Source organism: Micromys minutus (assembly GCF_963924665.1).
Source record: "Micromys minutus genome assembly, chromosome: 16".
Classification (NCBI taxonomy): domain Eukaryota; kingdom Metazoa; phylum Chordata; class Mammalia; order Rodentia; family Muridae; genus Micromys; species Micromys minutus.
This window is the reverse complement of record NC_137985.1, coordinates 45591563-45733881: the sequence shown is the minus strand read 5'-3', so window position 1 is coordinate 45733881 and position 142319 is coordinate 45591563. Positions and strand designations below refer to the sequence as shown.

Genomic DNA, 142319 nt, shown 5'->3' with positions numbered 1-142319 from the left:
GTGCCTGCAGAGGTCAGAAGAGGGCATCTGATCCTCAGGATCTGGAGTTACAGATGGTTGTGAGTTAGCATCCATGTGAGTGCTGGGATAAAACCCTGACCTTTGGATGAACAGTGCTCTTAACCACTGAGTCATCTCTGCAGCTCCTGTTGCACATTTTTGTAGGGTGTCAGTGCAGGCTGTGGAGGAGGGACACGGGTCCTAATCTCCTGTCCTGTCTTCATGGGCTATGACCACCTCATGCACAGGAGCAGAATGCCAGGCTGCAAGGATACTTGGGAACCTGGGTATAGTCTTCCCTCTGCTGTGGCTTTGCCTCCTTTTATTGTGCTCCGGTTTTACCACACTTTTTCTTTTCTATAGAGCAATGAGATGTGATTCATAAGCCTTTGATACAGGGATAATCACGTAAATGAAACCTTTCTGATCAGATGGATGGTTTTTGTTGAAGATGGTCTAGAGTCTTGGTTGAGATAGAGTCACTGTGAACTCCTTGGGGACAAGGAAATCTAATTCCTTTGACTATCCCCAGCCTGCCTTGTTTAGGCCTTTTAGTAAACAGTGGTAAGGCATCTATGGACGGTAGACAACCATGAGTCACTCTGAGTAGCAGCTGATGAATCTAAAAAAACATGGGGCTTCCGTCCGCCTCCTTTCAGGCTTTGTAGAGACTCCGGCATTTTCCAGAGCTGAGAAAAAATTCTTGGTGGCGCCTGGTTCCCTTCCTCATTTGGTCCAGAGAAATGGCTCTCACATATTGGCCTGTATCATATGCCTCTCAGAGGGCCCCTCCAACATAGATGACTCCAGGTCTTGGACAGTGCCTGAGAGTTGTGCCTCAGTGATGTGCCTCCGTCTGGGGCTTTCACATTGGAAGGCCCTAGGAGCTCAGCCATGGGAGCATGATCTTCATTTGAACAAGCCTGAGAGGGTCTTGCTCACAGTCCACAATGACTTAGCAGAAGGCTCTCATTGTCTCTGACAATGGAAGGAGCCATCAGATCCCTTTCCCTCCAACAGCACTCACTAGCTGTGCTGTGCGCAGGCCGTTACTGCCACCCACTGGCCAATGTGACAAAACTCCTGCCCCTGTTCCCTAGACTAGGTCTTGCAGTCCAAGGATCCTGGCTGTAGAGGAAGAGGTTCCCTTGAGAAAAAAATCGTGTTCTTATGGGCTTGGACTTGTACCCAGAACCCTGCTCTTAGCCCAAGGCCTATTCTCATCACTGTCGGCTTCCTTTCTATTTGTGATCTCCGATCTCCCTCCCCTCCCTGCCCCCACTACACTGCAATGAGAAATAAAACATGAAGACGAGAGATGGAAATCCCCTCGTTATAACCCTAAAGATCAGCTGTAGCATTCCCACATCTTTAATCCAGTGAGTTAGAAGGCAAGCCCAGAGGAGGGAGAGCCCTTGAAGGGGCAGCTGAAACCGCCCCTCCACTACATTCATCTCTCCTCTCTTACCAACAGAATATAAATGTGCCTGACCTTATCCCCTCCCACGTCTCACGTCATCAAATCTCATCAGCAACAATAACATCAGCACATCTCCAGGAACAACCTGCCCACTGACCTAGGCCTTGTGTAGAAAAATCCTGTTGGGTCAGCAAGATGGTTACACAGGCAAAGGTGCCTGGCATCTCTGAACTGGGTCCTCAGGATCCACTTAGTGGAAGAAAAGAACTAATTCTTACAAGTTGTCCTATGTATCTCTTCTTGACTAATCAAAATGATAAGATTTCGGGCCATCTCAAGAACCTAACAAAACAATGTGCTGTCCTCAGCTGTAAGAGAAATAACAGCTAGTATTTTGTATGTTCTGTGTGCCAGATACTAGTCTGAGCCTCTCACATACACAGCAACTCTTTTTTAGTTTTGCTGGTGAGGGTCAGCCTTTGGTTTTGAGGATAAGGTCTTGTGTAGTCCAGGCTGTCCTAGAACTTGCTATGTAGACGAGGATGGCTCTGACCCCCTAATGTTCCTGCCTTCACTTCTAAGTTGCCCAGCATTAACAGCATGCGCTATCACCATCCAGTGGATATATTTTTTTAAGTTCTTATATCAGCCCTAGTGAGAAAATTTAATTACAAGCCCTATTTAGCCACCACAAGGGGGAAAAAAAAAACACCTCACTTATCTTAGAATAAACATAGGCATTTGGTTCTAGAGCTCAAACCATTATGTGCCCCATTTGGAAACAGAAGGGGCCCAAGTTCCATCAGTAGGGGTTTGGTGGAGTAAAGGAGGGGCTGCTTAGAGGAATTATATCTAGAAGGCAAGAGGCATCACGGGAAATACTTCAGAAAATAGTGTGTGTTCATATGTGTGAATGTTTGTGTGTGTGCACATGTGTGTGTGTGTGCATGTATGTGTGAAAGAAAACAGAATACCAGCCATGGGGCAAAGGAACAAACATCAGAAAGGTGGGCTGGAATCCCTGTTAGGAGGCTTTACAACAAAGGCATTTAAAGAGGACCGCAGACAGTGGACTTTGGGCGCCTCCTACAGGACATATGTGACCCACGCCGTTCTGTGTCCTGCTCTTGGACTGCTGATCTGGTCTTCTCTGGGAAGTCACTTACATATGTCCAACTTTTTGACAGAGTAGTGCCAGTCCTTTCTCCTAGGAACATGGTGACCTCCCTGTCCTTGGAGGTGCAAGATGAGGCTGTCACTCTGTGGTGAGCATGTAAGAGGGAGTCGGGTGTGGCATGAGCCTGAAATGCTTGGACACATACATGAGTCTGGGCTGCATAGTGCCTGTTCTGGGACAATGCTGGTCTGTGTCTCTCTGCTTGCTTCATCCGTTCTCTGGGTTTGCTTTGTCCAAGCTTGTTTGGAAAGCGGTAAGCCATTTTCTAAGGAGGAAGCAGAATCCCTGGGGCCTTCCAAAAGAAGGCTGGGTATGCTTTCAGAGCCCTTCAGAGCAGGCCACACAGCTGTCACACCTGCTGTCCTTGGTTTGCTCAAATTTTATTGTGAAACCATTTCGTTGTCTTCTGACCTGCAAGGTCACAGCTCTTCCCACAGGTGTGTCAGTGACACAGTTACTCTGTCTCCCAGATTTGCTTTATAGCACACATATCAGAGATCCAAGAACTTTGATGGGAACATAATTATACTTTTATTTCTCTTAACTTCTAGCAGAAATGTAATTCTTTTCTTGATCATGTATATGCACAATAAATCAGGAGTAATAAATTAACAGTAATTGTGACTTGGTCACTAAATCAAACCATAGTTTTATTCCTATTCTGTTACAACTATTGAAAGATGGTTCCAAACATTGTGTGTGCTCATTGCTACTTTAAAATCACAGAAGGTATTAGATATGCTGAGCTCACATGGTGTATGTGTTATTAGTTCACATTTTATGGATATTTTGATGGGATTTTTTCCCTCAAATTCTATGTGGTTATTGACCCATTTATAAATATTACTCTAAGGCAGGGCTCATAGTCTTAATTGCATGTCAAAGACCTTCATTGTACATAAGAGGACAGTTATTCTTGCTTCACAGTTCCCACGCTGGACCATGCTACCTCATGAGCTTGGTGTTCTGGGAGTAGAGAGGTGGGAAGTGGGGGTTTAACATACCCTTTGAACAAGCATATCTGGAGTTCACATCATAATTATTTGGAACCTTGTCTCCCAGTCAGTCACTAAAGAGCAGACAAGTAATTCAACGTCCAAATTCTCCTGGAATTCTGAGTTCTCTGTTTGGCATCTTGAGACAGCACTCTGAGGTATTTTTAGGCTTTGAGTTTGGATGACAGGTATGGTAGTGCAGGCCTGTAACTCTAGATATGCTGGGGACTGAAGCCAAAGAAACAGGAATTCCAGGACTGTCCATTGTACAGAGTAAGTTAAAGGCCAGTCTAGGCAACTCAGTGAGAACTTGGGTCTAAATAAATAAATAGTTTGGGATGTAGGTCAGCAGTAGCATGTTTGCCTAGCATTGGCAAGGTCCTGTGTTTGAATCCGTTCACCATAAAACAAAAATTGTGGGGAATGGCTCAGCAGGTAACAGTGGCTACCTCCTAGGACCCATGTGATAGACCTAAGACCCTCCATTTCTGCCCCATGGCGTGTGTGTGCACTCCCATACATGGCCACGACTTTAACAAACTTAAAATGTAGCGGTTTTTTTTTTTTTTTTTTTTTTTTTTTTTTTTTTTTTAAATTACGGAGCTAGGAAGTTCTAGAAAATCTTTATTGTAATGATTTTCAGAGTTCTGGCCACGGCCCACAGCACGAAGCAATGTTTTTTTTCTTTTGTGACCGAATATGTACACAGGTGAAACATATTTTTTTACAAAATAGCCGTTGCTTGTCATGCTTACCTACCTTTTCAACTTTCTGAAGTCCGTCTATCCCTTTTTTATTTTTAGATGATGAAATTAATTTTTACCCCACAATTTAATTTGGAAACGAAAAGAAGCAGATCTGTCGGCGAGAACATGGGGGTGGGGGGGTCTTAGTGTGCTAGAAATGATGCCAAAAGACATTTAAGAGACCAGTGTGATGGTCTGATGGCGCTTAGGCTGGTGATCCCAGCACTTTAGAGGCTGAGGCAGGTGGATTGCCATGAGTTCCAGGCAAAGCGGTGATCCCAGCACTCTGGAAGTGGAGGCAGGGCAAGAAGGTGCTAGGGTGTCACTGAGCATGCAGATGTAGTTATAATGAAGGTGGGTAGTCTTGCTGTAACTCTGAAGCCATCTTAGATAGAATCAGTTTCCACTAGCCTACTTGAAGGACTTCCGGCTTACAGGAAAACAAGATTTGGATAGTGTAGAGGCTCAGTAGGTCAAGTACTTCTCTGCATCTCATTGCTTAACGATGTTACCCACAAACCCACTAAATTAGTACTGGACTAAAACGTAGACCCTAAACTGCAGTTTAAAAAAACATCACAGCAGGACGCTGGTCTGTAATCCCAACATTTGGGTAGTTGAGCCAGGAGAATTAAAAGCAGTTCAAGTCCAGTTTGAGGCTACATAGCGAGATTTGGTCTCAAGAAAAAAAAGAGGAGGAAGGGAGATGAGGAGGGTCGGGGCTCAAAGGGAGAAGGAAAGAAAAAGAGGAAGAAGAAAAAGCAAAAGCGGAAAAAAACAAAAGGAAAACAAACCCAGGAAATCATCGGAGAAGCTCTCTGAAGTAGGTTTGCAGCTGGCTGCCCCAGGTACTCCGGCTCACCTTCCCGGTCTCCATCCCCCGACTCCACCCTGGTGAGCCAAGGCAGCAGGGAGCGCTGTACTCGCCCGGTCGGGATCAGAGGAGAGGCCCCGCCCCTTCGTTAGCTCATCCACGAGCGCCACGGTCGCGCGCCAGTGACGTCAGACTCGCTGTGCGGCCGGCTGTGAGGTGGTGAGTTGGTGCGCTGGGCAGTTTGGGGAACGGGGGTCGTTAATGCTGCTGCCTACTGGGGGTTGGGGGGGAGGCGAGTGAACAGGGAGGGTTGGAGGCCGCCATAGCAGGTTTGTTCACGGAGGCTCCGGGAGTCCAGGAGTGTCTTTCTTGACTCTTATTTACTCTGGTTAGTTCGCGAGGCACGAGTCTCGAGGGCAGACAGAAGGCCGGTAGGTGGACTCATTTTGCTCCCAGATAATGTTTTGTGCATCCCGGAAACGAGGGCTGACTTCTTTGCGGGGTGGGGGAGTAGTTTCCCCCTAGATAGGGGACTCTCTTAATAGCAGTTCTCCAGTAGTTAGCCACGCTGTTAGGTAGCAAACTTCACATCATTGGACACTAAACAACAGAGAGTGAATTATTTCACTTTATTTCAAGTACCATATGGTACTGTATGTTACTGACGTGCCTGAGAAACTTTCGCAGAGGCATAGGTTAGTCTCCGGAAGCCCGAAGGAGCTTTAAGTCATACCCTGAACACTGGTCATTTTCCTAAAGAGAGAGGTGGCATAAAGGCCTCTTGGGGGTCTCTTAGTTCTGAAATGACCCATCATGAGATGTATCTTAGTAGTATGAACTATAGCTTGTATTGCCCCACATGTCCATGAACGGCTCTAAGCCTCTTTTCTGGCCAGAAGAATGGAGCTAGTTAAGAATGCCTACTAAGGGAAGTTAAGGAAGGTTCAGTGAGCTAATCTGAATAATAGTTAAAATGGGACCTGGTGCTGTGCATCCTTAAAATAGCCTGATAAACAGCACATTCTATTTTGAGGGTAGCTTTTTAAAAGTTGACTCCATATAAACCTTCTTGCTTGTAAAATTGTTGTTTTTCACTATTGCCAAATGTGAGGTTCAGGTGGGCAAGGAGGAGGCTGCATCAAGAGGGCTGGTCCTCATGCAGAGTTTGTGTTTCACCTTGTTTCAGCCAAATTTGCATGAGTGCTTTCTAGTGTGGGCAAGGTCCTGTTTTTGAGTCATCAATCAGTAAAAGTCGGTCACAAATCAGCCCATCTGATTAAGAGCTCTTTGGACAGAGCTAATTGGGAATCATGTGTCTGTGTGAGTTTCTGTTCTTGGTGTGCATTCGTTATTCTTTTTGGTTTACACATTTGAAGCAGGTAGCAGGAGTCTGGCTGTCTCAGCTATGCTGCCTGTTAAGCTGAGGATGGAATTGAGGGGCTGGGACCTTGGATTAGAAGACAATTCACACCCTTATATTTGTTAACTTCCAATCAAAATTTAGCATACTCTCCCATTATGAGTTCACATAACAAGTATTAAGTATGACTTTGTTAATGACTTTAGTGATCATAGATATTTTCGTATTAGAATGTGGTGATGGGTTTGTTGTTGCTCTTTGTTTTGAGACAGGGTCCTGCCTCAAAGTCAGGATTAGTACCTCCAGGCAGAATGTTGTCTGTCTCTTGAGGTTGTGGCATCTTTTTTAGACTTGTTGATAATTCTTATGTAATGTGTTGATAAAGAGCCATATGTGTTTTGCTCTCATAAGTTTAGTTTTCATGTTTTGACAAGATTGTTTTCCACATAGAGCCTATGCCTAGACTCTGTGAGTTTTCATACTCTATAATATTTATTTGTATATGGTTCAGGGCTTTGAATCATGTGATTCCCAGTTTTAAGTTGGCACTCTGCCTTGTTTCTACTCTCATATTATAAGAACGTGCCCTTTCTCCGGACCTTAGTGCCATGCCTTCTCATTTCTGTGGATTTTTTTTTTTTTTTTTTTTTTTTTTTTTTTTTTTTTTTGCTTGTTTTTGTTCATGAGCCTGTGGTGAAGGTAACCTTCTGGCATGGTGTGAAAGTGATAACCCATGTTCTTAACCCAGTGCAAGAAAGCTGTGATGAGTCTTAGAGAGAAAAATAAGTATTTTAGATTAGCTTTCTTTAGGCTGAGTTCAATATTAGTGAATTAATAATGTATGGTCATTCAAACAGAATCATATATATTTAAAAAAACATAAAATATGGCTACATATTGAGCAGTTGACAGAAATGTGGCCCACCTTTGGGTCTCCAGAGCAGTGGTTTGATATTGCCCATTTAATGGTCTGTTACCGTTAGTGGTGCTTTTACAGAATGTAATTACCACAGAGAGTGGGAACATACTAGGTTTTCTTTCTAATGATATGTAGTTTATGTGTTTGAAAACAACCAGAGAGAAGGTTTATAAGTTTTGCAAGTCTGCTAGCTAAGTGGTGTGTCAAAAATATCAAGACCTTGGACACACAAAGACATTTTCTGTCAAAGCAACCCCTGGGAAAGAACTGATTTCTACAAACTGTCCCTTGATAATTCGTGCAGTGAATGCACTAATGCATACATATCCATGAACACAATATATGGGTGTATATGTGTGTGTGTATGCTTAATAAATCTAATAAAACTTAAAAAGTTTAAGTTTAATAAAATTAAGAACTTTAATGAAATTAAATCTACTCATAAAATAAGTTGAGCCTGTGTTTTCCTAAGTCTTTGAAAACATTGACCAGTTTGTTTCCTTGCAGCCTTATTTACATATCTGTAGGTCTTGAAAGGCACTTTTGGTTGAGACCACTATATGTGTTCATGTATATAAGAATGTTGCTGTCTTGGACTCCCTTGTTTGCTTTCTAAGATGAAGAAGGTTTAAAGTAAAGAAGGGCTGTAATTCTGTCTCTTAGAAGAAGGAACACATACTGCACAGCCTCTTCAGATCTGGGGGAAATAATCCATGGATGGAGGCAATGTGTATTACTTGACCCCTGGGAGAAATCGTATACCACATGGTGGGACTTGTGATGGGACCCACAGGGACTGGTCCATAGAAAGGTATCAGAGCCTTGGTGAAGAGGAGCCTCTGTAGCCTCCTTGAGTTGATCATGTCATCTTACTGATGAAAACCCTGGTGTTGTTTTCACAGAACTGTCTGGCCTTTAACTCTTCATTTTTGGTTAAGGAAATGACCAACCAGGTAAGGTCTGCAGTGAGAGGAAAAGCTTCAGTTAGTTACTGGAAATTTCAAACTTAATGGATTGCCTGGGTGTGTGGTTAGGGAACTACTGTTTAATTCTTTTCCTGTTCCTAGAGACCTAGGTGACTTGGGTAACTCCTCATCACAGAGTTAGGAGACATTTGTAAATGCACCACACTAAGATTACTTCATGCCATTGCCATAGTTTTGCGGGGGGGGGGGGGGGGGGGAGTGGGGACTGAGGAGGTTTAAAAGAACGTATAGATAAAAGCAAAGTGGATAGGAGGTAGAACAGTCCATAAGCGCCTTTAAAGGTGTGTGTATGGGCTGTGTTGTCTCAGACAGCAAAAGTTAGGCTTCAGATAGGACTCTGCTTCCTTCTGGATCAGAGGTGAAGAAAGTGTAGCTGGTGGGGGTAGGGCACGTTGTAGTCAGGTGTGATGCTGCACACCTATGGTGGGAACACTTAGGGCAAAGCTGAAGTTTAGTGTAAGCCTTGGCTACAGAGATTGAAGCCAGCCCCAGCTACCTAGAAAGCCTCCCACCTCAAAAACAGAATGAAGAGGTGATTTTTCTCTGTGTCGCTATACAAGGGTGTCATGAGTAGGGAGCAAGGACTGTGTAGGAGGGTCAGGGAGGGGACATAGGGAGTGGCTACTGCTGTAGTGACTGTCTCTCTTGGAGTGCTGGGGGGTGCACGATAACGGACCCACATTAACTGTGACTTCTGTTCTTCTGTAGTACAGTATTCTCTTCAAGCAAGAGCAAGGTAAGCAGCTACCTCTTCAAATTCTTTTGTGGAAAAAGATTGTCCTGGTTTCTTTAAGATTTTATCACACCAACCCAATACACAGATCCTGGATACATTAACTTCGAAGAGTTGGCCATGGCAGCCAAAAACAAATACACTCAGTTAAAAAGTAAATAGTAATTTTGGGTCTGGTGGATGGAACATGCCTGTAATACCAGCTGTCTAAGAAGTAGGATAGGAGGATCATGAGTTCAAGGCCAGTCTAGACAATATATTGAGACCTTGTCTTAATATAAAAAGGGAGAAGAAGGCTGGAGATATGACTTGTTGGCAAAGCACTTGCCTCACATACACCGGGCTAATCTCAGTACTACAGTGTCTGTCTGTGTGTGTGTGTGTGTGTCTTAGATGACATAATGGAGAACTCTAGGATAAAGAAAACTCTTCCACCTTAGGAGGCTTTCCAGATGCCAGAGTAGGAGGCCATATTTGAGACTTGGAACCCTGTTGATGTGTGTACACTGTGGAGATCAGCCTAGAACTGGCCCTGACTTAGAATTCACACAGCAGCCTCCATTTACAAGTATGGCAACTCTTTTAGAGGACAATTGTCTCTATAAAAGCAGAGGGTGGAACAGAAAATTTGTTGAGGCACTTGAGTGCAAGGCTGTGGCAGTGATGGGAGTGGCAGCAGGAAGTAGGTCTGAGGCCACTCTAAGGACTTGCTCTCTGAGGAGACAGACCTGCAAGGGAGCAGTACCTGTGCATGGACAAAGTAATCCTGTCCAGTTTCTTCTCAGTAGTGTAGACGGGGTAGGGCAGTCCTAGGAGTTTGTAAGGTACCTAATAAAATCTCTTCCACTCCAAATAAGTGACACTTAGGTTGTCTGCAGTTCAAGCCCAAAGTATTCTCCTCAGTTAACTAGTAAGCTGTCCAGTGTGCCAGCTCTGCATGGCGCTAATACCATCAGGTCCAAGCTTAGCAGGCTTGGGTCTGGTGCTATATAAGGAAGTTGTGGAAAGATAGCTTTAGAGAATTGTAACCAGGCATGGTTGAAGCTTACAGATGTGTTAGAGCTCTGCAGATTCCACAGTATAGCTCACCGAATATTTAGTGTTTAGACTTAGACTGAATATGGACTTCAGTTAATATCTTGTTTGGATAATAGCTCTGTCCTTCTTAGCTTTGTGCCTTTGGGTGAACAACAAGGCACCTCCATGCCTCCAGTTCCTTGTATAATGAGAGTGATCTTTGTAGGAGGAGGGAAGTTCAACACAGTTGACCAAGTCCAGGTCTTGCCCACTTTAGGCAAGTACTCCACCTTAGCTCTTAGATTTTTGGAAAAGGATTTCCCTTGTAACCTCAGGCTTGCTCTGACCTTGCCGCCTTAGGCTCTTGATGCTCTCCACCTCTATTTCCTAAGTGCCACAGTGACAGACACAGGTATGATCTTGGTAACTTATTTCATAAGGTAGCTGTGATTTAGACAACAGTTAGGGAAAAATTAATGTAATAACTGGTCTTAAGCATAATAGACATTTACAGTAAAACATACCTCAAACATTTTTAGACCAGTACTGTTTTTAGAACTGTCTCCTGGTTTCCAAAGGCCTCTGAGGTTTTAGCTCCCATTAAGTTGAAGTCCTTGGGAAGGGACGGTTCACCACTCATTTGGACATTTTGGTAACTGATTACTGCTGTAGTCTGGTTGTCAGATGGATGGCAGATTATTGGAGCAATGGCTGTATTTGTAGTCTGAAGACTTGTCTTACTCTGATTCTGCTTCCTTTCCTGTATACTGTATGTTAGGGCAGGTGGCTAAAGCTAAACAAGAACCTCTAGTTTTCCTGTGTATTCCCACAAGTCCAGCGGTACAGTGAAGAGACACATAGAAGTGGACATTACTTCACAGTTCTCAGCTTGTATTTCAGCCACGCTGTACTACACTAACTTTGGGAGTTGTGTACATAGAAACTTTCAGTGAAGCACTTTCCATTCTAGCCCATGATGATGCCATATGGTCAGTTGCCTGGGAGACAAACAAAAAGGAAAACATTGAAACGGTGGTCACAGGATCCCTGGATGACCTGGTGAAGGTCTGGAAATGGTGAGTACCTCTCCCCTTTCAAAACCATGGTAATTTTGGGCAATGGTTTTGCTTCTGGCCTCCCAGTTGCTGTAAGTAAAGCATTGGTTTTACTGGTCAAGAAAGTAATAACAGCACAGTAACTTTAAAACAACAGTTTTTTTTCCTTGTTTGGTTTCCTGATGTGTGGAATTAAAGCTCTGTGTGGAGGGAGCCCCAGAGTTAACCCTGGCTACATTCTGTATTCTCAGGTTTCTGCATTTCATTGGCCATTTGTTGATAATGTCCAGGAATGTAAGAGTTCTGATGCCTCTGCAGTATCTTGTGTGTAAAGAATTATTTTTCTATCCCTATTGTAGGCGTGATGAAAGGCTGGAGCTCCAGTGGAGCCTGGAGGGACATCAACTCGGGGTAGTGTCTGTGGACATCAGCCACACCCTTCCCATTGCTGCATCCAGCTCTCTCGATGCCCATATTCGCCTCTGGGACTTGGAAAATGGCAAACAGATGAAATCTATAGATGCGGGACCAGGTAAGACCTTTCCGTTCAGGAGATGCTAGAAATCCACAGTCCCCTTTCAGCCCTCTAAGGACAGAGTATTTCCAGTTTAGAACTGCAGGCACTCTAATGCAGCCCAGATGTCACTTTGGTCACACAAGGGAGTTAGACTGAGTGATGTGCCTACACTAAAGACAACCTTACATAATATCAGGCGCCAGATTTGGCTGCCAAATGGATTGTAGTGCTGTATTTATGGGAAAGCCAAACCAAACCAGTTGTTTGAGAGTTTAGTATTGTGGAGCTGTGCTGTCCATGCTAGTTCGTCTCTACCTGACACATTCTGAGAAGATACCTTCACTGCCTTACAGAAGCCTCTGGTCTGAACAGTGCTTATATCTATTAATTGTGGTCAAAGTGCCTAGGTTCTAGTGTGTGGCACATAGAGAGATAGAAACAAGTTTGTGGATTTTTTTTTTTAAAGTACTGTGGAGCATTGTTCTTGCTCCTCAGCCTCATGGAACACTGGAGAGCCTGAGAATCCAGAAGTTGCTTAGTCCAGGAAGCTCAGCAGTCCCAGCCTGGCCCTTGACGGCCTGGAGGATTCTGAAAGAGTGGCTGGTCTCAGTCTGCAGTGCATTCTGAAGAAGTAGGTTCTAATTCTGAAGGGGATGCCAAAACAAGGTAGATACCACACAGAGTGAGGGCATGTACCCTTCTGTGCCCTTTCATCTCAGCTGCCACCAGCAGGGGCCACCACATTGGATGAGTCTTATGCTTCATAAAATTTAATTAAGAAAAATATTCACGGGGGCTGGAGAGATGGCTCAGCGGTTAAGAGCACTGACTGTTCTTCCAGAGATCCTGAGTTCAAATCCCAGCAACCACATAGTGGCTCACAACCATCTGTAATGGGATCCAATGCCCTCTTCTGGTGTGTCTAAAGAAGGTGACAGTGTACTCACATACAATAAATAAATACATCTTAAAAAGAAAAGAAAAGAAAAAGTTTCACAGAACTGCTTAGCCACTTGTGTTTTAGATGACTTCACATGAGTCAAGTTGACAACCAGGTTTGATCACTGGAGCTGATGACAGCAAAGTCTCTCAGGCCTTCCATGCCTAGGGATTGCTCTTACATAGGGGAACAGAAAGAAAACTGCCCTCTGACATTCAACTTACAGATACTAGAAAGCTGTTGAGGCCTAGGGAATTTAGTTGCTCAGGGAGTAAAGCAAGCACCGGCACACAAGCGTTAGGACTTGACTTGAGATCTCCAGAGTCCAGGAGGAAGCAGGAAGGGGTGGAGCCGGGTGGCTCCCCTGATATGCACAGTGGGGAACAAGTGGCCCTGTCTCAAGTTGAGGGCTGATGCCTGACCTTGTCCTGTCATCACACGTTCTGTAGCGTGCTCACGTGCTCCTATGGTGCCCATACACATCCTTATTCAAGTTTGTGAACCCACCACAAAAGAAAACAATATTAAAATGGATTATAAAAACATTTCCAGGTCTTAATAGTTGAGAACTTTTAAAGTAAATTTTATTTTTAAACAGACATTTAGTAAGTAAAAGTGATCATGTTTAATAACAGCTCCTAAGCCTGCCTCTCCTTCACTGTTTCATAAGATAAGAAGATTGCAGAAGAGCCACGGTCAGCATCACTGAGCCTGTCCCAGGAATGAGGACGGACTTAGAAAGGAGCCCCTTCTCTGTGCTGGTGTGGGACAACTCTTCAAGATGAGACTTAGGAAAGTGAGCAGGCATGCTATAAAAACTAGGTCTCTGACTTGGCTCCTAAAGCTGCTAGGATGAGCTGAGGCAGGTCCCCAGGCAGCTGAGAAGGAGTGCGGAAGCACCCTTGGCAGCCCAGATGAAGACCATGTGCATATGTGCAGACCTGCCCAGTCCAGCCAGGGACACTGGTATTTCAGTCCCCATTCACTGGACTGAGTCAGCTGAGGTCATAGTGTCACTTAACAACTGACCTCGCAGTGACTCCTCATTGCCTGTGAGTCTGTACCGTGGGCTCTGCTGCAGTCTTTTAGGACTATATTTGGTAGTTTTTATTTATAGCTTACATGAGGTAAAATTTCACCTGTGTAATTACTCTGACATTGTCATTTTATGTTTATGGAATACATTTCTGTAATTGGGCAGCTATCACTATAGTGCGTTTATGGAAGCTCCATGCCCAGACGATTTTCTCATGTCCACTAACACGTTCCTGGCTCGCTGTCAGCCTCTGACAAATGCTAACAGAACTATTCTTTTATGAGGTCGCACCATAGCTCCCTCATTCGCCAGTTGCAGTCTTAGACTGTTTGCAGTTTGAGCTGTTATGAGTAAAGCTGTGGAGATGAGAGCGTAAGTCTGTGTGTGCATGCTCTCACATCTCCTGTGTAGCTCCTGGGAGTGGACTGTAGTGTTTGCTTTCACCTAAGAAACTGTCAAACTGCTTTTCAGAGTTGCTGTCCCATTTTACATTGCCATCAGAGTATGAAGGTTCTGATTTCTCATGTCCTGGTTAGCTCTGGGCATTCTTCAGACCTTATTTATTTATTTATTTATTTATTTATTTTGATTTAAGAATCTCATAGGGCTGGAGAGATGGCTCAGTGGTTAAGAGCACTGACTGCTCTTCCCAAGGTCCTGAGTTCAGTTCCCAGCAACCACATGGTGGCTCACAACCATCTGTAATGGGATCCATGTCATCTTCTGGTGTGTCTGAAGACAGCTACAGTGTATTCATACATGAAATAAATAAATCTTTAAAAAAAAAATCTCATAGCCAAAATTTAAACTTGGTAAAGAAGTGTCCAAAATCAGGAAATGTTTTCTCTAAGTTAAAAGACTGTCCATTTGGTCCTGAGCCAGGACACCGTTTCTCTAACTTGAAAGACTCTGTGTGATGAAACTATAGTTTGTAATTAAAGTCAGTCTGTTCTCACTGGGTACTTTCCTTTTGTTTCCTTTCTAGTGGATGCCTGGACCTTGGCATTTTCTCCTGACTCCCAGTATCTGGCCACAGGAACTCACATGGGGAAAGTGAACATTTTTGGTGTGGAAAGTGGAAAAAAAGAATATTCTCTGGACACTAGAGGAAAATTCATCCTTAGTATCGCATATGTAAGGAAACCTCCCTGTCAAGTCTTTTAGCTGTCGCTCTCTGCACAGAGCCTGTTGTGCTCCTGAGGCCGCTGTCTGCTGGTGTGTTTGCTGTCAGCCAGTTAGACCTGAAGCCAGCAGGATGGCTTACATCAGAAGAGACAGATTAACCAAATCATCTCAAAGCACCCATCTCTCCTCAACAGAGTCCTGACGGGAAATACCTGGCCAGTGGCGCCATAGACGGAATCATCAATATTTTTGATATTGCAACTGGAAAGCTTCTGCATACGCTGGAAGGTATCCACAACTCATCTATTTTGTGCTCACTGGATGGATTATCAGGTCACAAAGCAAGAGTGCTTCTTTTGTTAAAATGTTAAAATCTAAATTATTTTAATCTCTGTTGGAAAACTGAAGTGTCACTATTGCTGGACTTAGAGCTGTGGGTCTGATCAGGACAAATAGTTCTTATGATGTCAAATACTTTTTTAGTGAAGTAGGTTGCTTTTTATATATGTGTCTGATCTCTTCCTCTCTCCTTCCCTCCTCTTTTCTTCATGAGCTTTGTGATTGGAAGGCTTCTCCTTTTCTGTGCTTATTTGATACCAGATGAGAACAGTTGTGCTCACTCTCCACACTGAAGATCTTTCAAGGACAGAACAGGAGAGCTCATTCCTCTCATGTGTGATCTGTAATTCTAACTAAGCACACAAACTATCTTCTCAGTTTATCTTTCACCCAAGGAAAGAGATTTGGTAGAAACATGTTATTCGTCCAACCTTACGAATCAGAAGCAGTCTGTATTTCTATGTTTGGCTATATTTATAGTTGAGAGCTTTTGTATTTTAGGTTTTTAATTGTGTGTGTGTGTGTGTGTGTGTGTGTGTGTGTGTGTGTGTGTGTGTGTGTATCTGTATCTGTACTTAAAAGCTCTCAAGCTCATGCACCTGCCTACACGGGCAGTTTGTTTTTTTTTTTTTTAAATTCCTTGGAGCCAGAATTGCAGGGGTTTTTTGTTTGTTTGTTTGTTTGTTTTTTGGGTTTTGTTTTTGTTTTTTGTTTTGTTTGTTTTTTTGGATTTTAAGGTTTTACATCATGTGTATGTATGAGAGAGATGGAGGGGTGGGGGAGAGTATGTCTGCCTACAGAGGCCAGATTTTTTAATCCCTTGGAGCCATGGGTACCAGGAACTGAACTTGGGTTCTGTGAGAGAGCAATACATGCTGAGCTGTCTCTAACCCTCCAGGTTATTTATTTATTTATTTTACTTTATTTTATTTTATTTTATTTTAGTGATGTGTATTGAGGCCTGGGTAATTAGAGAAGGAAACAAAGAAGAGATGCTCCATCAGAGGCTGGAGTCACACAGGAATGGGAGGAAGGGTCTAGCCAATGTCTCTTTTGACTGAAGCCTCGGGGCTATTCCAGCTCAGTTATTATTGGTTATTAAAAGAGCACAGTTATCAGGAAGCTCATGCAACATCTGCCAGGTTAACGGCTTTTCTGATTTTCAGGCCACGCGATGCCCATTCGCTCCTTGACCTTCTCCCCTGACTCCCAGCTCCTCGTCACGGCTTCAGATGATGGCTACATCAAGATCTATGATGTGTGAGTTATCTTCTCAAAAGTAATTGTTGCAGCACCAGTCACACCTTGTTCCCTTACTGTGAGAAGCCATTGTGGGAATTTGCTGCCTGCTCATGGCCATGACTCAGTTTTGAGGCTTTGGGCTTCCCAGTCATTCCTCCTCAGCCAGCCCCTCCTGCTGGAGCTTAGAGCGTGTCCCCAGGTCTCTGTGGAGTAAATGTGCATCTGTGTAGTCCTAGTAGGAGTCCATACTGCTGTTCTTTCTCAGGCAGCCAGGCGTTTAGGCCACTGGTATGTAGTGCTTTTGAGTAGATGTGTGCTGTGAAGTACACACCTGAGGAAATGGAGCTCTCGGCTGTCGCTGGCCTAGAGTGACAGTGAAACCTAGAGTCAGGGCCCTGCTGTTATCCAGGCTGGCTTCTGGGCAGGGAACCCTCAGTTGTGTGAACTGATCTAGGTGGGGAGCCTTTTGAAATACATGGTGGACAACGGTGTAGGAGTGAGCAGGCTAGAGTCCCCATCTCCATTGATCCACCGCTGTCCTTCTTTTGAGTTCCTTCCACATGCTCACCCTCTGCTATTGCAGTAAATGCCTTGCGTCGTCGTGGTTTCATGAGGAGTCTCCCTGCTAAGTGGTGAGCTTCTGGCTCATTACCCACTCCCCAGTTCTCTACTCTGCTGTACACATTTTTCACTCCAACATGTTCTTTGTCCTTTGTTCTATGTGTCCCTGTCCCTTTATGTGCCTCTGTGAGCTGTTTGAGAGTTGTGTCTCTGGTCAGAGGGGCATGCTGCTTTTGACGTTAGTGCTGAGACCTAGAGAGGAGACTCTAAAAGTAGCGTGTGCCTGTTAGTGATGGAGTCGGCTTAAATGTGACCGTTTGGGGCAGCTCTGTCAGCTTGTCATTGCTGCTTTATTGATCTCCCTAGAGCTGTCGAGGCAACTTGACTTAGTGCCTCCATTTTGCTGAAGAGAACCTTGAACAGAGGTGGTGATTGCCCTAGAAATAATGAGTCTCAGGATTCTTTTGGGTCTACCTTTTCCTGTCCTGCAAGGGCCTCCTCTGCTTTCCCTGAGGTTTGTTTCTAGGGGTAAAACTGCTGACCTCGGGTCTAGGGCACTTCTGTCTTAGGTATTTGGTTTCCCAGGAAATACAGTTCAGCAGTTACCAGAACTTGCCACCCTGCAGAGTTCAGTTCTCAGCAACCACTTGGTGGTCACAACTGCCTGTAACTCCAGCTCCAGGGGATTTGATGTCTTCTTTCGGATTCCAGAGGCACCTCCATATAGATGGAGCATATATGTAAATACAAACATTTTTCAAAATAAAAGAAACATGAAACCAGTTGTAGAAATTTGGCCTGACATGGGGTTTTGACTTTTTAAGGTAGTTTTTGTTTTGATGGGGTTTTATTTTTGGTTTTGTCAGGGTCTTACTAAATAGTCCTATCTGGCCTGGAACTCAGTATGTAGTCCAGGCTGGTCTTGGACTCACAGAGATCTACCTGCTTCTGCCTCCCCAGATGCTGGGAATAGAGGCATGCACCAACCACCACAGCCAGCTGCCTACCTTGTTCTTGACTAGATTACAAATGATCTCTCTGAGCCACATATGCTGTGAAGGGTGCATCTTGCCGCTTTCCTGTCACCATGGGAAAGGTCCTGTGACAGGAGGGTCTGGCTGGCTTGCTCTATGGGGCTCTGTGTCCTCATCTTAAAGTTGGCTGAGCTTTCTCTCCAGCCTCCAAGCTCTTGATATTTTTAACTTAATGCTGCTCTAAAAATTTGTCTGTGATGTTTGATGTTGCTTCACTAAAAATGGAATTTATGACATATGGTTATTCTGATATTATACCATGCCATGTGAGCAGATACAGTTCGCTAACCAATTCAACAATTAGAGTTCCTCAAGTTAGAATCTCCATCATTTGAATCTTTCTTCTTTTAGACAACATGCCAATTTGGCCGGCACACTGAGTGGCCATGCATCCTGGGTGTTGAACGTTGCGTTCTGTCCTGATGACACCCACTTTGTCTCCAGGTATGTAGGAATCTTTCTAAAATGCTTGGCAGGGGGAGCAGCCTTTTGGTAATGTGTTTTAATTAAAGACCACACTACAGACTATTTAAAATTCTGAGGCTAGAGAGATGGTCCAGCAGTTAAAGACAACTGGCTACTCTTATATTTCCAGCACCCACATGGCAGCTCACAAGCATATGAAACTACTCCCAGGGGATCCCATGCTCTGTTCTGGTCTACTGGAATACATTCAGACAAAACACTCATATGCATAAATAAAATGAAAAACTTTTTAAAATTAATAGAATTCAAGTGTCCCAGGCTAGGCATGGTGGTATAATCCCCTAATCCCAGCCCTGGAGAGGTAGAGGCAGGCAGCCCTCTAAAGTCAAGACCAGACTAGTCTACATAGTGAGCACAGAGCAGGCTAGAATTATGTAGTGAGATCCTGTGTCCCTCCCACCTCCCCAAAATTGCCTTTGTTTAGTTTTTAAAGGGTTTTGTTGTTTTTAATTTGAATAAACTATTGGAATATTAGATTTTTTTGGTAAACATTTGGGTTTTCACTTAGTGTAACTCTGACATATCCCCATATTCCAAAAGGAACTTAGAATCTATCTGTAATGTGTGTTTATAGACGCTAGTGGTGTTCAGGCCCCTGGAGGCCAAGGTGGTTGAGAAACATGGGTTAGGGCTGATGAGCATTGCTCAATGGCTCTGAGAGCTTTTGACATTTCTGCAGACCTCCCTCTCAGGAATGGGAGGTAGGCTTAAGGGCCCTGATGACAGCACTTGGCAGGCAGGCCAGGCCGATGAGGAGAATCTTGGCTGCCCAGTGAGGAAATAGTCATCTGGTGACACCTGTACCCCAGCTCTGTGTAGCAACAAGGGGCCCTCTAAAGGTAGAAGTGTGTAAGTCTGCAGAGGAGTGTAGTACAACTCAGTGTTCTCATGCTAATATTTGCTTTGAAACAGTTCATCTGACAAAAGTGTGAAGGTTTGGGATGTTGGAACAAGGACCTGCATTCACACCTTCTTTGACCATCAGGACCAGGTATGGAGTGATAGGCACTTAAACTCCCTTGCATTTAGGTTTCCTTTCTAGTCTTTCTGTTGGAGTTAAGAGTGGCAGAGCCCCGGGACATGTCAGCCTTGTGAGGCATGCCCCCCATATGTGCCAACTTAGCCACACCTACTCCCTTGAAGTACACACCTGTGCCTGGAATCCTTTTCTAGGTACGTCTAAAAGGCTTTCTTTGTGTGGTTCCATTGCTTATCATAATCATCATTTGCATTTTTGGAGTTATCCAGGGATATGATTTTAATATATAGGTTGGGAAATGTTATAGGTGACTCACTTGTAATGACAGTGCCAAGCCTAGTTTCCATCTTAGAAGGATGTCTTTATCTTTGAGGCAAAGGAAATGATAACATCTTTGTAGATTTCTCTTGGTCCTTGAGACTGTAAGAGTCTCCTGGGGATCCTAAGATGTCAGTTGTGAGCTGGGAGCAGTGGACATGCTGTAATCCCATATTTGGAGGCTGGAGCTGGAGGGTCTACACGGCAGTTACTTGCCTGCATGTGTCAGGTCCCAGCTTTCCATGCAGAAGGAAAGGGATTCTGATTCATTTGGTGCCTAGTGGGCATGAGAGTCTTTTTCTTTCTTAACCAAAGGAAGGGAAATTTTAAAACAGTCCTGCACTTATCCAGACTGGTCTTGAACTTTGCCTGGGATTGCAGATGTGAATCCCTGCCCTGCTGAGACTACGATTCAGCCTCCTGCATGTTGTTATCCCTGCGGATTCCAGCCTCTCCAGGTAGCAAAGGGTTAAGAGCCAAGCCATGGTCTCAACCTGGAAGTCAAGCATCCCTTTCACAGGGGTCACATATTAGATATTTCCATTATGATTCATAACAATAACACAGTAAGTTATGAAGTAGCAATGAAAATAAGTTTATGGTTGGGGACACCACAACATGAGGAACTGTATTAGAGTCACACACAGCACTAGGAAAGTGGAGAGCCATTGGTCTGGAGGAACTAGGTGGCATAAAAATGAAAATGCTCAGAGCAGCAAAAAAAAAAAAAACAGCAAATAATTTGAATGCTTTTAGATATCTTACATGCTTTTTGAGTGTATCTTATGGTTAACCTAGCATAATTACTATCATACTGCTTTGTTTTTATGTTACATTGTTGTAGTGAAGCTGAAGAGTTGACTCTAGTCCACTATTGGCTGTAAGCATTTTTTTTAGTCCTAGCTGTGTTGCTTATTTTGAGGAGTTGTGATGGTGCTTCAGAGAAAGATGTTTGGCATGGAAGTGAGGTCTTCATATGGCCTTAAACCAAGGTTAGCCTCCAATCTCAAGGTGAGGGTACAGCCTGACAGTGATGAATTCCTAGCAGTCACACAGTTAACTCCGCCATGTTCATTCTGAGAGGAAATGTGAAGTCCAATTCAGTGCACAGCCAGGGAAATCAGTGGTGCTCAGTTGTTCTTGGCTCTTTGGGGAAAGGGTAATATTGGCCTGTTTGGTAGGTGAGTGGTTTGCATTGCAGTTCACCCTACAGGCTCCTCCTGGAAGCACAGTACTGGCCCAGGCAGGAGTCCACTTGACGGCATTACCCCTGGTCTGAGTCTGTGGAAGGGTAGATTGTCATTTCTTTTTCTTTTTCTTTTTTTTAAAGATATTTATTTTATTTATATGAGTATACTGTAGGTATATTCAGACACACCAGAAGAGGGTAACAGATTTCATTTTTGGATGGTTGTGAGCTACCATGTGGTTGCTGGGAATTGAACTCAGGACCTCTGGAAGAGCAGTCGGTGCTCTAAACCACTAAGCCATCTCCAGCTCTAGATTGTCATTTCTTAAAGAGGGGGCGTACTCATAGCCAGAGGAAGTGGCCCAGTTAGAGACTGGGTGCCATTCTCATGGACCTTGTGCTAGTCTAGATTCAAAAGAAAGAGTGCTCATTCCTTAAGCATTCCTTACCAAAAATACAGGAATTAGAATGGTTTGGCTTTGTTTCTTTAATTTACAGGTTTGGGGAGTAAAATATAACGGAAATGGATCAAAAATTGTATCTGTTGGAGATGACCAGGAAATTCATGTCTATGACTGCCCAATTTAAACACCAGCATCTTCGGGGCCAGTACTCAGACTACGCAGGGTTGATCATGACATTCCTCAGATGTTTGCCACACTTAAAGTATAGCATATATTGTAGAAATTTTGTAGATACAGTAAAAAATTTTCCTGTTTTATTGGAAATGTTCCTCATATTTTAATGTAAATAAAGCATTCTTAATGCAACTACCTGCATTTGTGAGCGTGTTCTTCCCCTGACCCTGTCCCTGGAGAGCAGCGTCACCTGACAGTGAAGAGAGCACCTGCCCAAGAGCAGAGGTCCAGGTGCTCACCGGGCTACAAAGGCAGCTCTGTCCCAGGTGACACTGGCCTATTTCCTTCCATGTGTATATTTAAAATGCCCCCTTCGCCACACCCTTCCTCCCTGTTCTTTTTACGGAGGTCTGACCTGCTGGCAGCCTGCCTGAGCCCTTAGACAGGGCTGAACACTGTTCTGCCTCAGACTAGAGTTCTAGCACCTTAAGCCTTTTCTGCAGTCACCTCTGGACTGGGTATGCATGGTAATGGGGAAGGTCTCACACTAACATCCTGGTACTTGTTGCTTCTTACCGAAACTGTGTGCCTGGTCACACTGTGCCTGTCCTCAGGCCCAGCTCCTTAGAACAAGTCCAGGTTGGTTTTCCCATTCCCCTTGCTCACTCCCCTGTAGCTACACTGTCTTGTTTCCCTGGCCTTAGTGTCTCCTCAGACAGGTCTACACCCTCACAGTTCAGAGGCTCCTCAGATGGCAGCTTCTCAGAGTCCTTGTTTCCCAGGACTCCAGCTCTCTACTGCAGTTCACTCTGATCGGATCTGCATTCATCCCATGCCCCAAGTCGAGGTTCCCCAGGAGAAAGTTTATTACTTTTGTCAACCAGTGTGAGATAGTCTAGCACATAACACTGTTAAGTGCTCAAGAAAAGACAAAGCGAAGCCATTTATTTGTCTCATACCAGCTCAATTTTAATTTTAAAGTGAAAATGTACAGGTGGGCAGGTTAAGCAACACCCTGTAGATTCATAACAAGGAGGAGCTGAATCTAGTTTTGTCCTACCACAAGCTAATTAGCTGCTCTCCAGCAGTAATTTATTTATTATCCACAGCACAGAAACACCACCCTGGAGTTGTGGTCCAATTATTAATTTAAATCAGTCATGGCCTGTGGTCAAAGTGAGCATTGTACTTTGAAAAAATGGTTTTACTAGCCAGCAATGTTCTTTGGGAGCCTGGTCCCACTAGCTGGCTTACTTGACCAGCCATGGATCTCATCTGCCCTTCCCCCCATCCCCCAATAGGGGAGGTTCCTGGTCTGTGTCAAACTCTCTGGTACATAAAAACCATGTAACAGTGGATCAGACAGGTTATCCCAGCAGCTTAAGAAGCAGCATATTTAATTTCATTTGTAGAAAAGAAGGGAGTAGTAATGGCTAGAGGCTGAGGTAGCCTTTATTTTAAAGTGCAGTCTACTTGCCAGGAATAAAGTAATAAGTAGGACCCATCCCAAGCAGCTGTCATTGACTGTGATGTTCATGCCAGCTAACCAGAGCCTGGTTGGTTCGGTTCTCACCAAACATTACAAGCAGAAAGCCCTTTGTAGTATGGCTGAACAGTGAGAAGAACGAGCCTTTAGGAAGGAGTCGTCTAGAGAACAAGGTGGAAATACTGAGGGGTCTGTGCCATTGCACACACTTAAGATGTTAAGCTGGCTGTGCTGGGGGCTAAGCCACCAGCCCTCCCCTTTGGTTGGTTCTGCAGCTGCAGAGAGGCCAGGAATATATATGAAGGGTTTTCCTTCCCTAGGGAAAGCACTTTGGTGGGACAACACTGCAGAGGTCGTCAACAGATAATCATCAAGACCACAAGGAACAAGGTATGGGGTCACAGGCAAATGGCTTTATTGGCTTATCCTTTAAAATGGGCTTGCCATCACAAAGCTTGGGAAGTTCAGACACTTCCAAAAGAGATGTTCAGACAAACCCCCTTCTAACCAGTCAAAGGGAAGGAACAGACGGCCCTAGACTGGCTCTGCAGCTTTTGAGTCCAGCCTACTCAGTATGAACCAGGCATGCTGGGCCTACTGCAAGCCATACATGTGCTTTTACTGTCTAAGAGTTCTAGAGTCTAGGTGCAGAAATGTTACTAGCAGACCTGAGCTTGTACCCTCGGTGACTCTGCCAAGGGAGGAAGGGGAGGAAAAAAACAGACTAGAGATGGGCCAGACACCCACCTTCTCAGCCTTTGTTAAGGGCCAAGTGTGGCTCTCTGGGCTTACTGTGGGAATGAACCATGGCAAAGCCACTAAGAAGCACAAAAGCTCAGTGTGGTACTGGCATCTCCAAAATACGTCCTGAAAATACAAATGAACAGACTCCATATGCAGACTAGAGGGGATTGAACTTAAAACATTTAAATATAAATCAAGCTATAACTTAAGTCACAACTAGAAGAGAAACAAGAAAACCCAGAAGGTGCTCAGCAATGGAGACTGCTGAACACATACACAGGACACCCCAAACACGAGGCTACTGAAGCGATGCCATTTTCATTGTGCCACGTTTACATTCGTCATGTACTAGTCCAGGCCATGCCACACTGCACCCGTCATGCTGTCTGGCACTGCACGCCAGTGCGGGGTCCATCCTCGTCCTCCTCATAGGCCTCCCTGTGCTGGCGCCAGCTCTGCTCGTTGGGATTGAACTCCTTCAACTCCACCTGATCCATGTCATCTGTGATCCTCACCTTCTGCCGAGGGGGAAGCAGAGCCTCCAGCTGAGGAAGCTTCTCCTGAGAAAGCCACTGTTTTTCAGGGAAGACTACCTGCAGAGGTGAGCACAAAGGGAGATGGGGCTTCTCTTCTTTCAGGGTAGGTGATGGTATGTCTCATGAGAGTAAAGAACACTTACTAAAAACTGTATGATCAGCATCCCCTTTTCCAGGGGGGCTTTGTAGATGGGCATTCCCTCGTTGCGGACACACTTCAGGTCCCCGTGCTTTATCACCTCACCTGCCACAAAGAAGGTTGACTTATGAAACAGGAAGATGACTTGCTGGGATTGGGAACTCAGAGGCCAAGAGTGGAAAAGCATAGCAGGAAGGAGAAAAGCCCTACCCACCTCTGCCCTCCCCTCTCCACTTCTGCCCTTCCCCTGCTGCCACACCCACAATTCCTCTAGAGGGAGTGCTTTGGCAAGGCAGGTAGCTCAACAATGAAAAGAGAAAATGAAACATAAACCAATAGAAAAGGAAATACTAAGAAGAAATCTCATCAAGTTTTCTAGATGCCTTGTCATTTCTCTCACCTAAGCAAGGAGTGGGTTTCTAAGGATTTATTTTTCTTCCCTCTGGGGCTTCCCCCTCATGAGCCCCACTTCTATCATTCACTCCCAGATTCCCCAAGCCTGGGGTCAGGGAAGGGGGCCAGAGTACTCTCCCGCCCCAGGGAATTGTCAGGATGACCTGACCTCTTCATCCACCTTATCCAAATGTGGGCTTTTCAAAGAAATCACACAAATGCTGCCAGCCCTAGCCTTCAGAAAGGCTATACAATCTGGGGATATGAGAATGTTTGGGGTTTGGTGACCTTAGGCCTGTGTAAAGTGCAATCCTTCAACTTTATGCCTCAAGTGACAGGAGGGACCTGGGAGATTGTTGAATGGAGCCTAAAGAAAGGCATCTCTGGCATTAGAACTTCACAGACTGCTTCAGAGTGCAGGGCTTGACTTGTATACATGTCCCTGATCTTGACTGAGTCTATGTAAGCACATGTGCATGTGTACCACAAATGGGGTAAAAAACTTAGTGGCAAATCTCATATTGGTGGAACTTGTATAGTTTTATCTCTACAACTTTTTGTAAGCTTGAAGTCTGTTTTTCTAAGACAGTGTCTTTCTTATGAGCTACCTCTCTCTCTCTCTCTCTCTCTCTCTCTATCTATCTATCTCTCTATCTCTCTATCTCTCTATCTCCCTCTCTCTTTCTCTCTTCTCATTCAAATAGCATCTTGCTTTAATGGACCAGGGTAGCTTCAATCTTGCAAATCCCTGGTTTCAGCCTACTGAGTGCTGGGATTATGTGTGTACACCATAATGCACAGCTGTAAATTTGAAACTCAGATGATTAAAATCACTATAAACAGATCAGTTTAGAAATGAAGTCTCGTTTGCTATCATCTCCAACAAAGGAGAAATGAGGAGGAGTCAGAGAAGGGTGCCACAGAAGACTGGAGAGAAGAGTAGCCAGGAAGGGGAAATGGGCAGAGGCAGGAGAGGTCCTGGAGATTGGCCACAGACACAGGTGCTCACCTGACCTGCCTGCAGTTCCCCAGGCCTGTGCTGCAGGCTTATCAGCCAGTTACCCACCTCCAGACCCTCATCATAGGTAAACCCTGCCTGTGTTGAGGCCCCAGGACACTTAGATTGCTCAGCTTCTTTGGAAGCATGCAGACATCTTAGCTGTGCACAACTGCCTTTGCCACTAGCCTAGCCTCTCTCTGCCTCAGATCCTTCTAGACAGGTGCTCTGTGCCCAGATAAAGCCATAACCTCTGTAAAGAGCAGCCTTCCTGGATTTGGAGAATATGGTGATTGTAAATGCTGAGAGACTGGACCCAGGATCCTGGGACCCTTTTTTAGCCCCAGTGGCAGCTCCTATGGGGGTGTGTGGTCAGTTCCCATGGAAGCCTCTCAAGACGTGCTCCCAGCTAATATTTTCCCCCCTTCAGAAAAATCCTATTTTAAAGTGTTTTCATGTGACAGCTCAGAACACAGAGGCACATGCAAAGACTCAGACAGACACACGTGACAGAAAAGGTCTGTTGCCGGCTGAGCTCTACTCCTCAAATGTTTACATTTTAAGCTTAGCTGGAAGATTACAGATAAAATTCCAGGCTCTAAAAATTATTATTTGAGAGTCCTCTTCCTAAGCTAGGGGACAATTAGAGAAATCCATCATATTCTCTGGCCATGGGTGGCTATCATAAGCAGGGCTAATGAGTTGGCACAGCAGGTAAGGCTCTAGCTGTGCAGACCTGATACCCGTCCTAAGTGTTATCTCCAGAGCCTCAGATAGCAGAGAACAGAATAGACTCTAACATTGTCCTCTCCACACACACACAACACCACAAGTTGTAAGACATTAAATTTAGGGCTGAAGAGATGGTTTGGATATTAATAGGTACTGTTCTTGTAGCTCAGGACCAGAGGTCAGTTCCTAGCACCTCTGTCAGATGACTCACAACTGCCTGAAACTCCAGCTCCAAGAAGAGCCTCTGGCCTCCAAGGGTACATTTACACTAGTACACACACCCACACAAGCACACATGCACACATGCATACCTAAAGATAAGGTATATCTTTAGAAGAATAAGATGATGTCATTACTCAGACACTCAGAACACGGAAGCGGCGCTTACCTGACTTAGACGAAATGATGAGGACTCGATCATCCAGCGTTTTTATTGTCTTCTTGAAGCCACAAAGAGCTTCAGAGAGCTGAATTTTCATTTTCATGATCAAATCATGGCCTCGTCTCTGAAAGACACTATGATCCTTCTGATCAAGCACAATTATGACATCACCAGGCTCCAGCTCAGGCTCCTGATCTCCTTCTCCATGAAACAGTATCTTTTGCCCATCCTTCATACCTATGGAACATCACCCTTCTGATTAGCCGCTTCTCACAGCCAGAGCTCAGAGCTTCTGAAGGGACAGAAATGGGGGGGGGGTCTTCTTAACTCATTAGCCCTCCCAGCCTCCCACGGGCAGTGTTGGTGGAGTGGCTAGGAAAATCACCAAGCAGAGCTTCAATTCCAACACAAACCCTGGATCAACAGCCATGAGGAAAAGGCAAATACGATTCCATATCCAGTCACATCACACTCCTCTGCCCCTGTGCTACACTAAGGACACACATGCCAAGGCCACCACCCACTTCCTGGTACACATGGACCATGGCTCTACAGCTTGAAGAGGAGATTTTCTTAAGATGTTGGTTTATAGTCACAAGGTTAAGGAAGTCTTTTAGCAGCTGACAGTTGGGGCTTTGGTTTCATCTGAGGTTTGATATATTTGTTAGATCAGAAAGCCAAAGAATCCGGAGTTTTGGAAAAACAGAGGGGACAGAAGTGGGCCTTAAGATGATGGTGTCAGTCAAAACAGCAAAGGAAGGCACTGCATCTGGGAGAATCTGGGGCAGCGCAGGGGAGGCGGGGAAGGGGAGCTAGCATACAGGTCCAGAAACCTTTACAAGCTCTGGCAGCCAATGAGCAATAGAAGCCATTGGGAAAAATACTTCAGAAGATTCATAAGGGATGCACTGGAAAGGACAGGTAAGGGCAGCTGAACAGAGTAGGGGGTCAAAACTTTCAGAGAGTCGGGAAAACCTCTAAGAGTTTCAGGCCAGGTCATAGGAAGGAGACCTGAAAAGGGACTCCTGGCAGCCTTTGGGTAAACATGCTGCCACACAGAGCCACATCCCTGACACCGACACCCTGCGTGTGCCATGATTAGCACGTGGGCCCCTCCAGCGTTAAGTGCTCCGTCTCACCTTTCTCCACGTGTACCTCGATAATCTTCTTCTCTCGAGTAACCTTGGCACCGTTGCAGTTCTCACAGCGGTCCTTGGGGTTGATGCGCTCTCCCTGGCCCTTGCACTCAATGCACACAGTCTGGATCTGCTGCACCATGCCTGGCCCAATCTGCTGGATGTGGATCTGCATCCCCCGCCCCTTGCACAGAGGACACTTCTCCACGGATCCCTTTTTCCCACCAATGCCTGTGGAGGTGGGAGACAAGCAGACCAATTGTGTTCATGTCAGCAGGAAGCTGCCTTTCCCACTGGGCACTGTGCTTAGCATCCTATAGTTATTAAGACAACGTGGGGTGTTTGTTAGAGAACAGTCAGCAGATCATATCTAGATGCTAACATCTAACCTCCGGGGTGCTCACACCTGTACCACGGGTGCACAACAGTCTGGGACCACAGGAAACTGTGGGACATAAGCCTCCTCAGTGCAGGCCACCCTATAGATCAGGCATTCTTTGTGTAACAACATGGGTCTTAGGGTCACCACATTTTACTTTTCTTGAAAATTCACATTTTCAACATTAAATAAGGGCTTACTGGGACACTGGCGCACTCACTCATGCCCTGTGATAGCAGACCAAGATGTCTGCTGTCTCACACTTGACAGGAAAACTCTGCCAACCCCTACATTAGGAGAACTGTCCAGATTTTTGAAACTTTTAGAATAAATGCCAACATACTGAATAGATGCCCAGCCCAGTAAAATAAAGCATTTAGACAGATACGGCTTCAGGGTTCCCTGCTTATAAGCCCTACTTGAACCCCACATTTGACAAGATCAGTTATTTCTCTCTGAGCTGGGAAACGAGCAGAAAAAGGATCTGGGCTGTGAGAAGCATTCCGATATTAGTTTTTACCTTCACATTTCTCACAAATTATATTTTTCTGAAGGGCTAGTTTCTTAGTGATCCCATTATATAAGTCTTCCAACGTTACTGACAGCTGGTGCACAACATTCTTGCCTGTCGGGAGACAAAGAGCCAGTTAGTGGGACTAGCTAGGCCACCACCTCACGCCATACCCCAAAACGCTTCTGGGGGCCCACCCCACCCCAGGAAGTAATGCATCATTCATCCAACCTATCCTATCAGTCCCTGCCAAGATGGAGAGCTAACGGCTGTCTACCTATAAGCTGGTTATCCAGTCATTTAGAGAAGTCAGCAAAAGGACTGTCCATTTTCATTTTTCTGAGGACACAGAAAGAAAAGTCAGTTAAGCAATAAATCTAAGTCCTCCACAGGACACAACCCTTTCCTCAGAGATGGAAGCTGACAGTCTACAGCTCCTTCACTGGAACTCTTGCTTGGGCGCGGAGCCTTTTGCTTAAGCTCTTCTGTAGAATATGGCCAGGGAGGAGTGCTTTTCTCTGACCAAATCTCTCATCTGCATTCAGAATGGAGGAGTTGGACTTCAGGATGCAGTCTGGCTACACTGGTCCTGTGCCCACTCCCAGGGACCAATGCAGCAAACACATCCCTGTTGCCCGGGCATTCTAGCAGCCACTGAGACAAGGTGTCCTGGGTTTTGGTTGTCGACTTTGAGAGATGACTTAATTAAAGGTGTGAAGCTTTTCATTTCAGGATAGCTAGAGAGCTGGGCAGGAGAACACCCAAAGTTTTAATCATGTTCACACTGCCAAGCTCATGAACCGGCAGTACGCCCCCAGGAGTGGGGAAGGACTTTTCTCTCATAAACACTTCCTGGTTTTCAGTACACCATGTTCATAGAATTGACAGCCATGCTTTTAAAAACTTAAGGCCAATTATAACGTGAGAACAAATACAGTTATCCAGGGGCTCTTGCTGAGCAAAGACACACTTCTTAAAACTAATGAGTGTACTTCTCCAATCTAGCAGTGCACTTAAGCTTGGCTGTCTTTATGGTTTTAGGATCCAGGGTGGATTATCTGCAGTGAACTGACAGGGGAGGGGCTATCAGCAGAGACAGACCATTCAGCCACACAGCAGCAGGCTGAAGTAAAGAAGTGTGGCTGAGGGCGGGGCTCCCTCCATGAGGTGCTTTGAGGTAGAAGCAGGGAGACTACAAGCTCCAGATCACCCCTCAGCTACACAGGGAATCTGGAGACAGCCTAGGACACATTAAACCCTGACTCAGAATAGGAGGTGGGAGCAGGAAGAGGGTCAGGGGCAGTTGAACCCCAGCTAGTGTGTGTGGGGGAGGGTGAGGGGGTCATTTACCTGCTAGGGTTGAAGCTGCTAACCGGAATAGATTACAAAACAACTCTGTTTCTCAGAACATCTGATGCTGGCTGGGGATGAGGCCGCCCTGAACATTCAGTGTCCTGACCAGAACAATGAGAGAGTCTGCAGGCCGGGGCCCAGCCCCTTTGGACACTTCAGTTCCAGGCCCAGAACTCAGTAACACTGCTGCTCTGCTCTCCTGGGTGCCAGTATACACATGCTCCTCTATCTGTCTATAATCCATCTGCTCCTTTTTATATGGGGCATTGGAAAGGTGTCAGGTAATTAAATACACAAGAGATTCCAGCGGCCTGCACACTAATAAAGTTCAAAACTAACAATCTCCGATATCTACACTTTTGAAAAGTATGCTCCATCCTGACTCCTGCAATAGAGACACTATAAACCTTGCTTACATTTCTTTTCTTTACAAGCATTTATAGGCTGGGAAGATGCTCAGAGGGTAAGGGCATTTGCTGCCAGACCTGAAGACCTGAGTTCAATCTATAGAATCTACATGACAGAAGAGAGAACCAATTCTTGCAAGTTGTCTTCTGACTTACACACCTATACACACCTACACCCACCCACACACAAATGGGAAAAAATTAATTAAAACCATTTACCTCTTCTCTCTCTAGTCATCCGTCCTCCACCACCAAAAAACATGTCAAAGATATCCATGGGGGAAGAGAAGCTGGGGCTACCCGATCCCCCTTCTTTAATTGCCTGTTCTCCACCTTGGTCATAGATATCTCTTTTCTTTGGATCTGAAAGTACTTCATATGCCTGGGATATAAGTTTAAACTTTGGAGAGAAAGAGATAGAGAAGGGGGGAGGGAGAGAGAATGATTATAAATGAGTCCCAGGGAAATTTGCAATGTTTTCCCATAAGCAAGCGTATCTGTAAATTTAATCACAAGCCACTCCCTCCAACTGTTAGGTCTATATATTTGCTGTCAAAGGGCAAACATAAGGAACTTTGTTATGGAGATATTTCAAGAACAGGGATGGAAAGAAGTGGGGAGGGAGAGCTCTTCATCACTTGGCAGCACCGGCCAGAAGACACGAGTCCAGCAGGAGACCCCAAGGCTTCATTTACAAGTGCTGCAGCCCAGGGCTCCAGGTGCTACCATGGCTTCCAGCTACAGGAATGGCTTCACTAGACTGCAAGTGTGAAATCCAACCACAGCCACCAAGAGCACCTTTGGCATGCCAGACCCTGTGTAGCTGTGCTGTCCTCCCAGCCCTGCCTGTCCAGCATCTCCCTGCTCCGTCCCAGCAATGCCAGCCTCACCTGCCAACAAACCCTGTGCTGCTTCGTCTCCATCTATAGCTCTGGAACTCTGACAGACACAATGCCCTACGTGTGGCATGCCTTCTAAAACTACCACCAGAATCAAATGGTAAGTAAAGAACTAGAAAACCCAAACTGAGAAAGGACACCCTATGAGTGGTTATGCACAGGTAAAAATGGTTATAAAGAGTTATAACACACGTCCCAGGGGTCCTACGGCAAACACAGGTCTTCCAACTTCTGCTCAAAGCCATCCTTTCCCAGGGAGCCTAAACTTTCAAACTGCAAGCCCACCCACGGTCTCCCAGCCCCTTCCAAAGGCATTTCTTTCTGCCACGCTTTACAATGATCCACACTGTTGCCCACTGCAAGATAGGCCTCATGAAGGTACGTAGCTTGAGATACCAAGGGCATCTTTGAGCCTACAACTGTGTCTGCCATGTGGGCAGTATTTGGCAACTATCTGTTAAACGAACTGCTCAATTCTGGAAGTTTAGATAAGAATAAACGAGGTTGGTTCTTGACCTTCCCAGCGCTAATCATTACTTGGAAGGAGAGAAGTATAAAGTATCCTGCATGACTTCTTAGAACCTATGGGGAAAATAAATACCACAAAGACACAAAACAGACAGATGTTAAGTCACTCCATGTTCCACAGATTCCTGACCAAGACCTAATAATAAGCAGGAGCAACAAACAGGCATCAGTAAACAAAAACAACAAAAAAAAAAAAAACAGGATTTAAAAAGTTTCAATTAAGCCTTTTATGTATGTGTGTGTATGTGAATACACACATGTGCATGTAGGCACCATGGAGGCCAGAAGAGGACACACAGATCCCTGGTGCTGCAGTTACAGGGTGTGAGCCACCTGACAGGGGTGCCGGGAACTGAATTGGGCGCTCTTAGCCTCTGAGGCATCTCTGCAGCCCCTGGAGTGAGTATTAAAAACCTTCATGGGGCGGGGAGGATGATTCAGGAGGTACACATTCCTGCCATACTGACCTAAGTTCAGATCCCCAGAACACATGAAAAAGAGCTTATGTGGTCTGAGCTTTCATAATCCTACAGCGTAGGAGGAGAGACAAGAGGTGTTGCCTGGAAGCTCTGGGGCCAACTAGCCTTGAGTACACTGCACAGTAACGGAAACAAAAGATGCCCGGCCTCAAAAACAAGGTCAGCTCCACATAGATGCCATTGGCATGCGTGCACCTACCCTCCAACACACACAAAGCCATCAGCATCACATACGCAACAGTTTATATTCTGAGTTTAGCTCCCATAATGGTTCCCCCCAAGGAAGTGAGGATCACACACTACCACTGTTTTCTCCAGCAAAACAAAAACATAAAAAACACACCACCAACCGGAGGCATGAGGATTAAATACCTTCTGGAAGGTCAGAAAGTAAGTAGGCTAGCCTGCCACCAGGGGCTTCTGGGTTCTCTGAAGGTCAGTGTGCTCAAGAGGGCCCCACTCACACTCACCAGACACCCCGGATGCCCCAAAGAGGCTTGGGTTTAACAGATGAAGTGAAGAATAGAAAAAAAAATGCCTTGTCACTTGGATGATTCAATTATAGGCCAGACCTGATGGAATAGTCCTCCTTACTCCAGGGAACCTGTTCACCCTGGGGTTTAATTCAGCTCCTTGGAAAACCTCCTTTCCTCCCTGTTGGGATTAGTGCTCTATGGTCTTTGCCACAGACCTTCCATGGAAAGACGGTTCAGCTGAGAAATGGCTCTGAGAACCACATCACAACCTGGAAAAGTGCTTATGAGCAAGTACTAAGAAGAAGGGAAAACTCCAGGTAAATAGCTCACTCCCATAATCTCTTCACCCAAGGAAGCTCAGGCAGGATGGTTGGCATGAAGCCCCTCTAGACTACTGATACTTTGTAACAAAGCAAAAACAAAAACAAAAGGAAGGGAGGGATGGAGGGAGAAAGGGAAGGAAGGAGGGGTGAGACCCTGGAGAGACACAGGGTTGGGCTGGACATGCTCCAGATGGCTCTTCCTCTGTATTCTAAAACTTCCATCCAGAGACTCAAACATCCCAGATTGTCCATGAATTTACTATGAAGCCCAAATAGCCTTGAACTTCAGATCCACTTGCTTTTATCTCCCAAGTGCTACGATTGCAGGCTGTACCATCAAACCTGGCTTACATGGCACTGGGGACCAAACCCAGGGCACTGTGCATGCTATAGGTAAGTACTATACCAACTGAGCTAGATTCCCCAGCCCATATTCTGAAATTTTCTGCATTGTTACAGTCTGCTAAGATTTTTATCTTGAACATCTGTTACTAAAACTAAAATGTATGAGGAAACTGGCCAAAAGACCCAACGCATCTCCATAAATGATCTGTTACGATCACCCCTGGAAGGGACTATTCTTGCTAACCTGCCACCCTGTGTCTTGCAGAAAGCCAACTGCAGCTACAAGAAGCACAGACTTCATGTGGGGCAGAATGGCTGACAACAAACACAGACTGCCCACTGCTTAGCAACACAGGACAACAGAGCAGAAAACAAAGACCAACACACTGCTGGCTTCTCAGCTATCCCAGGACTTGGTGGAACTCACTCAGTCTAGTTTTGAAGACATTAATAATACATGACAAACTTGGGTGAGAAAAAAAACAAAACAAATTCCCACCTGTAGCATACAGAGTAGTCCAAAACTACATACAGATTCTCACAAATACCTGAAAAAGCCTGCATGCACAAAGCCCAGCGCATCCAAGGACCAGAAGAGAAGCTGTGTGTTGTGAGAATGAACGAGCAATAGCTCTCTGGGGAATTCCACAGCAGTTTCCACAAACTGTGTCCCCGGTCTCCTCGTCCCCTCAGATTTGCCAATCCACATTTCCCCAGTCCCTCTTCACGGTGCCCTCCCTCCCACTGTCAGACGTCTCCTGCTTACACACAGAATTAAAGAATTAAAGTCTTTTTCTTCTGATCTCATTCCTCAGCCAGCCAACAAACATTTTAGCATCTATATGGCCCGTCTAGACTCATCCATGCCCTTAAGTGGAACAGGCATCAGACCACTAAGGGTCATCTCGGTGATAAGGCTGAAGGCTAGTCAGCCAGTCTGTGGTCAGGGGTGACCTCTGCCACAAGGTCTTAGTAAAGAACTAAAGAAACTGGGTCACCCCTTCATGGAAAGTGGGGAGGGGAGTGTATTTCTGACAGTGGGTACACACTGCCCTCCTCCCAGCAAAGAAAGAGGGACCTTCCACATACTACTTTGTCAAAGAATTATTTATGTGACACTACCTTGTGTACCTGGCTATAAATAAATATTAGTTTAAAACAAGGGCAAATAACCTGCCCAGGCAGGTGTGTAGGGGTGAAAGCTACTCACCATGCAGAGGGCAAATATAATTTGCTCTTAAAGCTTGGCCACAACAAAAGCACTCTCTTTTCAGATGGTAAGCAAACAGCAGGGACCACCTCTTGGTGACTCAGGGGTGACCTGACACCAGAGTGGAGGAAGGCTTTCCCCCACATTGCCTGCTGAAACAGAAGAAAACTCAGAAACCTTGAGGCTCTTCCTAAAGAAGAATTGTCTGCAGGAGGGAGAGATGGAGGGACGGAGGTGGAGGAATGTAGAGATCCTGCTCTTTCAGAGGACCAAGGTTCAATTCCTAACACCAATATAGTGGTTAACAACTGTCTGTAACTTCAGTTCCAGGGGTTTCAACACCTTCTTCTGGCCTCCAAGGGCACCAGGCAGTCATGCGGTACACAAAGATACATCCAGGCAAAACATCCACACATACACAAAAATATATATAAAAAAACTCAGCGGTCTATAACTGAACAGAGGGAACACGTCGGTGAATCACCAACACAACGCAGAAAGCTGGTGACTTTAAAAGCTACAGTAAGCCACCTAAATATAGATGAGAAGGGACACAAATGGGTATAATGGTCTTACAGGGAGGCATTTTAAACTTGTGACAGCCACATTCGGCACATGTGGCTAAATATAAATATTCTATCATTGCCGCCAGCAGCCAACCTTCCCTTAGCAGCTTGCCTGCTCCCGCTTGGAATTACTAATGCAGACAGGTATTCTGATCCGAGTGTCATTTCCACAGGTCTAAATGCTAGACAGGGTGAACGGTGGCCCCAAAAGTGGTCCAGGTGTGCCTGCCATAAGCTCCCACCATGACACCGGCTCCCCAGACTCATCTAGGACAGCCAAAGTCAGTTTGTTTGTTTGTTTGGTTGGTTGGTTGGTTTGGGGTTTGTTTTGTTTTTAAAGGCAAGAAGTGAAGAAAGAAACAGGATAGCTAGCCAGCTCTCCTTGCAATGGCTGGTACTTTGAGTCGCCTATTCAGGTGGGTCACGTCCTCTTTGGGAACAAAGAGAAGAATGCCTTATTACTGTAAACAGGATGGACACAGTTTAAATTAGGACACCAATATGGGGAGCACTTCAGCCTATTATCTGTCTGTATTTATGGTCAACTGTGGGTCATTTGTCACAGGAAACCTGGAGTTCTCACTATAAACAGATGTGTCAGGTTACAGATTTCTGCATCCCTGGTTAATAACAGACAACAAAAAAAAGTGACCATTCCGTGTCTGAAAACTCTTATCAGGCAGGAGGTGGCCTCACAGATCAAATCCGCTCAGTCCCTCTCAAGAGAGACACAGGGTTTGTTTAAGGTACAACTCAGATCACAGGAACTCATCCCTAGGGCTTATGCAACACGCGGAACATAAACACAATATCTCGCTGCCAGGGTGCCCACCAAGTACATAGCTTCTGTTCACCAGGGTTTCTGGTTTGCCGGCGACCTCTCCCTTAGGAATGCCAGCATTACCTCGGAGAGCCGGGCTCCCATAGGTCAGTCCTGGAGCCCCATCAGGGTCCTCACAGCCGGGAGGCAGGGGCTCCAGAAACACTTGTAGAGTAAACCGAGGCACGGATGGCTCTGGGACTGGCCATCCTTGCTAGGTGCCCCCAAAGCCTGCGCCCCGCGGCCTCCCTCGGGCTGGCGCGGCGCCTGGAGAGAGCGTCTGCGCCGCCTTCAATAATTCACAGCCCGGGTCCTCCCGTGACCCCGTCGCCCCGCGGGGCCCCGCACCTTCTCGCCCTCATCCGGGTTCTTGTCCGGGTGGTACTTGAGCGCCAGCTTCCGATAGGCCTTCTTGATCTCCTCCGGGGACGCGCTGGGCTTCACCCCCAGGATGTCATAGTACTGGGTCTCCTTCACCATCTTGTCTCTGCGGGGTGGGGCGGGCGAGGCGGGTCAGCGCGTCCCCGACGCCCCCGGCCCGCGCCCCAGCCGCCGGCCTGAGCGTCACCGTCTCGGTCGCGGCCGCTTCCCGGAGCTCCGTCCCGAGCGTGCGCCCGGGCCCCTCTTGCGCTCCCGGCACCGCCGCACTCGAGCCGCCGGCACCTCCGCCGCGGGCTTTTATTCGGCGCCGGCGGAAGGTTCCGCCAGGAGGCGTGACGCCACAAAGGCCCAGAACGTTCGCGGAGGTTCCGGCGGCTCCGGGGCTCGGTTGTCCGGCCGGCCGGGCGCGCGTGCTCACCCTTTCTCCTCGGAAGTCTGCTCCTCGGGCTGGCCGTCCGACTCCCCGGAGCTCCAGTTCTGACTGCCGCCCCGGGCCATGTTGGGGTGCTTGGGGTTGGAGGGCTTCGGCGTGGAGGGTTCGGGCTTCGGCGTGGAGGGTTCGGGCTTCGGCCTGGAGGGTTCCAGCTTCGTGGTGGAGGGCGGTCGCTGCCGATTGTCACGCCGCCCCGAGGCTGGCCCCTTGTCCTTCCGTGGGTCCGCGGGGTTGGGCCTCTCTGGGATCCGCTGCCCTGCTGGAAGGCCTCGAGTGCGCGAACCCTGGGTGGAGGAGAGCTTGGACTGGGAGGCCAGCGTGCGTGCCGGCCCCACCCGGCCTCTGCCTCGGGGTGTGGCCCCCTTCTGTTCGGTCACTGCAGGGGTGTGCTCTGGGGTCTGTCTAGGATTGTTGCATTTTTGTGGGTGTTGGAGTGGATGGCCGCCTTCTGTGGTGGTGTTGAGATCCTGAGGTTGCTGGTTCCTCCTAGGCATCTTGAAAACTGGGTGACCCTTAGCCTTTGAAGATGTGAACAGCGGCCTTCAGGTGGCCTGAGGTTGGACACCGGCCTCTCTGCAGCCCACAGCTGGAAACCTCATAAGTACCCCAAGGGTGAGGAGTGACGTCTCCCAGCTGTGAGCAGTGATGACGTCTGTCTCTTGTGGACAGTGACATCTTCCCAAGTCTTTCAAGGGTGGGCAGTGGTCTCTCCTTTTCTCAGGAATGGGAATCCCAATCACCACCACCACCACTACACACACACACACACACACACACCAGTACATAAATGGACCAAGGCAGAGCAATGGGTTGGGTGACCCAGTTCTCTACTTATCTAGGCTGCTTTCAACGACTCCCATGATTAAGACTACTGAAAAAAAAAAAAAGTGGGTGTGGACTGGCCACTGCAGCGCTATCAGAATGCTGCAGACCCTTCTGGCTTTCTTAGGGTTCTGTTGGTGCAAACTTTATCCAGGAGAAGAAACCACCCTGTCCAGCTCCCTGGAGTCCCCTGACCGGGGTTTTGATCAGGTGGCTGAAGCTCTTTCATGTGGGCGAGAGGGATACAAACGACTTAATAACCAAGAGAAATTAAACCAAGCTGCTAGCTTCTTTTCCAGGGAACATGGTAATTCTGGATCTTGCTCTTGTAGAGCAGTCCCTTTTGGGCAGATTCAGCACTGGAGGTCAGGAATTTGTGAACCCATTCCCGTATCTTTTCACCTACATGAACCTCTGCATCTGGGCTTATTTCCCCACTAGCAGGACATGTTCACTGTCAAGTTCTGGTCATTCTCACAGGACAAAGGATCAAAGACAATGATTGGCTATAAAGCCTCCTGTGAGGAACCTGACTTGCTCCTGGGGTCACTTAGAAACATTTTTCTTTTTTTCCTGTTTTGTTACTGATGTTGCTCTTGAAACAGGGTCTTGCAAAATAGCTCAGACTGGCCCTTAAACTCAGGATCCTCCTGCCCTAGGCTCCCAAATGCTGGGATTATAAACATGAGGCATTACACTTAGCTCATTGGAAAACTTCTAAAACTCCAGGCTACAACGCAGTTACCACAGAGCTTCCAGGGAGGGTGCAGGCAAGATGTCAAGTGGGCCTAGTGCCACAGCTAGAGCTGGGAACGCAGTGCAGCTTCACGGTTTTACCCTGCTTCCATTCTGTGGACCAGTGGCGTAGGAGAGGCAGGGATGAAGGATGGCTTAGGTGTGGTTATAACCTAGAAACAGTTCTCAGTTTATAGCTGACTGGCCTCAAACTTGTGCCCTTAACTTTCCAAATGTTGGGTTTATACGGGTGCACTGCGGTGTGTTACCCAGCACATTATTTCTTTCTATTTTTGGACAAGGTTTCATTCTATGTTCTTGACTGTCCAAGAACTCACTATGTAGACCTTGAACTCACAGAAATCTACCTATCTTGGACTCTCAAGTGCTATGTCTAAAGGCTTGGATTAAAATTATATATATTTAAATCTTAGCTAAACACAGATTTTATTTTTAAAAAATGCCTTTTATTAACCTCTCTACTGTTTCCTCTAAGCATATTCCAGCCTAGATCTGTAAAGGCTGTATCTCTAAGATGACCCCTGCTTCCCCTAAAATCCCTACCTGAAAAACTCAAGGCTGCCAAAGAACTGAGTATTCTAACCCACATCTGAGATTAGGGCCTCTGGCTCCAAGTCTCCTTTAGAGGATGGAATCTTTTTTTTTAATATGGTATTTTTTTTATTAGATACTCTATATTTACCTTTGAGATGTTATCCCTTTCCTTCATCCCGCTCCCATCCCCTAGAGGGTGGAATCTTGACCAGTCACAGTGCACACAGTAGCCAGTCTTGTTTACACCAACCACCCCTTTAAAATGTCTTACTTCCCGGACCCTGTGGAAGCCCTTCTTGTCCCTCCCCCTCTGCCTTCCCCCTTTCTGTAAAAGCCTGGGTCCCTTTACACACATAGAAGCTGAAATCTGTTCATAGGGGAACTCTTGGCAAAATTTATTACTGACCAAAATCGGTCCTCAACAGTTATATACGTGTTGGCTTTGTTTCCCTTGTTTTTGTGTGTCTTTTGAGACGTGGTGCCAAGAATGACAGCGAACACTTTGATCCTTCTGCCTCCACATTCGTCTTTGACAAAGACTTTGATGACCCGAATTGTTCTCTAGAATTTTACCTGTGAGGATTTGAGGCTGAATGTACCTTGCTTCTCAGTTACATGTTTATCTTCATGGTTACCATCCCTCCCCCACATCTTTACTGCAGATGGCATTGGTTTTCTCCCCATGAACCATGTTTCCTTAGAGATAATAAACCTGATAGTACGGCTTGTGAGTATCAAGGGAGCCTGGTGGCAGTTAAGTGAGTGCAATTTGGGGGATGTGGGCCCATTCCACTACTGTCTTTTCCATGGGCACAACCAGAAGGCACAGTATGGGCCTTGTTCCCCACTCCTGGTACTAGATTCTTTTTAAGTGGGGCAGAACAAGAGGTAAAGCAAACATGGCAGTAGCTTTTGCCCAGGGAGTCTGGCCTGAGTTCTCCATAGAGTCTTCTGACAAGGAAGAGCCACATCTGATTGGGAAGGGGGACAAAAAGGACTTCACAGAGAAGGGTCAAAGGTCAGACACCAAGGAGTTGGAAGTTCCTTGAGTGGAGGTGGGAGGGAGAGGAGTTACTCTAGACAAAGGCAGAGCGTCTAGAGAGCTCTGAGAAAGGCTGAGGGATAAGAACAGATCCCTAGATGCCTCGGAGAGGACATTGCTTCTCTGCTGATGGGCTTTGGGAAATAAGGATTACATTCTGGGAGGAGCAGTAGCCATGGGAGCTGGGTGTGCCCCCCTCACGAAGAAAGCTGAGCTGGACAGACAGGTTTGAGTGGTTGGCCCAGAGAAAGTGTGGAGAGAGGAAGAGAGGGCCAAGGAGAGACATGGGGGATCAGTTACCTGGAGGAAATGGAAAGAGAAAGAACAGCCACTGGCCATTGATGAGGCAGAGACCACCCTTCCTCGAGAAAATGGAAAGAACTGAAGCCACAAGGATCAGAGCAGCAAGAAAGGACAGAGAGGACCTAGCTAGTCCTACAGAGCCCAGCACAGCAGCACTGACATTCGGCAGGGGAGGGTTTGGGGCTTTCCAGTGAAATTTGATGGCTTACAAAACAGTTGCCATCCAAACCCTTGTTTCATTATCACATGAAACTTCTGCCTCAAAATGAGAGGAGCACCCAGTTCAACCAAGCAGACGATTGCATGTAATCCCAGATACTCAAGTACTTAGAATCCTACCTGCTACTCTACAGAGTATGGCAAAGGACAACTTAGTGCACCCTATCTCCAAAGGTGAAAAGAGGGGCTTGGGCTGTAACATGTGCAAGTACAAGGACCCAGGTTTGATTCCTAGCACCTGCATAAAAGCTGGGCATGGCAACAGCAGCCGGTAATCCTAGCACTGAGGAGGCAGAGACAGGAGGAGCGTGCTGGCCAGACACTGTAATTAGCAAATTTCAGGTTCAAATGAGACATCTCAAAAAAAAAAAAAAAAAAAAACAGATGGAGCGTGATTGTGGAACACACTTCATTATGCCCCGGCACACAAATCCATCACCACCAATAACAAAAAGAAGGCTGAAGGGGCGGTAAAGTGTTTGGCTAGCATCCATGACGTCCTGGGTTCAATCCTCAGCATTAACCATGGATGGAGGGAAAAGAAGAATGGTGTGTGTGGGGGGGATAGAAGAGGAAGGCAGAGGAGGGGAAATGGGGAAAGGAAAGGAAGACTGAAAGGGTGGAGGAAAGGATGTGGGAGGAAGGATGGGAGGAGATGTTTCTAAGGCTGTTGGAAATTGAGTAGAGTTTGTATAAAGGACTGAAGTAATTGCAACATTGTTTGTACTTTCTTTTTGATGTCTCTTGGCTCCTTGGCTCCTAGATTAGAAATACCTGAGAATCTGGGTGACCCAGGGTCTCCACACTATAGAAAATTTAATAACTCAATGAGAGTACTTAATCACCCACTGTCATTCTGCTCAAAAAGGCTTAGCCCAAGTGTCTTCTGATGTTTCCTGGTCTCTGAAAGCCCACTTCCTTTTGGAAGCTGACCTTCACCCAGAGCTGATGTCACCTTTATTTAGGGATACAGAACTATGAAAGTGATGGTGTGACATCCAAGTGTTTATGACACCTTTTGTGTCCCAGCTATAGAAGGTGTAGGACACAGTGGAGAGCTGGCACTGTCCTCTCTCCCACAGAGGGCAAGGATGCGTTGGAGATGACGCTTTATGTGTGTGTGATGAGGGTAGGGAGGGAAGACTATTCTCCTGTGTTCTGGGTAGTCAAGCGTGCCCTGGCATTAGTAGATCCTGCAGGGCTGGTGAGGAAAGTTCCAGGAAGACTGAAGGGCCTGGGGGGTGGGAGGGGGAAGACTTGGCTTCAGAGGAACAGAAAGGGACCATTGTCTCTGGAACAGAGAAGAAGTGGAGATGTGAACCTTTGTTTTGAGGTTGTCCGTTTTGGAGAAGAGAGAAGCCCCTAAAAGGTTTTAAGGGTGAAATTGTTTGATATTTAGTCCATAAAATTTACTTTGTTGTTTTCTTTTTCTTTCTTTCTTTCAGAAATATGGTTTCACCATGTAGCTCTGGCTGTCCTGGAACTCACTATGCAGACCAGGTTGGTCTTGATTTCAGAGATCCTCCTACCTCTGTCTCCTAAGTACTGGATTAGAGGTGTGAGCCACTATGCCACTTATGGAAAGCTTAAATATTCAACTTCAGCAAACTCAGCATCTTTGTACCCTTTGTCCTAGTTCTAGTAAGGTAGGGTTATAACTTGAGTCAGTGTATCTTCGGGTTTTAATCTGGTGACATTTTCTGAAGCATAGCAAGGTTCTCAATTGTCAGAGCAATGCTATATTGGAAATGACCATGAGTTTTATGCACTAGACTTTGAAAACTGTGATGGCATCACATAGGGTTAAATTACAGTCATTGTAGAAAAATTACAAATATTTTTCTTCCATTATGTACTTGTGGTTTGTTTTTAAAAAATGCCTTTATTAAGGAATAACCGGCACATGATGAACTGCACATAAAATATAGCACTGGATACATTTGAATATCCTTATATTGTCCCATTATACTATCTCCTTACTTGAGATAATGAACATATTCATAACTTCCAAAATATACTCCTGAGTGCATATAGACTTTCAGGATGGCCTGTCTAAGCTTGCAGCTTAGCAGCTGAGCTGGAGCCTCACCCTTTCTGGCTCTTTGCAAAATAAACTCATCAGTACCTGGGGTGTGATACTGACTGTCAGTTCCAAGTTACTTCATTGCTTTGGTTGTTTTGTTTTGATCTTTAAAAAGTACCTGCCTTACAGGGTTTTAAGGAATTCTGATATATAATAAAAAGCCCCAGGCAGTGCCTGACAGCAGTCAGTGTTGGCCATTGTTATGATCCACACTCCTGCCTAGATGTGAAAAACCATGGGAGGGGGTAAGAAGTAGTTAAGCGAGTAGAAGTGTTTGTTGGACAAGTGTAAGCACCTGAGTTCAAATAAATACTCAGGATCCTTGTAAAAGCCAGGGGTGTGGTGGAGAGCATTTGTAATCCTAGCCTTTCCATGAGAAAATGAGAGGCAGACAGGAGTCCTGCTGGAAACTTAAAGGCTAGCCAGACTGGTATAAGAAATATCAAAACAGCAGAAATCCTGCTTGGAGGTCGAACTCTGGAGGCAGAGGCAGGTGGATTTCTGAGTTCAAGGCCAGCTTGCTCTGCAGAGCAGATTTTAGGACAGCCAGGGTTTCACAGAGAAACTCTGTCTCAAAACAAAGGTGAAAGGTAAGAACAAAGACACAAGGCTGTCTACAGATCTCCACACACATGCTGTGACAAGTGCACACCCACATTTGCCACAGGAATGTGTGTGCATACACACACATGTATACCTACACAAAGCCAAATAGAGCAGAAGTTTGGAAAGTCCCTTCCCCAGGGAGTGGAGCTAACTCACTCATTCACCTCCATTGTACTGTTTTATATCTAGATCAGTCCACAGCCGTGGTCAGTCCTACACCAACATGATTCATGGTTGGTCGAGCACCCAGCAAGCTGCATACTTCTGTAGACCAGGATTGTGGAACTGACCTCATCCTCCAACCCGTGGGCTCAGCCCTCAGTTCATCATCTCTCCTCCTCTTTCATTCTTTCCCTTGCTAACGCTCGGGGTGTTCCTTGGGCTCTCTCAGCCATAGTCTCTATTTTAAAGCAAGCCCTCCTCGGCCGTGGCCCCTCAGTCTGTGCCCCTCTAGGCACTCTACTCCTATTGCAGCTGAGTGTCAGCTAGATCATGAAATTTCCAGGATCTCAATAGCAAAATCATCCCAAACATACAGGTTTCCTGTACCTTAAACCTCAAGAGCTGCTCTGAGCCATCTGTAGTGTCTACAGCCCAGGCTGTCCTCAGGTCAGGAGGCTGGAAGGGCAGGCCTGGAGTCCACTAAGAAGCAGACACATTGCAGTCCTGCTAGCAAGAAGAGGGTAGGAAACATTTTGGAATGTGCATTAGGGCTGGCAAGATGGCTCAGTAAGTAAAGGAGGTCTGCTGTCAAGCTTACTGACCTGAGTTCAAGCCCCAGGACAAACAATGGAAGGAGAAAACCTGATACCTGCAAAATTGTCCTCTGCCTCTATACTTACGCTGTGGCATGTACCCTTCCTATGCACATAAACACAAGCATGAAGAAATGCAGTTTTGAAAATTGTGGGTCCAAGTAACTGGCTTTGAACTGTTTGGAAACTCTTAACTGGAAAAACAAAGTGATAAGCTAGAAAGGAGTTTGAAAGTCTGAAGGCCAGGCTCAATGAAACAGAGCTGAGCATGATATCACCCTTCTGTAATCCCAACAACTCAGAAGGCCAAGGCCGGAAGACTGCCTCAAGTTTGAGGCATCCTGTGCTATACACCAAGTAAAGAGCCAGTGCTATATAAGAAGACGCTGTCTCAAAATAACAAAAGCGTGCTGGTTTGTCTCCATTGTCAGCTTGACTGGGTTGGGGATCTTTAGGAGATAGGTCTACAGAGGGCTCTGAGGGTGTTCCCGGAAAGGTGTAAACAGAGAGGGCAGAGTCCCCAAGTATGATGTCAGCCCATGAGCTGGAATCCTGGGCTGAACAGAAGGGGAGGGAGAAAGCCAGCTGAGCACCTGTGTACGTCTCCCTTATGCGTCCTGACTGAATTCTGAGCAGCTACCTTATGTTCCTGTTGACGTGCTTTCTCAACCCATGCTGGATTTCTAACTTTAAATCATGAGCCAAAAAGCAAACCCTTCCCCACTGAGGTTGCTTTTTATCACAGCAATGACAACAGTAACATACATTTTCCCTCCTGATCAGCTAGCATATCCCTAGAGAATGGCAGGCTCTGAACAAGAAACCGAAAAGGCTCATGACTTTATTCTAGCAGTTCATCCTCACTACCAACTAGAGAAACACAAGTTATGATGAGACACTATGCATATATATATATAGTGTGTAATTATGTATATGTTATATGTAATGCAATATATAAATATATTACTGGAAAATGTGTGAATATATATATATGTATATGTATAAGCATCACCCATGTGACCACTGTCATCTAGCCCGGGAAGGAGGACACTACTTTTAACTATTGTTTCTTAGCATTTGATGACAGCATAATAGTAAAACACACCAAACTCAGTGACTTCTTGCACATGTGGGTGCCCACCGGGCCACCTGGGCCAGATGTACCAGATACAGAACAATCTTGTCTCCCTGTAAGTTTGCTCATTATTGAGTTTTGTCACTCAGTTTGTCTGCTCTTGACCTCCATTTAAACACAATAGTTCTTTCAGTTTGCCAACTTCTGTTCACCATACAATTCTGATATTGTTTTCCCCCTGATGTTAGGGATCAAACCCAGTGCTTCCTGCCTCTGAGCAATGGTCTCACTACAGTGCCCAGGCTGGTCTTCACGTTTTGATTTTCCAGCCTCAGTCGCCGGAGTAGCTGAGATTACAGGCCTGAGTTACCAGGTTCCCATTCTGGCAGTGAACTCAGACACTGGGTACTTATTTAACTGTTATGGTGGTGGTAGCCTTGGCGGCGGCTGCAGCTGCGCAATCCAGGCAGCAGTGGGGTGTTTTCCTACCAACAGCTTAGCAAGTAGTTCGTCAGCAGAGTGTCTTCTGAGCTGGGGTAAGAGAAACACTAGTTGCTTCATAAAACGCAGAGAATCCATTGGATTTTCGAAAAGCAGCGTTCCCCGGGGTCTCCTGAGTCTTCTTTGCGCTGCTCTGCCCCCCCCACCCCCACCCCCGCTTTCCAACTGTCTCTCTGTGAAAAGATGCTTCCCCATTCCTATGCTGGCCGCACCCACCCACAGCCCAGCTGCTCGGGGTGTGAAGCCCAGAGCTGAGCTTGGCCCCCAGCTCAGCAAGGACTCCGGAGCACCCATCTTTAATGCCGGACTTAAAGCACTCGCCCACACCCTTCCCAGTTTTCCTTCTATGATTCTTCTGCAAATTCCTGCCTCCCACACAGCAGCACTGGATTCCTGAAACAAAGTGTCTGTGACGGGAAAGGAGGTATCTGCTCTCTGGGGGTCCTCCTGCCTCAGAGAAGGCAGTAGGTGCCGTCTTTGTTTAGTTTGGACCAAGATCAAATATGTCTCTTATCCCTGGCCCAGCAGGGAAGCCACTTAGCTCAGAGGCCACACCAGGAAGGTTTTCTGGGTAAATGGCACACCTGCCAGAAGTGTGGACACAGACTGGGTCTTTGAGTTCTTAATGAGGAGACAGAAACTTGCCCAAGTTCACGCACAGCTAAGATGATGCCAGACTTCTAACCCAGACAAAACGGTCCCTGTGCCCACCATGTTCTTTCCAGTTCACCACACACCTGTCTCCATCACCGAGGGCTAGGAATCCAGCCGACAGTAATGGAGCCAAACTGTCCCGTGACCCTTCAGACGGGGAAACAGTAAAGCAGCCCCAGTTCCCACAGAGCACCCCCTTACTTCTCCCGCATCCCTGTTTGCTTACGTTCATCAAGTTAGCTCTCGTTCCAGCTTTTTGTTGAACTTCTGCAAGAATCCCACAATCCAAATGCAGCATAAATGATTCTGGGTTTGTTTCTTCTTAAAAAATATCTCCCATCTGTAGGTTGCCGATTTGTCCTTTTGACTATGTCCCTTGCCTTGCAGAAGCTTTTTAGTTTCATGAGGTCCCAATAGTCAATTCTTTTTTTTTTTTTAAATATTTTTCTTTTTTCTTTCTTTTTTAAATATTTATTTATTATATATAAGTGCACTGTAGCTGTCTTCAGACACACCAGAAGAGGGCATCAGATCTCATTACAGATGGTTGTGAGCCACCATGTGGTTGCTGGGATTTGAACTCAGGATCTGTGGAAGAGCAGCCAGTGTTCTTAACCGCTGAGTCATCTCTCCAGCCCCCAATAGTCAATTCTTAATCTTAGAGTCTGAGCCATTGGAGTTCTGTTTAGGAAATTCCTGCCCCACCCCCTTTGCCCTCTCTTCCCCTCCATACCAATGGTTCCAGGCTCTTTCCCACTTTTTCTTCTAGTAGATTCAGTGTGTTTGTTTTATGGTGAGGTCCTTGATCTACTTGGACTTGAGCTTTGTACATAGTAACAAACTAGAACTGTGTTACTAGTACTTGTTTGGTTACAGTTACCCCAAGATATTTTATATTATTTGTGATTATTGTGAAAGGTGCCCTTTCCCTATTTTCTTTCTCAACCCATTTATCAGTTGTATAAAGGAAGGCTACGGATTTGTTTGAGATAATTTTATATCCAGCCACTTTGCTGAAGTTGTTTATGAGCTGCAGGAGTTCTCTGGTGGAATTTCTGGGGTTGCTTATGTATATTATCATATCATCTGCAAATAGTGATACCTTGACGTCTTCTTTGCCAATTTGTATCTGCCCCCATCTCCTTTTGTTGTCTTCTTAGAGGGTTAATATCCAAAATATAAAAAGAACTCAAGAAGCTAACCTCCAAAAAAACAAACAACCCAGTCAAAAGATGGGGTATAGAACTAAACAGAGAATTCACAACAGAGGAGTCTCGAGTGGCCAAGAAGCACCTAAAGAAATGTTCAAAGTCCTTAGTGATCAGGGAAATGCAAATCAAAAACCACCCTGAGATTCCACCTTACACCAATCAGAATGGCTAAAATCAAACACTCAGGTGACAGCACATGTTGACAAGGATGTGGAGAAAGAGCAACACTCTTCCATTTCTGGTGGGGTTGCGAACTGGTACAACCACTCTGGAAGTCAGTCTGGAGGTTCCTCAGAAAACAGGAACTAGATCTATCTGAAGACCCAGCTACATCACTCGAGCATATACCCAAAAGAGGCCTCCACCATACCACAGGGGCACGTGCTCCACTATGTTCATAGCAGCTTTGTGATAGCTAAAAGCTGGAAACAACCCAGATGTCCCACAACAGAAGAATGGATAGAGAAAATATAGTTCATTTACACAGTGGAATACTATTCAGCTATTAAGAACAAGGGCATCCTGAGTTTTGCAGGCAAATGGATGGAACTAGAAAATATCATCCTGAGTGAGGGAACTCAGATCCAAAAGGACAGGCATGGTATGGATTCACTGATAAGTCGATATTAGCCAAAAAGTATAGAATATCCATGATATAATCCACAGAGCTCAAGAAGGTTGATGAGCCAAAGGGCCCAAATGAGGATGCTCCAATCTCACTTGGGAGAGAGGAGAAGAAGGCAATCATGGGGGGCAGAGGGAGGGTGAGACCTGAGTGGGAGAGGGGAGAGTGAGGGGAAAAGGGGAATATGATCCAATATTGGGGTGGGGGAACCAGGAGAGAAGCCCCGAGGGCCAGAAGAATGAATGGAAATAGGCAACCTCAGTAGGTGGGAGGACCTTCTAGAATGTACTGTAGAACTGGGAGGTGAGAGACTCTCAGGACTCTAAGGGAAGGACCCTAGGTGAAATGCCCAACAGTGGGGAGAGGGAACTTGTAGAATCTACCTTTAGTAGAAAGATAGGACATCAAGTGGAGGGATGGGGTGGACATCCCACAGTCAAAAATTCTGACCCAGAATTGTTCCTGTCTAAAAGAACTGCAGAGACAAAAATGGAGAAGAGACTGAGGGAAAGGCTGTCCAGTGGCTGGCCCAGCTTGGGATCCATCTCAAGGGGTGGGGGATGAGGAATGGGGACATCTTCTTGGAGATGGGGGTTAGGGGAGGAATGGGATGAGGAACTGTCAGAAGGTGGACCAGGAAGGGATGAACTGAATTGTTGGAAAAAAGAAAGATTAAGGATAATAAAAAAATTTCATTACATTTGTGTGTGTGTGTGTGTGTGTGTGTGTGTGTGTATGCACACACATGCACATGAATGCTTGCACAGGTACCACAGAGGATACCACTCATGGAAGTCAGAGGGTAACTTTTAAGAATTGGGTTTTTCCATCTACCATATAGGTAGGTCCCAGGAATCAAACTTAGCTTGTCAGGCTTGGTGGTATTTAGTCCAACCTCAAAGTAAGAAGAGGATACTGCCAGTGCCACAGATCCCCACCCGTCCTCCTGCCACGGGTCCCTACATTCAGTCCTTCCTTTAGTTTCACTGAAAAGCCACCTGCACCAGGAAGCCACTTCTGCCCCCACATGAGAGTGGCCGCCTTGCCTTTGTCTCACACAGGATTGGTGGCACTGGCTGTCTGGATCTGTCCTATGCAGTTCATGTAAACAAACTCAGACAAACTGGCGCCTCTGTTCTACTCTTTTCCTCTACAAAGCAGTAAAAATTGTTTAAGGCTGTGTGTGTGTGTATGTGTGTGTTTGACAAAAGAATATGCATAAAGTTCTATAGAATCGGACTGGATGGGGTGATTCGGTGGTTAAGAGTGCTTAGTGCTTTCCGCAAGGACCTGGGTTAAATTCCCAGCACAGCAGCTTACAACTGTCTAGAACCCAAATTCCAAGGAATCCATGCCTCCTTCTCAGTTCTTCAGGCTTGGGCTCAGTGCACAGACATAAATGGGTGGAAAATATACATAACGCATTAAATAAAAATGAATATTTTTAAATGCTAAAGCACAGAGCCTTACATACAGTAAAAACTGGATTTTAAAACAGTACTGTCTGGGGCTGGGGACATAGCTCAGTGGTAGAATGTCTGCTGAGCATGCCAGAGGCCCTTGGTTCACACACATACCCAGAACACACACACACACACACACACACACACACACACACACACACACACACACACACACACAGTCTGCTCCATTGTTTCTGTATAAGAAGCTTCTGTCTTGTGTCTTGCAATTTGATCCTGGAACTCTATAGGCAGTGGAAGAATGAAGAAAGGACAGACACACAGACAGGATAGCTGGGATCGGGTGGGGTTGTGCTCCCTGTGATGACCCCGCAACCCTGCCTTGTCATATTTCTTAGGTAGAAGGGAGCGGGGATCTCTGGTTTCAGTAGAAGGTCTCTTAGGTGAGCATTCTCAGGCTATAAATGTCTGAGAAGAGGAGGAAGCTGTGGTTAGTTGTCTTTGCACACTCTGGTCACTCCCACACACTCACACCTGGGAGGAACGTTCTGCCATCCCTCTAGAGCCGAGGCTTTGTCAACTTCCCATTGGGTCTGCAGCTTTGATCTTTGTCATAACTGTGACCATGTGAACAATACACATTCACCTTGCACTCCATGGACTCTGGGCTTCCTCCACTGCCTACAACACCTCCTTTATTTCTTAGATGTTCAGGGTGGATCATTGTGCTTGGTCTAGGATGTTCCCTGAAATGTTCCACACTGTAATGATGAGATGAAGAAGGAGCAAGACAGCCACTCAGCCCGAGGAAAACAAAAGGACTTCTTAACAGGTTAAAGGAATTAAAGCCTAGAAGCTCACAGAGGGTCATCTTTGCATTAGCCGGAGAGGCAGTCTGATCATAAACCTTTTGCATTTCTAGGATGTGCTTTTATAATTGGGCCACATCCTTGGTATCATAACTGTGGGTCCAAACACCCAGGAGATGGGTCCCAATTAACTCCCAGTCATATCTGTTCTAATTCAAAGATCTGCCAACTACAGACGTGTGATGGTCATTCGTGTGCCATATTAAATCCTGTCTAAATCATAAGGCCATAGGCTGCCCTGACTGGGTGAACAGTGTCCATTGGGACTCCAGGTTACTAGAGCAGTACCCACCCAAAACAGAGGGAGCCATTTGTATAAACACTTATTGATGAACGTAACCAAGCCTCATGAAAAGACAGCAGTGTGAGGACTTAAGTCCAGTAGGCCTTCACCTGGCAGAACTTAATCTACACCGCTATGACATAGACAAGTCAGAAATGCAGTTTCTGGGTTATTTCCCAAGTCCAGGCCTCCTCGGGCATGGAGTCGGGCTCTTAGCTGAATCCTGAGTGCTCTTCCACCTCGGGGGAAGACACAAGCATGCTCTTGCCCGCACATCGGCACAGGGGATGAGCCATTTCCCCTTCACAACATTTTCTCATAGCACCTTAGGTTTTTACTCCCACCCCTCTGCACTGATTCTCTTCCATCATGGACTCTAACCCTCTGGAACCATAAGCCTAATAAAGTGGCCTTGGTCATTGGTGTCTTGTCACAGTGACGGAAAATAACTGAGATATTTGGGTACTTTTTTCCCCTTAAAACAGGAAAGCTGGCCAGTTTGGGGGCATGGGATGCAAGCTCTCATGGATGGCAACCTCACTGTGTTTATTAGATGCAGCACAGGGGAGAAACTAGCTACTTTCAGCAGGTTGGTGAGCAGTCTCCATCTATGAAGATCCTGGAGGATGAAGAAGCTCCCGATGTAGTCTTTGCACACACTGGCCACTCATCCACACTTGGACCCCAGAGGAAAACTTGCCTTTTGAGCTTTACCCAGGCAAAGCTTTGCCTCTCCTCTGGGGCTGAGTCCTTGATGGGTGTTTCCCCTGTCAACAGCACATATCCACATGGGACATCTGAAACTTCAATTATTTCAAACCTTATTTTTAGTGATGGTTCTTAAATGCTTTGACCTCCCTCATAGCCCACCACCCGCCAGTGGGAAAGAAAGGATACAGGGGAAATGGACTTGTTTAGAAAGGTTCATTGGAGCAGCTCCCATCTTTGTTGTCTGGAAATTGGCAGTTCAGTTCACAGGGTAGCAAGCAGAGGCGGCTTGATTCACCCGCAAACACCTCACAGATACACCAGCAGTCCAGTTCTGTAAAATTGAGTTAGCAACAGCAGTGACATGGCCTAGCAGAGACAGCCAGGCCTCAGCCTCAGCTCCAGTCAGCAGGAGGGACCCAGAGGGACACCAGAAGTTCTCGACTGTGCCTCTCTCAGGGGAATGAAGATCAGTGAAGACTCAATACCCACAAGCCTTGCACAGTGAGATGTACCAACAAGCCATGGTCTGTCTCTGTCAGTCCATTTTATACCCTCCAGACATCACATGTCCTTAATGTGCCTCACCTCAGCACAGGTCTTGCCTCATTACATGCTTCCAATCAGCCCGAGTCTGCAGAAGCAGCGAGAAACCGCAGCATACCACCAGAAGGTTTCTGGTGCATTTCTCTCTACAGAGTCCCAACAAACACAGCTCAACTATGCAATGTCTGGCAGACCAATGCATGCATGTTGTTAGCAAAAAATCCTTCATCAGGTATCCTTTCATGTGTTTTCTTTAGCAGAACATCTTCTCTCCTGTGTCTGTGTCGGTGAGACATACCTTCACAAGTCGGCCTTAGCCTTTCACACCTGTGTTCCTTCACGGGTTTGCCCCAGCAAAACACCATCCAACTGATTTCCCAAAGAAGCCTCAAGTTTCCACTTCAGACTCCGCTCCCTCAGATCTTCCGATCTCCATGGGCTCCAAGCTGATATATAACTTATTTCAAGTGGGAACTGTTACTCGTTCCCGGCCTCTGAGGAGGAGGAGAAGTCATACAGACTGCTTGGTTTTTATTGGGGTGAGGGATAGAGGCATGGTCACATTTGAATACACTCCCTACAGCCAGCAGCAAGACCTGCCTCCTAAGACCCAGGCCAAACAGTAGCAGAAATGTCAGTTTGGCTGACAGCAGTAAAATGAAGTGTCTCCAGGAGACAGATGTGTGAGGGGCCCAGTGAAAGCAGTGGCTTTGGGAACAGCTTCCTGGAGGAGGTAAACATGAGAAGGTGCAGGAGAGGAGGCCATTCCTCAAAGATGGCAGCTCCTAGGCTCCCCCTCCCCCCATTGTCACACCATCTCCTCCCACAACCTCAAATGGGAGCGTTCTCTACAAATGAGGCTAACGTCACTCCTAGATGATGGGAAAGTCCCTTGGGATAAGGTGGCTTCTCTATGTCCCAGGGGTCCTCAGATTAGACTGATGAAGGGCTGGCCTCACCCCTGCCCAGCCAAGGCAGGTACTCTGTCCTCTTAGAGAGGGGGCAGAGTCTGTCTAGATTTTACCTTGGCAAGTCCCAATAAAGAAAGCATCTGCATAAAGATCATACTCTTCATGGGAGAAGAAAGTGAGACCGACTTTTAGACTCCTGGGTAATATTAGAGAAAGGAACAAGTCATTCATCCATGACCCTGTACTTAAGTGCCACAGGGCTGCTTGAGGTTCCATGCCTGGGTCACTGTCACAGCCACAAATGCTTATCCATAGCTGACTGCAGAGTTGTACACCACCCCTCTGCCCAACACAGAGGCCTTGATCTGGGGGATCAAAGCCTAGATCTTGGGTCAGCCTTCTTGCAATTCTGGTTTTAGATCTATATCTGGCTTGCACGGAATCCTAGCAGGAGCCAAACCCTCAGAGCATTTCCACTGGTGTGATGGCCGTATTGTAAGGCTTTCTGGCAGGATTGTCAGAGGCACACATGAAGCCTTGACTACTGTGTGTCTACTGTGGGTCTGAGCATGTCAGCCCCAGTGTGATTTCTTCCGTCCTCTGTCTCCTTTGGGAGTACGAAGAAGCAGCAGCCAGTCATGCAAGCATAGTGGGGGTTGTGTGTTTACTGATCGCTTTCTCCCCAGTGTGAGGTAACACCCTGGGGCCCTGAGCCCCCACTCTGCCTCCTCTTCCTTCTCACAGAGGTTTGTCATTCAGTGAGACATGTGATTTGAGTAAGGAAGTATATTCTCCATGCTTGGGTGTCTAGCCTTTCAGTGAGCAATGTTGCTCTGCCAACCTTGTTCCTGGTCCCTGGCTTGCAGGCTACTTGCCAGGACTCTTGAGTCTTGCTATTTAGACAAGAGGTCCCAGACTTAGGGTGGGCTTGCCTGTCCAAGATCTGGGGAGCCTGAGGCAGAGGTAGCTTTCTCTTTCCCCTCCTTTCTCCCTCCCCTTCTCCTTCCTTGTCTCCATTCTTCTCCCTCTGCTCTTCCTCCCTCACCTCTCTCCCTCCCTCCCTCCTTTTGTTTTCTTGCCTATAAATTGAATGCACAAGGCTAAAAGAACTCTTTTTGAATCCAGGTCTGGCTTTCTCACTCAGAGCCCAGAGCTGAGTGCCCACTGCCCACTCTACAAAGAAGGAAACAGGTTCTGTTGGAATGCCTTCCTCAGGTTCAGGACAGTCCCCCAATTTCAGACACAACCAGCCAAGTGAGGTTCAGCCTACAGGTATACCAGGAGACCCAGGGCTATGATTGCCTGTGTCTAGACAGAGTCACCCCAACCTCCATGTTTCCCTCAATGACCTGCCTCAATGCCAGCTGTCTAATGCTATCTTAAGCCACAAAGTACTACGAACAAATACTAACTCTACCTTTTATTTTAAAGTACATGCCTGTGTGCATGATTCTGCAGAACTCTATGTATATACCACATGTGTACATGAGCCTTTGAAGGCTGAAGAGGGTCAGATCCCCTTGAACTGGAATAACTGCAGATGGTTGTAAGCTGTCATGTGGGTGCTGGGAACTTCACACAGGTCTTTTTCAAGAGCAGTAAACTCTCTTTAAAATATGTGTGTATATATTACATACATACATACATATGCTGGAGAGATGGCTCAGTGGTTAAGGACACTGGCTCTTCCAGTGGAATCTGGTTCAAGTCCCAGAATCCACATGGCAGCTCACAACTAAGGTAACTCTGGCTCCGGGGGATCTAACACAGAAATACATATAGTCAAAATACCAATGCATATTTTTAAAAAAAGGAATCATTAAAAACCACGTGTGTGTGTGTGTGTGTGTGTGTGTGTGTGTGTCTTCTGCCTGTATGTATGTCTGCGTATATAACTTGCAGTCCTGGTGCAAAAAAAGACCAGATCCTATGAAACTGGAATTGTAGACAGTTGTGAGCCACCATGTCAACCAAACCCAGGTCCTCTGCAAGTGCAGCCATCTTTCCAACATCTATTTATTTATTTATATTTTGAAGAAAAGGTCTCCCTAGGTTGCCCGGGTCGACCTGAAACTTCTGGGCCCAAGCTTCCTCCCATCTTATTTCCAGGAGAAGTTAGGTTATATTACACTCACTTCTGTGGAAAAACAGCGGGCTGCTCTCAGCGTATTTAATGTGTGTGTGACCCCGTGAGTTCTGACTCCATTCCATTTTTCACAGCTGGCTTGGGTTCCCTAGAAAATAGTACCAAGGCGAAGCTTCTGGCTGAAGACCGGACGGGCAGGTACAGCACCCAGTGATGTAGGGGGAGGGGGAGAAAAGGCAGGGTGGCAGTGATCCGCAATTAGGTCTCCCCAGCATTGACCAAGAAAAGAGAGATAGCTCTCTGGACAGGTCCTGGTTCTGCACCTTGACCATTCTCTTGAGGGAAGGGGCGTGGCAGAGAAGTTGAATAAATGTGAATGTACTGGGTCTCCTCCCCGTTCCCTGAAGTACACAGCAGGTTATGGGTAGAAAAGCAGATCAAATGAAGGGATAGACAGCTGGCAGAGAATAGATAAACTCTCACCCACCCTGTTTAATTGTTTGCACTGTCTGGAGTCTGTGGGCCATGTTATCCTTTCTACCTAATCTGGTTTCCGACAGGATTTCTGCACCTCGGAACCACGAGTCCCTATTTTCAAAGACAAATCGACCAGGAAAGTGGTGACTTGGCCCAGGTCACGTAGCCCATAACTCCCGAGTACAGCGGTCATGGCCTCCCATCCAGATCTTTCATGGTGAGAAAAGCAGGTGTCCCCTCTGCTGAAGTCAGGGGAGCATCTGTTCTTGCTCTTTTGTTCTGATTTCTTCCTCCAATGCTGACCTCAGTGGTCCAGCTCTGCCCTAGCAGCTGGAATCCCCACGGCAAGTCTTAGCATCTGCTCTAGACACGGCTCTGTCCAGACGGAGGCGCTCTCCCGGACTCCTTCTTAGGACCTTTGGCCTCCGCAAACTCCAGGTTCATCCAGAGCTGGAGGACACTGGCTTCCTGACCTGGAATTCACTCCATTCACTTCGTGTCGACCAGAGAACACGAAAGCAGCCAGGGACGCGGCTCTGGAGTACTGCGGACAGAGGCGTCCACGCAGGCTCATGCCGGCGGGCATCGCTGGGCAGTTGGCTGGAGCATGAAAGGTCTGTAGCCAGCAGGGGTCAGCAGAGATCCAAAATGGCCATTCTTCCGCGTGGTGAAGTAAAGCAGGCTTCAGGCCAAAGGCCTCAAGCGAAGTATTTAAAATTGATTAAAAAAAAAAAAAAGGAGGGGGGGGAGGAGGAGGGGGAGGGGGAGGGGAGGGGGGGAGGGGAGCGGAAGGGGGAGGGGGAGGAGGAGGAGGAGGAGGAGGGAGAAGAAGAAAGAAGAAGAAGAAGAAGAAAGAAGAAGAAGAAGAAGAAAGAAGAAGAAGAAGAAGAAGAAGAAGAAGAAGAAGAAGAAGAAGAAGAAGAAGAAGAAGAAGAAGAAGAAGTAGTAGTAGTAGTAGTAGTAGTAGTAGTAGTAGTAGTAGTAGTAGTAGAAGAAGAATAGGGGAGAGCGGGGATGGGGAAAATTGTAATTTGAAATTTGGGCCACCTAGGGCGTGTGCATGGGCGTCTCCGTGTGAGCTGGGGGCAAGGCAATGAATGACCTTCCCACCCAAGACCTAGAAGCACCTTTTAAAAAGCAAGGACAAAAGTCTAAAGACAGTTCAGTTGGTACGGTTCGGGCTTCATGTAAATGCGAGTGTGTTCGGAGAGGCACAGGTTTATAATCCTAGTACAGGAAAGAAGCAAGAGGACCTATAGGGTTCAAGGTTACCCTTAGCCACAGTGCCTGGGCTTGTTTGCTTAAAAATCTAAAGAGCTAGTCATCTACAAGACACTTGTCCTAAAGACTTAGGTCATTATACTAAGTTCGCCCCTCCCCCTCTTTTCTCTAGCACTTAACTAATTTAGCATGCCCCCCCTTTCTGGCATTTAACTCCACCTCTGAACAGCATTCCTGCATATTGAGAACATACTCAAGAACACTCCCCCCCCCATGTCTCCACCACCTCCTCCCCTTTACTTTGCGATTGTTGAAATTTGAAACACACTTTCATAAAAAGAAAAAAAAAAGTTTTCCCACAGAAAGGAAAAGGGAGTAGAAAGAAGGGTCAGAGGACAGGGAGGAACTCATAGCAGCTGTGGTCACCTGTACAAGATCAAGCCAGTCCACATGGGGAGGGACTCATGCGTCCTCAGCCCCAGCTGAGGAGCTGTTGGCAGTTGATGGCTGCTAGGGTGTGGGAGTCACTTTTCTTTGGGGGCTGGTCACTGAGTGTCCGCTCAGTCGATGCACAAGTTGAAACTCCCTGGGTCATTTAAAAGTGCTCGAGTGTGTGTGTGTGTGTGTGTGTGTGTGTGTGTGTGTGTGTTGGCATTCTTTCTAGGCTCCACCCCACAGTTACCTGGCAACAGCCAGGTGTGCCCCACTATAAAAGGGGCTGCTTGCCTTCTCCTCACTCTCTGGCTCTTCTTCCTTCCTTCCTGTCTTCCCCTGTCCTCTCCCACACCCCCCCCCCTCTTTCCTTCTCCCTTCCTCTGTCTACTACCCCCTCAACTTCACTCTTCATGCCCTAAATAAGTTCTGTTCTATACTATACCCGACAAGTGATACCTCAGCCTGGGCTTGGAGAAGCACCCCTTCTGCCCACACCATTCCATACCTCTACCAAACACTTTTTTATAAAACACAACAGTGTGTGTGTGTGTGTGTGTGTGTGTGTGTGTGAGAGAGAGAGAGAGAGAGAGAGAGAGAGAGAGAGAGAGAAAGAGAGAGAGAGAGAGTGTGTGTGTGTGTGTGAGAGAGAGAGAGAGAGAAAGAGAGAGAGAGAGAGTGTGTGTGTGTGTGTGTGTATGTATGTATGAGAGTGTGTGTGTGACTGGAGAGACATACATATATGAAATTGTGAAAAAAAATTAAAAATATTCTTAAAAAATCATTCCTCCAATTTTTCCGATGGATTGGACTAAAGGTGGCTCACATGTGTGTAAATGCTGTGTCCATGACCACAGGCCTGTGAGCCCCGTCCTCTAGGACAGGAGATGAGGAATCCCAGGAGTGAGCTGACTAGCAAGACTAGCCAGATCGGAGAGCCTTGGGTCCCGTGAGAGATCCTGCCACAGTACAGGGATAGAGACCAGCCAACAAAGACACCCAAATTTAACCTCTAGCTTCCATATGCATCCACATTCAACAGCACACAAGTGTGGCCCCACATGGGAGCACGCACACCCATGAGCATTCACGCTACACGAACATACATACACAAGAAAACATTTGTAGTGATGTACAGTGACAGAGGAAAAAAAATCAAGAAGGTAACCGAGCCCAGTGCCGGACACCCTGAGCTTCCCAAGCAACAGTGTGCCTGACTCTGAAGGCGGCTGGGCTCCATTACCTTACAGCTGTCACGGCTCTGGTTTGCAATGTGTCTTTCTTGGTATTTCCAATCATCTTGTTTTCCTCATTTATTATCATATCTCAGACTGAGGCTTCATCGAAGTCATTCTGTTTTTATGTAGTGATCTTGCGGGGAGAGGGGAGGGATCCCTGTATTCCCAGTTTTACCTGGAGTGGTTCTTTTGATCTTTCTTTCTTTCTTTCTTTTCTTATTCTTATTCTTATTCTTTTTTTTTTTTTTTTAAAGACAGGGTTCTCTGGCTGTCACTCTGTAGACCTCAAACTCACAGAAATCCTCCTGCCTCTGCCTCCCTCTCGAGTCCTGGAATTAAAAGCATCCACAGTAGGCACTGGTCCACTGCAAGTCACTTTTCCACTCACAGGGCACAGGTCCTTCATTTGACAAATGCTGCAGCCCCTGTTGCATAGCAGGTACTCGTTCAAAGCAACCTATGTTCCTTAACCACTGAGGTTGAACCTACGCCCTGGCTTAGGGTTTCCATTGCTAAGATAAAACACTATGACCAGAAGGGGAGGAAAGGGTTTATTTGGTATAGCGGAAGCCAAGGCAATTCAAACTGGAACCTGATGCAGAGACTGTGGAAGAGTTCTGCTTACTGGCTTTCTCCCTGTGGCTTGCTTAGTGGGTTTTCTTATAGAACACAGAAGCAACATACAAGATCCAGGACAACCACCCAGGGGTAAATTCCCTGCAGTGACTGGGCAGATCAGTCATCAACAAGAGAATATAACATAGTCTCACCCATAGGGCCAATCTAGTGGGAGTATTTTCTCAACTGAGAATCCCTTTTCCAAAAATCTCTAGTTTGCATCAAGTTGACATGAAATTAGCCGGGACAGGCACCAAATAGATGGCTTAGACCAACCTTATAGATACATTAAGCATCAGCGCCCCTGATTAATTCTAATTCATGAATCAGTCACAGTAAAAGATTAGTAATAACAAAGGTAGAATTTCTATAGTAGCATATCATAATGTTATACACACACAGTCTAACTCTCAAATTGTCTCACAGTTTTGCAAGGTTTCTGGGAAGATCTGAGGTGTTCAGTGCCTGTCTCATGAAGTGAGGTGAGCTACCCCAGACTGGTGTGTTACGTTCTGTCTCTACTGACTTTCTTTGTCAGTCCTGGAGAAGCTGTTAGGAGCAGTGTGGTGGGATCCCATTGACCTCCCTCTCTCTTCTGCCCCAGATGTGAATTATCCCTATGTCCAACCCGATCACCAACTTAGTTTAGCCATCTGAGTATCACATATGTTCAGGTCCCCCAGAACAAGACACAAATCAAAGCGTACAAACGATATGTATTCTAGAATTTCCCATTTCGTCTATTCCGGGCCGTGGGTGGCTGTAACTGAGGCCATGGGAAGGGACATCAAGGATAAGGCAAGTTCACTGAAGCTAGAGTAAGAACCACAGAAACCCTTGCAGCCAAGGAGCTGATGGACACATGACGAAAGACACGAGATGTCGTGCTGCCGTTGGTCAGGGTGAAGGAGGAAAATAGGCAGAATGGGAGATGCTGGTGGCACGGGGGTCAGGGAAGGCCTTGCTTAGAATTTACAGCGACACAGGAAATAGAGGAAGCGAAGGGGTGACTCGGTTACCATAGAAGGAAACTGTTCTAGGCAAGGAGGGTGGAAAGGCCAGAGGAAAGAGTGTGCCCATAGCTTTTGCACAGCAGCAGGGGGCCAGTGTGACTGTTGCCAGAGAGCTGAGCTGTAGAAGCCAAGGTCAGAGAATAAAAGGCTATGGCCCAAGTAAGAACTTCAGCTTTTATTGTGAGGCTGGAAGCTTCTGGAAGCTTCTAGAAGCTTCTGGCAAAGGAACAGTGCACTTCCAGATCTGAGTTCTAATAAGTCCTTCTGGCCTTCCTGCCACACAGGCGTCATGACTCCAGCCTGTGGGACGCTCAGGATGATCAAGCCCAGCACCCATGGCTGAGGGCAGGCAGGGACTGGTCTCTCGACACACGCTCCAGTCTTCTGCCATCTCCAGTATTCCTCCCTGAAACCTATGTGGCTCCTTCTCCCTTCTACTGCCTCCCCATCTCCCAAGCCACCTTCCCCAAGAGAGGAACAAGATGCACACGCATTTTCACCAAAGGGAATTTAGTACAGTGCTTTCTGGACATCACGGTTTCTGCCTAAGCTTGGACTGTTGCAGAAGTTGTTAAGGTCAGAGTGTGGACCCTGGCAGCTCTAGCAGAGTAGACTCAACTAGATGACCTCAATAGGACAACTCAAGAGACAAGGTAAAGGCCAGTAAGATGGCTTAGTGGGTAAAGGCAATTTCTGTTAAGATAACCTAAGTTCTATCACTGGTGGAAAGGAGAGAAACCAACTCCCACAAATTGTCCTCTAACCTCTAAACACACACACACACTCATGCACGTGTATGCATGCACACACACACATACATTTTTAATGTATAAAAAGCAGTACTCACTTGGCTAGGGAGATGGCTTAATCAGTAAAGTTCTTACCACCTAAGCATAAAGACCTGAGTTCAGATCCCTGGCACCCACAAGAATCCAAGTGCAGGGATGCATGTCTGCAATCTCAGCACTAGGTAGAGCAGAGACAGGCAGACTCCTGGAGTTCATTGGTCAGCCAGTCTAGCTAAATCGGTGAGTTCCAGGTTCAGTAAGAGACCCTGTCTTGAAAAATAAGGTGGAGAGCAAGGACAGAGAAAGATATCAGATGTTAGCCTCCGGCCTCCACACACACCTGTAAAAATACATACATACACGCATACATGCATGCATATCATACACACACATCCACATACATCCACACACAAATACAACTATCAAGAGCAAATACTTCTATAGACTAGAAAAAAAGACAACATTACAAAGCTGTACAGAACACAACCAACAAAAAGAAAATATTTTTTAAAACTAGTTTGAAGATTAAATGCTCGGTTCCAGATGTGCCACTTCGGTGACCAGTGTCCCTTTTAACCGCTAGGAGGCATGACTCGGAGTGTCCAGTATTAATGTGTGTTTGGTTATCACTGCAGAAAGAAAATAGCCTCGCTACAATTAGGAGCAATGATCACAAACCGCACCAGGAAAAGGCTAGCATCATTAAAGTTTATAGGATACCTGTGGAAGTGCGCTTCTCAGCACCTTAGAGACCGCCCACAGCGCACAACAATTCATCAACACTGCAGAACTACACAGACACGCTTTGATGATCAACTTAGTCTCTCCTACTAAACAAGATGTAGAATCTGTGGCTCAGTAGGACGAGACTGGGATGAACACTGGCAAAAATAAACAGTTTAGACCTGATGAATTTAGGGACCAGAAACACACCCACTTTCTGGTGTGAAAGTGCATCTTATACAGTAACAAAATATTTACTTACTTGGGGCAAATAAACACATGCCAAGCTTTTAAATAACAGGATTGCCTCAAATGGCAGATTTTAAAAACAATCTGGGGCTACAGAGATAGCTCAGTGGTTAAGAGCACTGACTTTTCCCAGAGGTCCCGAGTTCAAATTCCAGCAACCACATGGTGGCTCACAACCATCTGTAATGAGATCTGATGCCCTCTTCTGGCCTGTTTGAAGACAGCTACAGTGTACGCATATACATTAAATAAATAATACTTTTAAAAAATCTGAATGATACTAATTGAAATGAGCAGAAGTCCAAAAAAGCTTTACTAGCTATTTTTTGCATTAATTCTGTACATTTTTGCACATATATATGTTTCAGACATATAGTTTTATATATTTATGGTCACAAATGTATTGTACTGAGTGGGCTAATACCACTTTAAAATAGATACTACAATGCTAGTTGTAGTGGCACATACCTTGAATCCCATCACTCAGGAGACAGAAGCAGGCAGATGTCTGTGAGTTCAAGACCAGTGTGGTCTACATAGTGAGTTCAACCAGGACGGCTGGAGTGAGGCCCTGCATCAAACAAACAAATAAAAACTACAGGTGTGTGTGTGTGTGTGTGTGTGTGTGTGTGTGTGTGTGTGTGTGTGTTCACATGCATATGGTGCTCGAGGCGGCTAGAAGGGGGCATAGGATCCCCTGGAGATAAAGTTACGGTGCTTATGAACTCTTCAGTATGAGTTCTGGGAATTTTACTCAGGCCCATTGCAAGAAGACAACAGCTGGTAACGCCCAAGCCTGCTTTCTAGCACCAAGATTTAAGTAATCAGAAAAGATCACCAGAAAACACAGACCTTTAAAAAGAAAATGCCAAAATTTCATCTTTCAAGTTAATTCCATTTTGTAGATGTTATTGGGAACATCTTTGGGCTGGAGATGTCTCCATGAGTGAAGGCCTTTGCCACGCAGACCTGGAGTCTGAGTTTGATCCCCAGAACTCACATTACGGTAGATTGGAAGAAGCAACTCCACAAAGTTGTCCTCTGACCTCACATGCACAATCCCCTTGTAATAACAATAGATTCTTAAAAAATCAAAAAGCTTTTTTAAAGAAAGCTTTGTTTCTTTAGACCATTGGTTTTCAATCTGTGGGTTGTGGCCCCCTTGGGAGTCTAATGTCAGTTGTACTGCATATCAGATAGTTACATTAGGATTCATAACAGTACCAAAATTATAAAGAAGCAACAAAAATAGTTTTATAGTGGGGGTCACCACAACACGAGGAACTGCAGTGAAGGGTCGCAGCATTGGAAAGTTGGAGAACCACTGTCTTAGGCACACAAACTGGGTTCTAGTTGAACATTTGTACCTTTTCATGAGACACAGATATTTTTTTAAATATGTCACAATGCAGGGTTTTACATTGGGGGGGGGTTGTAGGGAAGGATATTAATTTCTTTGTTGTATGTGTCTCTGCTTAAATCTAAATTTGTGGTCAAGGTAGGCCAGCCAAATAAGGACCGACAGACCCAATAGTATCCATTACATAATACACTGGTTTCCAAACGTTGGAGCACTAGAGGCAGCTAGCTGCAGACACAGACCGCCTTGCCTTGTGCCCAGCTCTCCTTCAGGGATATGAAGTACAAAAGCCAGCCAGAACCACCTCCTGTTTGTTTCAAAAGCCAACCACCCGAAGAGTCACCATTCTCTGCTTGTGAGTAATCCTCCGCATTATCTACTTATGAAATCAATAATGGGTGATTGAGAAAGAAAATCCTATCTTTTAAATGCATTCTACGGCTGGCAAGATGGCTTAGCAGGCAAACACGTGCTGGCTGCCAAACCAGACAACCTGAGTCAGATCCCGGGAATATGTCACCTGCTGGTTCCTGAAAGCTGTCCTCTGACCTCCACTCGCATCCTGTGCCCTATTTACTGTTCCACTGCCCAGATGAAGGGAACTTGTAAGAGAAAACCTGTAGTTCGGGGGCTTGCTTAGTTTCGATGGTCAGTCCATAATCATCTGGACTGTGGCTCCAGGCAGTAGGCAGGAGGAGAAAGCATTGGAGAGCTTACATCTTATCTCATTTTATCTACAAGATGGAGCAAGACTAGGTGGTCGGTCACTTCCTCAGCCTTCACGCCACACTTGCATCAGAATCTTGCAGTGTATCTACCTGTGGTTTGCAGAGTTTGTAGCTGGTGTGGCATTTACCTGGGAGTGTGTAGAGCGCCTTCCAGAGTCACAAATGCTAGCCAGAAGAGGAAATGCTTTGGGCAGGTATCAGCTTTCAACAACAGGGTCTTACCTTCAGTTTGTAGAGGGTACACCGATAGCCTTGGGTTGTTTAGGGGTTTCCATGGGGCCCCTCTGGTTAGCAACCCATTTCTAACTCTGGAGATTTCATTCAGTGGTGAAAAATGTCTTGTTCAGGGCTTTTGTCTGCCCCTTTATTGGACGGTTCCGTTTCAGATTTCTGGCATAGGCTTTTGAAATGTAAAGCCCCACCCCAGTGACACAGCTTCTCTAACAAGACCACACCATTTCAAAATAGTCTATCAGATTGAAACCAAACATTCAAAGATATGAGCCTATGGGGGCCATTCCCATTCAAGTCGCCACACCATGTACTCACGCGCGCGCGCGCACACACACACACACAGAGAGAAAGAGAGAGAGATAAAAAAATTAAAATGTCATTCTGGGCATCTATTGTTTGCATTTTAAATCTTCAAAAGGTTGAGTTATGCTCAATTTTAACCTGCAAGCATTCAAAGATGTTTACAAAGACAAAAGGGGGTTTTGTGTTTTAAAGTACTTTCTTCTATAACAATAGCCAATAGCATTGATTAAGTGATCATTTTCATATAGTCTGGCAAATGAAAACTCTACTGGAAATCTTAAAATATACACACAATGGAAAAAAGAATCCAAGACACCCAAAGATGACAATATTTGGAAAATACTTTGCAGGTAAACTATCCATATGTAAATCCAGCGGGTGATCCAGTATAGAGTGTAAAGGAACCCAAAAGCAAGCAGTGTGAACCACAGAGAACTCATTTACAGAAACTGGATCTCAGAGGGAAGGTTTTTGCTTTGCTTTTACTAAGATGCCTTTGGAGCCAACACGTATACTCCATGAAATGTAGCCAGACAGTACCTGTCACTTGCAGAAGACATTTCTTTAAACAAGACTGGGCTTGGGCTGGAAAGATGGCTCATTTATTCAGAGCACTGGCCGTTTTTTGCAGAGGATCCAGGTTCAACTCCCAGCACCCACTTGGCAGTTCACAACCATCTGTAACTCCAATTCCAGGACATCTGGTGCCCTCTTGTGGACTTTACAGACACTGCACTCAGGACAGTCACAAACACTCACACAGATAAAGTCCAAATCTAAATCATATTTTATAAGAGAGATAGAGGACTGGAGAGATGGCTCAGTGGTTAAGAGCACTGACTTCTCTTCCAGAGGTCCTGAGTTCAATTCCCAGCAACCACATGGTGGATCACAATCATCTACAATGAAATATAATGCCCCCTTCTGGTGTGTCTGAAGACAGCTACAGTGTATTCATATAAATAAAATAAATCTTTTAAAAGAGAGATAGAGATACAAAGACAGACACCAGGGCTAAAGGGAAGAAGAGGGTTATAGGCTGTTATCTGCCCACTGTCCCCTTTAAAAGGACAACTAATAAATTTAAGTCAAACCAAGAATTTTTAAAAAGAACTCAGCTTAGTAAAAATCTTTTTCAAGGTTTTTCTTTTAATCATTTAATTTTTATTTTACTTTATGTGTCATGGGACCTCAGAGCACCTTTCCCACTGATATCTTCCCAGTTACCCAGTTCATTCCTTATCTACAATGTCGTGAGAGATGGAACATCATGGTCAAGATCATGCAGTTTCCAAGTTGAAGAACCAGGAGCTGCATTCAGGTCTGAGTGGTGGCAAACCCTCACAGTCCCCATGGCCCCTCTGTGGTTGGGGACTTCTTTCCAGGGCCAGGGAGGAGCTGCTCAGTAAGAGGTGGATGCAGCTAGCTACAAGGACTTCGCTGCTGCTGAAAGTGTAGCTACAGGGAGGGACGGAGAGACATCAAAATTCCAAATTCAGAGCTAAAGAAGTGAGCAAGTGGGCAAGAGTGCTTTGCTGTACAAGCCCGAGGACCTGAGTTCAAATCCCCGGTACGCATGAAAGGCCTATCAGAGGAGGATGACTGGGACTTGCTGGACAGTCAGCCTAGCTCAATAGATAATCATGAGGACTCAGAGGAACATGGCAGAAAGAAATAGGAAACACCTGACACCCCCTGGCTCTCTTAAAGTCCTACACACCCGTGAGCACAGATACTTGTATCACTCATAACACATACACACACACACACACACACACACACACACACACACAAACACCTCTTACCACCTTCTGCTCTCCCCCCATCACCCTGAACTGACCTAACTTACCCACAGAACAAAGGCCAGGAAACCCAAGGTTGGTGGCTCCCGTAGGTTAGTCCTCTTCCTTTTGGGCAGCTGCCAAGAAGGTGGACAGAGGGACTCTGGCAGACAGAATAACAGCCATGGTAGCTGTGTTCGTTTTGCAAGAGGAAATTATATTGAAAGTCTCAAACTCAGCTAGAGCAGCCTCTCCCATTCTCTGGCGTTTTAGTCACTGTGTCCCGGTACTGACTTTCTGTTGAGACATGTAGCCTTTGTCCCCAGGTGACTAAGAGACGGTTCTCATTGGCCTCGGTTGCCAGCCCACCGAACCTCTCCTCATGGCGGCTGACTGGCAGACGACCTCCTGCTCTGCTGTGGAAGGCTGCCTGTACCTTCTTCCCTCTGGTGCTCCTCTCTGACCTTCCCTGGGTACCACCACCCTAGGTCTCACTGACCTCAGCAATAACTGATCTTTTCCAGACCCAGCCAGCTCTCTTGCCACCGCCCACCCCTCCCCAGGTCACTCCTCTCTCTTTCCCCAGCTTTCATCTTAAACAAGCTTCCAAACTTAAGAGCCCACAATTCCTTGTCTTTTCCCTGTTCTGATCCAGTAACCCCCCCATGCCGGAGGCACAGACATTCATTACCTGTCCCCCACAGCACGGCCAATCACCCCCCCCCCAGGCAAAGCTCTGCCTGTTGCTTCCTCGTGGCCGCTTGGAGCTGGCAGTGACTTTGGCCAGCCTCCAGACCATCACTCCATGATCTAAAGAGTTCAAACTGAGGCTCAGGGAGACTCCAGGATCGGTATGGAGTTAAAGGGAATCTTGAAGAAGGCTCAGGCCCCTGCACAGTCCCCTCAACTATACTATGGAAGCAGTTTTGGGTGAATGTGGCTCATGCCCTGAATTGCTTGGGGGACAGCCCAGTGTCTCCTAGCCACCTGTCTTCCTCAGTGAAGAGCATCACCAGTGATCAGCAGACTCGTTGATCCTCTTGGGAGCATCTCTTACAGCGACAGACAGCAGCGTGGAAATCACAGAAAGCTGTACCAGGTTAACATGCAGAAAAAAGCTAGTTGGCAAGGAAGTCTGGAGCCCTTCCCCACATGGCATTCATGTAACAGAACATGCACTCCTGTATGTTGTGCCTATGATGCACAAACATGAAAAGGGGGTTGCTATGGAAATGTCACATAAAGACTTCCTTCTGGCCCAGTGTCCTTGAGGCTTCTCTTGGCTCACTAGCCCACTCTTTGCTGGGACAGTTTGCCTTTTTACATAAATGTGTCTGTGTCTGTTTCTAGTCACATGTCTCTGGTGCAATCTTTTGCCTTGGGACACAGAGCTTGGCATCTGGTACCCTGTAGAGGGAAAATGTCCATAAGCTCACAGATGGTGAGAAAGAGTCCAGAATTGTTAAACACGCAGGCTTGTCTCTTCAACAGAAGGCGTGACCATGGTTGTTTCCCATCCAGAATGCTGGGAATAGATGTTTTAGTAACATTGTAACCTTTACAATCTGTAGAGCCAGGCCTCGCTCAAATAATCCATTCTTAGGAAGGAGGTCCCAGGTACTTTGTGTTTAGTATAAACCTTCCTCCCCAGACTCTTATTCCCAGCATTGTTTCTCAGGCAATAGAGTGGATTCTTGTGGAAGAGGTCACGGGCACTTTGTAAAAAACATGTGCTTTACAAAGGAGGTTAGATGTAGCTATGCCTTAAGCTTTGTTGTGATAATTGCCACGAGGCAAAAATTTTCCCCAGAGTTGTACTGTGTTTAAATATACCAAAGATAAACTTGATCAGACTCCAGCCTGGCTAACTAAATCATGTTGAACTAGTCTTTCTTTTTACTGCTTGTGGTTAATTTCTTTGCTGGCAGTAGAGCTTGTGTGGATATATATATATATATACACATATATATATGCATATATAATATATTTACATATTTTTAACCTTACCTACCTTGTCGTTTACCTCTCAAATTATAATAAAAATTGCTCTCGGGCTTCCTTCTGTGTATATTTCTAAATTCTTTTATTAACAAGACCACAGACTCCAAAAAGGGAACCTTGATTTCTCCCAAGAACAATAGGAATCCCTGCCAAAATTTGTACCGAGTAAAATTTTGTTGTCCCCTCCCCCCCCAGAAAATGAATTCCACCCAGAGCATCAGAGGTGGAACACATCCCTTATGTAGAAATGGGGTTTGTGCAGGTGTAATCAGCTAAGACGAGCTCATACCAGATTGTGAGGGACCCGATGATGCTGGATGGCCTTATGAAGGAACAGAGATACAGGCAGAGGGAACCAGCCACGGGAAGTAGAGGGGCTACGAACACTGCATGTCAAAAAAGGAAGACAAGCAGAGGCACTGACCTGCTGAAACTAGGGCAGAGGCCAGCAGTCTCCCGGTGAGCCTTGGAGAAAGCCCGATCCTTTCACACCTGTGTTTCAGGTCCCTGGCCTCCAGAACCTATGACAGAATGCAATTTTGTTCTCCAAAACCATCTGGATTACTTTTTTTTTTTTTTTTAATTATGGAAGTCACAGGAATGAATATAGAATTTGCCTTAGAGAAGCGCTCTGGCATTCAGAGAAAAGTGCCTGCCCTGTGCATTTCCTGCCTCTTGTTCAAGGCTGCCTGCCAACTAGCCTTTCCTCCTTAAAGTAAAGGGGCAAACCCTTGTTTGTGTCTGGGTGTCCCCAAATGGCCCCATTTTCCTGTTCTCTCTCATGCCTGTTTTAGTGCAGATGCTTCTATGGACTATACAGTTGTCCTCCTTCTTGGAAATTCCGCCTTCGTGTCTCCCAATACTGGCTCTTTGTGGGCAGGGGCCGTGGGCTCTCCTGTGGTGCCCTGAACAGGATCTTGAGTTGGGGACTGGGGGCAAACCTTTCTGGGTTGCCGTCATCTGTTCGAGTCGAGGCTGCACATCCATCTCAGGCTCAGGGTCTGGATTTGTGCTGGGAACCCCCTTTGCTCCAAAGTGTCCCTTTAAAGACAGTAAGGAGTTTTTCTGGGGTCCTAGAAGTTCCTAAGCCCATTGGCCAGACCTTCTGGGAGAACTGGGGGCTAATTTGCATAAAAATGAAGGCTGGCTTCATTGAAATTCTCCTCGCCTGGAGTGCAGCGAAACCCAGGAAGAAAAGGAAAGTTTTAGTCCTGAGCAACTTCACTGCCTAGGAACATTCTGAGCTTCTGAAAATAGGGAGGAAATGGGGCCCTCCGGGTCACTCCAGGCACCGCCCACCTCAGCCCCATGCCCGCCCCCACTGACCACTCAAGGCCAGCCTCTTACTGTGGGAGAGCGCACTGTCTTCAGTGAATCCCCACGGCTGATGCCACGCAGCTCTGAAGCAGGATACTGCTGTCTGTCCAGGGACTCCAGCATGCCGGACAGCAGAGACCAGCAGCAGCAAGGTGGCAGCACGGGGACCTCCCAGGACAACTCACACACCAGGTGGGTCCAGAGCTCTGGTCTCAGCACGTGGAGCTTGGGACCGAGTTCATGCTGCTATAGGACCTGGGGCAAGCTGGTCTTTCTGAGCCTTGGTTTCTTCACCTGAATTCTGTGAAGAAAAAGGAGTGAGGCAGGGACATTTATCCTTTGGAGTGTATTTTAGTCTGCCTGTCCCTCTGTCGGCCGTTAGAGATTCAACTGAGGTACGAGTCACATTGGTATTAAGAAAGACATTTTTCAGTCAACAAACATGTTCTTGTTTCCCCAGGGTCAGAGGCAAAGTGGTACACTGCTTGGGGGGAGTGGGGGGAGCAGTGACTGATAAGTTTGAGGGAGCGCCCATGGTCCCAGTTTCTAGCCAGCTATGACCTTGGAAAGTCTCTGGTCCTCTCTGTCAGTATATGAGCAGTGACAAGTGATATAGAGGAATTGCCTTTGTGTCCCATAAGAGCAAGAACACAGAATGGTGGAAGATAGGACTCAGGGACAGCAGTGTGCTAAGCAGCTGGGCTGTATACAGGGTAGTTCAAGGACAAGGACCCAGGTCTGATAATCTGCAAGGTTTGAGCTACAAGGACTCAGCCACTGTCCTTATAAGGACTCTGCAGAAAGAGGTGTGACAGATGGGAAGATATGTTAATGTGTCCCTGTTAGGGTCTCCGGACAAACTTGTCAGGCCAGAGTGGGCTGCTGTTCACCCAGAAACAGGATCCCTTCCCCCTGTAGGAATGGCAAGTGTAGGGGAACAACTGTGGCCCTGAACGGTTCTATGCTGTTAGGCTCTGGGTCTACTCTGGGTAACATCACTCAAGAAGTCAGCGAGCAGGGGCTAGCCTGTCATCCTGGGTGATGCTCCCAGATGCCTGAGAAGTTCGGCTCTCGAAAATGAAGAACACTGGCTTTCAAAGTCCCATGTTCTACTAAGTGAGGGCTGGTGAGTTTTGTCCCGAGGACCTAATGGAACACGCATGCGCACATATCTTCCCATCTGTCCCATCTCATTCCGTAGTGTCAGTGGTCCCAGTGTTTGCTGAAGTCCATGTGTCAGGTTATATTGACAGGGACTTGGCCACTAGGGAATTGTGAACACCTGAGCTCACAGGCCCTCGGTCTGCCCCACTAATAATACGGATGGAGGTGTTGAAACCTGGGGACCAGCTTCAGAGTGAAGGACAGGGGCCATGCAGGGCAGATAAGGACTGGAAGCCAGGGTTAGAGTGTTAGGTTCCACCACCTGCTCTCTGAGCAACTTTGGGTAAGTTGTTGAACTTCTCTGAGTTTCAGTGTGTCTCTCTATGCAAGTGAAGATGCCCTTGACCTCTGTTGACCTTGGCCATGTATGAAGATGGCTCCAGGGATCCAGGGGCATGCACACCACAGGCACAGTGACTCCAGAACAAACCCCAGAGCATCTTGGTAGCAGACTACAAAGCTCTTGACTTGGACTCTGGTAGAACTCCGGTCCTGACTTATCCTGTGATTCAAGGCAAGACGTACCCTCTCGGAGCCTCATCTGTCTAACAGGGGAGGTGAATATACCATGGCAACCTGCAAGAAGAGCTGCAAGAAGAGACCATTGATCTCTTATTAGAGTCACCGAAACGGAAATTTGTGGTCAGGCACATCCTTTTTTTTTTTTTTTTTTTTTTTTTGTTAAGGTTGGCAGTGACAGAAACCATATAAGCTGAAAGACCCTTGCTTCTCGCCCTCCTCAGCTACAGGGGGTTTGGTTGCAGGCAGAGGAACAGATATTGGGCAGCTGAGGGCTGCCTAGAACCAATATGCCTCTCAAGACTCAGGCTGTAGGCCATGTCGTCCACCGGAGGCTTTACTGAGCATGCCCTGATTTTGGCCCAGGTTTGGGAGAAACACTTCAATGGAAGAAAGTCCTCAGAGGAACCCAAGAAGGAGACAGTTTTGGTCTATGGGTCCCAGGGAAGTAGCGGGTGTTGGGGAATACAGGAGCAGCCATCAGACCAGCAGGCTGGGGCCAGGCTAACTCATGGGTCTAGAGAGTCTGATGTGCCCTACTTGTCATGGACATGTCTAGGGCAGCCAGCCAGAGAGCTAGAGGAAGCAGATAGGTACTTCATCCTTGGAAGATTCCAGAGGCACTCATGGTGGGAAGTAAGGAACAGATATGGTGGCAGCCACAAGGGAACTGGACATGAGGTAGCTGGGAGAGGTGAGGCAGAAGATTGCTCCATAGAATTTCTACCTCCAAACGGTTGCCCCTCCCACATGTGCCAAATACGCTACACTATTAGCTTTGCCTGAAAAGAGCCAGTGTGAAGAAGATCCCCCACCCCTACCCCCCAGAGGCCATCATGGAAGACAGTCCGGGAGACTACAGCAAGCTAGGCAAGACAGGCTGTTCTCTCAGGCAAAGCATGCCAAGAATGGCAGGGAGAAATCCTTCCATCCCAGGGGCATGCTAACCTTAGAGGAACAATCAGCATGGAATGTTACCACAAGCTACAAGTGTCCTCGGCATTGGGAACACTCAGGACCGTAGTTCTTCCCGGCTCCCACTGCCTACTTTGTGTAGTGCAGAAGTATGGCTTGTCTGTCTTTCTTTTCTTCATGCTCTGATATCTCTATTGTTTCCCTGTTTTATAACGTACTCACTCACTCAACATTATTGTTGATTATTTAGGAATTGCATTGAGCACTAGAGACTATCATAGACTACAAAGCAAGTCTCTGCCTTTAGGAGTTTGCGTTCAGGCCAAGAAGACAGACATTAATAAACAACTATGTAATTAGTTATTACTCTCTCTCTCTCTCTCTCTCTCTCTCTCTCTCTGTGTGTGTGTGTGTGTGTGTGTATGGTAGGTATTGGTTTGGTTTTCATGAGGACATGGGTTTTGTTCCCAGTGTCAAAGGGCTGGGGTAGGAGGCACTTGTGAGATTGATCAGCAAGAAAAGTTGCTTGCAACCAAGACTAACAATTTAAGTTCAATCCCCAGAACCTAAATGGTAGAACAAGAGAACCAACTACTGCAAGTTGTCCTCTGACCTCCACATGCACATTCCCCGAACACACAAATATTTTTTTAATGTAGTAATGAAAAGAAAGGAAAAAATACTCAAGAGCCAGGGGATTATACACCCTACATGGTAACGTGTCAACTGTTATGCTATGTTTATCTTACCACAATAAAGAATGGTTTTTAATGTTGGTAATTAAAAAAAAAATAATCGAGATCCAACTTTGTCTTGGGAATTAAAGAAGCCTTAAAAATCTGAGACCTGAAAACTATGCAGAATCTCCCTATGGGCAACGTGTTCTACGGAAGAGTGGGAAGAACCTCGGTGTTCAAAGCCACTGGGAACATGGCAGAGCTGGAATTCTAACAGCCATAGAAGTCAAGGTGTTGGTATAAGAGATCCCAAAGGACAGTACCTGCAGGGAAGTCAGAGTCCTTGAGGCAAACCAGGCTTGGTTCCAGATATATGTCAGCAGTGATATCTTCAGACTAATCCAGGCCAATTCTGGGTCCTTGTAGGTTCCCTGGGTTGTTAGTCAAGCTGGTTCAAAGTCAGGTGCTGGGACCAAAGTTAATCCGCCCACACAGAATCACCCGAATACCTCCAGGGAAGGGGAATTTTGCTAACTAGTGTGTTATCTCTGTAAGGACAGTGACGGTGGTAGAAGAAAGTTCTGTTTCACACTGAGTCCTTTAAGACATCCAAAGAATGGAAAAGCCTGACAATGAGAAGGCCTGTGGGATGCTCTTTTAGGCACTAAGTAGCTGTCACACTTAGGAACTCAAAGCAGCTGGGATTACAGGAACAAGACTGGACCCATCAACATTCAGTCATAGATGAGGGAGGGGCTCATGGGGCCTGTTCCCTCCTCCAGATGCTATTGGCAGCCAATGGCTGTGGGGGGGGGGGTGGTCAGAAGTCACTGTCTTTAGCAATGCAGCTACTGGTGAGTTGTACATTCTGCATGCTCCACAACCCCAGTTTATACAGCTTAGACACACACACAATCATGATAGTATGGGGCTGGAGAGATGGCTCAGTGGTTCAGAGCACGTACTACTCTTGCAGATGGTCCCAAGTTCAGTTCCCCATACCCTGTGTAACCCCACCTCCAGGGGATCCTACACTTCTGGCCACTCCCAAACACACACATAATTAATAATAATAAAACCCTTTTAAAATGATAGTAGGGGGAGAGTTGTTGAGAAAAGAGACTTGGGACAAGGAATGGAGATAAGTAAGACGGTGAGTGTGGCCAGAATGATTTTATCTATATCTATATCTATCTATCTATCTATCTATCTATATATATATATATATATATATATATATAATATGAATGATTGCTAAGGGATACATTAATTTAAAAATTAATAATTAAATTAGTTAATTAAAAGAGAAATAGTCTCCTGGATTGCTGGCTGTGGCTCCTGACAGAGGTATATGAGGAGATAGACCTTAGGAGCAGAGTTCCGGGAAACCATAAAGGTTATGATCACAGGAGTGGCATCTGGCTCTTGCTCTCTGAACTTCTACTTCCAGAATGCCCACCTGAAGAGCTGAATGGGCAGCGGGGGTTTTGTTAATGGGGGAAAATGCTTCATTCAGTGAAACATAATGACTTCAAGGTGCACAGCACGCAACCAGCAAGCCAAGTGGAGTATAGAACATGTTCATCATTCCAGAAAAGTCCTTCATGCCCACAACTCTGCCTGTTCTCGAACAATGCTGGCTTATTATAGGTGTAAGCCAGGCTACACAGGATGTACCCTTCTGTGCCGGGCTCTTGTTGTACCTTATGCCTGAGATGTCATTTGCGTTGTCAAGCATTTCAGCAGTATATTCTTTATTCTTTGTGTGTGCCACAGTGTGTTTATTCTTTATTCTGTCAAGGGTCATTTGAGTTTTCTCACCACCATCCTGAACTGCTTACCACCATTTTCAGAACAAGTGTGATTGTACTCAGGATCTGCTTGGTAATACAAGATCATCTTCCCAACCTGGGGTCCTTAATCACATCCATAAAACCACCATCCTCCCCAAAACGTCATATTTACAAATTGCCCATGGTTAGGATGTAGATAGTCGAAAAGACATTTTGATTACTATCCTGGCCTTGTCTGGAGACCTTAGTTCTTTGCCAATGGTCCACTGTATCTATGAGTTACTCCAGTGTCCTCACAGTATGGTGGCTCTGTCACTAGGGCTACCAGAGAGTCATCTGAGAATCAATCATTTCACATGTCTGGAGGCCATGCTGGAAAGATTCCATCTGCTGAAAAGTGACCCTCTGGGCTTCCTCAGCAAATGTCTTTCTATGGGCCTTCCCTGAATGATGTTATCGTCACACCTCCCTGGTAGGTAGACCTCTGACATAATGGATCAGACAGCCCAAGTCCCATGTTTGGAGAGAGTCAGGTAGAAACTATTTCTTTTTCTGACCTAGCCTTGGAAGCTAGGCACTTCCCTGCCCTGCTTGTTGGAAGCTAGGCATTAGGCTACCCCTTATTAAGGTGAAGAGGATTCTGACTTTAATCCAAAATTTTGCTCCAGCCATACTGACATCTCTTGTCTCCATGGTTTCCTGTGGCCAGTCACTCCTGCCCTTGTTGCTTTTTCCCTGTCCCCCATCCCTATTAAAATACTGTCCCCTTGGGTTTTTGTTTGTGTTTGGTTTGGTTTCAAGGGGTTTGACCATGATAGGTTTAAGTGTGACTTTTCTTTCCTTTTCGTTAAAGCCCAGCTGAGGCTCAACTCCATGAAAATTCTAGATTTTCGTATGTAATTTGTAGGTTAATTTTTTAAAACCAACCCTAAAAAAGTGTAGACATGGTTTCTTCAAATATGTCTCTATGCCCCATTCTCCCTTTCTTCTTCTCTGGAATTCTAGTGTGTGTGTATGTGTGTGTGTGTGTGTGTGTGTGAGTGTGTGAATGTATATTGGAGCATTAAGTATATATTCATTATATATATATATGTTAAAGTATTTAATAGGTCACTATAAATCTTTATTTTTAAAAATATTATGGCTTCACTGAAATACAGTCACATATATAAAAGTTACTCAAAGTGTATAGTTTGTTTGGTGGTTATATTCACAGGGATGTGTAACCACAACCACAACAGATGTTGGAATATTGTTTTCAGCTGCACCAATAAGCCCTTTGATGCCTTTAATCTGAGGAAGCCACTAATTTGTCTCCACAGAGACGTTTTATTGAGACAAGCTGGTATCTGACCTATTCCCATTTTCCCTTTCTCTTAAGTGTCAGTGCTTTCGTGATTCACCGCTGCTATAACTCATCATCATCTCCTTCCAATGTGTGCACTGGATGGTCTGAGACAGGTTCTCTCTGTGCCATCCAGGCTGGCCTTGAACACCAAGAAGTTCTCTTGTTACAGCCTCCGAAGTGCAACAGTTTTCTCATTCCTTCTCTGGCTAAATAATATTTCTTTATATGTTACAACTTGTTTATCCCCCTCCATCCACCGATGGACACTTGGGTGTTGTAACTTATCAGACTATTGTGAATATTCATGTCTAAGTTTGGGTGCCAATGTCTATTTTTGTCTCTCCTGGGTATATTTCCATGAGAGGGTTGCTAGGTCAGATGAAATTCAATACATAACCTTTAATTTTCTTCTTTTCCTTTTTGAGACAGGGTGTCACTCTGGAACCTTGGCTAGTTTCTGTGTAGACCAGGTTGTCCTCAAAAATCAGAGACCTGCCTGCCTCAGCCTCCCAAGTTTTGGGGTTAAAGAGTTCATCCCATACCCAGCTCAACACATACTCTTTTTGAGAAGCAGGAAGACTGGTCTAGAGAAGCTGGTGTCTAAGCAGTTGTAGCAACAATGGTTCCAGCTCGTCCACAGCTTTGCCCACACACCTGTCCCTTTGTTACAGCAACCCTGGCAGGTGTCAGCTGTGTTTCCCAATGGCTGAAGATGTTGAGTAATCTTTAAAGATTTTGTTGATGTTTATATCTTCTTCAGAGAGAAGTATTTTCAGTTTTCCTTTGTTTATCACTTAGTGTGTTTATTATCAAGTGGCAAAGATTATTTTGTTGTAGATTTGGTTTGGTTTGACTTCTGTCTGTGCCCTGGCTGTCCTGGAACTCACTCTGTAGGCCAGGATAGCCTTGAACTCATACAAATCTGCCTGCCTCTGCCTGCCTCTGCCTACCAAGTGCTGAGATTAAAGGCATGCACCATCACCAGCCATGGGAAAGGGTTTTTGACATATTCTAAAGACAAATCTCTTTACCACATATCTGATTTAGAAAATATTTTTTCTTCTTTTCCTGGGTAAGCTGTTTTCAGGTTTTTTTTCTTCTTCTTCTCCTTCTTCTTCTTCTTCTTCTTCTTCTTCTTCTTCTTCTTCTTCTTCTTCTTCTTCTTTCTTCTTCTTCTTCCTCCTCCTCCTCCTCCTTCTTTTTCTTCTTTTTTAAGATTTATTTATTTATTTCATGTATGAGAGTACACTGTTGCTGTCTTCAGACACACCAGAAGAAGGCATCAGATCCCATTACAGATGGTTGTGAGCCACCATGTGGTTGCTGGGAATTGGACTCAGGACCTCTGAAAAAGCAGTCAGAGCCATCTCTCCAGCCCACTTTTTCAGGTTCTTGATAGTGTCTTTTAAAGCTCAGATAATTTTCATTGTGATTACATCTAATTTATCTGCCTTTCTTTTGTTGCTTATAGTTTTGGTGGCAAGTATAAGAAATCTTTGCTTAATTCACAGTTATAAGATTTACTCCTTTCAATGTTTTTATAGGTTTAGCTTTTGCATTAAATAATTGAGTTCACATTAAACAATTAGAACAAATAATTTATATTAGTCTGCTCCATCTTGAGGGTTTGTGTGTGTGTGTGTGTGTGTGTGTGTGTGTGTGTGTGTGTGGTTAGCTGGTGAAGAGTTTTGGCTTCTTTCTTTCTCAGCTGCTCCAGCTTGTTGGAAAGACCCTTAATTATCTGTTGGGTTGTCTTCTCATCTTAGTGAAAACCAGTTCACTGTAAACTCACAGAATCTTAAATTAATTTCTGAGTTTTGTTCAACTGCACTTGTCATGTGTCTACCTGGGGCTGCCTTGTGCACCATAGTTTTGATTACAGAGGGTATTCAAAATGTTTTGGAATCAGGAAATGTAAATCCTCCAACTTTGTTCTATTCTGGGTCTTGGATTTTCTTTTTTAAAAACATCGTTATTATCATCATTATTCATTATATTGTGTGTGTGTGTGTGTGTGTGTGTATCTTGACTGCATGTATGTATGCAGGTGTGTGCCTGGTGCCCATGGAGGTCAAAAGGCAGCACTGGAGTTACAGTTGTGCACTTCCCTATGACTGCTGGGGATTGAACTCTGGTCCTTTGGAAAAACCAACAGTTTTTCTAGTTGCTGAACCATCTCTCCAGTTCCTGGCTCAGATGGGGTATTTAATATTGGCCAAAAGTCTAACCCTAACCCCTCCCCGTGTGTGTGTGTGTGTGTGTGTGTGTGTGTGTGTGTGAGTCCTTTGACTAATTTTGGATCCGGGGTCTCACAATGCAGCCCAGGCTGTCCTCTCTGTCCTGCCAAAGCCCCAGTGCTGAACTACAGGTCCATGCTATCATGAAGGCTGCAACAACACTGTCCCACTCCTAAGGCATCTATTTAGTTCTTCAGGGTCTCTCAGTGACGTTTTGCTCTGAGAACAGAAGGAACATAGAGTCACACATGGCCTCCTGTGGTCACCCAACCCACCACTGTATCTATCATGGATGCCACATGCAAGTAAGCCTGAGACCGTATGGGTGATGCCTTGAGCCCATCTGATAGAACCAACAACCCCAGTAAGTCGTTCTTTAACTTCCACATGTGCAGACACAAGTACACACACACACACACACACACACACACAGAGAGAGAGAGAGAGAGAGAGAGAGAGAGGAATAAAGAAAGAAAAGAAGAACGAAAGGGACAGAGGGAGAATGGAGAAAAAAGACAACTTTGGAATAAAAAGGAAAAGCAGCTTCATTAGAATTTTGGAACTGGAGTTCCGACCTTTCTTATTATTCATAACATCTGTCACGACACTGGTATCTGATATGAAGTCAGGAGTTAGTGCAGATCATGAGAGTGTCCATTCTCTACTGTTCCTTTGATCCTCACCCTGTCCCACTCCAATCACCTGAGCGACCCAACATGTCCAGGGTATCTGGCTGGCTATGGAGCCCACCTTCCTGAGTCTGTATCTGAGCGTACTTCTTCATCTGCAAAATGCAACAGCCGCAGTATTTCACTGGGCAGTCGTGAGGATGGATGTATCCACACAGATATAACGCATGGAAAGATTTGTACAATACCTAGGAAGTATTGGAAAGTTACTAGCACATACTGTTTTTATCCCCTCACGCTTCCCCTGCCCTCTCAGGCTTGGGATCCTGGCAACAGATAAACTTGTAGCCTTATCTCTTATTCTAGCCCATGCCCTAAGTTGTCAATCGCAGCCAAGAAACTGGGAGGCCCTTTATCTGTGCCATCTCAGAATATGGAGTAGGAGGAGAATCAGTCACATGGTTCTGAGGTCACATGGTCAAGGCAAAGTCTAGAATAGAATCCAAAGATTAATGTCCAGGGAACTCTTCCCTGGGTATGAACAATTTGCTGTCTGACTCCTTTGAGAGTTTGTCGTAGAACTTGATGATTGTCGTGTTTATTTCCTCACATAGACAATGGGGTTTGGCTTAACGAGGTTGAACACTCAGTCTACCTAGTGCCAGCTGGGTTAAAGTGAACTGGTTAGATGGCTGCCCCACCCATCGAGATGGGAGCCAAGTCTTAGGGAGGATGAATGCTAGAGGGTGAGGCCTCTCGGTAAACAACATAATCCTGCTGGGATCTAGTCAGTCAAGGGGCCCCTGGATCCCCAGTATGTCCCTTCTGGTGGCCCTGGGCATATGTTAGCTCATGTATGCCTTACCCTAACCCTTTTCCAGAGACCACACATACCGAAGGCCCTATCCATGGTTTGAGAACTGGATGGTCCACAGCCTGCTCTGTTGTTACCCTTGCTAGCTTCCCCTTCCCCACCCCTCGTGCCTCACTTGAAGTAATAATCAGCTTCAACCCTACTCAATGTTCTTTCTTCATGACACCTCCCTCCCGGTAGTCTTGGACACATACAGGCTCATCAGCCATTAATAATCTCTGAGCCATGTCTAGTTTGCTCACCTCTGCCCACATAAGCCCATCTGGCTCATTGAATCAATACTCAGGGAAGGAGGGAGGACTCCTCAGAAGCTGTCAATCACTGGGACAGGGAGAGAGGTTATTTCCTACTCTGAGAACAAGGACTGTGCTAAATTTTGCTTTCCTGGCCATTCTCAGTCTTTAAATGCTAACTTGGACTAGCCAGCCAGCTCCAGGAAGAGCTGTGAAATCAGAAGACCCTCTCAGGGTGCTTCTTGGTGCAAGCAGGGCTTGGGGAAGAAAGAATCTGATGGAGGAGGCTACATATTCCCAAGCTCTCTGAACCTCATCAAATTTAGAAACCCTATCCAGCCATCCAAGGGGGCTGAAGGCTGAGGCTACCTTCACCTTCAGTTATAGACATTGTCACTAGTAAACCACAGTGAGACGCAGTGCTGATCCCAACCAATATGCCATTACTCAGCCAGTATAGGGACAGTCGGAGGGGGTGGGGGTGGGGTCACGACAGTGGACACAGATTCCATTGTTGGCACTCCAGGTGGGAGACAAGTCTGAAGGCCTTTAGCGTGATTGGGTTGTCAGTGGGGCCTGGACTCCTGAGGTCCCATGGATCCCAGAAATAGGAAGAGAGTTTCTGAGTGCAGAAGCCTGTGTGTGGAATGAGAAGTGGGCTTCTAGGAGGCTCTCAAAGTGGCCTGCCACCAGGTTTCAGGGTGCAGAGTGAAATCTGTGGGTGTCACAAGATGAAGAGCGTGGGGTGGGGAGCACTTGGGAAAAAATCTGTTAAGGGATTAAAACTGGATGAAGGCAGAATGATTTTTAAAATGGGGTGCTGGTAGTTTTCTGCCACCCAAGTCAGCAGAGGGCCTTCCCACAATCTCCTGCCCCCATTAATATCCCTGTGCCCTGCCTTTGTGGGTAAAATTAGGGTTTCTTGTGCTGGCTAGGGTGCCTTCCGGCTAGCACCTCAGCCTGGGAGTATTTGGGGTCTGGAGTTTAGCTCCCTGGGGATAATTAAAGATGAAGATATGGTTGAATTTCTCAAGGGGGACAAGGAACAAGGAGATTTAAAGAGAAACTGAAAGGGGAGGTGGACAGGGGCTCTCCTGGCACTTAAGGAGTCACTGCAGCTGCAAGCCTGCCAGTGTTTGGGGCAGTAAGGGGGCATTAGGAAGCTGAGGGCGAGGCCCATGGATGTGGCTCTCTGAGGTAGTGTGGGCAGAATGGACAAGTCTCTGGTACAAGTGCTAGACAAACCTGTGTCCTGGTACTCGGTCAGCAGAGCCAACTTAAACATGCTAGCTCCGCCCCTTGCTGACTGTGTCGACAACGGAGTAGTCCGACAACGGAGTGAGTCCGGAGCACTCTGGGCCTCCATTCACGTGTCTAGAAAATGGGGCTATCAATAACACTGACATTACAAGGTTAAACAGGGGATACAGGAAACCAGCCCGGCCCATATGACAAGGTATGTGTACTTAGGAACCATGAAGAGGGAACACCTCTCCAAAAGAAAAAAAAATTGAACGAACAAGTCAATCTTCTGGCTCAACCCAAGAGGCCCCTGGACAGGCTCCCCAGTGTGTGGCCCAGTAGCAGAAGCAATTTCTCCAAGGCTCTGTCAGGGATCGCAGCCAGCAAGCTGTCTTTCAGACTGCACTAACTGGTCCCTGTCCTGCTTTCTGCTCCTCTTATGTAAGAGACACATAGGTGGGCAGCTGGGTCCTGTGCCATGTAGGTCAGAGGTATCTGGGGCCACACCTTGCCAGGAGCCCCAAGGCGGGCTGGGGCGGGTTCCCATTCACGCCCAACCCTTGTGGCTCATCACCCAGAACCTGGGCCGCCGCAACAGCCAGTTGTCAGATTCACCATGCCTTAGCTGCAGGAGCAGGGGGTACGCAGCCCTGAGCCTGCTGCCGCAAGGAAGAGGAAGGTGAGCGGGGTATTTGGGGCAGAGCCTGCTAGGCAAGACTTCTACTGTGAGTCTTTGGTGGGGGGTCTGTGGGGTGGGAACAAAGACTGGAGAGAGATCTCAGAAGCCTCATCTTTGAAACAAGGCAGTCCATATAGATCAAAATGAAGCTGGGACAAGAGGTCCAGTGTACAAGGGAATAGTATTGCAAAGTGTGACTTAGCTTCCTTTTGGGAGCCCCAGTGTGTGCCACTAGGGTCTGGAGAAACCATTCTCCTCTTTTTGGGATTTTTAGGATGCAGGGTAGCACTGAGGTAACACCTCCATTAACAACATTCTCAAGATTTCTAGAAGCCCCTTCTCCCTTTGCCTCTGAGCAGAGAAAGATGAACACTTTAAGTACCAGAGGGGGTACTTGAACCTTACCTTGAAGAACAGTGGTCAGAAGTCTTTGCAAAGCAGGAGTCCTGGAACTCTGATTGATTTGCTCTTGCAGGTGAGCAATTGGCTCCAGGGAAGACTGAGCCCAGAGTCTCAAGGCAGCCACCTCTTGTGAGCTTGTGTTGTTCCAAGATTGAAGGAGCCTGTGGGTTTAGGAGGCAGTAAATTACAGTCAGGTGCCCAGCCCCAGGAGTGGTGAGACATACCTCAAAGGAGAGGAACTACCCCTTGCCCTGCTAGGCCTGGCAGTGACTCACCCTGTGTCTCTGTTGCAGGGCGGTCTGGTCGAGTTGGGCCTCTCTGGGGCTGCGGTGGCTTTCCCCAGGGGACGCTGTGACACACCCTCTGAGGTTCTCCCTCTCTCCCGGGTGAGCTCGAGGGGTGCAGCCACCCCACAGGGACCATGCCAGAGGTGCTTCTTCTCAGGTCTGCCAGCTCCATCCTGAGGACCGTGTAAGGAACCAGGGTCCCACTATCCTCCTGCCTCTAGCCCCATTGCCGTCTCCCATGGGGCAGTACTTAGCACAGTACCGGAGTCCCAGACCTGGGTCTAAGTCTTTTCCTCCTACTCATTCGCCCTCCCCACCTCACTATCCAGGCTTCTCGATTCTCAAGAGGCCCGTGACAATCTGCCAGGAATTAATGATGACAGGTGACTCTGCACTGGGCACTTTTCCTACCTCATCCTCTTGCACAGGACACGAGTTACAAAACAGCTCAGAGGCAAAGGGTGATTTGACCATTGCATACAGCTTGAAAAGTTAGTTGAACCTCAACAGATGGACAGATTCTGTGCTAGGCTGAGAAAACATTTATTATGCGCCCGTTTCACCACTGCTGAAGGCTAACTGGGAAGAATAGCTCACAAGAATAAGTAAGAAATGGATCTAAACACTTGTGAGGGGTTCACACAGAAAGCAAAGGTTCTTCTTTACGTGGGTGTCACACACAATGTGGGTGTGGTAATCCAACCAACATTTACTGGGCTACCACAGTCATGACTCATGGCCAGAGAACAGAGGCAAATCGGGAATGACCCTACTTTCCAGGAACTTCCTGGGTTTGAGCTTCAAAGACCAGTCTAAAGGGTGTTGGGGGAATCGAGGAGGGCTTCCTGGTGGGAGAGCTAGGGATGTTAGGGAGACTTGCATCCAGATGGTTCCCACTAGTCTGCTGTAGGAAGCCCGGATGCCTACATGAGGTGGGATGACGGTTAAGATGAAGGCGGTGAGCAGGCCCGCCACACCCCTCTGCCCTGCAAGCATCATATCAAGTTGCTCAAACATACCTTGGTGTTCTCGTTCCCTGCACACCTGGGGAGGTGGCAAAGAACCCCGAACCTGATTTTCTGTGAAACGTGGACACTGTTCTTGTGTGAGAAGAGTGCTGGGTGAGTGAAAGCAGCCAGCCTCCTGGCATCTTGGAGTCTTTCCTCCTTGGAATTCAAAGCACAGACAGAAATGAATCAGCTCAGGCGTTTCTCCCGCTGGACATTGTCATTTTATTACTTGAGGAGACTTCCTCCTCCTGGAAGCCTATCTGCTTCCAGCACTGGTTCCAGAGGTGTCTAGCCTTCCTAAATGACAGGCATAAATGACTGGCTCCTTACCTTGGTTCTGTCACGTCTGTCATCTCACCTTCCCGGCTCATCGCTAGTCACCTGTCCTTCTGGAAAGAACAGAGAGTCAAAAGGAAAGCCCCCATTTTTTTTTTCCTTTAGTGCTGGGGATTGAACATTGGGCCTCACACATGGCACCACAGTCTGCCACCGCAGGACTCCAAAATGTTTTTGAAGAGTGGGGTTTTTGAGAAAATGACGAGCCATTCCATTTAGGGACCCTTCTTCTGGTCTAACCTATGGTGTGAACACACTTGACTTTCTTGTTTTCTATTCTGCTCTAAAAATGATGCCTTGCTAGACATCAACACATACAGACAAATAACAAAATCTGAGCTTTCTCCAGCAACAAAGAAGCCAAGCTGTGTGAGGCTGGGGATTAGCCGGGATGGCTCTTGCTATACTGTAGCTGAACCCACTTCTGCCACTAACTAGAACCCTGAGTGAGCAGGAAGGATAGTGAATACATTGTAACTCAGGTGATTGTCCCTTGAAGGGCCTGGGCTTTTAAGACCTTTGCAAGGGAAGATCAGCAATTTAGTGGGAAATTTGTCTGGAAAATTCCTTTTTGACTTTTTTTCTTAACCCAGGTACCCCAAATTCTTTAAGCCCAGGACATGAGGGTTGAATAGGACCCTCATGGGTCCATTCAACCATATGGGCCAGCTGCAAGGGTAAGTGAGGTGTCCCCTTCCACCAAGTCCTGAAGGAAGAACAGGATCTACCTAAAGGGAGGGAGAATAGATTTGCTGATTAGTTGGAGAATTCTCCTGTACTGGGTGCCAGACCCCAGGAAAGGCCTGTTCTGGGCCTCCCCTCACTCTGTAACCAGGGCTCTGCTCTCATCAGAATAAGTAGCTTAGCCCTCTGACTTCCCCAAGGTGGCTGTCTTTTCATTTCCTCTGTTTAGCTTTTGTGAAAGCCAGAACCAGTTTGCCCAAATTTAATTAGGAGAGGAACTGCACCTGTACCTTTAATGGTGGCTACTTAAAAACAGACCTGTTGAGAAGAGGTTGTTAAGATGCTTGTAAAGATGCTGGGAGATTACAAGTAATTCTGTGGTGGCTCTCCTGTCTGTGCTTTCAAAGATGGATCATCTCTGCACAGGGTTTGGCTCTGTTGTCCAGGTCCCAAGTTTGGAGTATACAGTTCTCCATGGGAGCTCATGGGCTTGTTTAGTAACATTACAGTCTTTGTCCTCAAGTGGGGCAGCTTCTACCCAGTAGTCTCAGATAACCACTGTGCTTTAAGAAATACTCCCAAGTCAATAAATCCAGAAGGCTCAAGAGCCTTGGCTTTCTCATTCTTTCTATCCTCCCTGGAGCAGGTGTGCACAAGAAGGAGACAACTGAGCCCTCCACTTCTGCGCCAGGTTGTCATAGCAACAGGAGGGATGCTCCAGCCTTGTGGTCCAGGCCTTATTCATAGTGTGCACATAGAAAGGACCAACTTAGTACTTTCCTTCTTCCCCTTGTCATCCCTCTCCCTTCATAACTCCGTTTTGCTTTAAAACATATCTCAGGTTCTTAAGCAGACTGCTGCCAGGTGGGCCTGGGTGTGTTCGAAAACTTAGTTTGAACCTGAAGTACCAGCAAGGAATAAGGCCGAATGTACGAAGCAGGTAATTGGCCTGGCTTCCTGGGAAGTGGGTAGGGATGGAGCTAACCCCAACCGTGACAAACAAATGGGACTCCCTGGAGCCATGGTCATTCCCTCGGGGCATCTGTGACCAGCTCTACAGGTTGCCCACTACGAGTTCCTAGTAGACTTTGTTTACATTAGCTGTGATGATGGTGTGCCCCTGGTGTTATACAATCTTGTGGCCCTGTGTAGTTCTGAGGGTGTGTATTGAGGTCCCTCTGCTCATCTACCCAGGCAGGTGGGCTGTAGCCAGCTAAACCCTGTGACGGGTCATGCTGAGGGGCTGAGGGATGGTGAGCCCAGCCTGGGAGACCAGAAGGAGCTAGGACAGGCAGAGCCCCAGGCCTCTCTGACTCATGTCCTCTCTACGGGCAACCAGTATTGAAGGCAGACAACATGGAAGAAGGAACCAGAGCTCTGCTCTTATACGGATAAGTAGCATGGAATCTTAGGATTCCGAGAGTTCAAGAAATGTCCTCTACTCTACTGAGTCTCTTGGCAAGTTCTGGGACTAATAGGTGTGAAAAATGATGGAGTGAGGGCTTCTCACACCCTTAAAGCCTATGCTGTCTTAGAATGGAGGCTCAGAGTCTCTCAAAGCCACAGCCCAACCGTTTTCTTGTCTGGACACTGACTCAGAGGGAGACATAAACTTGCACAGAGACACCAGGCAAATGAGAGAACGACAGAACTTGAGTTCTCCTACAGTGGGCAAGGGGCGGGTCACTAGAGGACATGAGATAGAACATAAGATGTTCTAACCAATGTCACTCATCTCCCCCACCAGCTCCTTAATTGATCAGCAGACACTCTCAAAAGCGTCTCCAAGTCATGGTCTCGAGCTTTTGGATCCAGAAAAGACAAGGGCCGGCTCTTTGGATGCTTCAGGTAAGTTTTCATGAATGGAATATAGTTGTGGGGACTGCTGGGAGCCACTGAGCAGAACTCTGGGGAAGAGTACATGTAATCTTGCTGTGTCCACCTTCCAGAGACTCCATCTAACTCTTCTCTCATGGCTGCCACAGCTGCCATTAGGGCCAGGCATGATGGAAGATGAAGGCTGATTCTTTCCTCAGCAAGGTTGGAAAGGGGAACAACAATGGGATGGCCCTAGCAGGCAGGGCCTGAGTGCTTAGGCTTTGGAAGGACAGAAAGGGGCCCAGCCAGATAAACAACACTGTGGGAGTTTGGACCTCGTTAACTGAGGCATGGGGCAGGCATAGATGCAACTTAACACAGTTTGTTTTGGAAGCTGGATCATCAAATGCTTTCTCAGTTGACCTTCCCCCCAGATAACTGTGCCTCAAGGAAGGGAGTTATCATTCACCCTGAAAATTTATCTGGATGATAATTATATCACTACAGCATTTGTTCACTTTTATCTAATGGAGAACAACATTGGAACAAAAGCAGCATTTCAAAATCAAAAAAAAAAAAAAAAAAAAAAAAAAAAAAAAAAAAAAAATCAGTAAGCACCCAGCCCAGAGGCTCGTAGCTTCCCACTGTCTGTGCTGTCCTTGAGAGGTACTGTCCCTGGCTTCTGTCACTTTTCAGGGCTAAGCTTTGTGTTGCTGGTCTTTGCAGCAGAGATGTTTTTGCCAGCTGTAGGCTCCTCCTGGAGTAGAAAGACACCACAGTGGCCATCCCACCCTGTGGGCCTCTAAGCTGGAGCTGATTGGGGTTGAAGACAAGTTGCTGTGTTTGAAGTAATAGTGTATTTTGTTGGATGGCCTTCCATTTAGCATGCCAATGTTTTCCTCGTCATTAAAGGGTCTACAGGTTTGGGAGTGTGGGTAGCAATGTGTGAAATGGGACAAGGCAGGGAAGAAGGAGCTGCTTCTAAATCTCTGTACTACAGAGTAATGTTAGATCCAGGGACCAGAGAAAGACTAGGAGGCCATGCCTTCCTCTCAAGTCCTCTTTCCTTGTGGTTTTGCTGGGTGAACTTTGCTGGGACCCCAGAGTGGCTGAAAGACAACAAACAGGGCTCAGGCTTCTCTGCTGTGTTACAAGTATTGTTACAGGCTAGAGGGAAGTCACTATGCCCACTTTCATAAGGGAAACTGAGGCACAATAGCTCGTTCCTGTAGTATCAACACTTAGGAGGCCAAGGTAGGAAAGTTGTTACATGTCTAATGCCGGGGATAGAGAGCAAGTTCCCACATAGCTGTGTCTCTAAATCACTATAAAAGATAATAGCAATCGAAGACAGATAACACATACAGGTCCCGGATCACGGCTCTGGCACTTTGTTCTTAGGTTCCTTCACTGAGTGGGCTTTCCACTGACATTTTCCAGCTGCCTCTGGGAGCCTTGGCAAGAGCCTGGCTTGAAGGCCAAGAGGGTCTTACAGGGATGCCGCTTCCTTTAACACACACCCCAGTCGGAGGTAAAGCAGAAGGAGCCAGACCATCCCTTGGTTTGAGGGAATTGGTTTGCTAGGCTCCAGAGGGGGTAGAAAGCTGGCTCAGGCAGCCGTCCCAGCCATGTTCCCCGGAGCCCAGACAACTGACCTGTTGTGTTCCCTCCAGTGTCCCCTCCCTGCACGAACCCAGCTTGCTTGTGCAGAGGTTTAATTGCTTCCTGAGGCACTTGAAAGACAAGTGCCAGAACCATTGGCTAGGCCAGGGAAGCCCTAGGGCTCAGAGGTCCTGGAGGCTGGAGGCACTGGCATTCTTGCAGCTGACAGAGAAGGAAGAGAGCTGCTGTGGGAGAGCTTAGAGGGTAGCTGGCTCCCCTGGAGGGACAGGTGATACCATTCTGTAGGCCTTAGTTGCTCAACTATAATCACAACCATCCTTAGCCCGGTAGCTGCAGGCACAGGAAAAAAGCAGGTCTGAACAAACTGTAGAATCCCAGTGAAGGTCCTTTCCATGGCACTATCTGAGCACCGGGAGACAGGCAGGATAAGGAGAGGACACTGAAGTTAATGTAGGAGGGGGTTACAGGAAGGGACAACGCTACCATGACTAGTTTGGCAGGATGGCAGGAATCTGTCAGGGACAGGCCAGCCCTGTCCAGCGGCCCTGTCTGTACCTTGTGCTCTGGGCTTTGGGGATGCTGAACTAGATGCGTTTCATTCCTGCCCTCTATGGACCTCTACAGATAGACTCTGAGGGTCAACATGTATAGAGGAGGGCTGGGGTTAGTGTGGGCATCCTAGATGTGGAGGACCTTTGGCTATCCTCAGACCGACCCTCTTGCTCCATTAGACTAGTGTGTGTGTGTGTGTGTGTGTGTGTGTGTGTGTGAGAGAGAGAGAGAGAGAGAGAGAGAGAGAGAGAGAGAGAGAGAGTGATGTGGTGCACACACACACGGGTAATGGACCTCTTATCCTCATGGCTGTCAGCAGGTACCAAGAACAGAGGATGAATGGGCTCCTCCTATAGGCCCCACTCATGCAAGCCATGTCCCTGGGGTGGGGAGGGTGTCGATGGAACAGCCCAGAGCTCCAGATGGAACTGGATTGAGTGTCTACCATCTGCACGCTAGAGCTTGAGTTTAGACCCGGCATCCTTTGTCTCATTAGGCAAGGAAGCTCGTGGGGGTCGGGGTGGGGCAGACTGGGCTATAGTAGTCACTGAAGGAAAAAGAGGGGAGGGATCGAAGGTTGGGTGGGTGTGTTGTGAAGCTGTCTGATGGCTTAGCGCTTTCAGAAGATTAAAAGCAGGTGGGCATCAGGACATTCCAAAGGCCTGGGAGGGGCATCTATGGGATTCAGATGGGGTAGAAAATCCTGTCCAGAGGCACATGCATACAGCTGCCCCTAGTTGAACTGTTCCTGTGACCTGGCCCCTGCTGAAGCACTTTTTAATTTTCTTCTTCTGAGCAGCAGAGGGAAAGGTGCGTTAATTGCTTCCAGTTGAGAAAAGGAACCTCACAGACAGGTTTAGTGATTTTCAAATTTTCTTCTCTCTGTTTCTCTGTCTGTTTCTCTCTCTTTCTCTGTCTGTCTGTCTGTCTGTCTTGCATCCCACTCTATAGCCCAGTAGTCCTTGAACTTGTCGTCTTCCTGCTTCAGCCTCCTTAGTACTGGAACGAAAGATGCAGGTCTCCACAACCAGAAGTGATTTTCTCTGAGCCAAACACCTTACTAGAGGCAGGACTGCTAAGGGTCCATTCTGCCCCTTCAGGCCCTGGATAGACCCTGCTGCACACCAGGAGTCAGGCCAGCCCCAGCCTCCTCACTACCTAGCTGCTACAGAGCTTCTGGATTCTTGCCTGCTGGAGTCAGGGTTCAGCGCAGCTCCCTCTGAGGCTTCTTGGTCTCCTTGAGTTCCCAAGAGATTTGAGGGTCCTACATTCCAGTCCCTAGGCTAGACTCCCAGGCAGCAGTGATGCCAAGCCAGATGCTGGAATCTGACCTCCACACAAAGGCAGCCTTGTGCCAGGTCCTGAGACACATTTTTTTTCCTAGTCCCTTTCTAGGTTGAACATGAACCCCAGCTGAAGAAGGGGGGAGACTCGTGGAGAGGAGCTACCAGGGTCACAGCAGACAGAGGGGCTGCCTGGGGTAGTTTTCCACTCCCCCACCCAGGAAATTGCCAGTCCTACTGGGGAGCTACAAGCTGAGGGTTGGAAAGCTCAATTTGGTCCCTAGGCCGGGGAAGACCTCCGAGGCCCAAGGGTTTTAAACCATTTCCTAGTCCCTTACTCTTATCCCAGGGACACATGTTGTGGCCCAGGCTGGAGAACCAAGCTGGAGAAGACAGAAGGAAACAGGTTTCTAGCCTTATATCAAGAAGTTCATAGCAGGAAGCTGGGGGTGGAGACAGGAAGGGACACAACTGTCACTTAAGCCCTTTCAGGAATAGGATTGGGGGAAAGTGGGAAGGGCTTCCCCGGGGCCTGGAGAAATGGTATAGGCACATCTATGAAATGGAGCCGGGAGGTAATCCATCTCTGTTGACCAAAGACACATCTGAAGGGTCCTTGGAGAGTCTTTTCCAGGGATCAAGGGACTTGGCGTCTCTTAGACATTCTTCAGACACTGCCTCATGTCCTGACCCTCTGCCCTCTCCAGATGACTTTCCTTGTAGGGCAGGTAGGAGAATTCCAGACTTCATTCCTCTGTAGCGGGTGGTCTCAGCCCAGGGTCTCCTACGTGTCCTTCAAGTTGGCAAACAAACAAACAAAAAAAAGCCTAGAGGGAGGGGCTCTTAGCTGTTACCTGTACTTTGTTATTCAGACAGGGAAACTGAGGCTCAGGAATGGCAGACATCTGCCTAGGGTCACTCTGCCCTTGACCCATCACTGAGAAGCCTAGCGGGGTGGGGGATCTGCCAGCTTGGGGGGGGGGGCTTTTCTACCAAGTACAGAGAAACAAAATCGTTGAACTTTTAGCAGAATAGTCTGTGTCCTTCCACCAAGATCTGGACAGACCCCTCTGACCTACGTGCCTGTCCTTCATGTCCTGAGGCCGATGTGACCTCAGCACCTTCTTTATGTCTAGCCCTGTCCCCCAATGGGACCTGTAGATCACCTGGAATCCCTCATCATGGGATTATTGAGTGAGAAGACCTCCACAGGTCACTGGGGGAAGGGGTATGGGTCCAAGCCATGCTGCGAGGTAGCTCTGAGATCATTTATGTGATCTTGGAGGGAAGAACACTGTCACTGGTGTGAGAGCCAGGTGTCCTCAGGCCTAGTGTGTGTCATCTCGTCCCCCCAAATATACTTGGCTTCTGAGGTTGGCTATTCCCACAGACTTGAGGAAACAGCCCTATTCCTCACCCCTGTTCTCCACCCCTCACCTTCTACCCCGTGCTGGTGTTTTTCTCCTTCCCGGTCTGCAGTTTAGAAGCCTTTGTTCCAAAAATCCAGAGCACACCACACCTCCCTGCCTGCCCCGCACCCTTTAGCACAATGGGTGGATTGATAAACACCCGGCAGGGGTCATGGTCATGCCAAGATGAGAGGCAACATGAAAGGTAGTAGACGAAAGGGAAAGACCAGACAGTGTATGTGTGTGTGTGGGGGGGGGGGCAGGGTGCAGGACAAGCCTGCCCCACATGCTCAGCAGCCTGGCTCTGGGGTAGGCAGTACGTAGATCATTCTGGACTGTGATTTGCTAGCTTGGTTCCGTTTGCATGGCAGATTGAACCATCCGTGTTAGTTGCTGTCCAGAGTCTTCTCCAGGGGGCTTCTAGCTGTAAATCATGGCTTTTATTCCAGTATTAACCTTAAGCATCGCCCAGAGCCGATGGCTATGCGCCTGTTGAATTCTGAGGGGTTTGGGCAGTCCCACCTGACTTCCTAAGTTTATCCAGTCCCTAGCAGACCACCTCAGACAGGGAGTGGCTCTGAGCAGCCTTTGATAGCTCTACCCACCTCTGTTTACAGTTCTTCCTAGCTACTGGACACAGGGCAAATACAGGACTCATGGACCAGTATTTCTCTCCTTCTACTGCCTCTGTTGATTTGTACCTTACATTTTAGAGACAAGCTCTCCCAAGTACAGTGTTCACAGACTGATAGACTGCTTGTCACTAAGCTTAGGAAAGCCGCTAGACTTCCAACCCCTGCCCCATCTCACCCCACCCCCCACACAGTGCCAAGGTTATAAATACCCTCCCACCATTTCTAGCTCTTTGGGTGCTGAGCATTTGAACTCAGGTCCTTATGCTTGGATGGCATCTCCCATGTCCCGTTTTACTTCTTTTCTTAGTTTGATGCTATATAACTATAAACATTTTCTTGTATCATTAAGTATTTTGATATCTTAACGACTATGTGGGGAATCCCTGGTTTCCCATGATGCATCTCACCAGTCCCTATTGGACCGTGGGTCTTTTTCCATCAGTACACAATGGAAGAAAAAAACCCAAAACAGCCAAGAACATAGCCAGAGACATGCAGGCTCCATTGTTCAGAAGGATACAATGTAGGACACTAATTATTTTACCAAAGGTGGCCGTGCTGCCTCACAGAAGGAGTGAGGAGCTCTGAGTCAGCAGTGATGCTGTTAAGAGACACTGTTCCTGAAACAATGAGATAAATACAGCAAGCTTATGGAGACGGGACTTGAGAGAGCCTGCCAGAGATCAACGGAGTAGCCAGAACACTGTGTCCAGTGCGCCTGGAGAGAAATCTTTGAGCAGACCTGATTTGGGTTTAGAAAGGGTACTTTGGAAGTCTGAGGAATGTGAGGCAGATTATCGGCTAGAAGTCCAAGGTTACAAAGATAGGATTTGGGCGAGAGACACTTCTCTCTCCAGAGGAGATGTGGGAAGCAGGTTTATAGTGAAACCCACTATGAGTAACAGCTCGCTAGATGTAGACAGTGAGTGTGTCAGGCAGTGTGGCCCCGAGCCCCAGTTCTTTCAGCCTCCCCGTGCGACCTACGGCTTTAGCTAGGTGACAGATGGTTGTGGGAATGCAAGACAGCATCAACACATGTGACAATGGTGGCCTTTCCTGGGAGAAGGATGACTGGGCCTCAGGAGGGGGGTCTCTGGCCTGTTTCATGAGATGGCTGGACTAAGAGGGAGCAGCCCAACCAACCTCCTCTCTTCCATCTATTTTTACTCCTTTCAAGCAAAGAGAGGGTAAGCTGAGCACACACACACACACACACACACACACACACACACACACACAACTGGTCTGTTTGTCTAACTCATATTGGATCAGAGGCAAGATGGCCTGTTGATAGCGTCCTTGGGGAAAGCGGTATGAAGTTGGCTTCTGGAGGGCAGGAGGTGGGGGGGAGGGGGTGGGAGGGAGATGGGCAGTTGATGGGGTATGTCTGGCAAGTAGGCAGCAGTGAAGCCTCAGGGGTCCGGGACAGCCCATTCTCTACCAGCTTGTGCTCACTTTTTTAGAATGGTCATCCTTGTCCTGGGGAATGTCCCAGCCAGATATAGCGGCACACAACTATAAGTCCAGTACTCAACAGGCAGAGGCAGAAAGATTGTAAATTTGAGGACCCTGAAAACAAACAAACAAACAAAAATAAGCCCAAAAAGGTCAATAAAAGTTCAGAGAACCCAAGCAAACTTCCTTTACAAGCAGGAAAATGGAGGAGAGTGTGCATTTAGTGAGAACCTGAGTCTCCTTCATATACATTTCTTCTGATGCCTATACTCAATGGCAAACGCCGCACCTTCCCACTGAGGAAGCTGATTCAGGCCGTAGTATGTGCCTCAACCCACATATTAAGTAGTTCAGCCAAGAGGATGGTGCCTTGTGGCTCCATTTCTGCCCACCACACACAGTGTCCCAAACTGTGGGATAAAACATCAAGTGTGAGTTCAAGTCCTGACTCCGCCTCAGCTTTGCTGTGCTACAGGGAGAACGTGGGCAAAGCTATCTGGGCCCCTGGTGCTCATCTGTGACTTGAGCCTGTCTCAGTCCACACCCCGAAGATGGAAAGAGAAGGCCGTAGCATAGTTGGTCATCTAGACTTTGGTTGACAGTCCTCTGCACCCAGGCTCTGCTGGCTAGGGATCTAGTCCTGGTGCCTTTCAGTCCCCCCAAAGCCTTGGCTTTCTGTACAACTGGATCTGTCCCCACCTGCTGGCAGGAGCCAGAGAAACCCTGAGCCCAGAGACAATTTTGATTCTTCTGAGCTGGTGCTTACAAACTTTGCTTCTGCCTACCTCTATCCCTGGCAAGCAAGTTCCAGCTGGATAAAAGCAGAAAAGGGCCTGTTTCTGTCTCCTTTTTTCTGCTGCAATCCCGGAGCTTTGCTCATCTTCCAAGACCAAGCAGCCTTCCAGCAACCCCCTCTCCCGGGCCGGGCTTGCCTGCCCGCTTTCAAGATTCTGTCCTGGAGGTGGCAGCAGCAGCCTCGGAAGCTCTACCCAGCTCAGAACTGGATTCCCTGAAGACAACCCAAGGTAGGTTTGACTGGACTGTGGTCATCTTTCCCCTTGCAGAGGAAGCGCTATGGACAACTCGGGCCGATGGGAGAGTGCGCCTACGCCTGGAACCCCTCTGTACGCAGCCCCCCTATACGGTGCACCGGATGTTCTACGAGGCCCTGGATAAGTATGGGAACCTCAGTGCTCTGGGCTTCAAGCGCAAGGACAAGTGGGAGCGCATCTCTTACTACCAGTACTACCTGATTGCCCGAAAGGTAGCCAAAGGCTTCTTGAAGGTAGGAGCCCAGCATTGTGCGTCCTCCCCTCCCCCCACCTGCCTTAGCTTTCTGAAGCCTTCTCCCCAACTCCCCACCAGGCAAGGTCCCTAGAAACCACCACTGTAAAGTCTAACACCATCAGATGGGCTAACACTATATTCCGGACCCCGGGCTAAGAAGTTTACATTTACAGAGCCTTTATCACAGGCCACCTTCAAGCAGGGCTGGGAAACCTAGTAGTTTGGGCTCCCTAGAAAACCATAAAAAGGGTCAACAGGGCTTCCAGAGACTGATTCCCCATGAGGTACTCTAGCTAGCTGGTGGAGTCTGAGGTGGACCTGGAGGGGTCTCTGCAGTCTACTGGAGAGCAAAGACAGAGGTGGGGGTAAGGGGGAGGGAGGCCCCTTCTACCCTTCCGTGTAGCTGACCTGCCAATCTGCCTTTGGCCTGGAGCTTGGTCTGGAGCGTGCCCACAGCGTGGCGATCCTTGGCTTCAACTCTCCAGAATGGTTCTTCTCTGCCGTGGGTACAGTGTTTGCAGGGTGAGTGGCTGAGCATGGGTAAGGCCTTGTGCGGGTTGAAAGTACAGAGAGGATTATTATCTGCTTAGAAAGCCCTCTCTTCCCAACATCCCATATCTCCCTTGGGGTCTTCTGGGCCTGCTTTTCCTCATCCCTGCCTGCTAGGGTGACTAAGGACCCTACCTTAAGGCCTCTGGAGTTCCCTGGGGATGGAGGCCGTGGGGGAGGGGCTAGTTCCTCCTCCCCTGATATGATTTTCTTGGACATATAGGGGCATCGTCACTGGCATCTACACCACCAGCTCCCCAGAGGCCTGCCAGTACATCGCCCATGACTGTCGAGCCAATGTCATTGTGGTTGACACACAGAAGCAGCTGGAAAAGATCCTGAAGGTTTGGTGGGAAGGAGCAAGCGGTGGGCATGTGGTTAGAGGCTGAACAGGTACTCTAGTGTAGGAAGGATTCTTTACCTCCCACCCAGCATCCTTATTTCCTACAGCCCATATGAACATGCAGCATGCATGTATGTGCACACACACACACACACACAGAGAGAGAGAGAGAGAGAGAGAGAGAGAGAGAGAGAGAGAGAGAGAGAGAGAGAGAGGTGGGGAAGGGGCAGACAGGACAGGGACAGGGCAGGAAGTTAGGTGAGTAATAGCACTTTTTACTCATGCTTCTGGCCAGCCCATTGTCTACCATGGCTTTTCCTCTGGACAGGGTCTCACCTAAAGGGAGAGATGTGGACATTGGACCCCCTCTTTGGCTTTCTTTACTTGCTAGAAATGTGCCCTGGGCCACACCCACTCATCTGCTCCAGGTGGCCAGGTGCTCAACCTTCCAGAAGTAGGGAACTTGAGTCTCCAGAGTAGATGCCACACCTCATCTCTGCTGGAGAAGTCTCTTAAGCCAAGGAGAGGCAAACTGGAGCTTGTAGTTCTCACTTGGCTGTAGACATCCTCCCTAGGGCAGGCCCAGGCTGTGGGTGAGATACCCAGCACACACTCCTAAAGAAGATTCCCTCATGACTTAACATCGTGCCCTCAGGTGAGGCTGTGAGCAGCCGTGACTGAGAATCACTAACTCACAGAGACCTTCAGAAAGCCTCCAGAGTCCAGACCTGCTGAGGTCATGCTAGTGCCGGAAGGAAGCTCAGCCTGGTTTCTCCCTGAAAGGGGCCAGGGAGAAATGCAGAACTGGGAGCCAGGAAGGTTGTGGGGGAGGAGCTGAGGGGAACCCAGACCCCCAACAAGGTCTGAGCAGGGACCTAAATCATCAACTTAAGAGAGAATTTCTCAAACAACAGTGTTGAGCAATTAACTGGTCAGGTGTGACTACACAAGCCCTCCTGAACTTGTCAGTGTAACTGGATAAGGTACCCACCCTTGCATCTTGCACTTGGCTACCCTGTACTAGATTCAGACTCTGTGGAGGTTTGGTCTAGTCCAAGACATATGATCACAGGCTTTTATACCAGTTTAGAGTGACTTTGGAAACTCTATTTCCCCTCCCTTCTGCTTCACTGTGAAGGGTTTCTCCAATGGCTCCCCTGACCAGCAAGGGATTGTCCCGCCTCTTTATGAGCCTTTTTTGAGCCCTGCCTTCAGTATGTCACTGAGCATCTCTATTTGTTCAACCTGGATAAATGTGTAGGGCTAAGTGTAGACAGGGAGGTTTAGATTGTTCAGTCCCAACCAGTACTCTGAAACAAGGAGGGCTAAGCTCTCTTCAGGCATTCTTTTTTTCTCCTTATCCAAATGCTTGGTCTGAGGGACAACTGGTCAACCTTGTAGAACCATGGGACCTGAATTTCCAGAGAGGCCATGGAAGGTGCCTTCCCTTGCCTCTATTGGAGTCATCATCGGGGATATATATTCCTGGCATTTCCAAAGCACCTTGGGACTTTTTATGACCTAGAAGTCCTCAGATAACCCAGTGGCCTCACTGGAGGTCTGGAGCACTGAGGTCATTGGGTCATTTTCTGAGCCTCGTTACTCATTACAGCCTAACCCAGAATAGAGCTAGGGTCCCCGAGGCCCACTTAGACCTGACACCTTGATGCTTCAGGAGCCAATCTAGCATAGGGTTGCAGCCTCATGAGCTCTCCTCGTTATTCAGGTTAGCATGCCTATTGGTGTTGCCCGTGTACAGTCCATGTTTAGGTAGTCATGTTGATGAGACTTCATGGGGGGAGCTTCTGACACTCCCAAGAGGTACAGTCTCACAAGGAACACCCTGATCCTCTAGCTTCTAAATCTTTCCAGCACAAAGAACTATAGACAACTAGGGGATGCTGGGAGCTGGAGAGTTAATCCTCCCCAGGGGCGAGCACACCAATTATCCAATACCAAATAGCCCTGAAAACACAATAAACTAGTAACATTATATAGACTGAGCAGGCTGTATTTATGTATTTTAGGAGTGTGTGTGTGTGTGTGTGTGTGTAATGTAAAAAGAGGCCATGAATTTGAAAGAGAGCTAGGAAGGGTTTATGGGAGTGTTTGACAAGAGGAAAGGAAAGGGGTAACTGATGTATTGATAATCTCAAGAGAAGGGGCTGTGTTTTAAAAGAACCAATCTAGCTTGGCCAGGGAGATTGCTCAGTGAGTAAAGTGCCTTCCCGGTGTGCATGAGAACCTGAGTTTAGATCAGCAACACACACATGAGAAACCAGGCACAGTAGCAAGCGCCTGTAACCATGGGTGCAAGAGAAGGAAGGAAACAGATCCCTGGAGCTCACTGGCTAAGCTCCCTGAAAGAACTCAGACAAGAAGGTCAGAGTGGTTGAGGAAAGACAGATCTGCTCTCAACCTGTGGCATGGTACACATGTGCATGTGAAACCCACTTGGCTCTTCCAGTACATGTGAAACCCACTTGGCCCTTCCAGCCTCCACACTTCCTCTTCCCTCAACCTTAACTTCCAGGCTACTCCAGGCCCTTCTCCCTCCCTTCCACTCTTATACTCTTCTCTTTAAAACTGACAGATGCACCTGCCTCTCTGCTGCTCTCTGCCCCTCCCCCAGGTAGCCGAGACAGCTTTGGACTCCCTGAAACACCCTCTCTACCACCTGACAGCCATGAGGCAATTTCATTTTTACAAAACCTCCATCCCACACATGTAATGGCCTAGGTCAGTGGTTTCACTGAGCCCTCACAAGAAGGAAAACCAACTGGATGGGTCCTGTAGCCAGCAATATGGCCTCTGCTGACCCCTCTCATGCTTATATCTAGATCCTGGGAGGAGGAAGGCTGGACAGCTTTAAAAGCCACCTACAAGATTCTAACCATCCCTAGCTTAGAGGTGAAAAAGATGGGGGCCACCTCTAGGACCTCAGTAAAATGCCTGCTTTAGGTTTTAAAATCTGTATTATAAAAATTCTCAAAGAAATAAAAACAGAGACTGATAAGTTTTGTAATGCAGTGTCATAATGATGTGGGAAGGTGTGCCTTAGCAGGCCATGCTGAAGCATCCCCCTGAGGCACCAGCCATATGACAGGTCTAGCATAAAATGAAGTTTATTTGAGGGAATAAGAAGGGAGATGAGAAGGAGTGTGGGAAAGAAAGGGGACAGAGAGGGACAGAAAGAGAGAGGAGAAGAAAGAAGGGAAGAGGCTGGCTGGGAATACTTGGAGAGACATGGCGGGGGAAGGAGGGAGAGAAAGAGGCCAAAGAGAGGATAGAGGGGTGGGGAGGGTGGGGGTGGAGCCAAACAGTCCTTTTATAGCAAGCTAGGCTCTTACCTGGCTAGGTAGCTGCTGGGCGGAACATAGATAAAATGCTAACAGATAATCCCTGCACCATCAGGTTTCATAATTATCACAGTCCTCAGCCTCAGCCTCCACATTGAGATTAAAGGCACACACCTCCACTCTTGACTGTGGTACTCACTCCCTTCACGTTGCTCTCATGTACTGAAGAATCATCTTTTCTCTTTTTCATGTGAATGGGTTTGTTAAATAAATTACAATATTCACATAATCCCAATGTCAAAATTATATGTTATGCTTGAATTTTCCCCTTCCCTCTGCTTGCTTAAGCACGTGCATGTGTGTATGTGTCTGTGTGTGTGTATTTACACCCACATGTGTTATTCACATGTGCTCACTCTGTATTCCTTTCTCAGGTGAAGATATACTTTCTCACTTAGTAATATTTCCTAGGAGCCATTCTATGCTGGACTTCAGATCTCCCTTTGTACCTCTGTCACTTTGTTATCTGCACTAACCTAATATTCTGTTGAGTGACCTGTTCAATCAGGCCCTAGATCCCCACTGTCACTGCACCCAGCTTCCCATAATTTGGAACCCTGGACAGAGACGTCCCACTGGAGTCAAGGGGTCACAAACTAACACAGGTAGATGAGGTTCTTTCCAAGATGTGACATTTTCTTGCTAAAACCCAGTTTGTTTTCCTGCCAATACAGATCTGGAAAGACTTGCCTCACCTAAAGGCAGTGGTGATATACCAAGAACCCCCTCCAAAGAAGACGGCCAATGTGTACACGGTATGAATAGTGGGCCCTGGGTGATAAGTGTGGCCTATGCTTCCCGGTTGCACCAGACTGACTTCCTTACCCTACCTTGCCACAGATGGAGGAACTCATAGAAGTGGGGCAAGAAGTGCCTGAGGAGGCCCTAGATGCCATCATCAACACCCAGCAGCCTAACCAGTGTTGTGTGCTTGTCTATACATCAGGCACCACAGGAAACCCCAAGGGCGTGATGCTGAGTCAAGACAATGTAGGACAGACACCCAGATGGATGGGTGGGATGGCGTGACTCTGGGCTGTGGTCCTATAGTCAGAATACCCAGGTGGATGGGTGGGATGGGGGTGACTCTGGGCTGTCTGTCCTGCCTCAATGACCTCTTGAAGCCTCTTTGGCTGCTGAGCTTAAGGAGATAGATTAGTTGGAACATTCACCCCTTTGTGGTGTAAACAGAACCCTGGAGAGGGAAAAGGGAAGGAGTGGCTGGGAGGCCTGTTCCTGGAGGTCTTCAGAGTCTGTGGAAATGCCCGAGAGGGTACCTTCCTACTCTGAGAACTTATAAAGAGGTAGCTTTCTTTATAAGGAAGCTTACTTTACGTAGACCTGGGTGTGACCTGCTGGGGCCATTTTCCTTCCCCTTAGATCACGTGGACAGCACGGTACGGCAGTCAGGCTGGGGACATCCAGCCAGCAGAAGTGCAGCAGGAGGTAGTGGTCAGCTACTTGCCTCTCAGCCACATTGCTGCCCAGATCTACGACCTGTGGACGGGCATCCAGTGGGGGGCCCAGGTCTGCTTTGCAGATCCGGATGCCCTTAAGGTCAGTCTGTCTTCCTGACTTCCTGCCCTGTGTGTGTGTCCAACCTGTGAGCAAGGGCACACCCAGGTGTGCCCTTGCATCTGTGGGCCCTGTGTACAACCATAGGTTGCTGGCTCCCAGTACAGCGCTCAGAATTCTTTCAGCAGCTGTTTGCACAGCCTGACTTAGATGACCGGACAGTTGGGGCAAGTTGTATAAACTGCCTTCTTCAGTCTCAAACACCATAAAGCCACCGCTTCCTCAGAGCATGACCACAAGAGGGTAGGCATAGCTCCCTGCACCCCAATCTTATAAATTATACCTGCTCTTCGCATCTTTAACCACGAGGAAAAATTCTCAGAAACCCCATCACTGGTGTCCCTGACATGGTGTCTTGGTAGCCTAGACAGCGTCACATGTTTATTTCTAGGGGAAGGAGGAGGCAGAATGCACTTGTTTGGCTGTTGTTAATGTCACTGTGTGTGTGTGTGTGTGTGTGTGTGTGTGTGATATGTGCTTATGTGCTCACTTGTGTGCAAGCATGTGAAGGCTAGGAGTCAACATACAATGCTTTCTTCTCTAATTCTCCATCTTTACATTAAAAAAATTAAAGATGAAAAAAAGACTTAATTTATGTTTGTGTGGCATGAATGGAGACCAGAAGAAGGCACAAGATCCCTGTGGCTGGAGTGGCAGGTGGCTGTAAGCTGGCTGGTGCTGGTGGTGGGAATTGAACTCTTGTCCTCTGGAAGAGCAGCAAGTACTCTAAAAGGCTGAGTCATCACTCTAACTTCATCTATTTTTTTTAGTAGGTCCCCCCCCCCATAATAAATCTAGTGAAATTAGCTTTAATTGTTTTAAATTCAACCTTACAGATACAGAATTTTAACTTACAACTGATATATTTAAAGATACATATATTTTTTATATGTGTGAAAATTTGACTGTATGTATGTATGTGCACACATGTGCCCAGTGCCCTCAGAGGGCAGAAGACAGACGAGGTCATTGGAGCTGTGAGAACTGGAGTCATGGCCAGGACTTGTGAGCCACCATGTGGCTGAGAACTGAACCTGGCTCCTTCGCAAGAACAGCAATCACTGTAAACCACAGAGCTGTCTCTCCAGACCTTACAACTAATGTTTTTAAATGAGAGTTTTTTACATTTATTTTTTTAATCTTGTTTTTTTTATTTACTTTCTTTTCTCTTGAGACAGGGTCTCATTACATAGCTCTGACTGTTCTGGAACTCATTACATAGACCAGGCTGGCCTCGAACTCACAGAGATCCACCTGACTCTACCTCCTAAGAGCTCCAATTAAAGACATGGGTCTCCGCATCTAGCTTATTTCTTAACTTTTCAGATTATTATATAATTACAACATTTCTCCCTTCCTTTTCCTCCCTTCAAATTCTTCCATAAAACCCTTCCTACTCTCCTTCAAATTCATGGCCTCTTAAAAAAAAAACTTAATTGTTATTGTATGCATATAATTTAGGATACATAAATAGGAATACATATAATTCCTAAATGTAACCTGCTCAGTATACTGTTACTTGTATTATGCTTTCAAGACTGACCATTTGATCCTGGCAAACAGTTAGTAAGTTCTTCCTTCAGGACCACTTCTCCCACCACCAGTTGCCTTTGTGTAGGGCTGTGGCTTTGGGGGCTTTTCCTTGTACATTTTGGTATGTCTGTTGGCTTCCTCCTTGTTCAGTTCACATGTGTGGGGACAGTCATGTTGGTAAGACTTTATGTAGCATCTGACATATCTAGGAAACACAGTTTTCCTGATCCTCTGGCCCTGACCACATTCTTCCTCTCCTTCTTCCTTCTTTTTTCTATGTGTCATTATTTTACTCATCTTCTGTATGTACTTCCCTAAAGATCCACCCCCTTCCCATTTCTGCTGTCAGCTGACGTGTGCCCTGTTATTCTCCACTCTGTGCTCCCTGTCCCCCTGTCCTGGCAATGGTCCCATTTTACTTTCCTGCTTTCTGTAGCAACTGCAAAGATTTGGAGCCAGAAGCCTTCAACCAGAGAGAGCACGTGACATTTGCCTTTCTGGGACTCGGTTACCTCATTCAACATGATCTTCTCTAGTTCCATCCATTTCCCCTCAAAGTTCATGAGTTCATTTTTCTTGACAACTGGATGATAGAATGTCTGTACCATATTTTTTTCATTATCTGAATGTAGGACATTTATGTGAGGCAAGGCCTCCTACTGAGCCCAGAGTTCCCCATGTTGGGTAGATTTTTAGTTATTGAGTCCCTGGGACCCACTCTCCAACTTAGGGTTTCAGGCACATGTGCAGGGACCATCTCTTTAGATGGGTGCTGTCTTAGTCAGGGCTTCTATTCGTGCTCAAACATCATGACCAAGAAGCAAGTTGGGGAGGAAAGGGTTTATTCAGCTTACACTTCCATATCACTGTTCATCACCAAAGGAAGTCAGGACTGGAACTCAAGCAGGTCAGGAAGCAGGAGCTGATGCAGAGGCCATGGAGGGATGTTACTTACTGGCTTGCTCAGCCTGCTTTCTTATAGAACCCAGGTCCACCAGCCCAGGGATGGCACCACCCACAATGGGCTGGGCCCTCCCCCCTTGATCACTAGTTGAGAAAATGCCTTACAGCTGGATCTCATGGAGGCATTTCCTCAACTGAGGCTCCTTTCTCTGTGATAACTCCAGCTTGTGTCAAGTTGACACAAATCCAGTCAGGTGCTGAATTCAAGTTCTCATGCTTTCCTGACTGAGCCATTTCTCAAGCCCCTTTGTGTTCTTTTAAATTTACATTTATTTATTTGTTTTTGAGACAAGGGTGTGTGTATATGCATGTGTGGGGGCATGGAGAGAGAGAGAGAGAGAGAGAGAGAGAGAGAGAGAGAGATAGAGGGAGACATTGGTGCATTGGTGATCTGGCTGTCCTAACTATTCTTGAACTCATAGATATCCACCTGCCTCTGCCTCCCAAGTACTGGGATTAAAGTTGTGAACCACTGCATCTTTTATTAATTAATTTTTATTTATACGAAGTACAGCAGGAGTTGTATATGTTTCTAGTGTGCATTGTGGGGTCAGAGGATGACTGTCAGGGGTCAAGTGTATCCTTTCACCATATGGTTCTGAGAATGAACTTGTGGTGTCAGGCTTGACCGCAGTCCCCTTTTACCCACTGAGCTATCTCGCTGGCCCTTGTTTTCCTGTTTGTTTTTGCTTTGTATCTCTGTCTCTTTATCTTGAGATGGACTCTCATTAGATAGCTCAGGCTGGCTTTGAACTTGCTATGTGCCCAGTCTGGGCCTCAAATTCACCATCCTCTTGCTTCTGCCTCTTAAGTGCTGGAATTACAAACATGAACCACTGTACTTGGCAAAATGAGGTTATCATGTTTGCCTTAGACAGAAGCAGAAAAACCCGAGGGGTCAAGAGGCTTCCCAAGCATCAAGTACAGTGGCTGGCAAAGGACAGCAAAGTTCTCTCAGCAGATGTGGAATGCAGCTGTTGATCCACGGCTACCGACATGCACACAAACTGGGTACAAGTACAGGTGTCCACATCCACAGGAGCATCTGTGTGTAGCATTAGCATGTATACCGAGAGGCTGTGTCTCCAGGCCTAAGTACCACCTCTGCTTCTCTCTGGCCTTGAGCAGGGGACCCTGGTGAACACACTGCGGGAGGTGGAGCCCACATCCCACATGGGAGTGCCCCGTGTGTGGGAGAAGATCATGGAACGGATTCAGGAGGTGGCTGCCCAGTCTGGTTTCATCCGCCGCAAGATGCTGCTGTGGGCCATGTCAGTCACCTTGGAACAGAACCTCACCTGCCCTAGCAAGTAAGGCGGGGGCAGGAGGCCTGGGGAGGCACTGGGCTGGTTCATACACAGTAATGAGTAATGTCCTGGTTCCAGAAGACTTCAGTTTGAGGAGACCTTGTGCAGTAACCAGTCTATGATCGGGCTTGTACTATGCACCCATTGCAGACATAACAGGGACAGTTGGCATTTAGGGGTTTTGGCTGGGAGGACTGACTTGCTTCTTCTGAGGAATTCATCCTCCTAAGGACAGATGGCTCCTGCCAGCTACTTTCCCTCGGTAATGGCTTCAGAAGGGCTGTCTTAGTTAGGATCTCTATTGCCTCGAAGAGACACCATGGCCACAGGCAATCTTATAAAGGAAAACATTTCACTGGGGCTTGCTTACAGTTTTAGCAGTTCAGTCCATCATCATCAAGGCAGGAAGCGTGGCAGCGTGCAGGCAGACATGGTGCTGGAGAAGGAGCTGAGAGTCCCACATCTGGATCTGCAGGCACTCGAAAGAGATTGGCATACTAAGCCTAGCTTGAGCATATGAAACCTCAAAATCAGCCTCCACGGTGACACAATTTCTCCAACAAGGTCACACCTCCTAATACTGCCACTCCCTATAGACCAAGCATTCAAACACATGAGTCAACAGGGGCCATTCTTATTCAAACCTCCACAAGGGTCTTCAGCGATACAGGTTTAGCTACCCTGGTTATCCCAGCAGCGCATTTGACTACTGGGATCTCTCTCAAACCCCTTTTGATTGCCTGCTCTTATTACTGTTTGGTTTTTGGGACAGTCTTAATATGTAGCCTGGGCTGCTTTAAAGTTCAGGGTTCTGGAATGAGAAGTATAGACCATCACATCCAGCGCATGACTCCTTTCCCAGTTCCCACAGTGCTGGGCAGATATACACAGTCAAGATCTGGCCTTGTTTCAACATAAAAATGCTCTCAAAGTTGAGGATCTAGCTTGGTGTTAGAGCGCTTACCTACAGGCACAAAGCTCTAGGCTCAGAACTTTTGACTTCAAAGAGGGGAGGGACGGAGGTGGGGGGGTTCCATTCCAGTAATGCCAGCTCTGTGAGAGATGTGGACATATCTGTTCACCTACAGGCTCATTAACACACATGAAAGGTGACTATGAAGCCAGGCCTGGGAGTGAAGGTCTCAGGAGGAAGAGTTAAGGTCTGCTTCTGCTATGAAGCAAGTTCAAGGCCCAAGTAAATTCATGGGACTGTCTCAAAAGAAATAAAGGGGAGAGATGGCTTGGCCTGTTTGATGTCACGACTCATAACATGTCTATGTTCGGTCAGGAACACTGACACCTACATTTGCCCACATCATGTAGCATACAAGGCCAATATCCAAAATATTTACAAAGGGTTTCATCAAAATGGACAACTTGGGTAGTCATGCTGGGTGTATACTCACACGCGTGTGTTTGTTCTTCCTCCTGTGGACCATTCTTCTCCCTAACCTTCTCACAGTGACCTGAAGCCCTTCACAAGCAGACTGGCGGATTACCTGGTGTTAGCCAGGGTCCGTCAGGCTCTGGGCTTCGCCAAGTGTCAGAAAAACTTCTATGGAGCAGCTCCCATGACAGCAGAGACACAGCGCTTCTTCTTGGGCCTCAACATCCGCCTGTACGCAGGCTACGGCCTCAGTGAGAGCACAGGCCCTCACTTCATGTCCAGCCCCTACAACTATCGGCTTTACAGGTAAGGCCTGAAGTTGGGACACACTGAGGGCTCAGATGTCCTTGGTGACACCTTTGTACTTGGGGAACTGGTCCTCTTGGTCTCCCTTTCACATTGGGTCCCTGGCCTCAAGTGTCAACTGTGTCATTTTGGGTCCCTTGCTTGCCCTGATGCGTCTAGAGGGTCAGTCTTTGCCCCGATGACAGGTATCCTGTGGCTGAAGACACTTTAGATGCTGAGGCATCACTCCCTCATAAAGGAACTTCCTTCATGTAGAAAGCCAGGAGTGAGGCAGGGGCAGGTGGTCCACTATGATGAGTTCAAGGCCAGCTTGGTCTACTAAGTTTCAGGTAAGGCAGAACTAGTGAGAAACTGTCTTTATGAATATTATTCTCTCGTATGTTACATCTTGATTGCAGTTTCTCTCCCTCCCCTCCCCCCAGTCTTTCTCTTTCATATCCCCTTTCCCCTTTGCCCACCTCTACCTCCCCTCAGAGAAGAGCAGGCTTCCCAGGCACATCAACCAAATACAACATAATAAACTACAATGAGACCGGACACTTATCATCACATCAGGCTGAATGAAGCAACCCAGTAAAAGGAAAGGGTCCCATAAGTAGGCAGAAAGATCAGGGACAGCCCCATCCCAGTGTTTGGATTCCCACTTGAACACCAAGATAAAACAGTTTAGTTTTGCTGTTGACATTTGTTTTTGAGGCATGGTTTCTCTATGTAGCCCTGGATGTCCTGGAACTCACTCTGTAGACCAGCCTGGACTCAAACTCAAGAGATTTGCCTGCGTCTGCCTCCCAAGCACTAGGATTAAAGGTGTGAGACCTGTCTTAAGTCCCATGGCTCATGCCCAATCCCTGTGCTGGGAATATGGAGACAAGGGAGATCTCTAGAGCTCACTAGCTAGCCACTCTGACCAAACTAGTGAGCCCCAGTTTCAGTAAGAGATCTTGTCACAAAAAATAAACCAAGAGTGATAGAAGACACCCAACATTGACCTCTGGAACACACACACACACACACACACACACACAGGCATACAGACAAAGGCATACACACACCTACAAGCATGCACACACATGAGCACACACAAGCACACACACACAGGCATATACACAAATACACATATAAGCATGCACACACACACACACACACACACACACACACACACAAAGGCATACACACACACACAGGCATACAGACAAAGGCATACACACACCTACAAGCATGCACACACATGAGCACACACAAGCACACACACACAGGCATATACACAAATACACATATAAGCATGCACACACACACACACACACACACACACGAGCACATTTGCATACACTTGTGTGCACACAAGTGAACATGTACACATGCATATTTACCCACCAAAACAAAAAGTAATGGTAGCAACAACAATAATAGTACTGACACTAAACTAATAACTGTACCAAATTCTGAGAAAAAAAAAATGGCCTGGAGAGATAGCTAAGTGGTTAAGAGTGTACACTGCTCTTGCAGAGTTTCTCGTCCCATTTCTAGCACCCAAATCTGGTGGTTCTTAACTACATGTATTTCTAGATCCAGGGGGTCCAGTGCCTTCCTCTGGACACCACAGGTATCTGTGTGCATGCGTGAGCTCACACCCAGTTACTTTTAAGTCTTATAAAGCAATTGAGCGGGGACATCCGACCACCAGTGAAGAGAGTTTGGAGACCCCGGAGCACTCCAGCAGGAGCTGACTCAGGACTTTCCCTGGCCTTATCTTTTTTATCACTAGCTCCGGCAGGGTGGTACCCGGCTGCCGGGTGAAGCTGGTGAATCAGGATGCAGATGGCATCGGTGAGATCTGCCTGTGGGGCCGCACCATCTTCATGGGTTATCTGAACATGGAGGACAAAACTTGTGAGGCCATTGACTCCGAAGGCTGGCTACACACAGGTGACATGGGCCGTCTGGATGCTGATGGCTTCCTCTACATCACCGGGCGCCTCAAAGGTGAGCACCCCTGTCCTGGGGCACATGGGAATTGGAGGAGCAATCTGTGCAGAATAAGTCCTGCTCCCAACATTGTTCATTGGCACTGCGACCCTGAGTGGTCACTGAGTGCTACACATCTCCATCCGTCTCAGCTCTGCCCAAGTAAATAAACAAGGATGCTCAGAGAGGTTAGATAATTAGTCCAGGGTCACCTAGATAATAAATGGGGGACCTGGGACTCACTTTTCCAGGAGACCCGAAGGCATGAGTGACTATTATGTATAGAAACACAGACCCTGTAGAGATTGGAGCAGAGTGGATACAAAACTTAAAACATGAAACCTCATTTTCTTCAGGAAAAGGGGAAGTGTAGGGACTCCTCTGTGGAAAGATGTTTGTGTAGTACCCACAGCCCCCACGTGGCAGGGATACAACTCAACATAGTTCCAACTGAAGGAGGCTCTGGTCCCTCAGAAATGCAGGTAGATAGGTCCCATTGACGAGGCTGTACTGGCTGGTGAGCCCTGCTGTAAAACCCTGCCTTTGGAGCAGCAGGCAGTTGCTATAGTAACCGTGTTCCCTTCCACCACCTAGTGTTCACTTTTATAATGACAAATGTGTTCCAGCCCTGGGAGGAAGGGCCCTATTTTTAAGTCAGTGCTTCTCAACTTGGGGGTCAGGACCATCCTCTCACGGGGTCCCATATTCAATATCCTACATGTGAGATATTTATGTTATGATTTATAACAATTACATCTATGTACCTTATATAATCTCATCTATGAAGTAGCAATGGAAGTCATTTATGGTTGGGAGTCACCACAACATGTATTAAAGGGTCACGGCATTAGGAAGGCACTGTTTTAAAAGGCCTGGTGAAAGGTGAGAATCCAGATACCCTTTTATCCACAAACACAGCAGTACTGCCCACCAAAAAGATGCCCTTTCTCACGGTCCTGTCATGATGCCTTTCCCATCTGCCAAGCAACTCTGTGAAGTCAACGGTGAGACTGTTCTGTCCCAAGGCACCAGTGTCCCCTGGAGTAGCTTTAGACTGGGCCTGATCTTCCTCTCCACGTTGACCTTGGACATTCCTCTCATTTGAATTTTGAATTTTAGACTCGCTGTGTCAGTGTGTGCCATGGGTTGGCTTACATGATGATTTTCATCCTGTTGAGTCTGTAGATGAAGTTTTTTGAGGTTGTACATCCTTCTGAGTTGAGCCTGCCAGTTCCTAAGTACGCTGTTTCTCCTCTTCTGTTTATTTAGGTCTTTGACTTTTCTCTCCATAGTGGGTTCTAGTTTTCAGTGTAGACTTTTTACACCCATTCAAAGAATTTTATTTATGTGCTATGGTAATAGTGACATTTAAATTTCTACTATTTGTTCCGGAGATATAAAATGTAATTACTCATGTTTTATATATTGGTCTTGGGTCAAATGGCTTTTTTGTTGTTGCTGTTGCTGTTGTTGTTGTTGTCCTGGGGATTAAATATAGGTCTTCAAGCCAGCTAGGCAAACATTCTACCACTGACTGGTATATAGCCCAGACCTTTACTTTTTGCTTGAGGACAGGGTCATGCTCTGTTGCCTAGGCTGGCCTCGAACTTTTCATCCTCCTGACGTAGGCTTTCCAAGTAGCTGGGATTACCCATGAGGCCCTGTTTCAAACGATCTTAATGAGCTCACAAAGCAGTTGTTTTAGAGTCATGTCTGTTTGGCTGTCTTTGTTTGCTGTTTGCTCATTTATTAAACCAGGCTTTGCTAGGTAGCCCCTAGAAGTCATAGCAATCCTTCTGCCTCAGCCTCCTGAGTGCTGGGATCACAGGTTTTGTACCACATGAATAGCTGCTATTCATTTTTGACTCTGTGGAATGAAACCAGGCTGCCCACAGAAGGCAAGGCCTCTACCACTGAGCTGCCCCTCCAACTCCCTGTGAGTTCTAGCATGTGTGTGCTTTTGAGTTTCCTATGGACAAAATTATGTCATCTGTTTATGACATTATCATGGCTACGCCTTCTCACTCAGGTTAGAACCTGTTCTTTCACAGCGGTGAACAGAAACGGTAGTGGTTGGGTTGAACACAAGCACCAGCCACAAAAAGAAGAAAAACAGTGTGTTGTAGCCAGTTCTTGTTTTGTTTCCTGATCTCAGAGCAGTATTTTCAACATTAAAAAAACAAAACAAAACAACAACAACAACAAAACCCTTTTGTTGTTTTTCTCTGTGTAGCCCTCACTATCCTGGAACTCACTTTATAGCCCCAGCTGGCCTCAAACACACAGAGACCCCACATGCCCTGGCTTACATTCCTGAGACTAAAGGCATGTGCCAACCATTGCCTGTCTTTAAAAAAAGATATTTAAATTTGGTGTTTTGTTTGCACACTCATGCCAGTGCATGAATGCATGACTTGTGTGCGGAGGTCTGAGGACAGCTCTCAGGAGTCGGTTTTGGCTTCACTGCGTACTCCAGGCTACGAGCTTCTGGGTAATGCTTGTCTCTGCCGTCCATCTTACTGTAGGATTGTTGGGAATACACATGGGTTTTTTTACCCGTGGTTGGGGAATTGACCTTGGGTCCTCAGACTTGCTCAGCGAGGACTTTCCCCTGCCATGCCTATCCAGAGCCCGTCCTCCATATTTAATTGCTGATATTGATTTGTGATAGATGCACTTTACTAGATTTAGGAAGTTCCATTCTGCATTGGTTTCACAAGGGGTTCTAAGCACTTATCCAAGGGGCTGGCGGGCTGACAGAGACAAGCAGGAGTGAGGGTGAGGCATGCAAGTGGGAGTTGTGAGCCAGGCTAGAACCGCCTCTTCATGTTCCCAGAATTTCTGGGGTTTTTTTTTTTTTTTCCTCTGCCTTCTGCTGTTCCAGACAAACCCTGATCATTTGAACTCTTGTGTGACTCCTCTCTGGCCAGCTCATTTCCTCAATAACGGCCTTCCCCTCCATCATTGGGATATTGTAAAGTATTGCCCCAGAGCACCGAGTGCTTCCCACTTGCAGGGAGGCCTTGTGTGACTATCCTGAGCCCTTTTCGCTCTGGTTCACCCTGAACACTGCCTTGCTCTGCGCTGGGCCTGACATCAGGCTGGGCCAGGGCACAGAATGGGGCCAGTGACGTATTTTAAATTAGGACAGGAGACACTCTCACAGACAGGTCAAAGTTCAAATTTAATGAATTTCCTTTATATAATTTTATCATATTCACGGTTTGGCTGGAGCTAAGGGGAAAGGGAAACTTCTGAGCCCCTCCCTGCCTCACCTGCAGCATGCCGCTAGTTTATGGAAAAGCAGGTTACGTGGGTCTATAAGGAAAGAAAATCTGTCAGAATCTTGTCCTAGGAGGTGGCCCTTCCTCTGAATGGAAAAGGAAGGAAGGAAGGAAGGAAGAAGGAAGAAAGGGAGAGAGGGAAGGAGGGAGAGAGGGAAGGAGGGAGAGAGGGAAGGAGGGAGGGAGAAAGGGAAAGAAAGGAAACAAATGCTCTTGGGTATGGTAGAAGAGACAGTTTATTGTAGAGATGAGGGAGAACAGAGAGTGGACAAACCCAGACTGAGTTGTGCCGTGTGAGGAAAGGGGGAAGGGAAGAGGGAGTGGAGAGAGATGAGCCGGTACAGCAGCCAGGTAGCCCAACGGTACAGAGAGAGCAAGTAACCAAACGGTCAGATTATATATGGAAGAGCAAGCCCAGTCCCTGGGCTGGAAAGTACAGGGTAGGGGCGGGTATGCCAGCCAGAGGAGCCCTGTACCAGGTGACAGAGGGATGTTGGGAGCACCTGTCCAAAATAAGCAGCTGCTTATCTGAGTTTGAAACCTGACATTAAGGTTTCCGGTTGCTCTCACACCCAGCACGGAAATTCACTGGAAAAACCGTAGTGTTTTCTTTTATTGAGTTTAATGCTATCTAGCTCGGAAATCTATCATCACTCAGAACAGAAGCATGTAACCTTGAAACCTTGGCCCCTCCCACAGAGACAGGCTAAAGAGTGAACACGTAAAAAAAAAAAAAAAGAGTGAACACTTGCTCTGGGTAGGTAAAGAGATGTATGAGAATAGCTCAGAAGGAAGCAGTCAGAAAGGGGGCTACGGGAAGCTTGAAAGAGGCCACTGAGCCCTACCTGAAAGAACAAGTGGGTGTGGCTGTGTGGAAAGGACAGAAGAGGTCTGCCCATAGGGGATGGAATAAGCAAGGAGAAGCCCCACCCCATAGTAGGGGAGAGAGGGTGCTAAGTGCTGGGGCCCAGAACTGGACTTCGTGTAAACCTTAGGTTTATGACTTAGCACCATGTTGCTGTGGGTGAGTTACTAATCCCCTGGCCTTGGTTCCCTTTCTGCAAACCACAATGAGAGAAGCCTTCCTTGGAGGCTGATTGTGAGAACTGAAGAAATGGCTGTGTGCGAAGTCACCTGGATGCGGTGACCACCTTCAAAGTAACAGGCAGTTAAAATAGGGAGGAGAAATGCTGGCTGAATGGGAGCACCATGGGAGGAGCAGCTGGAGCAGGGAGGACTCAGACAAAGGGCCTAGGAATGGGAGATGTAGTAAGTTATCCTAGCCCTGCTGCTCGGCTCCTGAATGATCATTTCCAGTACTGTGCTTACTGCTCAGGCCTCTCCAACTGTGGTCTTAGGAGTATGGTTCAGCCAGGGCCTATCTTGCCTCCCCAGAATTAATCATCACCGCGGGTGGGGAGAATGTGCCCCCGGTTCCTATCGAGGAGGCTGTAAAGATGGAATTGCCAATCATCAGTAGTGCCATGCTGATTGGGGACCAGAGGAAGTTCCTGTCCATGCTGCTAACCCTGAAGGTGTGTCTTGGGCTCTTGCTCTGGAACTGAAGCAGGAGGGTGGTCGGTGGTGTAGCCCACGGTACGTCTGGTACTCACAGCTTTATCCTGGCATCATTGAGCCAGTGCCAAGTTCTGGGTAGGTAGAAATTCCTCCGCCACATTCCAGCTTGCAAAGGTCTGGCTGCCCACCCACATGCTCAGACTGGAGCGTCACAGCCAGGCAGGGGGATGTCTCCTGTTGAACAGGAGCTAATGTCACCAACTAAGGTCTGCTCAGTCCACTATTCCTTCCACTACTTCCTGGGACTCAACCACCTCCTTTGAAGCATCACTCTGAAACCCAGTCCACAGAATTCCTGTCTTGTCTGTGACATCCTCCCAAGCCAGAGCATGGCTCTGCGGGGCGGGTGTGTGTGTGTGGGGGGGGGGGGTGGATCCTCATCCGTCCTCTTTTTAGTGCACGCTGGACCCAGAAACATCTGAGCCAACCGACAATCTGACCGAGCAAGCGGTGGAGTTCTGCCAGAGGGTGGGCAGCAAGGCCAGCACCGTATCTGAGATTGTGGGGCAGAGAGACGAGGCTGTGTATCAGGCCATTCACGAAGGGATCCAGAGGGTGAACGCGAACGCGGCAGCCCGGCCCTACCACATCCAGAAGTGGGCCATTCTCGAACGTGACTTCTCCATTTCAGGTGGAGAACTGGGTAAGTGTTGTGTGCAGTTTGTAAAACTCACGCTACCGCCTAAGCCCGGGAGCTTCGACTACTCTATCAGCCCCCTCCTGGCTTAGCTCCGGATTGGCTGCGGCCAGCACTTACCCGGCTTGTCCCAGAGCTGCTGCTCTCCTCCGGGCTTCTTTCTCTTTTGTCCTATCCAGCTTAACCCAGGATTGATCACAGCTATCTCCTAAACCAGATTCTCTCTCTACCCCTCCCGCCCCCGCTTTGCTCCGCGGATCAAACACTCATCTTTATTTAGAATTTGCCTGCTAGTACGATTGCTGGGCTCAAATACTTCCTGCCTGGAAAGGCACGCCCTCATCAATGAACTTTCCCCGTCTCTCCTCCACATCTATAGAGGAGTCCGCTGGCCTTAGCTGTCCCCGAGGCCTTATATGATTGTAGCATCCCTTTTCCTCCAAGGCATGACAGAAAAAGCCCTTCTCTTTCCTTGCTTCTGCCTTTTCGTCCTGGGACCCGGAAGTCCCACCCGGACCTTCCGTCCAGCAATTAGCTCCAGGCCTTCTTTATTGACAAAATCAAGAAACAATTAGGGAACCAGACCTTAGTATCAGCACCTCCCACTACAGGTAAGTTTTTCCTTTTCATTGTCCCTGGGGCTGTAGAGGGGGGCAAAACCCCTGGCTGTGACAGGCAGGAGCCCCGTTAGGAAGTAGACATGCTAGTAGAAGGTGTCAGGGTTTTGAACAGCATCTGTGCTGGGCGCACAAGCCTGATTCTAATCAGCCTGAGTGATAAGCAGGCACCTCCACTGCCGACCGACCACCTTAGATTAGAAATACTAAGAGGAAAAAGTGCATCTGTCCTGAACATATGCAGCTGCCCCCCCCCCACCACCAATCCTTTAAATAATATTGAGTAACTCCTCACAAAATGTTTACAGCATCTTTGGTTTCAAACACCATCTAGAGGCGACTTAGAAGCACACAGGAAGTCATGTGTTGATCATGTGCAAATACATGTCATTTCCCATACGTAGAATAGAGGGCCTGGATGTTGAGGGAGCTCATGAAACATGTGAACACAGGGGCGAGTGTATCATACATGTGCCAGAGCTTGACAAAATGAACACTTAGTGTTTAGCTCTGCCTTGACCATGAGTCTCTAGTCTCTGCAGAGTTATAATGTGTACCAGTTAGGTACACATCACAGCCCTGCTGGCATTGTGGATGTTAAAAGGACAGAACTGTCTGGTCCACAGTCCAAGCCCAGAAAAAGCCTGTTGTGCAGCCTCACCTAGCCAGAGGAGTCTCCTAGCTGTGGCCATCTCGGGGTGCTCATGGCACAGAACACTGAACACGGGTCGTTGGTGAGATGCTCTCAGGCCCACTCACGCTGTCTGCAACACTGCTCTGCTGGGTCAGAGATGCTGAGAATATATTAACAGGTGTCTTCACCAACCAATAAGCCAAGTCAAGCCAAACTAAAAATATAAAACAGGTTTTGGGGAGGAGTAGCTCTTGGGTGGGCTCACCTGTCCCAAGAAACTCGGCCAGGGAAATTGCCATGCAGACAGGAGAGAGAGGAGTCATGCATGCAGGGAGAAATGCAGAGAGGGGGAAGAGCAAGAGAAAGGGGGAAGGGGAGGGGGAGAAAGAGGGGGAAAGAGAGAGAAAGAGAGTAAGAGAGCGAGAGAACGAATGAGCATCTAGATTGTATAGGGAAGAGCCTCTGGAGGAGGGAAAGCCCAGCCCCCAGGCTGGGAAGTTCAGGGTAGAGGGCAGCTGGCTATGACAGCTGTAACAGCCCTGTAACAGGTGGAGACTGAGGGTTATTGGGAGAACCTGGAGGCCGGGTCTGGAACCCAGACATGGAGCCTGTTATCCCAGCACTCAAGAGTTGAGGGAAGGAAGAGCAGGCGTTAAAGGCTAGCCTCTGCTACGCAGTTTGGGGCCAGCCTAGGCTACATAAGACCTCGTCCCAAATAAATAAACAAACAAGAAAATATTAAGCATTACCTTTATTTTAGTGGGCCAAGAATCAGGGGCAGTTTATCTGAGTGGCCAGACTGGGATTTTCCCATGATGCTAGTTAGAGCAGGCCAGGTGGCAGGCACCTGTTTGTACACTCATGGAATTGGTCACTTGGAACTGGCTGGGCGGGGCCAGAGGCCTCATTTCCCCACAGGCTGCTTGCATATCCTAGCATGGCCGCTGGCCTACCCTTTAAGGAATGATCTGAGTGCCTACCAGACAGAAACTGTGTTCCACTGCTACAGTCATTTGCAGTTGATACACCCACAGGTCCCACACCTGTGGATCTAATCAACATCAGATCAAACACTCTAAAAATTCTTGGGATTGTGTAGAGCCCCACCCCCACCCCTTTCTCCTCAGTAGTGGGATTGACTCTAGGGCCTCCAGAACGCCAGGCAAGAGCTCTATCACTGAGCAATCTCCCTGGTTCTCTTTTTAAAATGAGACAACACCTTACTACATTCTGCAGGTTGGCCTTGAACTCAGCGCAACTCAAACAGTCCCTGAACTTGTGATGCTCCTGTCTCAGCTGAGGAGCCGGGATTTCAGGCCACAAAGACCTGACTACGCAAACATTATTTTCATCATGCCTAAACACTAGTTTATTTATGTGGCATTTACATTGTATTTGGTATTCAGAGCAGTAGAGATGGCTCAAAGAAGATGGATTTTTATGGACTTTGCACAAATAACATAGTTTCATGGACTTTGCACAAATAACATAGAGTTTTATAAAAGAATTTGGGCACTTTTTTAGCTTAGGTGTCTGTGGTGGTTTAAATAGGTTTGGCCTCCATAGACTCAAGTTTTGAATTCATGGCCCATGGAGAGTGGCACTTTTAGGAGGTGTGGCCTTGTTGGAGGAAGTGGGTGAACTATGGGGGTGGGCTTTGAGATCTCCTTTGCACAAGCTCCACCCAGTGTGCCTTCAGAACAGGGTGTAGACCTCTCAGGTCCTTTTCTAGCACCATACCTGCCTGATGCTCCACCATAAGACTGAATCTCTGAGACTATAAGCCAGCCCCAATTAAATGTCTTCCTTCCTGAGAGTTGCCTTGGTCATGGTGTCTCTTTACTGTAAACCCTAAGACAGTATCTGAAAAGGTTTTTGGACCCCATACCCCCTGTATTCTGAGAGACAGGGCATGTTCATTCAAGGGATAATCAGTTAAGAATAATAATGAGGACAGGTCAGGGCTGTATTTCATTATGTACTGGAAAGAACCAAGTCACTTCTGCTCCTGGAAGTGACACCCCATCCATCATGTCCTCTGTAACCTGACTGCAGACCAACCTTACTTCACTGTGACATGGGGGAGGTGTGTTGAAGGGGTATAATGCTGAAAGGACTATTTATTGCCTTAGAGACTGTACAGTGTATCCTGCTTCTCTGGCTTAGTACCTGATTTCTGAATCTCACATGGCGTCTGTCTTAGTTACTTTTTCTATTTCTGTGATAAAACACCATGACCAAGCCAACTTAGAAGATGTTCAGTGGGCTTATAGTTCCAGAGCGTTATGAATCCATAGTAGCAGAGCCAGCTGAGATAACTGGAAAATGGAAGAAATCTTTTGAAACTTCAAGCCCACCCCCAGTGACATACCTCCCCCAAGGCTGTACAGCCCAATCCTTCCCAAACAGTTCCACCAACTGCGACACCAGTTATTCAAACACATGACCCTACAGGAGTCATTCTTTTCCAAACAATACCTTCTCAAGGAACCAAACCTAGGCCACACTCATTTCTTCCAATTTTTCTTTTAGGACCTACCATGAAATTGAAACGGCTCACGGTTCTGGAGAAGTACAAAGATATCATTGATTCCTTTTATCAAGAGCAAAAACAGTAGTCAGGAGCCATGCTGAAAGACTAGCCTGGCAAGCATCTTCCTGAGCCTGGTGTCTCACAGTGGGCACAGGAACCTCTGACAAGCTGTTTTCATCCTTAGTTCACGGCATAACACTAACGTTTCCAATGCCTTCACATGCAAATAGTTTCAGTTCTAACCACTGCTCCTGTTCAGGTGTCCAATGAGACCATTCTCCTTCCAAAAGAGAAGGACCACTCACTTTGGCCTCAGGTCCAGGCAGATTTACAAGGTTCTAGTTCATAGGTCTCTCAGGGCCAGTGGCTGAGAGGGAAAGAGATGGCGGTCCCATTACTAATGTGTGCTGCAGACATAGCAGTCACAGCTCACCTGATGGCCTGACTTCATTCTGGCTTCTTGGAAACTAGTACCGCATTCTGCCACCTCACACACAAGAAGCTTGATGCTTAATAAACTGCTGCTGCCTATGTGACTGTATTTAATATGTAATTTTCAGTATTAAACCTTTTAACAGATCTGCAACAAGTACCTGGTGTCTTTTGTCAATGGGCAGGTGGGCAGAACATGAACAGTTAACTCACACTTTAGTAGCCATTAGTACATCATAAGTGGCCTACAAGGATGCAGGATGGGGTCTGGTGGAAGCAGCCAACTGTATTACCACCTATTACAACAAGCTAAGGCAAAATGCCCTAAGATACCTGACCAGGAAATAGGCAGATAATGCAAACACCTCAGTCAGTTCTTAAGTTCTTTATTACTGTGAACCCGAAGCCACTGGTAACCAGAACAATCCAGTAAGACAGGGAAGGCAGTGGTTTTAAAGTAAAATACAGAGAGGATTGTAAGTCCAAATAAAAGCTTTTAAAAAATGACCCAGACATGGGTATTTGTTGTTAAGAAATCCCCTGTGACTAGGGCACATTATGCAAAGCCATGGGTTTGCAAACTAGTACAAAGGCTGAGGGAAGACAGCTTGGCTTTGGTGTGGGCCGAAGGGTATCATGCTGTGGTGCAGAGGCTGTGAGACGGGATGGGGGGCAGAAACTGATAGTCAGAAGCTGGTTGCACAGCCCCAGCTTGGCCTGATTCGTGTCAGTTTGGGCCAAGTCAGCTCCACCTCTGCAATTAAGTCTTCAGTGGTGTTACTGGGGCAGAGGGCAGGGACTGGCTGCGTTAGGGAAAGTGAAGGGGCAGCCAGGCCTTTCCAGTGGCCCCTTGGGAGGGGGTCTGCAGTGGCTGGCTCCCCTGACTGACAGCTCATGATAGCTCATGGTGCTGATGATTTGTCTAGTGAAGAGGAATGAGCTCCCTTGTCTGAGAGCTCTTCCTCCAAAATAGTAAATCTCAAGGTAACAAAATAATCAAATACACAGAGCATCTGGGGCTTTGACAAGGATTATCTATATATTAATAAAATTACATCGTTCATTATGGATTTCTTGGAGCTTACGTTTTTATTAATAGTAATTCATGTATAGGACAAATATCTTTATTTCTATATTTTTAAGAAATATACCATTTTTGCTGTGAACTTTCCTAGTAAATTTCTTTTGTGCCCACTAGTCTTAGAATAATGTTATCTTGTGCAATTGTTAAAACCCTGTTTTATTCCCAGTTTGTTTTGCATAAACCAAAAATCCAGGGCTTTTGTTAAAAAGTTAAATATCTTCTCTTATTAATTCTGTATCAGAATATTTACAGTTGAGGAAAAATTATTTTGCCTGAAGTGTAAAATGGGTTAACAATGATAAATGATACAGTTCACTTACAGTTTACAAAAGAAGGTTTACCAGACAGACAATAAATACAAGCACTTGGGGACTCCTTCGAGTGAAGGCCTGCGGCCATGTGCATCCATTGCAGGGGTTCTGTTAAGAAAAGGCCAGATTCGAAAATGTACTCTGTCAAGCAAGCAAACCAATGGTGGGCGCTCTCAAGGAGGATTACAGGGTGTCCTTCTGGAGTGACTGACTGACTGCAGCAAATCCACAAGCAGACGTACTAATTAATCTAAGTCTTTTACTCTACGGCAGATTTCTTCTGTGAAGTCAGAGCACTTTGAGTTGCCTCCCAGATCTTTTGTTAAGCTCTAAGAACAGAAAGAGAAAAATAAACATCCATCACCACGCTAAATTAAAGCAAGGACATTTAGAGCACTCAGTGAAACAGGAACTGAGCAAGATACTAACCAGTCTACTGGTTTGAAAGAGAGGTTCCATCACACACCATCCATCTATCTACCTACCGTACAAGGCCTGGGGAAAGCCCATGAGGTGTGTGCCCTGAAACACTCCCAAATCAGGCAAAATGGCACACTGCTACAGCCCAGCACTGAGGGGCTGAGGCAAACAGTCTTGCACACTTGAAGCCAGCCTGGTCTATACACTGAATTCCAGGATATCTAGGGGTAGATAACAAGACCCTGACTGTTTTAAAACAAGGCAGTAAAAGAACCACTGAAATGGTTGTTCCATTAAGGCCAAGGCTCTTATTGTGAATAAGAAAGAGAAGTTTCCAGAGGCACCTGGAAGAGTTCAGAAAAAAAACAAACAGAAAAAAAACAAACAAAAAAACCAACAAAAACAAAAACAAACAAACAAAAAAACAAAAAACATACTGGTCATGGCCAGGGTCATCTTTGAGAGAAGTGAGAGAGCAACAGAGAACAGTGGAAATAGCAAAAGATACAGGAGGGAGGGAGGGAGGGAGGGAGGGAGGAAGGGAGGGAGGGAGGGAGAGAGAGAGAGAGAGAGAGAGAGAGAGAGAGAGAGAGAGAGACAGAGACAGAGACAGATAGACAGACAGACAAAACAGGGGAGGGAGGGAGTGGGAGAGGTACAATAAGGGTGGCAGGCAGAGAAATGGGGATCTGGGAGGAAGGAGGCCAGGAGGTGAAAGGCCAGGATGCTGTAAGGGCCTGGAAATGTTTAACAAGTACTTATGGGTGGGCTGAGGGACTTTGATATATAACTACAGGGGCACGTCATAACCTTCTATAGTGCATCTTGGGCTCATTACTACCTGGGTATACAGAGACCTAAGAACCCATCTCAAAGAATAAGTCTCCTTAGGGAGCAGGAAGGTTTTCCAAAATTTCCCCTTTATTTCTTCTTTATTTCTCAAACTATTGACCAAGAAAATACTGGTTGGTTATGAATAGTTAAATGAAAGCAAATCTACACATAACGTCTGTGGAGAAATTTAAAGCTAAAATAAAGACGGTGAGGCATATTTGGTCTGTTCTGGTAAGTGGAGGCGAACTCCTAACTTTCTGCTTCAGGAGAGAGTCTGGTACAACCGATCTGTTTCCTAACAACTCACGTTCTCTTCACCGCAAACAGACGTATGTTAAATCCCTCTTGTAGCTACATCCTACAGAACTGAGAGGCCCCGTGTGCACCTTTCTGCTCAGCTCTAGACTGTTACTTCCCAAACACAAACTTGGTATAACTAACCAAAGCTCCTGCCCTCTGAAGTGATGTCAGGCTGTTACAGATATACTTTCATTGTATTTTGGCCAGAAGTAATCCTAAGCTGTAAGTTTCAGAAAGAACCAGCTTTGAGGCATTATGTTAAGAATGCTTGACCAGACTGCAGCGCTAACAGCAGTCCAGCTGGGTGGGCCTGTGCCTGCCTCTGGCTCTCATACACTTCCTGCTGTGTTCTGATGCCCGTCAGTGCCTCTTAATTCTTTCAGAGGAAATATTTGGTTCATCCCCCTCAAAATGCATACATGCACATAAGCCAATCAAGCTCAATCAGAAGTGCACATGAAGAATCTGTTTCAGGATCTGGGAGGCAGAGGCAGAGGCTGAGGCAGCCAGAAGCCCTGTCTCAAAAACCAGTTATAAGCAAAACAAAACGAAAAACCCTGTTTAACACCAAATCTGTCTGGGCTCTGTCCTCTTTCCACAGAAGAAACTCATTTCAGCCAGTCTGCAGTCATCTAGATTTACAGATACCTTTCCATCCTTAATGGTAGCAAAGCACGCAGCCTCGATTTTTGCTGCGTGGTCAAAAAGTCCCATGTGGCGCAGCATCATCACGGCACTAAGCAGGAGGGCCGTGGGATTGGCCATGTCCTTGCCCGCAATGTCCGGGGCTGTTCCATGAACCTGTGATGGCATCAGAGACAGAGTGAGCAGAAGGGAGATACGATCAGGCAACCCTGGTCATGTGCCTGGCATACATGAGTTCTGGGCTCAATCCTCAACACCAAGAAAAGGCAAAGCAGCCTTCTGGAAAAGCTGAGGTCTCCATCCGCTTTCTGCTAATGGAACAATATTCCCTGAAAGCTGCAATCACTGACATGGATCTTAGAAATGACCGAAAGCTGTGAAGAGATGAAGAGCTAATTTTCAAGTGTAAAACTCTGGGTCCAAATCAGGGAGATGGCTGGGTGAGGAACCCACACTTGCTGCACGTGTCTGAATCTCCAAACCCATGTAAGAGCTGGACATGCAGCAGAGTCATCTGTGACCCCAAGGCCCCAATAGGGAGGCCAGGGGTGGAGACAGTGGAGTCCTGGGGAGCACATGGGCCAGCAAGCCTGGTGTTTGCAGCAGAGAAAACAGAAATCATAGCTCAAGGTTGGAAGAAAAAAGCAACACTCTGATCTCCACATATATAAGCATGACATACACGCGCGCGCACACACACTCACACACACACACATGTGCTGGGCATGGTGACACATGACTTTAGTACTAGCACTGAGGGAAGCAGAGGTAGGTACATCTATGAATTTGAGGCCGGCCTCGTCTACATAGCAAATTCTATCCTAGGCTTTTGAGAATTTTGAGACCAGGTTGCAAAAATTAAAACAATAAAAAATAAACACCAATTTCCTAGGCAATGTGCAAGTGTGGGCAGAGCGCTCCAGGAAGCCACAGGCCTCACAGAGCTTCATATACACTGGCTGAGGAGAGACAGGGAAAGAAAACAAACAGTGATCAAGGGGCAGGACCAGGTGGATGATGAACTTTAGGAATCAGGCTCCTAGACAGACAGGGGACTGACTGACAGGAAGGGTGGCCTGAGACGGGACACCTGAAAACTGAAAGCCAAGAGTGATGGCATACAGTTACAGCTCCAAGGCCAGAGGCGGAGGAAGAAGGATCATGAGCTCGCCGGCAGCATGGGCTACACAAGGAGACATTCTGTGTAGGCATCTGGGTCCTTACCGATTCAAAGATGGCAACACCGTTGGCTCCAATATTGCCACTTGGAGTCACACCAAGACCTCCAATCAGTCCCGCACACAGATCACTAAGGGCAGAAAAGGGCATTTTGAAAAAGAAAGCTGCAGATTGTCCTGAAGCTGTTTGTATTTTAATGTTACACTTCCACTTCCCCAAAAAGGGCTGCCTAGTCTACTCCAACAGAACCTACCCATTTTAATTAGTAAAATAAAAGCCAGTGACTGGGCGGGGCGAGGGAGGTAGAGAGGGCTGAGAGGTCCGAGGAGGTCCGAGGACAAAGCAGGAAGGTCATGGCAACATGGAGCTTCCCAAAGACCAGCTAGACCCAGGTGATATTGATTGGTGTTAAAAAGCTTTGAACATTAAGGATTTTACAGGTTTAATATCTCAATAGAAGGGCAGTTTGTATCTTTGTCTATTTGATGTAATCTTATTGTGTAGAGGGTTTGTGGATTGAGAGTTGAATATATATATATACCTGTATGAAAAACTATCGGGCTGTAAAGATGTGTTTGTAGGATTTTGGGGGTACAGAAACACCCCGGGACAGAGGCGAACAGGTGGTAGTAAACCGCCAAGGGAAGGGAGTTGCACAGATAAGTTGGGCCGTGGGGGCTCAGACCGGGTGCCAGAGGTGCTTGCAGGTCTGTATCAGGGTCGGGCCTGAGGAGTGAGACCTCAGGGATGGTAGAGAGATAAACCAATTTATTATTTTTTAATATTTACTGCAATAGAAAGCAATTTATCTAGCACTTAGATTTGAGTGTTTAAATATTAGACCTCACTAGAGGAAGCAGAGTTCCTTGGACAAGTGGCTCATTCCAGGCTTCAGGGTCAGAAATGGAGATGAACCGGAACAGCTTACTGTACCAGTTAGGCAAGGCTCAAAGGGCAGGCAAAGCCCCAGGGACACAGGAACCATGGACAGGAGGCACCAAGCCCAGTCAGGACAACCTGAGCCAGTGAAGATCTTACCAATGAATAAAGCAGAAATCCAGGAGTACACACACGAATACAGACAACTGACTACACAGCTGAGACTGCCTCAAAAATTAAAACAAATAAAACAAACAAACAATAGACCAAACCCCAGCATAACTCCCTCAGATAATGTGTAAGGCTCCATAGTTAAAAGCCTATGTACAGACTCCGAGAAAGAAAAGCTTTACCTCTCAACAGAACACCACATAAGATATGTAGAAGGAAGGACCGGCTTAGACATTTCCCAACATCCCTTGGGGGTAGGAAAGAAGGATCCAAAAAGGGAAGGAATGAGAGAGAGGTGGCAAACGCCAACATTTGAGGACTTAAGTACTGAGAACACGGGGCTTCCTTGGGCCTCTGCTGTAAGGTTCCTGTCCATCTGAGATGATGTCAATGGTGACTGGGCCTGTGTGGGTGGAGCCCACAGCAGCTCAGCACAAGCCTCAGCACCAACGGGTGGGAGGAAGAGAGGGGATGTTATGAAATGACCACCAGTCTAGCTAGCTGTAACGAAACACTAAAAGGACACTGGAGGCAGCTCATCTTCTGTAGCAGATTCAATAGCTTATAATATGTTACTGAAAACGGAGCCGTGATCCACTTTAGGATGTTTCTGTATAAAGGGCACAGTGAGACTTACCTAAGGATGTCTCCATATAAGTTTGGCATGACGAGAACATCGAACTGGGACGGGTCTTGTACCATCTACAAGGAGTAACAGGTGTGCACTTAGCAATCATAGTCTGCGTATCATGGATACACAGACTGCACCATGAAAAACACCCAGCACGAATGCATACTTACATTTAAACATACAGTATCGAGGTACATCTCATTAAATTTAATATCTTTACAGTTCTCCGCAACTTCCCTGCATTTTTGCAGAAAGAGCCCATCTGACATCCTCCTGTATTTAATAATATAAATAGACGATTTGTTAAAAATGACACACAGAATCGAGTAAAGAAAATTAAGTTTAAGAAAGTTTCAAGTTCCAAGGGTCTGGAAGATGGCTCACTGAAGGGCTTCAGGGCCAGGGTTCAGATCCCCAGCCAAGGAAAGCTGAAGGTCAGTGCTGGGGATGCAGACCAAAGGCCTCCAGGACACTGCACAGCCCCAGCAGCCGAGCCGGGACTGCAAGCCAGCGAGAGACCGCCTCACCAAAGGTCAACATTGTTCCTAAGGATGACACCGATATCTGTCCACCATACATACGCACACGTACACACACACATGCACACACACAGAGATACACACGCACACAGAGTTGTCTGTTCAAAGAAGGAAAAGCCTGGTGTGGTAGCATACTGGGCAGCACAGTAGCGCACGCCTTTAATCCCAGCACGAGGAGGCAGGGGAAAAGCAGATCTGAGTCAGAGGCCAGCCTGGTCTACAGAGTACGTTTCAGGATAGCCAGGGCTACACAGAGAAACCCTGTCTAGAGAAACAACACAAAACAGAAGCATAATGACTTGAGACAGTTTGTTTACCATAGAGAAGACTAGATTTTTGAAGCATTATCCACCAAGAACTAAGAAATACTTAATTTTGTTTGAGACAGAGTCTCAAGAAGCTCAAGATGGCCTTGAACTTGCTATGTAGCTAAGGCTGGCTTTACACACTAAGTGCTGGGAGTGTAGGTACATATGGATCCATGCCTGGGCTCATACAAAAATTGTTTTAGGGGCTGGAGAGATGGCTCAGCGGTTAAGAGGCACTGACTGCTCTTCCAGAGGTCCTGAGTTCAAATCCCAGCAACCACATGGTGGCTCACAGCCATCTGTAATGAGATCTGATGCCCTCTTCTGGTGTGTGTGAAGAGAAGACAGCTACCATGTACTCATAAATAACAAATAAAATTTAAAAAAAAAGAAAGAAAATTGCTTTAGGATAGTGACTGTTAGTTAAGTTGCTTCCTACTGTGCAGGTTCAGTCCTTTCTTAGGTTAAGAAAGTTGTGTCTGACCAGAGGAGCCTTTAATAGACTGGGCTTGAGAACCTGAAATGTCAGAGAAACACTGCTGACAGTATCTGTTCTATTTTAAGTCCCCGAGTACATGGCACTTGAGAAAACACCCTTGTTCTCCCACTTGGGAAATATGAACTGTGTGGCCTCTCTTAGTCTAACCTTCCTCCAGCTTCCTTCTGACAGCTCAGCCCCCTTAACTTCCAGGACCTGAACTCCTGGCCCTTCATTTGTCCCTATCATCTCCCCAGTGAGGTCCCAAAGGAGAAAATGCTACTCTGGTCAGTATACAGTTCTTTTCCAAATTCTGGGACTCAGAGAACAAACTGGAGACTTAAGTCCTGTGAGCTCCATCCCTACAGCAAAGCTAGTCAGCCTGGGCCTCTTCGGACTCACATGATGTTGGCTTTGTGCACAGCTGTGACGTTGCTCCGGTGGTTGTTCCGAGCATACTCGAAGGCAAACTCAGCAATGCGCTTGCTTGCCTCTTCAGTGATGAGCTTGATGCTCTGCACGACCCCATCAACGATCTGAAAGAAAGGAAGCCATGTTTCACTGGAAGGGGCATGGCAACACTTTGGTACCAGCAAGCTTCAGAGTACAGAGCACATTATTGGGGCAGCCTGCAGTCAGGGGGACAGGCTTAACAATCCTTGCTTTGCTGTACAGTGACCGACAGAGACAGGCACCAGTCAAGGGCACACATGTGGAGTGGGAGCTCAAACTGTAGAAGGCAAATCCCCAGTTTATACCAGGCCTATGCCCTGACAATAGCAGGCCAGGCTCTTCCTCCCGTTTACACGTGTCATCAGCCAGAGATCCATGACCAAAACAAACACCCACCAACTCCTCAGAGGAGACACTCATCTGTCTTTGGGAGGTATTTCAACTGAGAATTTGAATAAGTGTCTAAAATGCACAGAAGGAAATCTCATAGGGAATAAAGAACATCAGGTGTGTAAGCATGTCTTTAATCCCAGCACCAGGGAAGCAGAGCAGGCAGATCCTATGAATTCTAGTCCAGCCTGTTCTACATAGTTAGTTCCAGACACTCAGGGCTTAAAGACCCTGTCTCAAAATATGAAAAACAAAACAAAACAAAGCACCTCCCAAAACTACAAAACCTCTCCCAAACTAACAAAACAAAAAATTCTGAGATAAACATACCACATGCTCAATCCCACTGTATTCTCCTTCCGTGTTCTCTCGGATGGTGACAATATTTACATCCGTGTAAGGCGTTTTATAACCTTCAATTGAGACACATGGCCGGACATTGGCATAAAGGTCAAATGTCTTCCGAAGCAACAGATTCATCGATGGATGGCCGGCTGCTATTGGGGTCTTTAGTGGGCCTGGACAAGAGGACAAACAGATGACGACAGAGGACACTTGTCTCAGGGAACCCACTGACCTACATGGCTCCTGTAATTGGTGCTCTGCCTTCAGACCCAAGAGGAGCACATCCTCAGGGAGGTTTCTGGAATATGAACTGCATTTCCTGTCTTGAGAACTGAGGATCCAGGCACTGAGCATCCTCTAAGCCTCATCACCATGAGGGACGTGTACAAATGGGGATGGTGGATAATCCCAGTGCAGGAACTGGGATTAAATTTACCAGCCGGGGCTTTCTAAAGATGAGATTAAAGCTTGGATCTGAACATGGTTTTAAAACCTGCACCAAATATTAACTATTCAGCATCATGGCCTTAAGCATGTATTAAAATAACAAAAACATTAAAAACTGGATGAAAGGTAAATGGAGCTAGAAATAACAGACATAGTAAAGTTGGTGTTAGCCAGAGACACTTCAATGTTTTCACTACAGTTTTAAATAAATAAGAGACAACACTGTCAGGGCAAGAATATAATTCCACAGTAGAGCCAAGAATATAATTCCAAAGAAAGAAAGGAAGGAAGGAAGGATCTAGAGATGAATGCCTGTAATCCCAGCACTCAGAAGGCTAATGCATGAGAAACTCAGGTTAAAAGAAAGTTGTGGGCCAGCTAGACTATACTGTGAGAACCAGTCTCAAAAACATAAACATTCATTCAATAAATTAATAAAGTACCTTAACACAATAGATACTTCATAAAAGGAGGTCCTCACTTCTGATAGACTGTCAGACTGTACTCGGCTATATGCATGTATTCTCAAAATAGGATGCTTAGAACCAACCACAGCGCCGCCTCTCCACTGTACCTTTCAAGCCCATCTTGTTCTTATCCATGGACTCTTTGGCTTCTGGAGGGATCATCCACTTTCCTCCTGGTCCTTGAATCGCTGTGACATTCCGCTCCTCCCACTGAATAGGTGCCTAGAAGCCACACAGCAGCAGAGTGAACTGGACAGACTTAAAACTGGCACTGAGACTGCAACATTGTTCATCGAGACTGGGCACAACCAGTGTCCATACACAGGAACAATGTCCCTTAAGGTCCTGAAAGTTCCTCACATGCTGTAATGTGTCCAAAGGGATTCTCTGCATTACCCTGGCCCACATCACACCCACCAGCCACCTGCTCACTTATTTTCTTCACAGGGACTCTTAAGGTGGCTATTATTATATTATAATAAGAAGTGGAGATATAAGGTTCACAGAAATGATTCACAGCACTGACACATGGCTGAGCCTTGAAAACAAAATGCTAATAGCAAAAAGTCCACCAGAAAAGATCATGTAAGAGTCGATTAATATGAACAAGTGAGCAAATCTGTAGAGAAAGTAAAGGAATGCCCGGGACCAGGAGTTGAGGGCTGGGGGTGGGGTGGGCAGGGGGAAAGGAACCTACAGTGATGGCTATGGGTTATGGGCTATCTTTGATGGTGATAAAATTGTTCTGAATTAAGACTGTGTGATGGCTGCACAACTCTGAATATACAAAAATCATCGAACTAGATGTGTGCTCAGTCTCAGATACCTTTTCTGTATCACAATGAATGTGTGGAGGTTGGGGGTCTCTGCTGCTGTGTACGCCAGGCTAACTGGGCCTGCAGACTAACAGAGGCTCCCCTACCTCTGCCTCCCATGTGGCAACAGAAGCACTGGGATTACAGACACAACCTGAACTCAGGTCCTCATACCTACACAGCAGGCACTTTATCCACTGAGCCATCTCCAGCCCTAGACCATACATTCCTAGTGAGTAATTTGAATAGCATATGAATTGTATCTTAGTAAAGCTGTCTAAAGAACAAGAAATGCCTATGAATGTTCATACACTTTCTTTTCCTTTCTCCCTTCACTGTCTGTATGAGAACTGACATTTGATAGCCAGCACACTGCAGAACTAGACAGAGAACAGAGAAAATGATGTAGACTTGGTTCACACTTCTTTCTTTCACAATCACCTATATAAATGCTGAAGCATTCTTTCAGGAAGTCACAATAGGGCAGGCGAGTGAGTGGCCTCGCAGAGCTTAAAGAACCACAAGTACCGGAGTGCTATTTTGATTACGTCATAAATAGCACACACCAATGTGGTAGCTTCAACTATCCACACTGGCAGTGAGATGGCAGTGAACCAATCTTCCAGCCCTCAGAAGGCTGACACAAGAACACTACAAGTTCAAGGCCAGCCTGAGCTGCACATTAAGTTCTAGACTGAGACCAGCCCAGGTTTCGGAGCAAGACTGTGTCTCAAAAGTAAATGGGGACTGGGGAGATAGTTAGGGGGGCTAGATCATTTGTTCCTCTGACAGAGGACCCACCGTTTAATTTTCTGCACTGCACAGAAGCTCACAACCATCTGTAATGTCAGTTGTAGGGAATCTGACACCCTCTTCTGGCCTCCAAAGGTACCAGCCATGCACGTGGTATACATACATACATACATACATACATGCAGGCAAAACAGACATACACAAATAAAACTTAAAAAAAAAAAAAGTAAGTAGATAAACAACAATCTTGGTTTTTGGACACAGTCTCACCAGGCTGGTCTGGAACTTACTATGTAGTCAAAGCTGGTCTTGAACTCACAGAGATTTGCCTGTATCTGTTTCCCAAGTACTGGGAGGAACTAAGGTCTGGACAAGCACACTCCGCTTTGAAATAATTTCATGAATTTATTTATTTCTGTGCACACAGACTGTGTGGGTGTGGGTGCCTCAGTGTTTGTGGAGGTCAGAAAACCGTAGGGAATAGCTTTTCTCTTTGCATGTGGGAGCTGGTAATCAAACTCAGGGCATTAGGCTGGGTTGCAGAAGCCTACACTCACCGAGCCAACTTACCAGCCCTCAATATTTTTTTTTAAGCAGAAAATCTGTGAAGATTAAAAACAACATTTACAGATTATAAAGTCTCTGTAGAATATCCTTAAAAAAATTTTAACACTTACTTTGGCAGCATCAAAAATCTTCATAACTGAGGCTGAAATTTCTGGGCCAATTCCATCTCCAGGAATTAAAGTTACTGTCTGAACCTGAATATGAGAAATCATCAAAGAGAACAATAAGAATTGGCTTTAAAAATATTTTTTTAAAGAGAGTATAGCTCACAGAGAAACTCACTTCCCCAGGGTATATCTGAAAGACCCAAATGCTTTAAAGAAACAGCAAACCTCCTGCAGAAACCGACTCCACAATACTCCATGTCTCTGTTCTCAACTGAGTTTGGAAATTTAAATAGTAACACAAATGATGCTCTTCAACAAAAATAAACCAAGTACACTTCCTGACTTGTTTTCAGACAAATGTCAACAACTAGCTGCCTGGAATCTGTAAATCCTAAGACAACCGAACATTTCAGCTTTGCTCCCTCACTACAGCTCGTCACAGAAGCCCCAGCTTTCTGTGGAATCCTAGGGAGGTTCTTAGGAAATAGCCTCATAAAACTCCAACATGTTTCCAGAATTGTAGAGGTCTGTTTTGACCCTCCAAGAAAATCCAGACTTCATTTCTGAGGGCTTCCACATCCCTCAGTCCCTCTATAAACCTGGCTCCATCCTGAGATCTAAGTGAGCATGGGGGTCAACAGCAACCAGTAACGTGGTCAGACCCACAAGGGCCCGTGGACAGCGAATGTGTCTATGGTACAACACAATGACTTGTTCCAAATGCTCTGAACAAGTAAGCGAGCATTTCAGATACTGGAGATAAAACACACCAGAAAAGATGAGAGCATCTGAACTCATCCAGACTCCTTTTCATTGGGAACTGCATTTTACCTAGCATCCACTTCTAGTTGCTTTGACTATAGTTTAAAAACGTTATTAAGTGAAAGGGAAGAGTAAAATAAATTAAATATAATTAAAATACACTGTATACATGTATGAAATTCTCAAAGTTTAAAAAAATATTTTTATATCATAATTTCATTTTTTGATCACTAATTCAACTTTCCCTGGTCCTTTGCCTTATGACACCTGGACAGGTTGACTAATGATTTCTCAAGTTTTTATATATGACTAAACCAATCTTTAAAAAAAAAAAAAAAAAAACCTACTTTATTTCTTTCGAAATGGCCTCATTGACCAGGCTAATATATTTTTAAGAATTGGTATCCTACAGGCTAAAATACCAGCAAAGAGCCATGACTGTCTTACCTATTTCCAGAATGTGCTACATTTTTCTTTTTCTCTATTTGCTCTGGTGCTAAGGATGAACCCGGGGTCGTGTGCTCTGACAGTTACATCCCCGCCCTCCTTACTTTGTATTTTGAGGCAGTTCTATGGCTCCCAAGCTGGCCTTCAACACTCTCTGGAGCCCAGCAGGCCCTGTACTTTTTTTGATCCTCCTGTCTCAGCCTCCTGAGCTGCTGAGATCACAGACTTGTACCATTAGGTCCAGCTTCAGAATGGGTTTGAAATGTTGGGGTGACTATTCTTGAGCTTGAAGTGCAAGCCTTATTCTGCATTTTCAAAAACTGTATTAATTCTTTGAGAATTCCATAAGGCATGTCTTGGTCACATTCACCTCCCTCCGACTCTTCCCAGACTCACCTCCGCCTTCCCTACCCATCTAACTGTGTCCTTTTTCTTCTTGTTACTCAAGACCAATTTGTAATGCTCAAATATTCTTGAACATGTAGATTTCCAGTGGAACATGGATTTCTGACCAGGTATCTACAGGCTCTCCCTCTCCCAACAGCTAATACTTGCCAATCACTCCACAGCTAGAGGTGGGATTTTGTGTCCAACACCCCCTTCCATGCTGAGATTTAGTCTGGTTTAGGCTTGCATGGGTCTTGTGCAGACATTCAACTGCTCTGAGCTCGTATCTGCATTCTCGCATAAGCAGGGCCTGAGGCTCCTTCTTCCTGTTCTCCCACAGGTAATGAATAGCCTCTGGGAAGCTACCTTTCTTCTCCAGAACAGACAGCATATAGGGGGAGAAATATACATAGTTTCTTCAATTCCTCATGGCATAAAGTATCATGTAGGAGTACAGGAATAAAGGAATTATAAAAAAGAAATCAGATTCTATAAAAAGGGGGATAAAATAATAAATAGGAAGTCACTGACACACAGTCTTGGGATGCTCCAAAAATGTGACATCAGCTTTTCAAGCGTAGGACTCTAAAGCCAGGAGTTCCAAAAGCAGCAGATTTGACAAGCACTAGGGGACCCACTAACATGGGGTCTACAGACCACATAAGGAAGTGTAAGCCTGTAGGGCCCATAGAAGCACAAGGTGTTCAAAGTTGATGACCAATCTCCTGAGTTTAGGGAAGCTCAGAAAACAAAAATGCAGAGCAGGTTTTTTGAAGCTTCTCAACAATTTTCTCTCAACTTACACTTGTTTTTGAAAAAATAAAACCCCTAAGTGTCTTAAGACACTACTGAGATTATAAAATAAAGTAACAGGCTCAGGGTAACTTCTATTTTTATCATGGCTCCTTGATATTAAAGGGATAGGCTTACATAGCCAGAGACAACAGACTCCTCTTAAATAGGAAAATGACAAGAGATTTGTGTATTTGCCAATCATTCTAGTATACATTAGACGTGTGGCCAATTCCCTTTAGTTTTAAATAAATGAAGATGTAATACTAAGTAATAAATGTATTTGAGCATCTTTCTTGAGAAACTTCTAAAAGGAAAAAATAAAAGACATAATTATACTCACACCACCAGCAAAACCTCTTGTCACCTGTTTTGTGTTGTGGAATGCACCCAGCAGCCGAGAGACCTACATTGAGATCAACAAAGAAATGTTACACACAGAACTCACAGCTGGATATTTGAGTTGTTTCTGATAGTTTTGCATGGGGGAGACAGAAAAACTGGAGGTTTTGTTTTGAACTTGGAGAGTTTCCAGGATTAGTGTCTCAAATATTACTAGCTCAATGAGGCTGACCTGCTCAGACTTGAAACGCTAGACTGAAATTCTGTATTCTTTCTTTGGGGGTTTGTGTGGGCATATGTGGTAGTAAGTGTGTATGTGCACATGTGTGCATGCATGTGAAAGTCAGAGGTGCACACCAGGTGTCCTCTTCTCCTAGTTTTTGAGATAAGGGAGCTCACCAATTTATAATCCTCCTGCCTCAGCCTCGTTAATTCTGGAATTACAAGCATGTGCCACCACCCAGTTTTTTGGCTTGTTTGTTTTTATGTAGGTGCAGGAAATGTGAATTCAGCTCATCACGCTTGCAGGACAAGCACCTAACAGACTGAGCCATCCCCAATCTCAGCACTAAAGATTTTGAAATCTTTTTGATATTTTTTAAATTGAGCTTATAATGTAAATTGTCAAAAGACTGAGAAGATAAAATGGAGCTATGTTTTTGTTTCAAACCTTAGTTTTTCTCTAATGCCCTGGTTAGTTTTGTTAATACTCTTGACCACCAGAGGATGCCATAGGCTCTAAGAAAAGTTTCATGACCCTTAACAAACCCACGGCATGACTCCTCCCTGAACTAATTCTGTAGATAGAAGGGGAAAATGAGGGAACTGTCTAAAATCAAAGTGACCAACCAGCAAATGACTGAGCTCTTTCTAAGAATTATTATATGCCCCTCTCTCCAGCAACCAATCAGCAAATTAGAAACTATTTTTCCTGGCCTAATGGAAGACCTGTGATCTCAGCTACTCAGTAAACCCAAGCAGGAGGTTCCAGGCTCAAGGCCTCTATGGGCTGCATGGAATCCTCAAGGGTAGCAACAACAACTTAACAAGACCATATCTCAAAAACTAAGAAAGGTTGGGGACATAGCTCAGAGGCAGACCACCTGCCTAGCATGTACATGCCCCAGTACTGACAAAAGCGGGGGTGGGGGGACCCAGGACGTGTGAGTCAGTCAGATACCAACTCTTTCGAGGATATTAATAATAGTTTATACTAAACCTAAGATAATTTATTTAGCAGTAGTGATGTCAATGCCTCAGGGTTCCTGGCTATCCTGGATATCCCTCTGTAGACAAGGCTGGCCTCGAATTATAGAGATCCACCTGCCTCTGCTTCCTGAGGGCTGGGATTAAAGACAAGCAGCACCACCTCCAGGCTCACGAATATTTTATTTAGTTCTTCCAGCAGCACAGGGAATAGAGTTACTACTTTTACTTGTGTTGCCTTATCTGTATTATTAATTTTTTTGAGAACACAAAATGATATAAAAAAGAAAAATAAGTCACCTAATAAACCGAACAATCCTACCACTCAAAGACATTAACATTAATTTTTTTTTCTGATAGCCACTAGCATATGTACATATTTTTAAAGGTATTTCAAACTTTAGCTAAGCATCATGGTGTATAACTTTAATCCTAGCACTTGGGAAGCCAGGGTAGGTAAATTTCTTTTGAGTTTGGAGGTTAGCCTGGTCTACATAGTGAGTGCTAGGCTACACAGTGAGACCCTGACTCAAAAGAAAAAGCTGTTTCAAATGTAATAGCTCAGTTCTTCAGAAATGGTACAAAGTCTTATTACAATAAAATGAAAACAAACAAAGGCACTCAAATTTGCCAAAAAAAAAAAAAAAAAAAAAAAAATTAATGCAACTTTTTCATGTTAAATGCAAGAGCAAGGAGACACATTTTTTTCTTTTCCCAGTCCTCATGGCTGGGGCTTGTAAGCCCAGATACTCAGGAGGCTAAAGAAGGGGGATGGAAATCTCAGGCCAGCCAGGCAGTGGTGCTGCACATCTTTAATGTCAGCCAGCTCATGGGAGGCATACATCTGGAAGATCTGGAGGGGCATTCTATGCATACAGTCTATGCTTTTTGTTTTGGGGTAACGAAAAGGCCCAAACAGGGAGCAGAACTGAGCGCAGACCATATGGAACCTATGCACCAATGCATAGTTTCTCAAGTTCCAGGGAGGCCAGTGTACATACTGAGCAGAGGAGAGCCAGGCGGCACAGGGGGATTCTCGGAGTTCCAGGTCAGCCAAGGCTACTCAGAAAACAAACCAACAAAAGTCATGCGTGCTGCACTGGCCACAGAGTGGCTTTAAGGTCAACCTGGGCAATTTATTGAGACTAGACCTTAAAATCAAAATGGAGGGAAATTAAGATGCTGAGGGCCTAGGCTCAGTGGTAGAGTACCCCTTGTCACCAGGCTCAAGGCCCAGCACTATAAACAATAAATAAACATTCCAAGACATGTAAGCCATGTTATGATTTGTCTGCTACTATATGTACTGTGCCTGGTACTGCCTTCGAGTTGAATGAATCCCTCCAAAAACAACCCAAACCATTCTCAGTCCTATGTGTAGCTGAGATCCTAGATCTCATGACTGTAATGACTGCCTTTCCCACATTTTCATCTCTTAGGATCTTGGACTAAAATCAGACATTGGCCAAGTCCATTCAAAGAGAAGTTCACAGGACACACTGTCTTTTACTTAATAATAGACTTGCGAACCATTTTACCTCCATAAAACCCAAGGAGACTAGTTTTCAGGAAAGAGAAACTAGTCTTAGCTTCCTGACCTTGATTTTAGGCCCTGGATCACCTTCACCCTGTGGCTCCTCACTTCCTTTTTACCTTCATACTCCAACCAAAACCAAGAGATACTGTGTAGGAAGTAAGCCAAGAAACTGGCTCATCATAGTCTTTGGGCCTGGAAAACCTCTAAAACCTTCACTTTCTCAGTGAGAAACATCTATGATCTGCAAATGACCCTTTAAAAAAAAGAAACACTAAAACTTTAATGGGCACTGGGTGTGGAAGCTCACAACTCTAATTCCAGAACTTAGAAGTTGGAAAATCAGGAGGAGTTCAAGGTCAGCCTTACCTACAGCCTCAGCTAGACTAGTTGAGACACTGTCTCAAACAAAACAAAGCCTTGAGAGAAAGCCCAGTAGGATGAAAATCCAAATACCATTTGGTACTTCACCTCCAGTTGGCCTCAGGAGCCCCTGCAGAGGCCCTAATCCCTTGAGAGAGACTGAACCAAAGCCTGGGCCACTCTGCCAAAGGTGACCCAGGCAATCAAGTCCCAGGGGAGCATCTTCTGATGCTAAGGACAATAATTTCTGATTTTTCTTACAGAGCTAAAAGAAAAAAAAAAAAGATTTCTCAGCACACCCTTTACCAGGTGGCTTTATTTGGTCCCTCCGTGAAGGCTGACTGTACCTAACAAGGTGAAACAGGTAGAGTGTGTAAGCCCAGAGTTAAAGAACTGACTTGTTACTACCCTTTAAAATCAGATGTGACCTAACAGCATCTCAAGCAAATGTGGGTCTGAACGTAGTGACAAAGTAGACGCCAGTCACTGAGCAAAAAAAGCCTAGTTTTTCACTGTCTGCTTGATGGCCACCAAGGCAGATATAGCAATAGCTATAAAAGCTTCAGGTTTTTGTGTCCTTCTACATGGGCCGGGTGCTTACACGCACAAAGGACGGGACACATGTACAGGTAGGTATCTAACAGGTGGGCTCACAGACGTTAAATAATTTGCATAGGGCACACAAGTCAATGGCTTTGTTAGAATTTAAAACTAAGACCCTAAATTTAAACAATCGTATATCTCCAAACCTCTCTTTATATTTAAAGGAGGGGGGCAAATGCCAACTTTTTATTTTAAATTTTGCATTGCTCATAGTCGACTTCTAGGGAACCACCCACAATGGCATCAGATAACCTAGGGCCTGGTCAGTACTATATCCATAATTAGCTAAAGTGACCTTGGCCATTGGATAGACAGAAGGGAACTGAAAATCAAAACACTCGGGTTTCTCTCAAAGATGACAATGACCTCCTGTATGACCTTGAGAAAGTCTGTCTTTGGGGACAGGTCAGCTCCACCGGAAAGCGAAAAAGATTGCATATGTAACCTGAAGGGCCTTCCAGCTCTAGTACCTGACCTATTGGGGAGAACTAGAGAGCCCCAGATTACAGGGTTCCCAACAACGGAAGGCAAAAGGACGATGCTGCGGTCTCCCTGAATGTTCAGTGTAATTCCAATGAGCATGATGCCCTGTGTCCTCTGTCCTACCAAGGCAGCAGGCATCAGACTAGAAAGAGTTCCAAGAGGGAGAAAAATCTGGCCAGCCGGACGGCCAGGGATTCCCTCACCTCGAAAAACCTTTCGCGCCCAGCGTTTACCCAGTCAAAGGCTGAGGGATCAGGGAGGGGCGACTTGGGCAAGCTGCCCCGAGACCCGCAGGTGACAGGGCCGCGGGGCCTAGGCGGCCTCTCTGTGACCCTCAGGGGCTCCGCACTAGGCCTGTGCTCCTATCCTGGAGGAGACTGGTGGGGACACCCAGAGCAATACCGGCCGCCTTGACCTTGACGCCGTCCCGGCCCGGCAGGGCTGTCCGGGCTCAGAGCTAGACACGCTCGGCGTGCCGGCCACATTCCCCGAAACACTCCCCGCAGGCCATGAGCCGCCTCCGCGCGCTCGCCCCCGCCATCCGTGAGGCGGGATCACAGCCTACTCTCCCCGCTCGCCCGCGAGCTTGCTGCCCTGTAGCGCTCACCTTGGACACCCACGCGGACCCGGCCATCGCGTCCACTTCCCTCACCGCGCCGACAGCGGCAACACTAAGGCGCATGCGCGTAGCCGGCGCCCCGCCCGCCCCGCGTGGCCCCGCCCCTAGACCCCGCGTGGCCCCGCCCTAGTCGGGTCTTTGCTTCTCTCCCCGCCCACTCCGGACCCCGCTGCACAGCTGCTGCTAGCTGACCAATCATCGTTTGATGACGCGCGGAGAGGGCCCAGCTGCGACCCGGAAGCCACCTCCCCTTGCCCCCTCCCCCGCTTCATTCATTGAGTGGCTGTCTGGGTGAAGTATTTTGTTTCCTACCTATAAGGGGCCAATCAGCCTTCTTTACTTGGGGGATAATGTGCCCCTTAAAACTTTGTAATTCCATTGAGACAGATATTTAACTTATTTCCAAACATTGGTTTGTTTTGTTTTGTTTCTTAGAGACAGCATCATGGAGCTTCAAACTGACTATGTAGCTGAGGCTGGGTTTGAACCCTGGAGAGCTGGGGGGTTCCTTTTTTCTTGCTTCTGCCTCCCAAGTTCTGGGACTGTAGGCATGCATCACTATGCCTAACTTGATTTTTACTTATTATTATTTGGTTTTTCTAGACATGGTTTCTCTTCATAGCCTGGGCTATCCTGGAACTCACTCTGTAGATCAGGCTGGTCTCAAACCCACAGAGATCTGCCTGTCTCTGCATCCCGAGTGCTGGGATTAAAGGCGTGTTCCACCACCATCTGGCTAATTTTTATTTTTTTAATAGCTTAACTGAAGTATAATTTAAATATAAAATATACTCAAAGTTGCTCACAGTTTAAAGGCATTTATTACTCTTGCAGAAGACCCAGATTCTGTTCCCAGCACCCACATAACCATCTGTAACTCCAGGTGTAGGGGTTCCAGTGCCCTCTTTGAGCCTCACAGGGCACCAGATAATACATGTACCTACATGCAGACAAAACATATACACAAAATAGGCAAATATTTTTTAAAGTACTTTATGTAAATGTATAATCTGAAGTTTTTAGTAAATGTAAATGTTTACATAAAGTAAATTCAGAAAACAACAGCTCTTGGACTGGGGAGATGGCTCAGTAGGTTATTTGCTTGTTTCAAAAGTCTGAGGACCTGAATTCAATACCCAGCATCCATGTAAAGAGTCAGGAAAGAGGGTGAGCATCTCCAACCCCAGCAATGAAAATCCAGAACTAGGTGGGTCCTGCTGTCATTTGCCAGCCAGTCTAGCTTTTGAAATGATGTGTTCCAAGTTTAGTGGGAAAATCTGCCTCAAAAACTAAGGTAAGAATATCTGCCATGGAGCCATGAAACTCCCTGTACCCCCTCTCCCTCCCTCTCCCCCATCCCTCTCTCCCTCCCTCTCCCCCTTCCCCTTCCTTTCCCCCAACCTCTCACTCTCCCCCACACTCACATTCACACACTATAGTTCTTACCTCAAAAAAAGAGTAAGAGAGGTTTATTCTGGCCACATATAAGTAACTAAGGCCAGGAAACACAGGCTAGATTACCCCAGTTCCCAGGTTTCAACATGGTAAAAACAGTGTGTGAGTTAAAACAAATGTTAAAATGCTAAGGTTAGAATATTGAGGATAGGAATACTGGGAAAATTAAATCAGAGTTTGCAAGCTGGGAGTAGTAGTGCATGCCTTTAACTCAAGCTCTCAGGAGGCAGAGGCAGGAGGCAGTTGGATCTGAATTAGAGACCATCCTGGACATACAAAGCTAGTTTCAGGACAGCCAGGGCTACACAAAGAAACCTTGTTGCAGGATATTTGATCACACAGTGAACTCTGAGACTGTTGTTTACTACAAACACCTTTTTCTAGTTGTGGTGTGGCTCAACCTTAGCACACACTTTTAATCCTTCCTGCTTGAATACAGACGCAACTTAGTACACATCACATTCATCCCAAATAATGAATGAAGGTAAAGTTAATTTGTGGAAGGAAGCACCTAAGTTTGAACATGATGTCTATTGAGTGACAGAGAAAGTACTGAGTCAGAGAGAGATTTAACAGAATAGGACAGGAGAAGAGAGAGGAAAGGGAAGCTATAGAGGGAGCAGGGCAGAGAGAGGAGAGAGGGGGCAGTTTTGCCTGGAGAGTTTACAGAGACAGGTTGAAAAAAGAAAAAGCCAGACACAGGGAAACACAGAATGAGCCAGAGAGTGAGAAGGAGCCAGAAGATTAGAACAAATTGCTATAGTTAGTTTGAAGTCAAGCAGAGCAGTTAAGGAGAGGCAGAGAGAGAGAAGCCAGAATTGAATCAGTTAGCACGGAGAGTTTTGAACCAGAACAACTGAGTTGACCAGCCAGCCAGAGATCAGAAAGGACTAGAAAAGGTGACCTTATTCAGCAGTAAATCTTAGAGGTTGAAAACATTCTAGGCCTAGATTAGATTGTATGAAGGCTAGAAGCTTCCTAGACTAGGCCTGGGTTAGCAGGCTGAGGCAGTAAGTCTCTGAGACGACAATTACATCAGACGAATGAAAGTTACTTTTACAAAATCCTGTCTGGAAAAATCAAAACCAACAACCACACACTTGCTATGAGAAGTGAAGCTCACCAGATAAGGGAAGAGTCTGTCTCAGTCTTAGCAGGCACTGACTGGCACCTACAAAGCAGTCCCTGGGACAAGGGACTAAACCAAGTAAGAACAGCTCCTGGGAAATAGAGAGATGTCTCAGCAGTTAAGAAAGAGCCCAAGCCTGATTTTTTACTCTTCTAAACTGTTGGCATTTGTTTTCAGCACCCAATGCAGGAGGCTCACAACTATCTGAAACTCTGTCACTCTAGGTCCAGGGAGTTACACTTTCTTCTGACCTCCCTAGGCACCAACATACATGTAGCATATGCCCACAAAGACACAAACACATAAATAAAAATAAAACAGTTTTTTTTTTTTACAGGCAAAGTTTGTAAGAGAGCATCTCTAGGAAGGATACCCCCCTCTTCCCCCATAGACATCTGTAACTAGGAGGTGGTGAAGGGAAAACAAAAAATCACATGTACACATTAGGAGCCATGTCTGCTGACAATCGGAATGTTCTCCCGTGATTAAACACCCTTAGATCTTGACATAGTGTCTCTGTTTTTCTGCTATATCAGAAATTTAAGGCACAGGACATTTGCCCACACATGTATACTGACAAAGGGTTTGCATCCTTAAAAGATGATGCGACACCATTAGAATGCCATTTACTTTGTGAGTTTGACACCCCTTTCCTTTTGCTGACATCATGGAAAGAAATATGCACAAAGGAAGATCCTGCTCCTGATTTGAGATGGAAAAACTGTCATCTTACCTCATAAATATATCATTCACCCAATAAGTATTCATAGTAACTTCCTTTTTAAAATTCCTTTTCACAACGCATAGCTCATTATGGAGCTCCTTGCCCCAGGGAAGCTATTTCATCTCTTTGGAGAGTTTGCTTTGCCTGCTGAGCTGTGATCCCAACTTGGGGTAGTCCATTCCTCTCCCCAGGGACTGCTCTACTCAGCTCCACTGACTAGACTCCTGTGTCGTTCAGTAAACTGCTAGTCAAGCTATGTGTCTCTTGACTGGATTCATTCCCTTAAGAAGACAGAATTAAGAAATAGCCCCCCAAACACACACACACACACACACACACACACACACTCACACATCCACCATAGCAACAGTTTAAACCCAAATAATGAATGAAGGTAAAGTTAGTTTGTGGAAGGAAGCACCCATGTTTGAACATGATGTCTACTGAGGTCCGACAAGGAATTTGGAGATAGTTTCATGACACTCAAGAGGGAGATATCTGGTTTCTCTGAGTCACCTTTCCAGAATTTTCTCGGCATAAAATTTGTCCTAAATTTTATGGAGGACATACAAACTTACATAGGTTAGTTTTAGCAATGATTACTATATAGGTTCTGGTCTCTTTACTATAATAAAACATCCTGGCAAAAGCAAATTAAGGAAGGAAGGCTCATTTTGGCTCAGAGTTCCAGGGGCAGGGAAGTCATGATGGCTGGAGCTCCAGGGAGCTTGTCACATAGTGTCCACCAGGAAGCAGGTGGAGACAGATGCTGGTGCTCAGCTCTTTCTCTTTCTTAGTCCAGCAGTTAGGATGGGCTTTTTCACATCAGTTGATCTGACCTATATAACACCTCACAGGCATAGCTAGAGGCTTGTCTCCTAGGCAACTAATTCTAGCTCCTATCACCCATTATAATGACTTGCAAAGGTTGATTGATTCCTATTAGATGATGACACATGGTGTCTGCAGACGGTGACACACATGATATCTACAGATGGATTATTTTTCTTTCAGCACAAAGCCCAGTTTGGTGATTACTGACTCATGCCCAGATAGTATACAGTTTAAATAGTTTAATCCCTTGGGGTTGTTTGATTGATTGATTTGTAACATTATTTCTTGGCCATATTTCTAAGTCTTCCCTTTGTCTTCTTTCTGTTTCCCGGTCTGTCCTGATTTCAATGGGATCTTGGTAAGATCAGGTAACTCAGACCTAATACTAAACCCAGATAGGCTTCTTCAAGGAGATAAAAGCCACACTCATTTTCCCAGAGCTCCTAGCTGGAAGCCAGGGTAATTTAAATTAGGTCTTTTAGAAGCCCCTCTTAGAAAGGGTTCAATCTCCACAGAAGCCATCCACCACTCCCTGGAAGGGTGATAAATCCAGGTGGAGAAGGAGATAAAGTGAACTCCAGCTAAATCGATGACCTTGTCAAAGGAGCAGGGTTTCATTAACTCCATCCTGTGCCCTTCCCTGCGGTCAACCTCCTCCCCACAAAAGATCCATTTTGTCTCTCACCACTGCTCTCATGTGTGACTGGCC

The 142319-nt window shown here is 46.5% G+C and overlaps 4 protein-coding genes across 7 annotated transcripts; 2 read left to right on the top strand and 2 right to left on the bottom strand.

The window, feature by feature from the left end:
* The first annotated feature begins 5344 nt into the window (after positions 1–5344).
* Positions 5345–21716, top strand: SKIC8 (SKI8 subunit of superkiller complex). 2 transcript variants are annotated; one of them, XM_080929836.1, is made up of 11 exons: positions 5345–5371; positions 8334–8384; positions 9126–9153; positions 11138–11243; positions 11582–11754; positions 14701–14849; positions 15035–15128; positions 16346–16439; positions 18368–18460; positions 19415–19493; positions 21487–21716. In XM_080929836.1, the coding sequence occupies exons 2-11, from the start codon at positions 8373–8375 to the stop codon at positions 21574–21576; spliced, it is 918 nt and encodes a 305-aa protein (XP_080785962.1). In that variant the 5' UTR covers positions 5345–5371; positions 8334–8372; the 3' UTR covers positions 21577–21716. The 2 variants fall into 2 exon arrangements, with proteins under 2 accessions (XP_080785962.1, XP_080785963.1); XM_080929837.1 differs by lacking the exon at positions 18368–18460.
* Positions 21717–22522: 806 nt separating this feature from the next.
* On the bottom strand, positions 22523–37078 carry DNAJA4 (DnaJ heat shock protein family (Hsp40) member A4). Its single transcript, XM_080930627.1, has 7 exons — positions 36756–37078; positions 30981–31161; positions 29011–29115; positions 28115–28342; positions 26982–27212; positions 24476–24576; positions 22523–24389 (listed from the first exon to the last, which is right to left on the bottom strand). Exons 1-7 carry the CDS (start codon positions 36885–36887, stop codon positions 24174–24176), a joined length of 1194 nt encoding a protein of 397 aa, XP_080786753.1. The 5' UTR covers positions 36888–37078; the 3' UTR covers positions 22523–24173.
* Positions 37079–69784: 32706 nt separating this feature from the next.
* ACSBG1 (acyl-CoA synthetase bubblegum family member 1) lies at positions 69785–117481 on the top strand (the record flags this gene model as incomplete). 2 transcript variants are annotated; one of them, XM_080929975.1, is made up of 15 exons in its annotated part: positions 82848–82897; positions 85585–85683; positions 86491–86591; positions 94583–94803; positions 95239–95327; positions 95578–95698; positions 99731–99811; positions 99897–100046; positions 100437–100613; positions 104256–104437; positions 105897–106127; positions 107893–108110; positions 112772–112911; positions 113351–113597; positions 117375–117481. In XM_080929975.1, the coding sequence occupies 15 exons, from the start codon at positions 82848–82850 to the stop codon at positions 117458–117460; spliced, it is 2193 nt and encodes a 730-aa protein (XP_080786101.1). In that variant the 3' UTR covers positions 117461–117481. The 2 variants fall into 2 exon arrangements, with proteins under 2 accessions (XP_080786102.1, XP_080786101.1); XM_080929976.1 differs by lacking the exons at positions 82848–82897; positions 85585–85683 and adding an exon at positions 69785–69906.
* Positions 117482–118177: 696 nt separating this feature from the next.
* On the bottom strand, positions 118178–137547 carry IDH3A (isocitrate dehydrogenase (NAD(+)) 3 catalytic subunit alpha). Of its 2 annotated transcripts, none has more exons than XM_080930325.1 (11): positions 137457–137547; positions 132662–132724; positions 129934–130017; positions 127796–127910; positions 126760–126947; positions 125989–126122; positions 124432–124534; positions 124268–124332; positions 122626–122710; positions 121405–121557; positions 118178–119531 (listed from the first exon to the last, which is right to left on the bottom strand). In XM_080930325.1, the coding sequence occupies exons 1-11, from the start codon at positions 137529–137531 to the stop codon at positions 119448–119450; spliced, it is 1149 nt and encodes a 382-aa protein (XP_080786451.1). In that variant the 5' UTR covers positions 137532–137547; the 3' UTR covers positions 118178–119447. The 2 variants fall into 2 exon arrangements, with proteins under 2 accessions (XP_080786451.1, XP_080786452.1); XM_080930326.1 differs by having other exon boundaries at positions 132686–132724; positions 137457–137508.
* Positions 137548–142319: the final 4772 nt, after the last annotated feature.

What these genes read in the sequence shown, in the direction of transcription:
- IDH3A (XM_080930325.1), bottom strand. Translation starts at nt 137,531, where the DNA reads ATGCGCCTTAGTGTTGCCGCTGTCGGCGCGGTGAGGGAAGTGGACGCG. An exon ending in AGATTTTTGATGCTGCCAAA is followed by an intron (nt 127,911 to 129,933) that starts GTAAGTGTTAAA and finishes TGTGGCTTCTAG; the next exon opens with GCACCTATTCAGTGGGAGGA. An exon ending in GTGCACAAAGCCAACATCAT is followed by an intron (nt 124,535 to 125,988) that starts GTGAGTCCGAAG and finishes TATTAAATACAG; the next exon opens with GAGGATGTCAGATGGGCTCT.
- SKIC8 (XM_080929836.1), top strand. An exon ending in TCTCTTCAAGCAAGAGCAAG is followed by an intron (nt 9,154 to 11,137) that starts GTAAGCAGCTAC and finishes TTTCCATTCTAG; the next exon opens with CCCATGATGATGCCATATGG. An exon ending in TACATCAAGATCTATGATGT is followed by an intron (nt 16,440 to 18,367) that starts GTGAGTTATCTT and finishes TTCTTCTTTTAG; the next exon opens with ACAACATGCCAATTTGGCCG.
- DNAJA4 (XM_080930627.1), bottom strand. Translation starts at nt 36,887, where the DNA reads ATGGTGAAGGAGACCCAGTACTATGACATCCTGGGGGTGAAGCCCAGC. An exon ending in AATTTGTGAGAAATGTGAAG is followed by an intron (nt 28,343 to 29,010) that starts GTAAAAACTAAT and finishes CCACCTCCACAG; the next exon opens with GCATTGGTGGGAAAAAGGGA. An exon ending in CATCATTTCGTCTAAGTCAG is followed by an intron (nt 24,577 to 26,981) that starts GTAAGCGCCGCT and finishes TCTTTGTGGCAG; the next exon opens with GTGAGGTGATAAAGCACGGG.